Raw genomic sequence first — 144,179 nt, 5'->3', positions numbered from 1 at the left:
TCAAGGATTAGCATAAATCAAATATACAATTATCACAATACATCATTGAAATAAGTGCATATAGAAGAACCTCAATAGCTTTTATTAATGGAAGAAGTAAAGTTCTGAGAGTGTTACAACCATTGAAGGCCCCAATCCAGCAACACCTCCCAACAGAAAGAATTTCTCCTCTTCACCTCCTTCAAGCAATCACCCAATAGTTCTATAGTGAAACCAACAGCATATCATTACTTTGCACAAAATTCCAGCCTCCTGAGCTCATAGGAGAGAGCTCAATATATAGATGAATTGAGAAAGGATGAGTCAGCTTGCAATTGGTGTGTAGCTGCCTTGTGTCCTCTCTCTCTTCAGTTGATCTTCAGTTCTTGAGTCCACTTGGAGAACCTTGCTTCCACTTGGAGAAACAGAGCCTCTGACTCATCACAAGGCGAAATCCCTGATCCAAGTGTCATTTTTGGAAGATTCCAGAGCAATGACTCAGTGTGCCACTTGTCCCATCTCGCTCAGCGCAGGTGGCCTTTGTTCTACCTGCTTTGCAACGCAGGTACACCATGGAGGAGTTGAGTTTCAGCGCAGAAGCCTAGTGGAGCACCTGCTTTGATTTCAGGATTGCTTGTTTTTGAGTGTTTTCAGGTGGAGAACTGATCTGAGAGCTGTTGGTTTGCTAACCTTGTTCCTCTAGGGGTAGGAACATCATGTTTAGGGACTTTGGATCCCTTGGATTATTGACAACTCATGCCTGATGCTGCAAGGCACAAAATTGTCTATAACAAGGGGACCCACGCTAACCGTGCTATATTGAGCATTATAAGGAGTGTTGTATGTAGCGATTATCAAAGGTATAGAGTTTGACACTAAAGGGGTGGAACCCAGCATAGGTTGGGTTCCACTCATGGAGGGTGTCATGTGAGGGTTTGTACCTGGAACAAATGGGATAGCAGGGTTTTCCAACAATGGTGTGGTGGTGACTATTGACTGGGGAAGTGGTGGGGGACCAAAAGTGTCCACAAAGTTCCATGACCCGTCAGTGGTCGATGGGATGGATGGAAATGTTCCAACTAAAGAAACCGAGAGTACAGGTGCCACGAGAACCAAGAGTGGGTTCAACAGATTTGTGAGTGGAGGGTTAAAGGGAGGAAGAAATCCTACAGTAAAGAAATCCTACGGTAAACTTGAATCGTCGGTTGTCCAAACAGTTTTCGTGTGATATCTTGGAGACTGATTTCTCGAAGATGGGGAATCTGGTTCACTGGAGCTCGGCGGATGTTCCACAATGAGTGGAGGAAGTCCTAACAATCGTCTAGATTGATGACAAGGGCTGGATGTAGCCACGGTGACCGTTAATTTTTATCACGATATTTGTTAAAGTATCAATGATAACACTTGGGTGCCTAAAAAAATATAAAAAATACACTAGGTTGATCAATCAGCAAACAGAGGGAAATGACCTTGTCTAATAAGCACCAATCACTAGAGATGAAACCCCGTATCACAATGAATAACAGAGAGGGCTGGCCAAATGTATAGTTACGGTTGCTTTAGAGCTTCACACAAACCTCAGATTGAGGGGCCAAGTACTCTCGTGAAGACGAGCACCCTCCCAAAAACTGAAGGCAGAGTAGGTCTGTTTGTGTTAGGTACTAGGGCATCCCACCCCAGTCACCCTATGTAAGTCCCTAAAAGTTTTTCCACTAAGGATACCTCAGATCATAGACACCACTGGAGGGGACATAGTCGTAGATAGTACGCTGTGTGGGTAGGATACCTGAGTCCTCGACTCATCTCTGAAATCCCTGAAGGGATCCCTAATACACAGAATACCCAAAGGAGTTGTAAGAGAAGGCGAGCTACCTTCACTTACACTCCAATGTTGTTTTGTATTTAGCTCCGCTTTTACTGGAGTGGTCCTGGTAGTATGAGTGCAGAAGGAACTTTCTCTCTTTTAATGACACTAGTTTTGGTTTCTGATCTTGGGCAATTTACTCACACTGCCTATCCCAAGATCCTAGCTTGAACTAATGCTTGTTTGCTCAATAAAGAGTTACTAATTGATTTTAGGTAAATTTTATGTGTACTTTTTTAGTGTCTTTGGTAGGGGAGTTGACCTATGAAATGTGGTGGGACTCTGACTCAAAATCATGCAAAAGACAATTCTTAAAAAATATTCAATTCGATGAAACAAGCTGTATTCTATAGGTGAGAGTCTTTCACATATTCATATTTGTTCCATGCATCCTAGTCATTATAACACATGCATAATCAACATAAATCTTTCCAATGATTTCTAACAACTATTTGAAACCAAAATAAATCAGATTTTAACCAGCTAAGCAGAAGAATGAATAAATTTTTTTTTGATAAAAACTTTTTAAGAAAGAAAAAAAACTTATTTCCTAAAAAACATTCTTTTAGGACACCAATCTTGCTAACAAAATGCACCTGCAGATCCTTTTTCAGTCCATGAGCAAGTTGCCCATCCCTTTGAGTTTACAGACACAACTATATGTCAAGATTTTTGGGACTAACGCTCTGTAGTAGTGGCAACAGAGAGTTACTAGGTCCACTAATGCACTGTTTGTGTAGAAACAGAGCTTTATAAAGCTTTGTTTACTCTGCTAACCTATGTTAGTGTGGGAAAAGAGTTCAAAATAGGGATTTTAGGATCAGATTCAAGGATGAATATATGAAGGTAGAATGCAACAAGGTTTTATTGGGTCAGAAAGGGAATGCAGAAGTATAGGGAGGTCTTACAAGGAGGAGGAAACTGAGAACTATTTGGGTGAACCTGGAACTAAATGTATGGTCCCTAGTGGAGTCACCAATTCTGCTATAGGATAAAATGCACAGTGTATGGAGAATGGAGAAACCCTCAGAGGTCTTCTCGGGACCTTCAACAGACTGTAAGATTATTTGCAGCTGGCACAGAGTGACATGCATGTCCATAAACAATAACTAACTATCAAAGAAAAATATATTGATTACCTCAAGCCTCCGTGTAGATTTGTTGGAGAGCGCAATGCAGCTAGGTGGAACTCCCCTGAGTTGACTCCAGATTAAGTCCTACACATAGAAGAGACAAGCACAATCATAGCATACAACCTTGATAACTAATACATGAATACATAAAAGACATCTAGTTGCACATAACTAAGCTACTCATGCTAAAAGGTATTGGACAAACAAGTAAATGAATGATAGTACCAACATCACGGAGTAGATAGTACAACTGCAGTTCTATATTAATGTCAGAAGAGTGATTACAACATCTATTGCATCAGCCTTCCCTTACCCCTCCAGCTTCTCTCTCTCTCTCTCTCTCCCTTCTTACCAACTTCTTATGCTTAGATTTGAGACTTTGCTTGACAGTCAAGTAAGCTATCCTTTCAAATGATCCGACCTCTAACACCATAGCCCTAGCTTTTCTTATGTAGCAATTGAGATAGAGTTGCCGAGTTCCTCCATAAGTCTCTTAAGGTAAAAGCAATGATGTTGCCATTCTTTTCAGCTCTTTCCCATTTGCCTCCTTCATTAGGATTTAGAAATCCCACAAAAAGGTCGAACTTGAGATGTTTCCTTGCTTTTTTGAGTAGATTTAGGAGGGAATATAAAGATATTTATGAGTCAATTCGCTCCCTTGACCTCTAAATGCTCATTAGGATCCACTAACGTTGTTCCCAAACTAACAACTAGAGTTATTAGGGTCACCAACGCTTCCTTAGGATTACAGAGAAGCTTTATAAAGCATGTTGTTAGTGTTTAGCCAACGTTAGTGTGGAAACAAGGCTTGTGATCTTGGTCTTTGCTTCAACTATCATGTCTTTCCCCTATGAGCTGATGAGGGGGTCATTTTGTTGTATAACAATCTTTCAAAGACAAGTACTCATTGCCCAAAATGGATTATATATCACAAAGATGGTGGGATCAGTTAGAATTTCCATGATGAATGGGTTCTCTATTTACAAACAAGTGGCAGTCCACCTTGATGATGAGAAGAAGACTGCTTTCACCACCCCTTGGGAAACTTTCATGTATGCTTGCATTCCTTTCAATCTTGTGAATTTAGGGGCCACTTTTTAGAGAGATATGGATATAGCTTTTGTAGGTGAGAAAGACAAGTTTGTAGTGGTATATTTGGACGATATCATAGTCTTCTCTAAGACCGATGAAGAGAACATCATCCACTTGAAGCTCACCTTTCAGAAATGCAGGAGGTATGGACTATCTTTGAATCCAAAGAAATCTCAGTTTTCCCTAAGTGAGGGGAAGATACTAGGACACATAGTAGTGCAAGAGGGAGTGAAATTGATACTAAGTGAGTTGAAGCTATCAGCCACATTCCTCTACCCAAAAATAAGAAAGAGGTCCAAGTCTTTTTGGGGAGAATCAATTTCTTGAGAAGGTTCATAGAAAACTATGCTGAAATAGTGAAGGGTATTATAGATATTCTTAAAAAGGAGGATGAAGTTAAATGGTGCCCTACCTCTCGAGATTCTTTCACTAGAATTAAAGAATCTTTTTTCTGAAGCACTGGTACACGTCCACCCTGACTACTCAATGCCTTTCTATATCTTTTCTTTTGCTTCTCCGCATACTATTGCTACAGTTTTTATTTAGGAAAATAAAGATGGTTATGAGCAGCCCATCGCCTTCTTTAGCCAAGTCTTGAGGGATGCTGAGGTTTGTGGGCCTTGACCCAGCTTCAGTGTTAGTTAGCCAAACAAATCCCTACACTACTAGCCCTTTTGTCATCAGCCTGTGGAGTGTGGACCGAAGTCTCACCTGAAGTAGTATGGGGGGATGCTAGAACCAAGTCTCCGCACCCTGAGATGGTCGTGATGTCAGTTTATACCCTGTGCCCCTACTTTAGCATAGGTCGCTAAGCCTTAGGGCTCTATTAGTCTACCCTTTATTTTGTCCTTCAGTACCTCTGTGAAGGTGTACCATTGACCTTCGCGCAACCCTAAGCCGTGGTCCAGGTACTTTCATGCAACTATGACAATGTATTATATAGGTTCCCAAGTTATCTCAAGTGTTTTACTTATCTTACTAATCAATCACAGTTAGTGCTGCATAAACTGATATCCTTGTGTTCAATTAATTGATACAATCACATATACTTGCGCATCAAATAAACATTGTAAATTAAACCCAAAACATAATATAATTAGATGTATTAACAGGAAATAAATACACAGTAATTGTAGAATACTTCTCTTTATTGATATCTTCCAGTTTAATACAGACTCTATTCACCCTGTGCACATAGCTACAAGGTTCCATGCACTCAGCTGCGGACTTCCACCCTAGGCCTCTATGCACTCAGCTATAGAGCCTCTACCTATGCTAAGACCCGAGAACACTTAGACTTCTCCACTCTACTTCGCTACTTTCTTCCTTTCTTAACTACTTAGAGCTTATTTACTTCGCTCCTTTTTATAAAATCCCATGGTCTGTGGACCATGGGTGGATCTTTACAGCTGACTTGACACTTTACAAAATAAGCGCGGACAACCCTTTATGACTCTTGACACCTTCGCACTCCGTGACCACAAAATGCGGAGACTTTACAACTTTATTACAAAATTATCCCAAAGCATGGGCTTTTAGCCCCAACACAAACATGGTGACTCGCCCTCAAGTCACTTTGCGGGCAGGAAGATCTTGGCGCGAAGACCTCCCAGCTCGACCTGTATGACTACCACTTCGGTGGTGCACTGTGTGGCCACCTGCTTAACTTCCTCAACCAACTGCTCTATCGTTGGTCTTGAATTGTCAGCGTGAAGCTTCTGCTGAATCGCTTGCAGATTAGCAAGCTTGCTTTCAAAGGAGGCCATGACTGAATAAGCGTCGTCCAACCAATGCTTCAAGTGTGCCTTCAACACTGCTTGTTTCTGCTACATTGCATCTACATGTTCCTTCAATGTTTTGGTCTCCTGTAGCTTCGCCAGTCTCTGTGTGAGAGTGATGGTGTGTGTTGTACCTTTTACTTCGTCATAGCGCTATTGCAGTTCTTGCACCTCTATCTCCATTTGCTGTACATTAGGATCCTCTTGCAGACTCGTTAGGACCTTGAATGACTGTTCAAAAAGCCATGTGCAGTTTGCTACTTCACTGTCTACCACCACTGTCACCTCTATGACAGCAGTTGCACGCTGCTCCTTTACTTCGGTGGAGTTGAAGGCTGGGCCTTCAATTGTAAATCTGTAATCTGTAGGTTCATCTCCAGCTAAATCTTAGCTAACTCTGTGCGAGTGTCGTGCACCCCTATAGCAAGCTTGTAGACCTATTCATCTGCCTCCACATCCTCAGGAATGGTCAATTCGGGGACCATTTTGTAGGCTTCCCTCATGGCCTTAATCATGCACATATTTGTGTTAGTAAGTTCCACTATGGAAATGAGGGCGGTGTCTCGCTGTAGAGCCATCTATACATTATTAATATTCTTCTCACTGATTACCTGCAAAGCACATTGTTCGCAGGCCCTTAGCTCCGTGATCACCTCATCTTGCAATAGGTGGAGTGCCTTGCCAGGAAGCACTACTAAGTTCAATCCCACTCCCTTGAGGGCACTAACAACGAGCTTGTCAGCTTCATTTTTTGTGGTCAGTGCTCCATCCGGTAGCACTATCGCTCAGGAATCCTTCGCACGTAGCATCTTGGTAGCTTCTGAAGTACCGATAGCGAGGCTGGTGGACACTATCCCAGCCTATGATGCATGGATCTATAGTTAATGCAGACCCATCTAGATGGCTCCCAATAGTTGCTGTTGCTGCTACTCGAACTGTTGTAGTACCTCCATGGCCCCACTTTTTCTTGTTCTCTTATACATTTGATGTGGTACAACGCTATCTGTGAGTCCGCTCCATGCTGCTTTGTTTGCTCGTCCGTTTCTTCCTCTATTTCGGGCAAGGGCGACCTCGCACCTTTGTCATAGCCACGCTCTGTTTTGCTTGTCTGCTTTTCCACCTGTTGGGCGGCATCATGCTCTACCTGGGCCTTGTTAGTGGCCTCCTTCTTCCTCTTCTTGGCCAACTATGCCATCTTAAGCTTGTCCTCCTCCTTTTTGCGGTGCGCAGTGGACTTTCTCGACCTCGCCACCAAGTCTGAGGCAGTGCGCCACTCTACTAGCCAGCATTCAAGAACTGCATCAATTGCGTCATCTTTTTCCAAGTAAGGAAAGTCATGCCACTTCTGCTCAGGGTCCTTCTTTGCCCTAATCGCGACGTGCTAAAAGTCTACCTTGAACTCCATGTACTCCTGCAATTTGGCAAACATAGTAGGCAACAATCACAGTTTGCGATTGATAGCCATGCGTATGTTAATTTCCATCAAGATACATAATATCTTGCTATCCTTGATGCGCTGAGCATCCTTGGTCACCTACAGTGAAGTGTACTTCACTGCTTCTGGCAGGTCTGACACGACCGCAGGGAATTGATTATCTTTTGGTAGCTCCTAGGCTACTAGCATAATGGACAGCAAGAGCCACACATAGTGGAAGGTCTTGCTGAGATCTTTGTTGAAAATAGCAACAAGAAATGCTAAAAATAGTACTGCTATAAATATCAGTTCGGCCAGTGTTGAACATAGCAACAAGGAATGAAAAATGGAAGTGCTAAAAATAACATTCTATAAATAGAATTTCCGGATATCTTCCTATTTAAGTTAGTCCCAAAACTAAAATAGTGAAGTAAAATTCGAATTTGATCTTAGCAGTTATTTGTAAAATAATTAATTAATTCATCTTGAGTTAATTAGTTAAGGAAAATCAAACATGAAGTCTATGTGGGGGCATGCAACAGTTTCTCCATTAATTGAGGAATTAATCCATCAGTTAAAGAGATAAGGATGAGTTGTAATTAGTTGGCTCAGTCAACTAAGTCAAGTCCAGTTAGATTAATTCAATCAGTTTGTTGAATTAATGTAAGTTCAGTTAGTTAATGCTTGCATGCATGTAACTACTGCACTTCATATAACTAAATATTCTCTCATAAATAACTCATGCATGTCAGTTCAGACAGAGTTGAGATCAGATGTAGGGGTAGTGTACTATCAGTTGCTAGAATATTCCATTGTGAATATTCCTTGCATGTAGAAGAAATTCTTTCCTTGAGGATTGTGCAGTTACTTCTTCAGGTTTTGTGAGTGTGATGAGGCCAATTCACACATGTGGCTTCATTGGACCCCAAGAAAAATTGCGCAAGGAAATAGGAGGCTTGGAGGGCTTGAGGAGGACATATACTATGTCTATTATGAGGCCAATTCACACATGTGGCTTCATTGGACCCCAAGAAAAACTGCGCAAGGAAATAGGAGGCTTGGAGGGCTTGAGGAGGACATATACTATGTCTATTAAGTCTGTGAGCTGTATTGTTTGATTGCAGAGAGAGTAGGATAGCTTGAGAGCTGATTCTTTTCATAACTTGAACAAGATTTCCACTTGTATGATAATACAGAGATTGGGGTTTTAGGCTGAGGCTTTCCCTGAACTATTTCTTCTGTGTTATGTGTGATTGATTTCTCATTCTTAGTTATATGTGTTCTCTTGATATTGCTCAATTCGATTAAGCTTCCGCAAAGTGTTGTAGAAGTAGATCTTGTATTGTGTTTTAGTATATTGCATAATTTGTTGATCTACAGTGGGAATTTCTACACACTTGTGCCTTGTGGAAGTTCACAAGGAACTCACCACAGAGATAGCACGCCCAGTTAAACTGGACTCCTTCAACGCATTGGGCTGCTAGAGCAATTATGGGTGTCGACACTTTATCTGTGCGACACTTTCACATAACTTTTCCTGCGAGGATCTGCATGGCCACCTTGAACATAGGGTCGCAAAAACTCGAGATGGCATAGTTGTGCTGCTTCTTCACGAGCTTGAATTTCTCCTTCATGGCCTCTGCGAGGGCCTGCTCACCATCTTTTGTGCCAAACATCATGGCCGAATTCTCCCCTGTATAGGGTAGTTGCGTGATCCTATGGATCAGCCTGCCAGTGATGGGTATCGGCTCCTCCAGCCACATAAACCCATCGTGCACCAAGCATAGCAACTTCCTGATGAACAATACTATAATGGGTGTGCGGTTGTAGTGCAGCAGCCATAGCAGGTTGAGTAGACCTGCTTTGTCTACACCCCTAAGCCACTTCCGCGGTTCCAATGTAGTCATCCCGGTGGTTATGTGAACAACGCAGTGCATTAGTTGTTCTGTCACAAAGTGTGGGAACTTCTCATTGTCATCCAAGTCCCGATCTTCTAGTTTCAACAGAGGAACCCCCCCAAGTGTTAACGGGAAAAGTGTCTACTCAGAACGCCCCTATCCCACTAAGGCGTGACAGTACCTTAGAAACAAATAGAGAAAACGACTTTCGTATTCTTCTTTATGAACTATAAACGAAGAGGAATAGGATGAACCAACCTGTGTCTTGCGCTAGTCCTTTGATCCAATCTCTCTCCTCTTTGACAGCTTCCAGCTACCTGCTCCCTTACTTGCCCAGCTTCACCAAGTTCCTGCAAGATCACAGAAGAAGAAAACTACACAAAGACATGGATTTATATTCATAAATAGCTTAGGATCAGATTTAAGCTAAACATGCAAATATAACAAACATCATTGATACACAAGCATGTAGGAGAAACTCAAATAGTTTTATTGATATAACAAGAAGGTCCAGGAGGAGTTACAACCGATGATTCCTGATCCAGCATCAACCCCCCAGCAAAGGAATCCCCTCTTCACCTCCAACAAAGCATAAATCACCCAATACTATGATATCTATCTCAAAACCAACAGCAATTCTCTGCAATGTACAAAATTCCAGCCTCCGGATCTCTGGGATGAGGGATCCATATATAGATGTATGCAAAGAGGATGAGTCAGCTTATGATCTGACTAGTGGCTTCTCTCTGTCAGTTCTTGCTTCCACTTGGAGACTGAGAGCCTCTTACTCATCCTTGGTCGAACTCAGTGAGGCAAGTGTCATTGGGGAAGATTCTGAAAGCTTCCATTGTCTGTCCACCTCGCGGAATGACACTGCCATTTGTCATTTCCCACTCAACACACCCTGGTAGTGCATTTAGGTGCGTTGCAACGCACCTAGCTAGTGTACTTGGGTGCTATGCAACGCAGCTAGCTAGTGGAGCAGCTGAAATGATCCTGATTTGACTGATTCTGAGCAGTTTCTGGTGGAGAATTTCTGGGAGAAGCTGTAATTTGTTGACCTTGTTCCTTTAGGGGCCGGAACAACACTTTTAGGGACTTAGGATCCCTCGGTTTATGGACATTTCATGCTTAGATCTGTAAGGCACAAAAATGTCTATAACAGTTGCCCCCTAAAGTATGAGGCCGTTTATCCGGTGAAATGCTTTATTAGGAGGATCCGAAGTTCTTTCAATGCTGGGAGGAGACCTGTAATAAGATACAATACAATACATTATCTTCATACTGTTTTCATGATCTAGCTGAGGCGGGCATTCCCATGCTCAGCTTTATAAATTCATTTTCATGTACATAGGACAGACAATCGTCTGATGGTAGACTGATGATTCTGATAGAGCCATCATCCTTTTGGTAGGATTATTATCTGTGCTGCAATGCTGTACATTTCAATGTCTTTATTCTCCTGAATATATATCACAGCCCGGATGGATGAAACTAGATCCGGGGTCTTCAATCTCGTCCGATCTTTACTCGAAGTACAAGTTGATCCATGTGAGAAATGTTTTGAAGTCGAACATGGAAAGACATCGCTTGATTACCAGTCAATGATGTAAACTGTTAACAAGCGCGAGAGGAATCACCGATAATGATGATGACCCTCAAGGTACTGCAGTACAATTCACGTGGTGTGAATAAAGGACTTGGCGTCGAACACCACGCAAAATCTTTCGGTCGAAGGTCATTGATGTATACCTGTCGCCGGAAGTGAGAAACTTGCCATTGAGGCATGCAAGCTTCAAAGTACTGAATGGGATGTTCCTAGATCAACTTCTTGGATAATGAGCTGGTGTCGACAAGAAGCGATCCGTCAAAGGAGGGCCTTAATGAATCCCACATCAATAACACGGAACGGAGCAAATGATTTTGATGGAGGTGAAAACGATCTGATGATATATGGTTCAGGATGGCGGTCATGAAAGAATGAAGTATAATGTATGGTAGTGGATGGGACACGGGTGACTTCTCTGGATGACTTCTCTTGAACATGTCGGCGACACTTATGTGATGGATTGGTAGCATTTACCCCAGATGTGGATGGTATGGCGTGACCATGGTGTTGTGACCGGTGAATGAAACAACCCAACCCGACTTAGGCGCGGAATGGAAGTGTCATGTTCAAGAGCGACTTGCTACCAATAAAGATTCTTTGAGTTTCTTCCCAATTTTTCCCCAGTCATTGCTGACCAGTACCTCTTTATTTTTGTCAAGCTTGAGGAGGATAACATATGCTTGTTCTATAATTTTCCCTTCGGGCAAACCCATCGCTATGTTTTAACGAGCCTAGCGATAGTGAAACTCGTTCTCGTCTAAAGACAAGTTTGTCGATATTAATCTTTTTAACGAGTTTAACGACAAAGATAACTCGGTCCTTTTCATTTTTAGAGAGTCTGAAAAGGTACGTAAAGGTAACTCCAAAATTCCTTTTTCGTCATCTAATCCCTTAAGTCCGAAAAAGTATAAAACAATATAGAAGGGATGAATTTTCGATAGTTTTAACGAGTCGAACAAAACAAGCGCTCGATCTTTTTGTGCAATAATCCCTCAGGTCCAAAAAGATTAAAATCTAGAGGAGGGATAGCACTTATGGTCGCTTTAACGAGCTGGAAGGCCAAAACTCGGCAATCTTTTCATATTTTACGAGTCAGTTGAAAAGAGCTTAAATAAGACTCGTCTTTTGAGGAACGAGTGATAAAATGGGTAGCAGCTGATTCCAGGTAAGGGTTGGAATTTTCCAATCATGGCAGTGTCACAAGGATGGCTAGTGAAATCACTCTTTGCAGCTGTTCCTCAAAATGGGTAAACAATCAAATGGAGGTGAATGATCGGCCAATGGAAAAGTGGAGGTGACGGTGCAAACACGACCAAGGCTTTAATGGCTGAAATGCTTCATTCACGGTGGTTATTTACCGGGGAATAGTTCATTTTTTAACGAGCTTAAACGCGGGTGGAAACATTTGCTCATGTCTTATGTTTATTTTTTAACGAGCTTGAACTATGTGCTAAAACTGCTCGATTAATCCAGTCATATGATAAGAATGTCTCATATAAAATTGGCAATTTTTAGATTTTTGCCCCACATCCTTTCTTTATGCAAGTTAGGTGACGACTAATCCTACGAGTTTAAAGGGTTAGAGGTCCTAAAAATTTAAAAAATAAATAGCCGCCCCTCGCTTGCACTCCAAAAGGTTTGCATACCCCCAGGTATAAAGTATGGTTTCAAGGTTACCCCTTCTTTAGTCCAATAAAACATTTGTTTTACCGGGAGAGGCCTACCTCTTACAGGTCACCCAAAGATTGCTCGATTCGCGGTGCAAACAAAGCACTTCTTCGGCGGTGTCTACCGAGATAAACAAGGGTGAGTGACTTAGTTCTGCCAACTCACATAACTTTGACAAGAGAATCTTATTCTAGAATAACCCCTCTTCCATCGACGGACGGGGTACAGACTATTCATATTCTCCCGCGGAAACCTACCCTATACCCGAAGTTTTCCTGCCGAAGTAGACCAGGATGCATGCCCCCTGGGTTTCAGTCATATCCCTCCGAATTACTCGCGCTCATCGGGAGGACGGAATGGGGATTGAGACATTTCTTACGTGAAGAGACCATTTAGGGATGGTATATGACTATTTGCTATGCGTGATCCGGGAAATGAAAGCTGGTCCACGAGCTTGACCACTCTTCCTTCGTGCGGAAAACACATTACTCTAAAGAGTGAGGAGACGATGGCTCCTATGCAATAAATATAGTCTCATCCAAGGAGTAGGTTATAATCCAAGGGTCCTTGAACTACCATTACATTCATTTGAACTATCTTCCCTCTCAATGTTATGGGCACATTGGGAAGGATCCCCAAAGGTCAACTGGTTCCTTTATCAAAGCTTGTCAGATTTCTCATCTCAGGCAACAGCGATGGCGAACCAAGCGCTTTCCAAGAAATAGAGGAAAGGATACTCACAGAAGCCCCCTCATCTATGATGGTACCAGCCATGACCATTCTATATATTTGAACGATAATTCGGAATTGTATGCTTGCTGGTAAACGGGGTCTGCCTAGTTGATTCCAATCGAAGGAGACAACTAGGTTGCTTGGAGGTGGGACCGAGTAGACGGCCGGGTATGGCTCTAACGAACTTCCCTCCTGTGGTAAGGGAATGGGTAGATTGCCCCCATGTTCGTCGGAGTCTGTGTTGATGAAGAGAATTTGGACGGTGTCATCCTTGTTCTCTTCAGTGACTGTATCATCCGAAGATAAAACCTCTGAAGGCAAGACCGGGTCAACTTCCGCCTCGACCTTTTGACTTTCGTCTGGTATGGATTCAAATGGTTTATCTTTGATGATAGGCGCTTCAGCCGACCACTTGAGCGGGCCAGCTGGATTCTTAACTAGCGACGGACTCGGCAAGAGTTTTTTTATATCCAGGAGGAAGTCGTAACGGTGAAACCGGACGATCATCCAAAACTCGTTTCGCTTCATCTAAGAAGGGACAACGGTGGACGGCATGATTTCCTTCACACAGTTTACAGGGAAATCTAGCTTTCCCTTTTTGTCCTGGGGCTTCACTTTCGCTAGTTGACGGTGTGCTTTCAACATGATCATCAGAGGTTGATGACACCGGATTGTGCAAACGAGGAGACCAGTCCCTTAGTATCCGAGGGATGCAAGGACAATCTCTGTGAAAGTGGTCTCCTTTGCAAATGACACATGGCAATTTAGGCCTGGTCGGTGCAGTGTGTGGATTTTCGTTAGACGACACTCGTTTTCCCCCATTTGCCTTTAGCTCCTTCCTCTTCTTCTCCTTCTTCTTCTTCTCCTTCTTCTCCTTAGGAACTTGAATTTTGGCTTTTCCAGCACCATCAAGCGAAGAGGAAGGTGGAGAGGAAGAATTAGAGGAAGTCAAAGGTTGGTGGGAAACTCTGGACTCGTCTAATTGCTGATTCGATTGTTAAGGAATAGTGTTGTTCTGAACGACATTGGTTGAGAAGAGCCATACTGGAAAGCCAATTGTCAGTCCTGGAAGCAACAATGTGGCCATATGGGGTGTACCAACATCTCCCCAAGAGGAGAAAGGACTAGGATTTCCACCAAGGGGAATTCCTTGGTTGGTAGACTCCATTTTCTCAACCTAAGATCAACGTAGGAAAAGGGTACAAATATTCCATTTAAAATAAATTTTTAGACGCTTTGACACAACTTTTTTTTTCAATTTTAAAGAGTCGAGAAAAAACAAAAGATGATTCTAGTCTCCTTCGATTTTTAATGAGCCTGAAGTGACAAGTGCTCAGATGGACCTTTTCCGTTAAGGAGTCTAAAAAGGAACGAAAGGGACTGCTCTGGAGATCTAGGTAGAGGGAGTACCAAACCAATCACAAAACTGCAGAATAATTTTTACGGTACGACAGTCAATCTTCCCGAATGCTGTGTTCGGTGCATTGCGATCAGTAGGGCGGCCGACACGGCTTCCTATGGATAAAAGGTTTTAAGCCTATAGGGGTCTCCCAATATATACTCGACGGTACATGGGAGCACAAGTCCGTACTGGCACTTATCGTCTCAAAGTGGAGGAATCACCCAACCATCAGTGAGGACAACAGTTACCAGGCTTTACGACACCAGAATACGTCTCTAGCCTAGACCTCTAAATGTTGTGCGTTAAGTTCCAAAGCATTGTTAGATTCATTCAATTTATTTTAAGTTGATCTTTCTTAGAAGTTTGCCTTTTGGGATCACCACGAGATGTAGATGTAATTCCTAAAATGCAATCTAAAGATGATAAGCAAAATTTTATCTCTTTTCAACAATGAAAATCCTAGCTACAAGGGGAAAAGAAAGACACAATCTTTTCTCAAAGAGCAAAGAGCATACTGTAAATGCACTTTTCCTAAATCAAGCCAAGCAGACTGTCAATATGCAAATGCACATATGCATGTATTTGTTTTCACTTTCTTAATATTGATGCCTAAAAAGAAAGTTGATGTACAAATCTGAATTTGCTTTCAAGTGACAAACACAAACAAGCTTCTTTTAGAAATCAAAAGGTAGAGAAGATTACGACACTTTATGATTTTGAAATAAATACTCGTTTCGACACTAGAAAGTCACAAATTCAAACCAAAGGCAAAAGTAAAAGCATAATCGATTGTCAACAGCAAATAAACTTTCTCCTAAGATCAAAATCGGCACTTACGACAGATCTAAATCAAAGGACGACAGTATGACTATTCTACTTTTTCAATGGAAAACTGTAAATGATGTAACAAACACACAAAGAACATCTACAGTCTTTTTGTACAAAGGAGGCAGAATTAAGGCAAAGAAAAGGGGTTTTTAAACAGACACACACTGATCACAGGCTGCAAAAATCAGAGACAAAACTGAAAAAATGAAGCAAAGAACCTCAGCTGCACAGGGCCAGGCTGATCAGCGCACCTGTTACACAGAGAAACTGGATTGCAGCGTAGGTAGCCCTTTTGGGAACTGCGTTGAAATGCAGAATCTCTTCACAGAGCCTGCGTTGGGGCAGAAACGAGAATTCTATCCAGGTTCTAGGTCACGGTTTGCAGTTTAATCTATGGTTTTTGGCCGAGTAAAAGCAATCAATAATGCACAATCAGAGGGTGGATTTAAAGGAGGTCTAAGAGCTATCACAAAGGGTAATCAGATCATTTGTGAATCAGCTGTTCAAATCATAAACAAATCCAGTGAATGGATTGAAGTAGCAAATGTCTACTTTGCATTTGATAATGGCAAATGCAGTTCGATTGCTACTTCTGTGTTTATGAAACAAACAACAAGAGAAACACAAACAAACTAACTAGACACGATCCCCAGCAGAGTCGCCATTTTGTTAATGGGAAAAGTGTCTACTCAGAATGCCCCTATCCCACTAAGGCGTGACAGTACCTTAGAAACAAACAGAGAAAACTACTTTCGTATTCTTCTTTATGAACTATAAACGAAGAGGAATAGGATGCACCAACCTATGCCTTGCGCTAGTCCTTTGATCCAATCTCTCTCCTCTTTGACAGCTTCCAGCTACCTTCTCCCTTACTTTCCCAGCTTCACCAAGTTCCTGCAAGATCACAGAAGAAGAAAACTACACAAAGACATGGATTTATATTCATAAATAGCTTAGGATCATATTTAAGCTAAACATGCAAATATAACAAACATCATTGATACACAAGCATGTAGGAGAAACTCAAATAGTTCTATTGATATAACAAGAAGGTCCAGGAGGAGTTACAACCGATGATTCCTGATCCAGCATCAACCCCCCAGCAAAGGAATCCCCTCTTCACCTCCAATAAAGCATAAATCACCCAATACTCTGATATCTATCTCAAAACCAACAACAATTCTCTGCAATGTACAAAATTCCAGCCTCCGGATCTCTGGGATGAGGGATCCATATATAGATGTATGCAAAGAGGATGAGTCAGCTTATGATCTGACTAGTGGCTTCTCTCTGTCAGTTCTTGCTTCCACTTGGAGACTGAGAGCCTCTTACTCATCCTTGGTCGAACTCAGTGAGGCAAGTGTCATTGGGGAAGATTCTGGAAGCTTCCATTGTCTGTCCACCTCTCGGAATGACACTGCCATTTGTCATTTCCCGCTCAACGCACCCTGGTAGTGCATTTAGGTGCGTGGCAACGCACCTAGCTAGTGTACTTGGGTGCTATGCAACGCAGCTAGCTAGTGGAGCAGCTGAAATGATCCTGATTTGACTGATTCTGAGCAGTTTCTGGTGGAGAACTTCTGGGAGAAGTTGTAATTTGTTGACCTTGTTCCTTTAGGGGCCGGAAAAACACTTTTAGGGACTTAGGATCCCTTGGTTTATGGACATTTCATGCTTAGAGCTGTAAGGCACAAAAATGTCTATAACACCAAGTGCGGCCTTTCAAAGACAATCTCATTTGGTAGCATAGGTATGTGCAGGGCGACCTTGCTTTCGTCGATGTCCTTCAGCACTTTGGTCTTGTCTTCGCATGGAGGGATGTATTAAGGAAACTTAGTGATAGGATCAGAACCCTCAACTTCAATGTCCTCCATTTCCACCCCCAAATCCTCATCATCCATTAGGATTTCCTTAATTTCTTCCTCCTCCAGCTCCAAGTTAATGGTTTTTCCCTCTTCCTATGTGGTGGGATTGTCCTTTTATGGGATTCTTCTAAGTGATGTGCACACATGTATCCCATCCTGCTTGCCCTTCTTATCCTTCGCACTCTCTTTGGTCGGGGTAGGCTTCAGTCTAAGTGTTCGTGGTGACTTGTGGACTTCATCTAGTACCTCTCCAACCTCTGGAGTAGCTCCTTCTGCCTCCATAACAACCTTTGGAAAAACCCCCTCAACTGTCACTGCTTCGACGTTCGTAGCTTCTGATCCAAGGATAAAATCCTAGATGAAATTGTGGTTGGACTCTAGAAATTGATCAAACATTGGGTAGTCAAGCAATTCCTCGAAGAATGCGTGGATCATGCACGTCTGAGAGCTCACCAATTCAATGTTCGAAACGCCAAGTGTTTTTCATTGGGCCTCCACCTATAATTTATAAGCCATTTTGAATTCAAATCCAACTGTTCCCTCCACATTTGGTTCATTAGTTCTGGATTGGCGGCAGATTTCCAAGGATCTTACCCATAAATTTTGACTTAAATGCTGGCTGACCACTCCATTTGGCCGCATTCTCATCATCAAATCATGAACAATGACTTTAATGGTCACTTTACGGCTGACCTGTGCGGTTTTTCCCTAGGTATCACAACTCTCTTTGCGTTGTTGCGAACCATGTGACATTGCCTCGTTTCATATAATCCTCCAATCGTGCAGTTCCCCAACCCGGGTAGTGTAGTTGTTAGTCTCATGCCTCCTTTAAGCTGCTTGGAGTGCTAGGACTATGCTACCTTCATATAATCATTTGGCCAAATCACTTGTGAATGGCTTCAATTGTCTGCCATTCACCTTTCCTACGAAGGGATCTCCATTCAATTTAACCAACTGAACTGCTCCACCATCAGTAATCTCCTTAATGACATAGGGCCCTAGGCAGTGCATTCTAAATTTCCCTAGAAATTTATCAAACTTGTTCTCATATAACAACACCAGATCATTTACCTTAAAGGTGCACAGTTTAATGTGTCGATCATGCCATGCTTTTTTGTGCTGCTTTTGGACCTGCTAGTGAAATCCAGCCAGAAATATTTCTTCCTCAAGCTCAGCAAGTTGCACGAGCCTCTCTTCCAGGGCTTCATGATCCATTACACCTATGAGTGCCGCTATACACAAACTAGACACAATGTATTCCATGGGCATCACTGCTTCAACACCATATATGAGCTTAAATGTTGTCTGCCCAGTCAACTTTTTGCATGTCATTCAATAGGACCATAGTACTGCGGGTATGCGAAGGTCCAAATCACTTTGCTGAGCATTACAAACCTTAGTTAGTGCGTTCTCCAACACCTTATTGAATTCTTCCTGTTTCCGGGAAAACTAGTATCTTTTCAATTTGCTAGTCCCACTAGGATTGGCAGCTATCCTAGAAACAAACAATCAAAGTAATTTGCAATTTTGTTTATGTATGTTAGATAAGAGAGGAGAAAAGAGACCAACCTGGATCTTCCGCTTGACTCCTTACTTGATTTCTCTCTCCCTTGATAGAGTTTGCACCTCTTCTCCTACTTATCCTGCTCAATGAATACCTGTAGAGACAAAGTAACAAAACACCATCAAAGCATCTCGATCTATTATATCATAAACAATGCAGAATCATAAATACATTGATCATACAATGCTATTCACAAACGACAACATTCATAAATACATGATTATATGGAGGAAAACTCAAAGAACTTTATTAATAATAGAAGGGAGAATTACAACCTAGCTGTCTAATCCAACATCATCCTCCCAGCATCAAAACCCTCTTCACCTCATGAAAAGCAAGATCACTCAACAAAACAATGCTCTTTCTCAAACACAAACTATCAACACTTCCTTACAAATTACAAAATTCCAGCCTCTAGATCTCTCAAATGAGGGATCCATTTATAGATGTCTGCAAGGGTGTGAGTCATCACTCGGCTTTTGATTAGTTTCATTCCACTTGTTGTTCTTGGTTCCACTTGGATATTTCTTGGATCTCTTACTCATCCCTGGGTGAATTTAGAGAGGCAATTATCATATGAGAAGTTTCTGGAAGATTCCATGAGCATCCACTTAGCAAACTGTCTCAAAAATTTGGCCATCCTCCCTCATCACACCCCACAGAAGGCCTCTTCAGTATGCATCGCACTTGGCTAGTGTGGAAGTCAGTATGCAGTGCACCCTGACAGTGGAGCAATCAGTATGGTCCAGTTTTGGCCAATTTTGAGTGGTATTTCAGGTGGAACTTTTGGGGAATGATGTAATTAGTTGACCATGATCCTTTAAGGTATGAAACAACACTTTTAGGGGTTAAATATCCCTTCGTTTATTGACATATAAGATTGGGGTTGCAGTGCCAAAATATGTCTATAAAGTTGCCCCCTAAAGCATAAACTTGTAAATCTTTTGATGTCAGGTGAAATGCTTTATCATGAGGATCTGAGGTGTTCGAACTAGAAGGTGACCTATATAAGATACAATACAATACATCATTGTCATATTATTTTCATGATCTAACTGAGGCGGGCATTCCTAGTCTCAGCTTTATAAATTCATTTTCATGTACACAGGACAGATAATCATCTGCAATTGCAAACTGGTGATTCTTCATATGAAGAGTCATCTTCCCTGGCTTAGATGACTATCTGTGCAGCCTCTGTGTACAATTGATGTCTTTATATTCCTGAATATATCGTAGCCTAGATGGATGAAACTAGATCCAGGGTCTTCAAAACTCATTCAATCTTCGCCCGATGTACAAGTCGATCCATGTGAAAATATGTTCTGATGTTGAACATGGAAAGACATCACCTGATTACCAGCCAATAATGTAAGTTGTTAACAGGCAAGAGGAATCACCAATAATGATAATGACCCTCAAGGTACTATAGTACAATTTGCATGGTGTGAATATATGATCCGATGTCGAACACCACACAAAATATTTCGGTCGAAGGCCATTGATGTAAACCTATCGCCAGAAGTGAGAAACTTGCCATTGAGGTCGAAAAGAAGTGAACCGTTGTAGGAGGTCCTTAATGTATCCCACATCTATGACATGAAATGAATTGAATGATTTTATGGAGGTGAAAACAATCGACGACACAAGGTTCAGGAATGGCGGTCATGAAAAATGGAGGTTGAAGGTATTGTAGTGGATGAGGCATTCACTGGGTGGTGAATTATCTGAATGACTTCTCTTGAACATATCGGTGACACTGAAATGGATTGGTAGCGTTAACCCAAAATATGTATGGTATGAAGGACCAATGGTGATATGACCGGTGAACGGAATAACCCAACCCGACTCAATCATGGTGATGGAGTGAAAGTGTCATGTTCAAGAGTGACCTGCTACCATAAAATTCTTCAAGTTTTCTTCCCTTTTTGCCCAGTCATTGCTGACCAATACCTCTTTATTTTTTTCAAGCTTGAGGAGGATAACATATTCTTGTTCTATAATTCGCCTTTCAAGGAAACTTGTCACTATGTTTTAGCGAGTTTAGCGACAGTGAAACTCATTCTTGTCTGGGTGGACAAGTTTGTCACTATTGGTTTAACGAGTTTAATGACAAATAAATTCAATCCTTTTCATGTTTAGAGAGTTTGAAAAGGGACGAAAAGAGAACTCCAGTAGTTCTTTTTCGTAGCATAATCCCTTAAGTCCGAAAAAGATTAAAATAATACAAAAGGGATGACTTTTCCGATCACTTTAGCGAGCCGAAAAAGACAAGCACTCGAAATTTTTCATGAGATAATCCCTCTGGTTTGAAAAGCTTAAAATATATAGGAGGGATGGCACTTCCAATCACTTTAGCGAGTTGGAGAGGCCAATTGCTCGACAATATTTTCATATTTAGCGAGTCTGAAAAGGGTTTAAAGTGGACTCATTTTTTTGAGGACCGAGTGGTATCCAGGGTAGCAACTGGTTCTGGGTAATCTTGGAACTTCTCAAAACATGGTGATGTGAAGAGGGTGGCTAACAAGACCACTCGTCGTAGTTGTTTCTCAAAATGGTAAACAATCAAGTGGAAGCATATGATCGGCCAAAAGAATGGAGGTGATGGCAGGAACAAAACCAAGGCTCAAAAGGCTGATGTAATGGCAATCACAAAGGTTATTTACCAAAGGTGGGTTCATTTTTTAATGAGCTTGAATCTTGCGGAAACATTGCTCATCTGCCTTTATGTAGGCTAGAAACGACCAAACTACAAAGCTAAAAAAAATATTAAAGTTAAGGAACTGCTGAGGTTAGGTAGGATGGTTTCATCAACTTTTTTAGACAAAACCGTTCCTTTGCTTTTTCCGCAGCATAGACGAAGGTGAATGGTGGATCAGACCAATCACCTAACCTAAGAAGTTGAAATACTAGAAAAATAAAAAGCTAAAAAAGCTAAAAAGCTAAAAAATGAAATTGGTCGTCTTTCGCTTGCATAAAAAGGTTTGCATGCCCCCAGGCATCAAGAAAAGGAGAGTCTCTAGTAACCATATGGGAATCACTGTAGTTAAGCAAGATTGTTTTTGTGAGTAGTTAGAGAAAAACACTTCCTTGGCTTTATTTGCCAATTAGACAAAGGTGAGTGATGTGTCAGACCAATCACTTAACTTACAGGGAAATTAATATGGTAGGATGATTTTGTCCACAGAATAGACAAAACACTTCCTTCGCTTCATCCACAGAGTGGAAAAAAGTGAATGGTGTGGGATGGCACTTCCATTCACATAACCTATAGGGAAACCTATATTTTCAGCTGGGTTCGTCTACCAAATGGATGAGGGTGCATGCCCCCCAAGCTTTGTTACATTCACCAGACTACTCGCTGCAATTAGGTGGATGGAATGAAGGTTGAAGAGTCATTCTTGATGCAAAGAGACCATTTAGGGATGATGTTTGACTTGGCACTGTGTTTTAACCGGGAAATGAAAGCTGGTCAATAAGCTGGACAATTTTTCCTTCATGCGGGAAACACATGACTCGAAAGAGTGTGGAAACAATAGCTTTCATGCTATAAGCATAGTCACATCCAAGGAGTAGATTGTAATCTAACGGCCCTTGGACCACCATCATGTTAAAGTAAACAATTTTCCTTCTCAAAGTTATCGGCAACTTAGGAAGGATCCCTAACGGTCGACTGGTTCCTTTGTTAAAGCCTGATAAATTTTGTGTACCAGGCATAAGCGATGGCAAACCAAGCGATTTACAAGAAGATGAGGAAAGGATACTCACTGAAGCCCCTACATCTATGATAGTTCCAGACACGATCATTTTGTAAACTTGTACTATGATCTAGAATGGTATATTATAAGGAAGGCTAGATCTTGCTAGTTTATTCCAATCAAAGGAAGCGAATAGACTGCTTGGAGGGGGTACTGAATAAATGAGTAAAATAACCCCTTGAGCAGTGGGAACTCGGGGATTCTCTTGTTGTTGTGAAGGAACAGGTGGATTTCCCCCAAGTTCATCGGGCTCTGAAGTGACAAAAAGAATTTGAACAGTATCATTCTCACTCTCTTTGGGTATGATATCATCTAAAGGTGGATATTTTGAAGGCAAAACTAGGTCGACTACCATTTTGACCTGTTGACTTTGGTCCGATGTGGACTTAGAAGATTCACTTTCAATGATAGGTTTTTCAACCAATGGTTCAGTTAAGTCAGTCAGATTTTCAACTAGTAAAGGACTAGGGGAGAGTTTCTTGTATCCAGGTGGAAGTCGCTGCGGTGAAGCAGGATGGTTATGAAAGACTCTTTTGGCTTCACCCAAAAAGAGAGAACGAGGAAGTATATGGTTCCCTTCACATAACGCACATGGAACTTTGACTTTCCTTTCCTGTCCATGGACTTCACTATCACTAGTTGATGGTGTATTATCAACATGATCAGTAGAGGTTGATGACATTGGATGGTGCAAATGGCGAGACCATTCTCTCAAGATCCACAGAATGCAAGGACAATCTCGATGAAAATGGTTTCCTTTGAAAATTGCACAAGGATATTTAGGAGATTTGGTGTGTGTATTTTCACCAGCTAATGCATCCAAATCTATGGTTGGTTGGTTTCCCCCTTGCTTAACTAACTTCTTCTTCTTCTCCTTCCCTTTCTTCTTCTTCTCAATCACCCGGTTACTAGCATTTCTACTTTCACCAAGCGAAGAGGAAGAAGGGGAGGGAGAAACAAACAAATAATAAGGTGAGGGGTCAATTTTAACATCAACTGGTTGCTATTTCGATTGCTGAGGAATCACATTATTTTGAACCATGGAGGTTGAGAATAGCCATACTAGCAGGCCAATAGTAAGTCTTGGAAGGGACAAAGTGGCCATATGAGGTGCACCAATATTTCCCCAAAATGTAAAAGGACTAGGAATCCCCTCCAAAGGGATTCCTTGATTGGTGGACTCCATTATCTCAGCCTAAGACCAACGAAGGAACAGGGATGTTATTCTAAATTTAAATAAATTTTATTGACACTTTGACACAACTTTTTCTTTTTCAATTTTTAAGAGTTGAGAAAAAGCTAAAGATGACTCTAGTCCCCTTCAATTTTTAATGAGCCTGAAGTGACAAGTGCTCAGGTGGACCTTTTATTTTAAGGAGTCGAAAAGGAATGAAAGTGACTACTCTGGAGATCTAGACAGAGGGATTACCAAACCAATCGCAAAACTACAAAATACACCTTGGTGATAAATTAAAAAGAAATTACCAAGGACTTATGTACGACAATCAATCTTCCTGGATGCTGTGTTCAGTGCATTGTGATCGATAGGGCGGCAAACATGACTTCCTATGGATAAAGGATATAATCCTATTGTGGTCTCCCAATATATACTCGATGGTACGGGGAGCACAAGTCCATGCTAGCGCTTGTCATATCAAAGAGAAGGAATCACCCAACCTTCGATGAAAACGATAGTTACTAGATTTTATGATGCCAGGACACGTCTCTAGCCTAGACCTCTAGAGGTGTTGCATTAGGTTCCAAAGCGTTGTTAAGTTCATTGAAATTTATTTTAGAGTTGATCTTGCTTAGAAGTTTTCCTTTCAAGGTTCACTGTGTGATGTAGATGTAAAATTCCTAAATATGCAATCTAAAATGATAAACAATCATTGTTTTATTTTTTAGCAATGAAAATCCTAGCTACTAAGGAAGGAAGATTACGATTCTTTCAAATAGAGAGCAAACAACATACACTAAATGCACTTTTCCTAAATCATTTTTTGAACACAGTCTAAATGAAAATGCAAATGCATGTATTTTTTTTTCGTTCCCTTAATGTGAGAAATTCCAAAAAGGAAAACTGAGTATAGATCTGAAATATTTTCTTCAAAGCGACATTTCAACAATTCCTTTTTCAAAATGAAAGGAAGACTTAACGACATTTTTCGATTTCGAATAGAGAATTCTTTTGACACTTCAAGATATCAAAAAATCAAATCAAATACACGACAAAAAGTCCAATCAACTATCCAAGGAAGGAAGATTCAATGATACTTCTCTTTTTGATACAAAACGATAGTTACAACACTTTTTTCACCAAAATGACAGATTGATTTACACAACTTTTTGACAAAGGATTGAAAATGATGGACAAATACATAAAAACATTTACTAATCCTAATCAATGGAGGCTGGGCTGTGTAAATCAAGGAGGCTTCAGTAATGAGATATTGTTCATAAGCAGCAAAACAATCAAACAAAGCTGAAAATAAGGAGAAAAAACACAAATTTCAAGGGAAGAACTAGGATTACTCAGTCATTGCACCTGTGCTTCACATAAACAGGGATGCATCTCACCTGCTACACTTGGGAAGTGCGATGCATACTGGTTTCTAGTGGAAGACAGTGCGATGGGCCAGGGAGTGCAACTGAGATGGGTTCTGGCTCAAATTTTCAGTTGATTTCAGTGAATTAAGCTGAGCTATTATGGACAGTAAAGAACAAAGTATAGGGATATGATCTTGGGTGGTTATTGAGCTACCAACAGGGCATCTAGAATGCTTGTAAGTTAGATGTTCAAATCATAAACTAAACCCGAGATTGATTGAAGTAGCATTCATCTACTTTGCAATTGCAGAATAAGAGCAGTTCGAAGGCTATCTGGCTAACTTCAGGCTCCATCTATAGTTTATAAAACAAACAATCAACAATGAACAAACAAACTATTCAATCCCCAGTGAAGTCACCATTTGTTTTCAGGAAAACTAGTGTCTTTTCAATCTGCTAGTCCCACTAGGATTGACAACTGTCCTAGAAACAAACAATCAAAGTAATTTGTGATTTTCCTTATGTATGATAGATAAGAGAGGAGCAAAGAGACCAACTTGAATCTTCTGCTTGACTCCTTGCTTGATTTCTCTCTCCCTTGATAGAGTTTGCACCTCTTCTCCTACTTATCCTGCTCAATGAATACCTGTAGAGACAAAGTAACAAAACACCATCAAAGCATCTCGATCTGTTATATCATAAACAATGCAGAATCAGAAATACATTGATCATACAATGCCATTCACAAACAACAACATTCACAAATACACGATTGTATGGAGGAAAACTCAAAGAAATTTATTAATAATAGAAGAGAGAATTACAACCCAGCTGTCTGATCCAACATCATCCTCCCAGCATCAAAACCCTCTTCACCTCATGAAAATCAAGATCACCCAACAAAACAATGCTCTTTCTCAAAGAAAAACTATTAGCACTTCCTTACAAATTACAAAATTCCAGCCTCTAGATCTCTCAGATGAGGGATCCATTTATAGATTTCTGCAAGGGTGTGAGTCATCTCTAAGTTTTTTATTAGTGTCATTCCACTTGTTGTTCTTGGTTCCACTTGGAGATTTCTTGGATCTCTTACTCATCCCTGGGAAAATTTAGAGAGGCAAGTGTCATATGAGAAGTTTTTGTAAGATTCCATGAGCATCCACTTAGCAAACTATCTCGGACATTTGTCCATCCTCGCTCATCACACCCCACAGAAGGCCTCTTCACTATGCATCACACCTGGCTAGTGTGGAAGTCAGTATGCATCGCACCTTGACAGTGGAGCAGTCAATATGGTCCAGTTTTGGCTAGTTCTGAGTGGTTTTTTAGGTGGAACTTTTGGGGAATGATGTAATCAGTTGACCATGATCCTTTAGGGTACAAAAAAACACTTTTAGGGGTTAAAGAGCCCTTGGTTTATCAACATATAAGATTGGGGTTGCAGTGCCCAAATATGTCTATAACACTTCCATCGTCCCATTAGCCTGTGGTTGATAAGGCATGATTTTCTGGTGATACACCTAGAATTCCTTCATCAGTGCACTAATCATTTCATTCAGAAAGTGCATACCGCAATCACCCATCAAAACCTTTGGACACCTAAATTGTGTCAATACATAATCCAAGAGAAACTTCATAGCGGCTGTGCCTGTGCAGTCCTTCACAGGCTGTGCCTCCACCCATCGAGTCAAATACTCAGTCATGATAATGTACCGCACTCCCATCTTATTTCCTTGGGGTTGAATGGGTCCCATAAAATCTATGGCCCATTTCTCGAAAGGTTGTAACGTCATCTGTGGGTTGAGGGGTAGCTCATCTCTCCACAATGGCCTACCAGTTCTTTGGCACATGTCGCACGCCTTGCAATAGGCTTTGGAATCCTGATGGAGGGTTGGCCACCACAACCCTACACGTAGAATCTTCTGCACAGTCACTCTTCCTACATAATGGTCTCCTACGACACCCCCATGAGCGTTCACGAGGATACTGATTCTTTCAAACTTTGGTACATATCGTCGCAATACTTCACCAGACCCCATTTTGTACAGACGTCCGGCAATGACAAAAATTTTCGCCATGCACACCACTAACTCTTTTTTCTTTTGGATGGTGTAACTTCTAGGGTATTTCATGTTGTTAGTAAGTGTATGGTGTCTTCAAAGTGACCATCCGTGACATGCACTGCAAAGAGTTGTGCGTCAGGAAATCCCTCCTCCAAATTAGTGGGCTCTTCCCCCATTTCGATGCGTGAAAGATGGTCTGGTCCCGCGTTCAGTCATCCAGGCTTCACAATAACTTCAAAATCATACATCTGGAACAATAATAACCACCTACATATTCTCCCCCCCAACACAGGCTTATTGACTAGGTATTTCAATGTAGAATGATCCATATACATTTTAAAATGTCCACCCAGCAAATAGTGTCTAAACTTCTCGAGCACGTATACCATCGCTAATCCTTCGTGCTTAGTAGTGGAATATTCTTCTCAGCCTTGGATAACCTCCTACTTGCGAACAATATAGGATGGTCCAAGTCTCCTCCACCGACCTATGTTAGTACTGCTCCTAGTGCTATACATGACATGTTACATGTACTTGAAACTCCTTCTTCCAATCCAGGAAGACTAAAATCGATGTAGTGACCATCTTTCCTTTTAGCACATCCAAGATTTTCTGAGAGTCCTCATTCCAACAGAACATGACATCCTTTTTCAACAACTTCTCCATAGGGGCAGTGATCTGGGCATATCCCTTGATAAACTTCCTATAGTACCCAATATGTCCCAAGGTTGCACGTAGTTGTTTCACTCCTCGACGCCTCCAAGTTAAGTATCATTGCGATCTTCATGGGATCTACCATCAGTCCATGTCTACAAACCACATGACCCAGTAGAGCCCTAAAAGGAACAAAAAACAAACATTTTTTCAAATTGAGCGCAATCTGGAACCTTCGACAAGTATCTAGCATTAAATGCAAACTGGCCACATGGCATTTTACCAACCCAAACATAGTCCAGTCATCAAAGTACACCTCCAAAAACTTATGAATGAAGTCTTTGAATGCAACAATGACTACACGAAAAAATTGTAGGTGCATTCTTCAATCTGAAAGGCATTACAGTGTATTGAAAACATCCCCATTTAGTCGTGAAGTTTGTCTTGCTTCCATCTTTAGGAGTGATTTTGATCTAATGGTACCCAGAAAGCTCATCAGTGAAGGAGTACACTTCCTGGCCACCTACATTATCCATTACCTCAAGCGTCATTCACCTTCTTGAGATATACACATATCCTTATTTCATCCTTCTGCTTCTTTTCCTGTACCACCATTGGGCTCACCCAATCAGATTCTTCTATGGGTTCAATGATGCCTACTGCAAGCATCTTATCTAACTCTAAGCGGACCTTCTTCTTATACTTTGGATTGAGACTGTAAGGTCTTTTCTTAACCGAATTTGCGTCGGGTTTTAAATGATCTTCATAATGCCCAAGTCTCCTATTATCCCCTTTAACTCTGTAAAATTGGTAGGGAATAGATCCTGGTATTCATGAAGCAATTCAACGACCTTACCTACCATCGTGTCATCCCATTAATCTCTAATCTTTGCAAATTTGGGCTCCTCCTCCATACTAATATTTACCTGTTTCGTTTTCAGTGGTGTGGTTATATCAGGATTCTCAATCTGTGATCTCTCAACCTTGTGGTGTCCCTCGGTTTTAGGGATATCAATCTTTCAGGGGTCCTCGTCTTCTTCTTTGATTGTCATGTTATAGCTTCCATTGCATGGCTCAGCTGAGTAGTCCAATCGGGTTGAATCAGATCTAAAGGATTCCGCGGTATCCTAAAGATTGTTGCTTTAACTTCTTGTAGCACTTCCTCAATATAGTCAAACCCATATTCGAAGTTGAGCATCATTATGAATCCTTCACACAGAATATCCCATTCGCCTGTGCCATGGTGGAGCTCTGTCTCCAAGTACCAGTTCATCAAGATGACATCCAAGGTGTGACAAAACAAGTGCACCCATTCAAGTTGGGGCTTCACGTCATAGGCCTTAGCCCATTTGGCCATGTGTGTGCATGAATCGTCCTTCCCATCATACTTGTTTGTCACTTGTACCTTCAACTTCCCAAAGCGTGTTCTCATCATCCTCCTACACTCATGCTAGTCGTCAAAACTACCCTTGTGCGTACCCCACCATCTCGCGGTCGTATAGCGCAGTGCCCAGTCCAAAGCCTGGAAGCGCTGCTTATTTGGTACTTCCCTCTCAAATGCATCCAAAAACACATCCACATCATTCAAGCCATCGTAAGTGGGCAGATTTTGTACCTCTAATGACACACAACATAGTGACGGGTCATCATGTTACAGCTCAACGTAGTTACTTCATGTAGCTGATTTTGCTAGCACTCTAATTCTTCATCTGAGTCTGAGGTGTAGGAACTCTCGCGATCCCATGTAATTCATCCATCTGCTATCAGATTCACCCAATTTTGGTCTTGCGCTATTATTTTATATATGCAGTCCAAAATTTCATCACTTTCGTAATCGTGAACTAGTTCAGTATAACGCGATCCTTCAATAGGATCATGTGAAACGATTTCTTTTCAAATATCATCTTTCACTTCTTTAGGTTGATTACCCCATTCATGTTAGTAGCCCAATCAATGCCAAGGAGAACAGGGTAGGGGTTGATGTCATCCACAATTTCTATCACTCCAAAGTCATCCAATGCACTCTTGCCTTCAATATATTCAGTTACTCCTTGCAACCGTACCATGGGGATGGTTTTCTACTGATTTTCCATCCTGAACTGAATCAAAGACCACTGTAGCATGGGTCTCCCCATCCACTCCCAAGTCTGCTTCAGCAAAACGTTCACGTTTAACCCCAGATCCAGAATAATCGGATCCATTTCATATTCTCCTATCTATGCGGTGAGTCTCATCTCATGCCCTATCCTTTCCTTATGCTTACCAATATTCCGTACCACGCATGGTTCACCTGGAGCATTCCTAGCGCATCTATTTATTAGTTCCTATAACCCCTTTACAGCCTTGCTATCATGCAGTAGCTTCATGCAGGTCTCTAGAAAGGTCGCAAGAATAGAAGGGTCCATTTCCTGAACAGGCTTATCTTGACTCCCTGACGTAAATGCCTCAATGAAGCTCTTTTTTGCTTCCATGAAAGTTTCATGTGCACGCTCCAAATCAAATTTAGCCTCCTTCGCCAAAGCTTTGAGAACCCATGTGCTGTCTTCGGGTTGTTTCCCCTTATCGTCATTGTTATAGACATTTTTGTGCCTTACAGCTCTAAGCATGAAATATCCATAAACCAAGGGATCCTAAGTCCCTAAAAGTGTTGTTCCGACCCTTAAAGGAACAAGGTCAACAAATTACAGCTTCTCCCAGAAATTCTCCACTAGAAAATGCTCAGAATCAGTCAAATCAGGATCATTTCAGCTGCCCCACTGGCTAGCTACGTTGCATAGCACCCAAATACACTAGCTAGGTGCGTTGCAACGCACCTAAATGCACTATCAGGGTGCGTTGAGCGGGAAATGACAAATGGCAGTGCCATTCCGCGAGGTGGAAAGACAATGGAAGCTTCCAGAATCTTCTCCAATGACACTTGCCTCACTGAGTTCGACCAAGGATGAGTAAGAGGTTCTCAGTCTCCAAGTGGAAGCAAGAAATGACAGAGAGAAGACACTAGTCAAATCATAAGCTGACTCATACTCCTTGCATACATCTATATATGGATCCCTCATCCCAGAGATCCAGAGGCTGGAATTTTGTACATTGCAAAGAATTGTTGTTGGTTTTGAGATAGATATCAGAGTATTGGGTGATTTATGCTTTGTTGGAGGTGAAGAGGGGCTTCTTTGCTGGGAGGTTGATGATGGATCAGGAATCATCGGTTGTAACTCCTCCTGGATATTCTTGTTATATCAATAAAACTATTTGAGTTTCTCCTACATGCTTGTGTATCATTGGCGTTTGTTACATTTGTATGTTTAGCTTAAATCTGATCCTAAGCTTTTTATGAATATAAACCCATGTCTTTGTATAGTTTCCTTCTTCTATGATCTTGTAGGTACTTGGTGAAGCTGGGCAAGTAAGGGAGCAGGTAGCTGGAAGCTGTCAAAGAGGAGAGAGATTGGATCAAAGGACTAGCGCAAGACACAGGTTGGTTCATCCTATTCCTCTTCGTTTATAGTTCATAAAGAAGAATACAAAAGTAGTTTTCTCTATTTGTTTCTAAGGTCACTGTCACACCTTAGTGGGATAGGGTCGTTCTGAATAGACACTTTTCCCGGTAACAAAATGGCGACCATACTGGGGACGATTGTCTAATTAGTTTGTTTGTGTTTCTCTTGTTGTTTGTTTCATAAAATTAGAAGTAGCAATCGAACTGCATTTGCCATTAATAAATGCAAAGTAGACATCTTCTACTTCAATCCATTCACTGGATCTGTTTATGATTTGAACAGTTGATTCACAAATGATCTGATTTCCCTTTGTGATAGCTCTTAGACCTTCTTTAAATCTACCCTCTGATTGTGCATTACTAATTGCTTTTACTCGGCCAAAAACCAAAGACTAAACTGTAAACCGTGACCCAGAACCCGGATAGAATTCTCGTTTCTGCCCCAGCGCAGGCACTGTGAAGAGTTCCTGCATTTCAGCGCAGTTCCCGAGAGGGCTACCTATGCTGCAATCCAGTTTCTCTGTGTTACAGGTGCGCTGATCAGACTAGCCCTATGCATCTGAGGTTCTTGTGTTTCATTCTTTCCAAATTTGTCTCTGATTTTTGCAGCCTGTGATCAGTGTATGTGTCTGTTAAAAAACCCCTTTTCCTTGCCATAATTCTGCCTCCTTTGTACAAAATAACTGTAGATGTTTTTGTGTGTTTTTTGTGTCATTTATAGTTTTCCATTGCAAAAGTAGAATAGTCGTACTGTCATCCTTTGATTTAGATCTGTCGTAAGTGTCGATTTTGATCATAGGAGAAAGTTTATTTGTTGTTGACAGCCGATTATGCTTTTACTTTTGCCTTTGGTTTGAATTTGTGACTTTCTAGTGTCGAAACGAGTATTTATTTCAAAATCATAAAGTGTCGTAATCATCTCTACCTTTTGATTTCAAAAAGAAGCTTGTTTGTGTTTGTCACTTGAAAGCAAATTCAGATTTGTACATCAACTTTATTATTAGGCATCAATATTAAGAAAGTGAAAAACAAATACATGCACATGTGCATTTGCATATTGACAGTCTGTTTGGCTTGATTTAGGAAAGTGAATTTACAGTGTGCTCTTTGCTCTTTGTGAAAAGATTGTGTCTTTCTTTTTCCCTTGTAGCTAGGATTTTCATTGCTGAAAAGAGATAAAAAGTTTGCTTATCATCTTTAGATTGCATTTTAGGAATTACATCTACATCTCGAGGTGAACCCAAAAGGCAAACTTCATAAGAAAGATCAACTTAAAATAAATTCAATGAACTTAACAACGCTTTGGAACTTAACGCACAACATTTAGAGGTCTAGGCTAGAGACGTATTCCGGCGTCGTAAAGCCTGGTAACTGTTGTCCTCACTGATGGTTGGGTGATTCCTCCACTTTGAGATGATAAGTGCTAGTACAGACTTGTGCTCCCACGTACCATCGAGTATATATTGGGAGACCCCTATAGGCTTAAATCCTTTTATCCATAGGAAACTGTGTCGGCCGCCCTACTAATCGCAATGCACTGAACACAGCATTCGGGAAGATTGACTGCCGTACCGTAAAAATTATTCTGTAGTTTTGCAATTGGTTTGGTACTCCCTCTACCTAGATCTCCAGAGCAGTCCCTTTCGTTCCTTTTCAGACTCCTTAATGGAAAAGGTCCATCTGAGCACTTGTCACTTCAGGCTCATTAAAAATTGAAGGAGACTAGAGTCATCTTTTGTTTTTTCTCGACTCTTAAAAACTGAAAAAACAAGTTGTGTCAAAAGCGTCTAAAATTCATTTAATTCGGAAACATACTTCCCCTTTTTATTTTAGTTGATCGAGTAATCTGAAATCGTGGAAGAAAGTCAATTGAAACCCCGTCGTTCGCGGAGGCTTACGAGTCAACCGTCTTTGTCTCCGGAATCGAAACTAGTACGGACAAAGCGAACTCGTTTAACCGGTTCCAAATCTCCCATTAAAGTTAGAACAAGTGTTCCAATGACATCAGATACTCCGGTTACTCCAAACATATCTGGAATCCCTACCTCTACAGAAGAAGTTCAACAGCCACAGAAGGATAGTGGTACTGATCCTAGTTTGAGAATAAACACTTGTGTTACTGAACCAGTTCCATCTATAACCGGTTCAGAGAGTCTTACTCTTCAAACATCTGTCGCTACTTCTTCAGCACCAGAAATATTTTACGGACCTGACGGTCTTCCCCTTCCACCTGGTCTGATTGCAATTGAAGAAATTGTAGAAGATCCTCAAACAAGTACTCCAACGCACTTTGGAGTCGGGATCACTCTATATCCTTCTTCATCAGAAGTTAGTCTACCACCAGCGGAAGCTCCTGTAGAATCGCTAGGTAATCTTTTGGATAGACTACAAATGTCTGAACAACCGTCAACATCTAGGACTGTGTCATCCGACAAAGCGACGGCAGAACTCCCTGCTGTCACTCTGACAATGTTCGCCGGCATACCATCTGTCCCGACTAGCTCACAACCGCTAGAAGGAGCCCACCCAGGGGCTATTTCGACAGTCTGGTCCATTCCTGTTTGTTCATCCGAAATAATATCCGGAAACTCTTATGTTGAGTCTCAACAAATTGATCCATTTGGAGGTCAATTTGGGCTGTCCGGTCCCCAAGGGCAAACAATTCCCTTGAGTTCTAGATTACCACCGTATGGGGGGCATTATGCCCTTTCATTATCCCCTCCGGGAGGATATCCATATGGGAGTTCACAACATCATTCAAGTTATACTGGAATTACCTCAGGTGGTTGGGTACCTATACTACCTCAACAACCAAGAGTTGTGTATTCGATGCAACAATGTGTACCTATGTCGAACATGCCGACTACACCAGCTATTGTGACGGTGTCGCAAGTTCAAGCGCTTCCTGTTGCATGCCAACCTCAGGTTGTAATGCAACATCCCCTTGACCCTGCAACTCAACCACAATCGCCGACTAGTGGGGCGACACAGGCCCAGACGGGTACAATCACCCCTCACCTTGGTCCAACAGTTAGTATAGTGCAACAACACATGGCTTCACAACCATGGCTGGTGCAATACCAACAACCGCAATTCCAACAAGTATACCAAGGTTCTGAGCAGAAAATCTTTGCGAACAGTGGACAGCCGTACATTCAAAACGGTCAAAATCAACCGTTTTACAATGGTCAAGTCCACAAACCTTACCAAACATATCAGCATCAAATGCATTATGTTGGTATGCAAAGACAAACTGCTCAGGCGATCCCATCATATCCTGGGTATGCTTCACCTAACCTGAATCAACAGTTACCATTCGTGGCAACTTTAGAGTTACCTGATTTAAACCGGTTAACAAACGATCCAATTGCTTATGCCCCTTGGTGGCCAGTGATTCCGCATAAACTTCCATCAGATATTCCTAAATTTAATGGAAATCCAGGTGAAGATCCATCGAATCACGTGATGACATTTCATCTATGGTGTTCATCAAACACCCTAAATGATGATTCGATAAGGCTTCGCCTCTTTCAGAGGATGTTAACGGGTCCAGCGGCAAAATGGTACATTGAATTGCCTAGAGCTTCGTTTGACAACTTCAGTACCTTAGCCACAACATTTTTAACCCATTTTCAATTACCGATAAGGTACGAAACGGGAACAGAACTCCTTACCAACTTCAAACAGACAACGACCACTCATATCTGATCATATACATGAGTGGCGACGTCATCATAGGATGGTAAAAATGTACATCCCCGATCAGCTATTAGCTGAACGGTTTATCAAGTCATTACTACCTTCCATCACGGAAGATGTGGCAAAGGGGGGAGTCATAACGGAATAGCAAGTTATCGCTCGTGCACAATATCTGGACTTGATCTATACTCAGTCTGGCACGCTCTATGACAAAATACCTGACGCCCCTAGACAGGAAATCTCAATTCCTCCTCCTCCTAAATCAAACAATGACTCTCACGCCGGAGATGGCGTGATTGGTACGACGGACACGAAATTGACAAAGGCTACCTCCAAGAAGGCCCGTAAGATTTCATGTCAAAATGCAAAAGACGAACTTCTTGCTTCGGAAGTAAATGTTGTATCGACCGATAAAGGCAAAGAAACCAAGAAACCATGAAGCAAGAAGAAATGCAAAGGGAAGAAGAAGAAACAGGATGAATCATCACCTGAAAAATCTTCTTCAAACCCTCCTGGAAATAGGAAACTAAAATTTCCATGCATGATATGCGATGAGGATCATCGGACTGCAGATTGTCCACACAGAGCTGAGCTTAAAAAATTCTTTAAGAATTCGAAAACCTCAGTAGTGTTAACTGATCCGTTTCCAAATCCAGGAACAAATCTAGTTGAGAGTGGAAATGCTTCCCCGTCTCAAGTGCTAATGTTGTCGATCTCAAAACAGCAGAATGATGCTTTGATTTCGACAAGGAACAAAGATTATGGGAATCCACAGCTGTCGAACAACAAGGACAAAGATCAACCAAGTAGTTCGACAACAACTTCGACAGAAGTTGTACCGCCCACCATCCCTGAATTGACGATAAAACTGCCGAAGGGAGTAGTACACAAGTCGACATTTAATCCCCGCGCTAGAGCGGCGCAGCATTATAACATAGTGGAAGATTTGGCCCAATCGCCATCCACTATGTCGACTCTTGAAGTACTACAAAATTGCCCATCCCAAAGGCAGGCTTTATTATCGGCCATTGGTGGGATTGATCCAAAGCAGGATAGTTTTGGCCAACAATGTTCAAAGATTGCATAACTGCAGTGAGAAGTTGCCATGCTTGTCAAATTTTTGATTGCAAAACCAGAAGACCACCCGCACCTCTACAACCAATAGTTGTTGTTGGGCCATTCGCCAAATGGGGCATCGATTTCATGACATGTAACCCCACCTCGACCGGGGGGCATGGGTATATCATAGTCGCAGTTGACTATTTTACCAAATGGGCCGAGGCGATGCCTACATTAGATAATACTGGTGAAACAACTGCCCTTTTCTTTTTCAATCATGTAGTCACCAGATTTGGCATACCACAGGCTATAGTCACAGATCATGGATCGCATTTTCGCAATCACATGATGGTTGAATTAGCTGCCAAACTAGGGTTGTCTCACGACAACTCTCCTCTGTATTATCCGCAAGCCAACAGACAAGTTGAAGCGATCAACAAGGTCCTGAAGCGCATGTTGCAAAGGATGATCGAAGTTCACAAAAGAAGGTGGCACCTAATCCTGTACTTAGCCTTGTGGGCTTACCGAACATCGGTAAGGAATGCAATCGGGTTCACCCCCTTCCAACTGGTATATGGCCTGGAAGCAGTCTTACCAGTCCAATGTGAAATCTCGTCTCTCAAACTCACAATTGATCTCCTCCCCGGAACTTCAGAAGAAGAGGCTCGTTTCTTGGAATTAATCCAATTGGATGAAACCCATCGTGACGCCACTTTGGCTAACGAAGCCCATAAGAAACGAGTCAAGGCGCAGTTTGACAAAAATGTCAAACCCCGTGTCTTCTCGGAAGGTGACTTGGTCTTGCTTTACGACCAAGAATCCGACAAATTGGGAGCAGGTAAATTTAAGTCTTTATGGATGGGCCCCTATATTGTTAAACGAGTGTTAGCGAAAGGAGCCTACGAGTTAATGGATTATGACGGAATTCCACTGGTGCAACCTCGTAATGGGTTGTACCTCAAGCATTACTATGCATAAATAGTAACCAATATGCTTTTGTTATATTTTTGTTTTTGCTAAAGTGTTTGTTTTGGTTGAGTAATCCACCTTTTTACATTTATTACAGATGTCAAACCTATTGGAGCCATGTGTTGGATATGCCGACGGAGCGAGTCGTAGTTCGCGGAACCTATCCTCCGTGGCCTGGGCCATTTTTGATCCAAGCGGTGAATTAGTAAGTTTTAGAGGTGTATGTATTGGTCGATCAATGAATAACATCACTGAGTATAGCGCATTGATAGAACTTCTCTCTGATGCCATCACTCATGGTATACGCCGACTAATCGTCAGGCTAGACTCACAACTCGTGATACTACAACTCAATGGTATATATTCCGTCCGAAACCCAGCTATTCATCGCATGTTCCTATGGGTTAAGATTTTGGAAAGACAATTTGATCTTATTCAATACAAACATATTTCCAGAAACTTAAACACATTAACCGACTCGTTAGCAAACTATGTGTTAGATAGACATTTGCAACATTTATAAAAAGAAACACATCATCAATGTTTTACATGTGGATCATATAGCTCAACCAAAATAAAACCCCGAAAATCAAAAATGTATATAGCTGTTTATGGTTTACACATAATGTTCTGTAACAAAGACAAAATCGGTCACACGACCCAAAAACTCAAAATGCTAGGGGGAACCCTAGTCTAATGATGCTCGTGATAGCAAGTCACAGCCTGTGCGACCATGCGTAAGAGACGAGTCCATCGTCTGGGCACACCAGTAGTATGCCGATGTAACCGCAAAGGTAGCTCGTCAGTCCTCACATCTGGTATATCGAGAGTGAGGCCCTCAACCTGCTCCTGTAAAGCTGTGAGAGTCTCGGCCACATCAAGGTCGCGGAGAATAGCCCTTCCGGTGGCCTCTCCTGCTGGGGCAACAGTTGGTACTCTCAGGCGAACTACTGGACGAACAGGACCAACATCTGCATGTTCACATGAGTTTGATTAAAGTCTTGATAGAATAAAGCACAAGGACATTATAAACAAAAACAGTAAACAACAATATGGTCAGAGGTTTTACCAATAGCACCCCACTGCTCGCCATCCGGCAATACTAAATCTAGATCACCCCGGAAGTCCATGCCAACATATGGATACTCGGAATAAACCATCTCCTGACGATCAAACCACCTAAAGAAGGTATCAAAAAATGAAATCTGAGACTGGCCAGCATGCCTAGACATATGGTCAACCCATCTCTGCATACGTGGTTCAGTAGGAGAAGGTAAATCGAGTGCAATGTACTGCGGCTGCATCAGTGGTATCTTCTCCAAGGCAAAGGCGGTCAAAATAGAACCATACCCAAAGTTCTTCAACTTCCCGTTCTTTATCTTGGTCAACTGTTCTTTCATCACAAGTAGTACTGCGTCACACCAGTTGAACACCTTCGGTTGGAGGCATTCCAAGGCATGCTGCATATAGGATCTGTTGGCTACATGAAGAGACGCACTACTGGCCATCCTACCAAAAGTAAACAGGATAGTACTAAGGGACCTGTCAGTGACATCACGGATGATGATCCTGCTGTCTTTACTCGGCTGAGATCCTTCTCTGCAATATCAGCGGACATAATCTCTCACAGAATCGCCTCCTCGGGCCGAACCTGACAAAGAGATGGGGGCACCCCGCCTCGACAAGCCAGTCAAGAAATAGATGTCTACTGCAGTCAAGGGGATAGATTTGCCCCTAATCTGGAAAACTTGATTGATAGGATCCCAAGCATCGAGAAAATACTGCAGTAAGTTGATCTGCTGTCTCATGCTAGAAATGCGGAAGAACTTCAGCAAGCCACAATTCTGCAGTGTGTTCACTGTAACTGGATCATGTAGGGCAATCATGTCCTCCTCTTCATGCTCACGTTCTTGCCATGTAAGGGTCATCTTGCTCCCAAATCCCTGAAAAAACAAACAAGAGAGGAGTTAGATCTTGATTTTGGTGAGAAACAGGCAAAAATTCCATCAAAAATTGTGCAACAAATTCCCTTTCTGCACCCAACGTACCTGCAACAGTGTTCTAGGTGCGTTGAATGTCAAACTGCCTTCATACAAGCCAGCATTCAACGCAGGTTTCGATACACTGGGGGTGCGTTGATGGCAGAACGAATCCCTCAAACCCCAGGGGCTCGGAAAAGCAGGGAATCAGGGTCAAAAAGCAAAATGGAAATCATGAAATGAAAGAGCTCAGGTCCAGCTCCTACCTGGTGCAGACGGCACCGAGAATCGTCCACAGGATCTCCCGAAATCAACTGATGAAAATCGAGGGGGAAAAGCACCTCAAAAGCTCCAACAAACCAAGTTCAAATGAAATGGTAAAATGAGAGTTGAAAATACAGTACGATCTTTGAAAGGACAAAGCTATTTATGGTAAAAAATCAAAACAAGACCATCTAATCGAGCAGTTTTAGCACATAGTTCAAGCTCGTTAAAAAATAAACATAAGACATGAGAAAATGTTTCCACCCGCGTTTAAGCTCGTTAAAAAATGAACTATTCCCCGGTAAATAACCACCGTGAATGTAGTACTTCAGCCATTAAAGCCTTGGTCGTGTTTGCACCGTCACCTCCACTTTTCCATTGGCTGATCATTCACCTCCATTTGATTGTTTACCCATTTTGAGGAACAGTTGCGAAGAGTGATTTCACTAGCCATCCTTGTGACACTGTCGTGATTGGAAAATTCCAAACCTTACCTGGAATCAGCTGCTACCCATTTTATCACTCGTTCCTCAAAAGACGAGTCTTCTTTAAGCTCTTTTCAACTGACTCGTAAAATATGAAAATATTGCCGAGTTTTGGCCTTCCAGCTCGTTAAAGCGATGGGAAGTGCTATCCCTCCTCTAGATTTTAATCTTTTTGGACCTGAGGGATTATTGCACAAAAAGATCGAGCACTTGTTTTGTTCGGCTCGTTAAAACTATTGAAAATTCATCCCTTCTGTATTGTTTTATACTTTTTCGGACTTAAGGGATTAGATGACGAAAAAGTTATTTTGGAGTTATCTTTACGTACCTTTTCAGACTCTCTAAAAATGAAAAGGATAGAGTTATCTTTGTCGTTAGACTCGTTAAAAAGATTAATAGCGACAAACTTGTCTTTAGACGAGAACGAGTTTCACTATCGCTAGGCTCGTTAAAACATGGCGATGGGTTTGCCCGAAGGGAAAATTATAGAAAAAGCATATGTTATCCTCCTCAAGCTTGAAAAAAATAAAGAGGTACTGGTCAGCAATGACTGGGGAAAAATTGGGAAGAAAACTCAAAGAATCTTTATTGGTAGCAAGTTGCTCTTGAAAATGACACTTCCACTCCGTGTCCGAGTCGGGTTGGGTTGTTTCATTCACCGGTCACATCACCATGGTCACACCATACCATCCACATTTGGGGTAAATGCTACCGATCCATCACATAAGTGTCGGCGACATGTTCAAGGGAAGTCATCCAGAGAAGTCACCTGTATCCCATCCACTACCATACATTATACTTCATTCTTTCATGACCGCCATCCTGAACCATATATCATCAGATCGTTTTCACCTCCATCAAAATCATTTGCTTCGTTCTGTGTCATTGATGTGGGATCCATTAAGGCCCTCCTTTGACGGATCGCTTCTTGTCGACATCAGCTCATTATCCAAGAAGTTGATCTAGGAACACCCCATTCAGTACTTTGAAGCTTGCATGCCTCAATGGCAAGTTTCTCACTTCCGGCGACAGGTATACATCAATGACCTTCGACTGAAAGATTTTGCGTGGTGTTCAACGCTAAGTCCTTTATTCACACCACGTGAATTGTACTGCAGTACCTTGAGGGTCATCATCATTATCGGTGATTCCTCTCGCGCTTGTTAACAGTTTACATCATTGACTGGTAATCAAGCGATGTCTTTCCATGTTCGACTTCAAAACATTTCTCACATGGATCGACTTGTACTTCGAGTGAAGATCGGACGAGATTGAAGACCCCGGATCTAGTTTCATCCATCCGGGCTGCGATATATATTCAGGAAAATAAAGACATTGAAATGTACAACATTGCAGCACAGATAATCATCCTACCAAAAGGATGATGGCTCTATCAAAATCATCAGTCTACCATCAGACGATTGTCTGTCCTATGTACATGAAAATGAATTTATAAAGCTGAGCATGGGAATGCCCGCCTCAGCTAGATCATGAAAACAGTATGAAGATGATGTATTGTATTGTATCTTATTACAGGTCTCCTCCCAGCATTGAAAGAACTTCGGATCCTCCTAATAAAGCATTTCACTCGATAAACGGCCTCATACTTTAGGGGGCAACTGTTATAGACATTTTTGTGCCTTATAGCTCTAAGCATGAAATGTCCATAAACCAAGGGATCCTAAGTCCCTAAAAGTGTTGTTCCAACCCCTAAAGGAACAAGGTCAACAAATTACAGCTTCTCCCAGAAATTCTCCACCAGAAAATGATCAGAATCAGTCAAATCAGGATCATTTCAGCTGCCCCACTGGCTAGCTGCGTTGCATAGCACCCAAATACACTAGCTAGGTGCGTTGCAATGCACCTAAATGCACTATCAGGGTGCGTTGAGCGGGAAATGACAAATGGCAGTGCCATTCTGCGAGGTGGAAAGACAATGGAAGCTTCCAGAATCTTCTCCAATGACACTTGCCTCACTGAGTTCGACCAAGGATGAGTAAGAGGCTCTCAGTCTCCAAGTGGAAGCAAGAACTGACAGAGAGAAGACACTAGTCAAATCATAAGCTGACTCATACTCCTTGCATACATCTATATATGGATCCCTCATCCCAGAGATCCAGAGGCTGGAATTTTGTACATTGCAAAGAATTGCTATTGGTTTTGAGATAGATATCAGAGTATTGGGTGATTTATGCTTTGTTGGAGGTGGAGAGGGGCTTCTTTGCTGGGAGGTTGATGCTGGATCAAGAATCATCGGTTATAACTCCTCCTTGATCTTCTTGTTATATCAATAAAACTATTTGAGTTTCTCCTACATGCTTGTGTATCATTGGTGTTTGTTACATTTGTATGTTTAGCTTAAATCTGATCCTAAGCTTTTTATGAATATAAACCCATGTCTTTGTATAGTTTCCTTCTTCTGTGATCTTGCAGGTACTTAGTGAAGCTGGGCAAGTAAGGGAGCAGGTAGCTGGAAGCTGTCAAAGAGGAGAGAGATTGGATCAAAGGACTAGCGCAAGACACAGGTTGGTTCATCCTATTCCTCTTCGTTTATAGTTCATAAAGAAGAATACAAAAGTAGTTTTCTCTGTTTGTTTCTAAGGTCACTGTCACACCTTAGTGGGATAGGGTCGTTCTGAATCTACACTTTTCCCGGTAACAGTCACCTATTGCAATTCCACTTCAGAGCACTATATTCACATTCAGATCCTATTTGTGAGGCTCAACCCTAATCATCTGTAGGTTCTGAGTCGGTTGCAGTGGTAGCACCCCTTTGTTGCATATCCTCACTATCAGTGTAGGACAGTCATCCGTCTCATGATCAACCCGAGTACAATATTTTCATGACAGACACATTGTGTTAGTGCATTAATAGGCATAGTGTCCTGGTCCTCTATAATTGTAATAGATCAGCTGTCCCCGACCCCTGCCAGGTCATCCTTGGCCTCGCCTCGTTCACTCCCCTGAAATCTTGTTCACGCCATCCCAGTGCTTTGGTCGGGGGGTTGAATTTCTGCCTGAACTCTATAGGTGGGTGTTCTATCCATCATCAATTCATAACTTCAGTAGTTGCACTCATCATGCCCTACCAACTTGCATAAGTTGCAGAATAGTTGTTGTGGTGTTTGTACAAACTTCTGCAACAAATGACAGTTATCAGTTTTATGTTTCCCTACTACCTAACATATAGCGCACTACAACACAGGTCTTGCACTCGGTCATACTTGGGCTTCCAGCCTCAAAGGCATCAGTCCTACTCCTACAATATAGCTCACAAAGAATGGGAAGTGGTCTTTTTCATGCCCCTGACCCTTACATTTCAGGCACCATATCTCTTCACATGCCTTTGGTTGAATTGTTCTGTCCTTCTTCAAGCTTTGCATTTCGAGGCAAATATTTTGCAATTGTGTATGGATCTGTTGAACCCCCAGATTTAGATCTTGCATCGGTGTTTCATGTAGTCTTATTGCAATATCCAAGGCCTCTGCTTGAGTCATAATCTTTTGTTGTGACAGTGCAACCCTTAGGTGAGGCAGGAGTGAGGCCACGAACCACTCGTGGTGCTATCCATCTGTTAAGTTCATATTAGATTCACGGATTTTACACTTTAATCTCTGATCTAATTCCCAAGGTGTCTCAGCTAGTTTCATCACGATTTCCTTGAACCCCACAATCAACTGTGCCTCAGATTTAGGCCTACTCAACTCTTTATTCAACACGATCTATATCTCTACCAACCTAGTGTTTGGGTTATCATTAGAGTACTTGATGTACCAAGTTAGTGCGTGATCATATAAAGCATTAATCAATGTTGCCTTCTTCATGTGATCATCTTTGATTCCCTGAGTTTCCCATACATCTTTTACGATGAACCAGAACTGGTCTGCGTCCTCATTTCCCAAGCCCTTAAACAAAGGCAGCTTCACTGAATTATCCATGTTGAATTTTGATGGACATGGTGGTGGTGTGGGCGAAGTTTCAAGTGATGGTGGTGAAGTTGGAGGTGGTGTAGTTGGAGGTGGCAGTTGTAGGAATCCTTGTATTATCAACTGAACTGCACTTCATGGAGAAGCATGCACTACTCCCTCTTCGTTACTCAAAGGAGGTGAAATCAGTGGGCTATATTTAGGGCCCTTTCTTCCTTCATTCCTATTAGTCTTTCCACTTCACATAGCTCTGAACATCAAGGTAGATGCTTAACCCGCTTTTCACATAATAACATCTTAATCCAAGTATTTAAAGACTTCAAGTACTTACCTTGCGGACCTTTGAAAAAGCACCGCTTCGCCTCATTGTAACTGACTGAGGTATCGACTACGAATTCAATCACAGATCATCCTATGATACGATCGAGCCAATGATCAATAGCACGGGTGATCTTATCCTTAGACGCTTCCAGTCCTTGTATTAGCTCCGGGGTCCAGACAATAGGACCATCAAGCCTCCACCTTCCTTGGCTATTTGCTAGCTTTGCGATCCACTTGTATAACTCAACTGGAAAGGAACATAAAAAGATTTCATGGATTTTTGTATACACGTACCTATCTAGCCATTGTTCCTTTGTCAGCTGTGGGTTTCTGTTCTCCTACATCACGAATTCATGGATCTTTCTATCCAACCAGTCCTCGATCTTTTTCTTAGTTGAATTCTAGTGATATGACATCATACATCTCTCATGTAGATTCTGGTCTCGGTAACTGAACCATTTGTTGGTTTTGTGGGCCCTGACCTAGGTTCAACTTTAGTTAGCCAAACAAATCCATACACTAATGGCCCTTTCGACATCAGCCTGTGGAGCGCGGACTGAAGTCTCACCCGAAGCAATATGGGGGGATGCTGGAACCAAGTTTCTGCACCCTAAGATGGTCGTGATGTTAGTTTATACCCTCTGCCCCTACTTTAGGGCAGGTTGTTAAGCCTTAGGGCTCTGTCAGTCTACTCTTTATTCTCCCCTTTAGTACCTCCATGAATGTGTATGATTGACCTTCATGCAGCCCTAACCTGTGGTCTAAGTACTTTCGTGCAGCTATGAAAATTTATTGTATAGGTTCCTAAGTAATCTCAAGTGTTTTACTTATCTTACTAATCAATCATAGTTAGTGTCGCGTAAATTGATATCCTTACTTGCGTTCAATTAACTAATACAATCACATATATTCGCGCATCAAATAAACATTGTAAATTAAACCCAAAACACAATATAATTAGATGCATTAATAGGAACTAAATGCATAGTAATTGCAGAATACTTCTCTTTATTGATATCTTCCAGTTTAATACAGACTCTATCTGCCCTAGCACATAGCTGCAGGGGTCCGCACACTTAGCTGTGGACTTCCACCCTAGGCCTCTTTGCACTCAGCTGTAGAGCCTCTACCTATGCTAAGACCAAAGAGCACTTAGACTTCTCCACTCTACTTCGCTAATTTCTTCCTTTCTTAACTACTTAGAGCTTACTTACTTAGCTCCTTTTTATAAAATCCCATGGTCCGCAGACCATGGGTGGATCTTTATAGCCGACTTGACACTTTACAAAATAAGGGTGAACAATTCTTAATTACTCTTGACACCTACACGCTCCCCGACCATAAAATGTAGAGACTTTACAACTCTATTACAAAATAATCCCAAAACAAGGGTTGTTAGCCCCAAAACTACTCTTAGGGGAACCCGTTCCAAACACCGGTACTAGTCAACCCTGACTATTCAATTCTTTTATATATCTTTTCTTTTGCTTATCCGCATACTATTGCTACAGTTTTTCTTTAGAAAAATAAATATTGTTATGAGCAGCCCATCGCCTTCTTCAGCCAAGTCTTGAGGGATGCTGAGCTGAAATATAACATCTTGGAGAAACAAGAATATGCACTAGTCAAAGCTTTGAAGGCATTTCGAGTGTATGTGTTACAGTCAGAAATTACAACATTTGTCCCAACGACAGTGGTCAAGGACATCCTTATGCAAGGAGACAGTGAAGGAAAAAGTGGTAGGTGGTTAGAAAATATACAAGAATATGAGTTAGACATAAAGCCCACTAATCTCATAAAAGGCTAGGGCTTGTATAAGATTTTATCAGAATCTAACTTCCAATCTTTGGGAATAAACCTGATAATAGAGGAAGACAAAACATAAGATCAACATAGTGGGATTAAAACAATAGAGCAAAAGATCTATGTTAAATATGAGGGATCACCTTGGTATAAGAATATCATCCCTTATCTCTTATTCCTGAGGTGCCCACTAGGGCTGGACAAATCCAAATACAGAATGTTGAGATTGCAAGCTCAAAAGTATATCATATCCAATGGTCAACTCTACTGAAAATACCCAATGGGAGTTTTGTTGTTATGCTTGGTAGAAGGAGAACCTCATAAAGTAATTGAATAATTTCATGGGGTAGTTTGTGGATTTCATTATAGCTGGAGGACCACATCTCACAAAATCCTCAAGGCGGGATTCTATCAGCCTACATTGTTTAGAAGTGTGCATTTATGAGTTAGGTCATGTCAAAAGTGTCAAGTCTTTGCTGAGAGACAAAAACTCTCTCCTCTTCCCTTGATCCCAGTGCATGTGGATGAACCTTTCAGGTAGTGGGTGTTATAGACATTTTTGTGCCTTACATCATGAAGCATGAAATGTCAATAATCTAAGGGATCCAAAGTCCCTAAACATGTTGTTCCTACCCCTAGAGGAACAAGGTCAGCAAACCACAGCACTGAATATCAGTTCTCCACCTGAAAACACTCAAAAACAAGCTAATTCTGGATCATGTCAACTGCTCCACTGAGCATCTGCGCTGAATGTCAACTGCTCCACTCTGTACCTGCGATGAATGTCAAAAGCAATGAAGGCTACCTGCGCTGGGCAAGATTGGCCAAGTGGCACAGTCATTCCTCAAGGTGTCAAATGCCCAGGAAGCTTCCAAAATGACACTTGGATCAAGGAATTCGCCTTGTGATGAGTAAGAGGATCTAGATCTCCAAGTGGAAGCAAGAAAATCCAAGTGGACTCAAGAACTGAAGAATAACTGAAGTGGGAGAGGACACTAGTCAGCTTCATTCCAGCCTCAAGCTGACTCATCCTTTCTCCAAAAACTCCTATATATAGAGCTCTCTCATGAGGTCTAGGGAGGCTGGAATCTTGTGAATGTAAGGAAGTGTTGTTGGTTTGTGCATAGAACTATTGGGTGATTGCTTTGAAGGAGGTGAAGAGGAGATTTCTTTCTGCTGGGGGGTGTTGCTGGATTGGGCCTCTTATGGTTGTAACACTCTCAGAACTTTACTTCTTCCATTAATAAATCATTTGAGGTTCTTCTATATGCATGTGTCTTTGTGGCGTATTGATGCTTGTATATTTGATTTATTCTAATCCTTGAATCAATTATGGATGTATGCTTCTTGTAGCTTCCCTTTCTTGTGCTTTTGCAGGATCTTTGAGTAGCTGGGCCAGTGAAAGAGCAAGGAGCTGGGAGCAAGCAGCAAAGAGGGAAGATTGGATCAACCATTAGCGGAAGACAACGGTTAGTGGATCCCTTTCTCCTCTCTCTTACATCTCATAAAGAAGTAATCTTGAATAGCTTTGTATTCAGTTGTTGCTGAGGTACTATCACCCTTAGAGTGGGATAGGGTCATTCCGTATTGGATACTTTTCCCAACAACAAATTGGCGACTCCACTGGGGATCATATCTTGTTGGTTGTTTGTGTTTTTTGCTATTCATTTCATAAACAAAGGGAGTACCGAATCGAACTGCATTTGGATCTTTCAAATGCAAAGTAGAGGGCAGCTACTCTAGCTCAGTTTCTGGGCAAGTTTATGATTTGAAGAGCTGATCCACAAGGACTCTAATAAGCTCTTAGTGATAGCTTTTCATCCTCCTTGTCATCCCTTAGTGTGTACTTGACTGATAGCTTCTGATTTGGCCAAAAACTGTGAATTTTTGAGCAATCTGTGACCCGGAAACCAAGAGAAACGAAAGTTTCGTTCTTCAGTGCAACTGCTGTGAAGGCTGTCTGCATTTTAGCGCAGATCTCGAAGGGGCTACCTGTGCTGAAGGTCAAACAGACAGTGTCCCACCTGTGCTGGACCAGTCTTTCCTTGTGCTACTGGGGTTTCCTGCTGTTTCTTGCCCTGTTTTCACTCTTGTTTTTGCTGCCTGTTACCAGTCAATGTGCCTATCTGAAACCAACTTTCCTTGCCACTATTCCGCCTCGGTTGTATAAAGAAACTGTGTTTGTTCTTTGTGTATTTCTTGTATCATTTACAGTTTCCCATAACGAAAGTGAACTAGTCTTGCTGTGACCTCTTAGATCTAGACCTGTGATAAAGTGTCGTTTTGATCTTAAGAGTTAGTTTGTTTGCTGTTCATAGCTGATTGAACTTTTGCTTTCGTCATATGGTTTGAATTTATATATTTCTAGTGTCGAAACAAGTAAATCTTAAGGTGTCTTTTGATTTTGGACAAGCTTGTTTGCTTTCACTTGAAATTGAATTCAAAGTTATACAACAGTTTTCTTTTTGTGTCGCACGAACATTAAGAAAGAGAAAAGAAATACTTGCATTGTGCATGTGCATTATGACAGTTTGCATGTTGATTTAGGAAAAAGTGCATTAGTGTGTGCTCTATGATCTGTGTGAAAAGATGTTGTCTTTCTTTTCCCTCAGTAGTTAAGATTTTCAAAGTTGAAAGATTGAAAAGCTTGCTTATCATCTTAGACTGCATTTAGGAGTGTTACTATACATCTCGTGGTGATCCATAAAGGCAAACTGCTAAACAAGATCAACCTTAAAATAAATTGAATTTACATAACAACGCATTGAAACATAACGCAAACACATAGAGGTCTAAGCTAGAGACGTGTTCCGGCGTCGTTAAACGTGATATCTTAGCGTTGAGTGGTTGGGTGATTCCTCCACGGTGAAGCGATAAGTATCAATACGGACTTGTGCTCCCACGTACCGTCGCGTATATATTGGGAGACCCCTATAGGAACAAAGCCTTTATCCATAGGAAACTGTGTCGGCCGCCCTACTGATCGCAATGCAGTGAACACAACATTCACGAAGATCGACCACTCGTACCGTAAAACGTATTCTGTGGTTTTGCGAAAAGTTTGGCACACCCTCTGCTTAGAACTCCAGAGCAGTTTCTTTTGGCCTTTTTCAAACTCTATAACTGAAAAAGTCCATCCGAGCATTTGTCACTTCGGGCTCGTTAAAACATCGAAGGAGACTAGAGTCATCTTTAGCTTTTTCTCGACTCTTAAAAAGTGAAAAAGCAAGTTATGTCTAAAGCGTCGTTATAAAATTTATTTTAAACAGAACATAATCACCTCCTATTCCCGCGTTGATCTGTAGGTTGAGAACATGGAACGCCCCAACCAAGGAATTCCACAGGATGGAAATCCTAGTCCTTTCTCCTCTTGGGGAGAAGTTGGTGCGCCCCACATGGCCACATTGTCGCTTCCAGGACTGACGATTGGCCTGCCAACCTGGCTATTCTCAACCAATGTAGTTCAGAACACCATGGTTCCTGAACAGTCGAGTCAATAGTTAGATCAGTCTAGAGCTGCCCACCAACCTTCTACTTCTTATAACTCTTACTCCAATCCTTCATCTTCGCAGGGTAGAGCCGGCAAAAGCCAAGCTCCCATGGAGAAGAAGGAGAAGAAGAAGAAAGAGAAGAAGAAGAAGGAGCCTAAGGCGACTGGGGGCAAGCAAAACACATCTGACAAAAATCCACACACAGCACAGACCGGGCCTAAATCGCCATGTGTCATATGTAGAGGAGACCACTTCCATAGAGATTGTCCCTGTATTCCCTGGATATTAAGGGACTGGTCCCCTCGTTTGTACAATTCGGGGGCATCAACCTCTGATAGCCATGTTGATTGCTTACCGTCAACCAGCGAAGGTGAAGGTTCAAAACAAAGAGGGGGAGCAAGATCCCCCTGCAGACTGTGTGAAGGCGATCACGCCATCCACCGTTGTCCCTTCTTAGACGAAGCGAAGAGAGTTTTGGAAGATCGTCCGGTTTCACCGGTAATGCTTCCTCCTAGATACAAAAAACTCGTGCCAAGTCCTTCGTTGGTTGAAAATACAGCTGCCCCACTCAAGTGGTCAGCTGAAGTGTCAGTCATTGAAAATGAACCTACTGAATCCAGACCAGACGAAAGTCTAAAGGTCGATACAGCAGTTGACCCGGTTCCACCTTCAGAGGTTTCATCTTCAAATGACACCGTCAATGAAGATTCATCTTCAAATGACACCCTCACTGAAGAGAATAAGGATGACACCATCCAGATTCTTTTCATCAACACAGATTCTGATGAGCATCAGGGCAATGCGCCCATTCCTTTATCGCAGGAAGGAACATCGTCAGGGTCATATCCGACCGTGTATTCGGTCCCACCACCAAGCAACCTGGTTGTGTCCTTTGATTGGAACCAACTAGGCAGACCCCGGTTACCAGCCAGTATACCATTCAGAATCATCGTCCAAATTTACAGGATGGTAATGGCTGGAACTATCATTGATGAAGGGGCATCTGTGAGTATCCTTTCCTCTATTGCTTGGAAAGCACTGGATTCCCCGGAGCTTTTGCCTGAGATAAGAAATCTCTCGGGTTTTGATAAAGGAACCAGTCGACCATTAGGGATCCTCCCCAATGTGCCTGTTACATTGAAAGGGAAGACCGTTCAAATGAACGTGATGGTCGTTCAAGGACCCTTGGATTATAACCTACTCCTTGGACGAGACTATATATATTGCATGGGAGCTATAGTCTCCTCACTCTTTAGAGTAATGTGTTTTCCACACGAAGGAAGAATGGTCAAGCTCGTAGACCAACTTTCATTTCCGGGATCACGCATCGCAAATAGTCACATACCAACCCTCAATGGTCTATTCACCCAAGAAATGTCTCCACCCCCAGTCCTCCTTCCCGATGAGTGCGAGTGATTCGGAAAGATGGGACTAGAACCCAGGGGGCATGCATCCTGGTCTGCTTCGGGCAGAGGAAACTTTGGGTATAAGGTAGAATTTCTGCGGGAGAATATGACTAGTCTATACCCCGTCTGTGGATGGAAGAGGGGTTGTTCTAGAACAGGATTCTTTTGTCAAGGTTATGTGTTTGACGGAACAGGGTCATTCACCATTGTCTACTTCGGTAGACAGTGCCGAGGAGATGTTTTCGTTTGATGGTGTTAACAAAACAATCTTTGGGTAACCAGAAAGAGGCAAGCCTCACCCTTTAAAACAAATGTTTTATCGGATAAGTAGGGGCAGCCTTGAAATTATACCTTACACCTGGGGGCATGCAACCTTTTGGAGTGCAAGCAAGGGACGACTATTTATTTTTTTAAATTTTTAGGTCCTCCCTTTAAACCTGTAGGTCTAACCCTTTAAACTCGTAGGATTAGCCATTTCCAAACTTGCATAAAGAAAGGATATGAGGAGCATAGCTTCGTGAGATAAAGCTCCATAAAAAATAGCTATCTCACAGGAGACATTTCTTATCTTATGACTGGTATTATCGAGCATTTTTACCGCGGAATTTATGCTCGTTAAAAAATAGAAAAGCGAAGATCCGAGCAGTTTTAACGCGGAATTCATGCTCATTAAAAAATAAACATAAGCATTGAGCAGTGTTTTGGCGCATTCAAGCTCATTAAAAAATGAACCCAGTACCGGTAAATAACCATTGTGATCGTAAATTTATTAGCCATAAAAAGCCTTGGTCGTGTTTGCACCCGCCACCTCCATTCCATTTGGCCAATCGTTCACCTCCATATGATTGTTTACCTATTTTGAGGAACAGCTGCGAAGAGTGATTTCACCTAGCCATCCTTGTGACACTGCCGTGATTGGAAAATTCCAACCTGTACCTGGAATCTGCTGCTATCCCTGTTTATCACTCGTTCCTCAAAAGACGAGTCTTCTTTGAGCTCTTTTCATCTGACTCGTAAAATATGAAAAGTTTGCCGAGTTTTGGCCTTCCAGCTCGTTAAAGTGACCGGAAGAGCTATCCCTCCTCTAGATTTTAATCTTTTTGGACCTGAGGGATTATTACACAAAAAGGTCGAGCGCTTGTTTTATTCGGCTCGTTAAAGTTATCGAAAACTCATCCCTTCTGTATTGTTTTATACTTTTTCAGACTTAAGGGATTAGATGACGAAAAAGGAATTATGGAGTTAACTTTCTGTACCTTTTCAGACTCTCTAAAATTGAAAAGGACCGAGTTTTCCTTGTCGTTAGACTCGTTAAAATGATTAAATAGCGACAAACTTGTCTTTAGACGAGAACGAGTTTCCCTATCGCTAGGCTCGTTAAAACATAGCGATGGGCTTGCCCGAAGGGCAGGTTATAGAACAAGCATATGTTATCCTCCTCAAGCTTGACAAAAATAAAGAGGTACTGGTCAGAAATGACTGGGGAAAAATTGGGAGAACCTCAAAGCTTTAATGGTAGCAAGTCGCTCTTGAACATGACACTTTGTCCTCCGTATCACATCGGGTTGGGTTGTTTTCATTCACCGGTCTCATCACCATGGTCCTCGCCAAACCATCCACATTTGGGGTAATGCTACCGATCCATCACATCAGTGTCATTATATGTTCAAGAGATGTTGTTCAGAAAGAGTCAACCGTGTCCCATCCACTGCCATACATTATCCTTCATCCACCCATGATCGCCACCCTGAATCATATTTCACAGATTGTTTTCACCTCCACTAAAGTCATTAGCTCCGTTCCGTGTCACTGATGTGGGATTCATTAAGGCCCTCCTTTGACGGATCGCTTCTTGTCGACTTCAGCTCATTATCCAAGAAGTTGATCTAGGAACACCCCCCTCAGTACTTTGAAGTTTGCATGCCTCAATGGCAAGTTTCTCACTTCCGGCGACAGGTATACATCAATGACCTTCGACCAGAAGATTTTGCGTGGTGTTTGACGCCAAGTTCTATATTCACACCACGTGAATTGTACTGCAGTACCTTGAGGGTCATTATCATTATCGGTGATTCCTCTCGCGCTTGTTAACGGTTTACATTATTGACCGGTAATCAAGCGATGTCTTTCCATGTTCGACTTCAGCGCAATTCTCACATGGATCGACTTGTACTTAGAGTGAAGATCGAACGAGTTTGAAGACCCCGGATCTAGTTTCATCCATCCGGGCTGCGATATATATTCAGGATATAAAGACATTTGACATGTACATCATTGCAGCAGATGATCATCCTACTCAAAGGATGATAATTTCAGCAGAGAATTATCAGTCTACCATCAGACGATCGTCTGTTATATGTACCAAAATGAATTTATAAAGCTGAGCATGGGAATGCCCGCCTCAGCCAGATCATGAAAGCAGAATGAAAAATAATGTATTGTATTGTATTTTATTACAGGTCACCTCTCAGCGATTGAATGAACTTCGGATCCTCCTGATAAAGCATTTCACCCGATAAACGACCTCATACTTTAGGGAGCAACTGTTATAGACATTTTTGTGCCTTACAGCATGAAGCATGAAATTTCAATAATCTAAGGGATCCAAAGTCCCTAAACATGTTGTTCCTACCCCTAGAGGAACAAGGTCAGCAAACCACAGCACTGAATATCAGTTCTCCACCCGAAAACACTCAAAAACAAGCTAATTCTGGATCATGTCAACTGCTCCACTGAGCATCTACGCTGAATGTCAACTGCTCCACTCTGTACTTGCGCTGAATGTCAAAAGCAATGAAGGCTACCTGTGCTGGGTGAGATTGGCCAAGTGGCACAGTCATTCCTCAAGGTGTCAAATGCCCAGGAAGCTTCCAAAATGACACTTGGATCAAGGAATTCGCCTTGTGATGAGTAAGAGGATCTAGATCTCCAAGTGGAAGCAAGAAACTCCAAGTGGACTCAAGAACTGAAGAATAACTGAAGTGGGAGAGGACACTAGTCAGATTCATGCCAGCCTCAAGCTGACTCATCCTTTCTCCAAAAACTCCTATATATAGAGCTCTCTCATGAGGTCTAGGGAGGCTGGAATCTTGGGAATGTAAGGAAGTGCTGTTGGTTTGTGCATAGAACTATTGGGTGATTGCTTTGAAGGAGGTGAAGAGGAGATTTATTTCTACTGGGAGGTGTTGCTGGATTGGGCCTCTTATGGTTGTAACACTCTCAAAACTTTACTTCTTCCATTAATAAAGCATTTGAGGTTCTTCTATATGCATGTGTCTTTGTGGCGTATTGATGCTTGTATATTTGATTTATTCTAATCCTTGAATCAATTATGGATGTATGCTTCTTGTAGTTTCCCTTTCTTGTGCTTTTGCAGGATCTTTGAGTAGCTGGGCCAGTGAAAGAGCAAGGAGCTGGGAGCAAGCAGCAAAGAGGGAAGATTGGATCAACCATTAGCGGAAGACAACAGTTAGTGGATCCCTTTCTCCTCTCTCTTACATCTCATAAAGAAGTAATCTTGAATAGCTTTGTATTCAGTTGTTGCTGAGGTACTATCACCCTTAGAGTGGGATAGGGTCATTCCATATTGGATACTTTTCCCAACAACAGTGGGGACTAGACTTCATAGGAGAGATAAACCCACCTTCTAGTGGCTAGCATAAGTGGATATTAACGACCACATATTATTTCACCAAGTGGGTAGAAGCCATCCCAGCTAGAATGCTATAGACTTAGTGGTAATTAAGTTCATGGAGGAGAACATATAATCTTGTTTTGGTTGACCCATCAAAATCATCACTGACAATGCCCAGGTCTTCAAAATGGAAAAATTCACCAGCTTCTATTAGAAATTCAATATCATCATCAGGCACTCCACTGCTTACTATCCTCAAGGTAACGATTTAGCTAATTCCTCAAATAAAGTTGTGGTGAGAGTGTTGAAGAAGACCATCACCGAGAATAAGAGAAAATGGGACACCCAACTGAAGTTTTACCTTTGGGCCAACCAAGTGACTCCTAAACAATCCACTGGAAAATTGCCTTTCGGGCTAGTATATAGTAAGGTTGCAGTTTTCCTAATCCAATTAGTAATTCCAGTGGCAAAGTTACTACAAGAATATGAGGAGGAGCCAAGGCTTTGACATGAAGGATAAAACAACTGGTTTAGATCCATGAAAACAGGGAACAGGTGGGAACTAAATTTGAAAATTACTAGCAAAAGACGAAATCCCTATTTTACAAAAAGGCCAAGGATCAACCTCTTCAACCGAGAGATTTAGTTCTCCGATGGGATGTCCGATGGGAAGAAAATAGTAAGCATGAAAAATTTGATGCATTGTGGTTTAGCCCTTTCAATATTTCAGAAGAGAAAGGAAATAATACGTACCTTCTTGAAAATCTAGAAGGTGAATTGTTGGAGCTACTAATAAATGGTTAGTTCCCCAAACTCTATTTACATAATTAAAAGGTACTGCCTTGCACTCATTGTAAGTACCGCTATGTGTATTGTAATTATCATATAAAATTTCCCATTTTATGTTTAAATTTTTACTTTCACAAAATTTTGGCTTGTTTAAAAAGATTCCATGCCCAAAAGAGAAGTTTATAGACTACAAGTTTTGAGCACCTTGCTAGCAAGGCACTATCCGTAGGTGGAGCCAATGTTGTCAACTTCTGAAAACAGAGTTCAAATTGTACAATGAGGACCGAAGAAAAAATAATTTTGAATCTGTTTCTTGAGCCACATAATCTCTCAAGGCTAAATTAGACCCCTCCATTAGATAGTGCTCGGAATAATCTTCCAATGGTATGTGGAAGTCTAAAAATGGACTTCTGTATTAGAAGTTAGAGAAGAATGAAGATACCGCTTGAAAACTAGAAAACAAAAGAAAAAGGACCAAGGGGAGGCTCATCACAATATCATTTCAAATTTTTTATCAAGTAGCACTTGGGGAGAAAACTAAAATTCGCTATTAGCAATCGTCGATATCGCAAATCGATAGTCAATGGTCAACGTACTGTACATTAGCAATCAGTGGGTCCAAGGGGAAGTATATATCAATGATTGGGGGTTTTCATAGTAAAGTGCAAAGGACAGAGCAGCTTGCAATAAAAAATCATTGATATCAACGATCACAAATGTCAGAGGTCCCAGGATTATCATAAATCACAAATCACAAGTTCCCAAGGGTAGTGGCGGGAACGATATAGTGAAATTGTGATCAATGATCACCGATATTGCATATCACAAATCAATGATCGGAGGTCCTAGTGGTCTGGAAAAGTTTTGATGTAGTGGTAAAGTGTCGGGACTAGCCGATTTCATTTAACAAAGAAATTTAAAGAAAAACCAAGGGCGGTGGGTCATTTTCTCTCTTCTCTAGGGGCCCACATGGCAGAGTACCATTGGATCTGATAATGATTTGGGGTAGCTGACGTCAGCATGACGTGGTAGTACAAAGATGACATGGTGGTAGGGAGGACACGTGACACACAAATTTGGCATTTTTTAGGGGTCATAAGGGGCCAAAACAAGGTGAGACATGTCACCACTCACAAAGGTGACATGTGGCAGTATGGAGATGGCATCACATCACAATAAAAAATCGACTTTGGAAGGATGAGGCATTTCGATTACACAAAGAAAACATCCAATTACAATTTAGGATAAAAGGGCTCCGATAAGCGTGCTAGACCGTGGTCATAAGGATTTAATGAGAACCGAGGGCTAAGAAACAAGGGGGAAATCGCATATCGCAATTGCAAAGTTAGGAGACCACGACCAGAGGTAAAGATTAGAGAAGTCCTGATCATCGACCTCCGATATGAAGCTAAGTACCACGTCACTAACCTTGGACATATGAAGAGAATTATAGAAAGGGGTTGAAGAAAAGGGGCCTAAAGAGGATCTAAAATCTCTTGTTTTGTAATGTTTTAAGTGATAAGTTCCAATATTATTAAATCATCCATATTACACTATGGTTGCATCACCAAGCATATCATTGCTCTGATAACAAAATACAGGAAGTTAGAAGGGATGGATGAGTCGACAACAGTGTTTGGAATCTATTCAGGCTACTATGTGTGATCACTTCCGCTTCTTGATTGAGAAGGAGCGAGATTGTTAAAGACTGAAAGTGACAAGGAATCGACTGAGAGAGCATGGGGCATGATGTAGTAGAAATTCATTACACCAAAGGCTAGAAAACATAGTAGCGCGAAGATATTTCTGCAGGACCATCATTTCAGTTTGCTTGTTAATACTATTTTGTTGTTTTTTATCGCTGTTGTTGTGATTCTGTTTTATTTTCAAGAAAGGCATCGTATTGTTGTAATAATTAGAGGCTTCAAAATGAGACAATGAGTCATATAGACAATTGTAAACTTGAGCCATAAGATATTTTTGAAACTGATTTCCTTGCCCTCCCTTTCCTTATAAAAAGGAGAAAGAGACACTTAAATGAGGTTCCGAATTCTTAAGAAAAACTACATGTGATTTCTGAAATTGTATGAATTCCAGACTTTCATCTTTCAAAATATAAATGAAATAGTGACAATTCCAACCTTTGAGTACTACAGTATGTTACCTCTTTGTTAAATTCCATTATGTTCACATTTCCTCTCTGATTTCATGCAATTGTAGCTGCCAGAAATGTCTCATATGTTCTTACGGATTCATTTGTGTTGACTAGTTAATGCACATGCCTGTATGTATCTTTTAGATTAAATATTTAAATTTGTGCTCCATGAATCATGGAATCCAATCCTCTTTCATCCATTATGTCTATCTTTAACTCAGATAAGGGTAGAATTCTTGATGACTCAAGCCCTATATGATGAGTTAGTCTATTTCCTTCTCTTCTTTCATTACTTTGTAGAAGCTGATTAAACTGTAGGTCCTCGAATTACTCAGCCTCCACTAGTTTATACCTATATTCTTGTGATTTGTATTTGTGAAAGGATGCCAGAAATACATGGCTTATGTCCTTGGATGAAGGAACGGACCCATGTTGTTTATTGTATATTTTTATTTACTATGTGTATAAAATGTATATGATGTCTCTGGTTTCCTAAAGATCATATAAGACACACAAAAGATAGATGTTACAAGGCATTGGTCTTGTAAGCAATCCAAGATTGTCTCTAGAAGGGACACCACACCTCATGAAATAATTTAGTGAACCATTTTCCTAAATTATTTCTCATTAAAATCCAAAAACCCCATGAGAATAATTAAATCAATAATTTTTTATTTAATATTCTCTGGAAATAATTATTTGATAATTATTTGATAACTTGGAACACAATGACACTCCACAAACTCATTTAGCTAGGGGCACCATTCCCACCTTTGCACACTCGATAAGTCCTCTCCATCATCATATGCTGGCGGGTAGTATATCATGCTTGGGGGCATGATGGACCCTAGCCACCTTCTCATTAGATCAACATTAGTATTTTCCTAGACCCCATTGATCTAGGTATGGTTGATTATCCTTTCATTCCTTGGATAGTTTTTCTTACTATTCTCTCCAATGAGCCATATACACATCACATATCATAGATGCTTGATACCATATACTAAAATATTATATTTTATGTGATACCACACTTACCATCCAGTCGCCATGTTTGACTTGGTGGGTGGAGATGACCTGAGACACTCTCACAGTTCATTCCCTTATTCTTCCGTCCTTGATTCTTCATTAGGAACCATACTTCCGAGAAGAATTAAGGCCATTTTTAGACAGGTAAGGCCACCTACTTGAATGTCGTAGATCTAAATTCTAATGGTCGGTTCGTCCACTATGATCTCACCAAGATTCAGGGCTTCCTCTTCCTCTCCAAATTCTCCAATAGCTCAATGTGAAATTGATTTGGATTTGGGGGAGAGAAGTCATTTTATAGGAAAAACCCTAGTTTTTCATTTTACCATTGCAAACATACTGCAACTTGGTTTGATGAACCATAAAAACCATTAAAAATCTCTCATCAAGCATTGTAGTGGGTCTTTCTTTGTTTTTGGTAATTTGAAACTTCGCCTGGAAGCCATTTTCTCCATGAGGTCTCATTTTTCCGCTTATCAAAAATAAAATCTCTTCATATGAGTCACCTGCACTTTGGCACCACTTTGCCTTTGCATTGGTCAACTTAGGTGTCAAGTTTTGTCATGAGTAAGCATTATTTACTCATGCTTTTATGGTCCACTTTGGGCCTCTCCCATGTGGTAGCATCATAAATTCACCCTTCTTCATAGCATTAGAAATGAGTCACCCCTGCATCCATGGACTCTGTTTCGAGTCCCACTAAGTCCTCTTATAGTGAATCATCCATCTTTGTGTTGCATCAATCCCACTTGACTCACATTTGTTCTCTACCTATTCTGATATGTCTTTGACAAGCCTCCGTTTGAGTAATTGAGCATCCCCTCTCGAATTGAGTCAGTTGCTACCAGGTCAACCATGCATATTACGCTTTGACAAGGGAATTCATGAATCCACCACTCATATTATTCCTCCACCATCATCCCTAGTGTCAGTCTATTAATCACATTACTATGATCCTTGTGCTTTTATTGAGGAATCATCATTGCCTCAACTCTAGTAGGCCCTCTTCTGTTGACTTCAACAAATTTAGTCCAGTAGACTGGTTTAGAGGGTGGTGTACTTTGGTTATAGCCTTCATCATTATTTGGTGCCTCAAATAAATCAAATGGAATCATCATTTCCATTTGAGTTGGTTGTTTCTTACGTGCTCGATTTCAACTCATTATCACACGATCGAGAATCACACACTTGATGGTCCAGTGATCCATCATATTGTACCAACATTTCCCAGGTGTGTGAGAGATGTTCCAAACCTCATTAGGAAGTGGCCCTTTAGGTAGCCTCCCACATGCCCATATGAAAATAGATTATGATCCAGCCTCAGATGTTGCTCTGTTGATTTGACTGGCTCAGTTTCAGCCAATCACAGAGCCCACAACATGCATGTATCCTTCATATAGTCCATTTATATATTCACAGGCCTTTCCTATTCAATAGAGCTTCTTTGGTTGTGATCCCCCCTCCTCTCATCTTGGGGGGGGGTTCATTATGTCTCATGTACTCAAATAAGAAGATGCTATTATATCCACTGAAGACCTTTATTTTCTAGGCACATTATGTATATGGGGCTCATTGTATCACTTTCTAGCCCATTGATGCCAAAATATCATGTATCATGTTCTTTGTTTCTCTAACACGCATTGTTGGGAACATCACTATTATTTCTACTCAGTTATCTCGACGGGTATGGGTATTTCTCCCCTGCATCATGTGAGATTATGTACTTACCAATAAAAGGACACTTCTATAAGATAAGTAGGTCTCACCCCCTCCATTCTCAGTCCTTCCTTGCATTACTTCAATGTGCTCTCTCTCTCTCTCTCTCTCTCTCTCTCTCTCTCTCTCTCTCTCTCTCTCTCTCTCCACCTCTCTCTCCGCCCTTTGGTGTGTTGTGAAAGTGCAAACTTCAACGTATTTTGGTCATACGATTTGCTACTGACACTCTTATGCTAGGGGACAATATGTTATCACCCAAAAAATGTTCACCTAGCCATTTCTTACTAGGTTGATCGAAATACACCATGTAGGATGAATTTTACCATGGTAAAACCCACTTTCACTATATGAAATAATTTAGTGAACCATTTTCCTAAATTATTTCTCATTAAAATCCAAAAACTCCATGAAAATAATTAAATAAATAATTATTTGTTTAATATTCTCTATAAATAATTTTTAAATCATTATTTGATAATTATTTCTTATCACTTTTGACTTAATCATCTTGGAATAATTAAATAGATCATTATTTATTTATTATTCCTTGTTTTCCTTATGAGATAATTGCTAAATCATTATTTGATAATTATTTCAAATTTATATTTGTCTTAATCCTCACAAAGTGATTGATAAATCATTTTTATTTATTAATTACTTCAACCACTTTCTAAATAAAGATATTTTACCATTTTAAATATCTTTTCCCTCTCAAAAAATATTATAAAGTATTCACAACAACTAGATTTTGATTTGGTCAATAATATTTTATTATTTTATAATCCTCAATCTATTTCAATATTTTGTTATAAATAGAGGGTTTTCTCTCCATTCTTCACCATGACCATTTTCATCGTCCTCATTATCATCTTATAGCATTTGAGCTTCCACTTGATTTCAAGTATCTTTTATTTTCTTTTCCACCCTTTATGTACCACATATCGAGAGAGAGAAAAGCACCTATAAGGTATATCCCTATAGGTGTATAAGTCACCTATAAATTAAGGGATTTTCGCCCACTTGCATAAATAATTCACACTAACAATTAAGACTCTCACATAAGATTGCATGGCATATGTATAACAATATTGATAGACATTAATTATAGTCTCCAAAAGAAAGAAAGGGAGTTAACAATGAAAACTCCAAGGAAGATATTATATCTTTCTTGTCATGTTCAATCCATGGTCACCCAAATTAATATGAAAACGTGGAGAAGGGTTCTTGTACAATATGGAGATGGACAATGCAAAAGGATGTTGATATCAAAGACTCTAGTAAGCTAAGAGTTTGATGAAAGAGCCATCATCACAGGGTAAGTTTGATATAATATTTTGATATTGGTTTTCTGGTTGACATATTGTTTTTCCACCTTGAAGGATATTGCAGAAATACATAATGATAGCTAAGGCAAGTTCAACTATTAGTGTTGAATTCGATTCAACGAACATATAGATTGAGTGAATGGTTTTGACAATCCTTAAAGGATTATGTAGTCAAGATGTTTACATAATCATCTTGGGATTGAAATGTAACAACATAAGAAGATAACATGATGTTCATTAAGATCAGTTTCATGTTTAGAGGAAGCTACTGTTAACTCTATTTTGAAAGGCTCAATACAATGCCTTCATTGATGATGACTAGAGGAAAGTGATGAAAGGTTGATGGCCTGAATCTTGTCATAAAATTAAAGGAAGAATATGGATCCACAACATTCAGGAAGAAAGAAGCTCAATATGATGAGATGTAAAGGAAAGAAGGAGCCATGCAGCTATCTCCATGAAGAACTAGTAGCTGATTCACTTATGAAGAAAATCTAGAAAGTTTGTGGTCATTAGTTCCCAAATGAAAGGCAGTAAGAGAATATTATCTATTTTTAAGGAGGAGTAAATGAGTCTCCTTAAATACTTGTAAATGAGCAAGGATATATTCCATAATCAAGTGGGAATGAAGGTATCCTCCCTAGTTGAGAGGGAGAGATGATGGACATTGTATTCTCTTCTTTCATGTGTCATGCAGTAGGCTAGGACTAACAATCTCATGTCTAAGTGAAGCCTTGTTAGGTCCCTATAATATTAGTGTACTCCCTCATTTTTATTGTCAGTGTAGCCCCTTATTGTTATTGTTGTGCCCATGTAGTACCCATATTGTTGTTATTATGCCCCATAAAAGTCCACTATTGTTATTGTTGTGCTCTTACATTATTATTGTTATGTCGGCTCTGATTATATTATGACCCCTTAGACTCTTATATATAGAAAGGAGGTTTTTTCATTTGAATCATTCAAGAATTGTTCATTTATGTAATGTAAAGGAGGTTTCCCCCTTGAAGAGGCTAATTTTGAAGTCGTTGACCTACTTCTTCTTCTATTTTGTGAGCTGGTTGCATAACCAGGCCATGATAGGGAGAATGGAGGATTGGATAAACATCTAAGATTTCCTTAAATATAGAAAATTCAAGATAGGAAGTGGAATAAAAATGTTTGAGGATTGGACAGGTATCCAAGATAAGAGTGGTTGAATAAGACTAATATTATTTAAGGATTTGGAATCCAAGATAGGAATGGTCCTAAAAGGACATGCCTAGTAAACATCCAGATGGGGTATGTACCTTGAAGAGGTAGTGTGGTGTCTCGCGTAAATCCTCCCAACATTGTGCTATGATATGAGAAGTGTTGCCATGTTAAGGCCTTACTATTATGACAATGCCAGTGATGATGATTGATGCTTAGAGATGAATTACCAATCCAACTATTCTTAAGAGAACTCTTCAATTTGAGAATATCCTTATATCAATTATACAATTATAAATTCCTCCTTAGTTAAGAGAGAGTTTTGGAAAATGTAACTAGTTTTTGTCTTCATAATTATTGTAATCACGTCGATATGTAAATCTTATGTCACAATAATAAAGAATAAAGAAAAATGTTATTTTTAAGAATGGGTTTCATGCTTCATTTTATTGGCCATATAGGTCAAGCATGCATTCCATGCTCCTAGGGTTTGTTATATCAAAAGGATATTTTCTTAAGTCAAGAGAGTCCTTGTCATTTGTATGACCATATTGGTCGAGTTGTAACGTGTATATTAATTATGAATCTGGAAATTCCTATGAGCCTCCAAGCACAATTCAGCCTTGCTAGTGACAAGTAGGCCTAGGAGAGGCTATTCGATCTCATGGAAATGCTATAAATAGAAGAAACTTCAACCTCATTTGTTAGGAAAAATACAGAGAGGGGGTTGAATAAATATTTTTATTACATGATATCTACAACTTCAATTAAAAATTTTGTATGCTACTGTTATTCAGACAACCTACGTGTGTGTAAACTTTTAATTAATGAGATTCACATATATCCAAATAACCAAATTTTCATAATTTCCATTAATAGATCATTATTTCATTAGCCATTCATTATATATTAAACATGAGCAAGAGAAAAATAAACCATCACACATAATCAACACATCAACACATAAGGAAACTGATAGTTTAGGTGGAAACCCATTGTGGGAGAAAACCACTGGTGTTGTTGTCTTTGTACTCTTCTTTCATTATAAATAAAGCTTCATTATATTTTGGTATTGTAATGGCATAAACTCTTTCTAGCACATAGGATCCTACCTAAACGAGGCTACAACCCCCAGTCATTCTCCAACAACCACTAGAAGGGAGATACAACCCCCTAGTCTCATTTACCAACTCCTACCAGAAGGGAGAACCTACCACCTCACTAAAGGCTACAACCCTCGGAACCTTGTGGACCTTGTTACATAATATTTCATAATAGATCCACCTATCACAAATATACATCAAAACATGTAGGCCACCTTTCATCACATTTTCAAACTGGGCCCAGACCCAACATCATGCTCAAAACAAATTAACCATATTGAATATTGTTCGAATCAAATAATCATAGATCAATACAAGGCATTGATCAAACTTGAAACAATCAACCAATTAATATACTAATCAACCATTCATTAATTAGTCACATTGTTAGATACTAGACAACCATCATAGAACCAATCTGTAGTCATTGCAAACCTTGATTAGATTTCCTTCAGAATATATACATGACCGTTCTGAAAGATATCCAGGTATATACACATTTCCTATGTATCAAACCTATGTACAGATATCAAATCAATAAATACTGAACCATTGAATCATTGAATACAAGTACCAAACCAATCACAGATCACTGAATAATAAAATATCACTAGATACAAATACTAAACCATACTCAATCATACTTGTGCAATATTATCACTAATGAATATACCAAGCCACAACCAAACCAATCCAATCATCATTGTTAGATAAAAACTAGCGTGATCATTAACAGACAACAACAAATAATACAGAATTCATCGAATATCATAACCAAACAACAAAACCCTAGAATATATATGTGACTTTTATTAACCACATCTGCATATATATATATATATATATATGTGTGTGTGTGTGTGTGTGTGTGTGTGTGTGTGTGTGTGTGTGTGTGTTTATAATGTATAAGACTCGTACACATTTCAAATCACCAAGAAATTCTTAACTAAGCCATTATTTTCAATCTGATCACATCAAAAAACAATATAAAGGAATATTATCTCAGAATATATACATGACCATACTAAATCAAACCTCCACTGCAAACACAACATACCTTTTGCATAATTCACCAATAAACTATTGGAAGTAATGCTTCCATGTCATGTGTAGTTATCATTATAAGTAACTAGAAGTCAGTTTAGATGTTGTTGTTTCCTATGTATGAATTATAGTCGTGATCTGTATTTGTCGAATTTAGTAATTTATATCCTATATATATGCAACTATTGTGATAATAAATTATGTGTGATTTGTGTTGTGTGTGCAATTTTTCTCTCTCTCTCTTTAGATTTCTAACTTGATATCAAAGCTTGTTTTGGTTTTATTCCCTTATGGGAAGGCTAGGAAGATGTGAGAGAGCCCTAAGTTTATTGCTTTGTAAATAGATTTGGATAGAGTGTGTGAAATCATATCAATTTAGTGTGAAATTTATGTATTCTTTATACTAGAGTGTTGTGTGTGTATTATTGATTTGCAGATATATTCATTTCCTTTTGGTGAATCCGTATACAACTTTTTTTCATACCCTCAACCCAGAAAAATATGTGTGCAACAAAGAATCTGGTGCATACGAAGGCTGAGATCTAAGAGGCTTGATCTAGACCTGAATTATTCGAGAGGGTCCAATATGGGTTTAATTATGGAGGAATAGATGACTGAGAGGTTCTAGTGTTCAAATGAAGAATGGTAGATCATCTTGGAATTAAGAAGACAATTATAAGGTTCCTGCCAGACACAAAATTTGACCACACCACTCTCAATTTCACTCCACTATTGGCCCATGAGGACGAGACACACCCACAAGTATACATGTTTTCGACAGCAGGAATGAATAAAGAGGAAGAGAAGGAGGTGGACAAGGAAGGCTTGTAAGTGATAAATAAAAAGGCGTTGAATCCCAAGAAATCACCTGGGTGGATTGGTGTGGGTGATAATCTGGACAATTTGATCATGTATGAAGAGTGGGAGACCAACGACATGGTGGCGTCTATGTTGGAAATAATAAAGACAAACAAATATCACATGTTTTTGGTAGGAAGGGGTCGTTTCTTGTCCCCTTTGGTGGAAGACTTGGCAGATCAGACTACAGAGTGTCCGAAGTTGGGTCCAATTGGAGATCTACTCATGTCTTCCACCATTCCAATCATTGCATCAATATTGGTCATTCAACCACATGATGTCATTCATAAGGATGAGGTGGCCTTCTAAAAAATCGTGGAATCGACCCCCTTGAGCATCTCATGTACCCAATCTATGGATCTAAGTCATATCCCCATCTCTTTGCTCCTTTCAGTGCTGCCAGAGCTTACTTTCTGCATCAAATTACCTGGTGATTCCTTTGAAGTATTGGTAGATGGAAAATCCTTCTTTTCTAGAAGGATCCATGGAAGATATGACTATGGCATTTAGATGTTGATTTGTTTGGATTTTTATATTTTATATATTTGTGTGGGTTGTGAAATTATTTGGTAAGTATATTAAAAAAAAATAGAGATTTGTTGGTAATAGTGTAGTTTTAGTATATTATTATATTGTGCAAGAATCAAATAATGTTGAACCACAAAGAACAAGCCAACTATTGAATAGATTGATGTGACCCGTCGTGCTCTAAGAGCATTAGTCATAGGTAGTTCTTAATAAAGTCAATCTAGTGTGACCTATCATTCTCTCAGAGTGTCAGTACATGTAATTTATATCATATATATATATATATATATATATATATATATATATATATATATATATATATATATACATATACATGTAACTACTGTGATCAATAAAATATAAGTGTGATTTGTGTTGTGTGTGCAATTTCTCTTTCTCTCTTCAGATTTCTAACACAAACATATTCAAATCAACCCATCACTATAACCACAGATCTTGCATTGTTACCTACTCAAACATAAACATATCAATTATGTATATCCATTAGTCCTCAATGAAATTTCATATCTATTAAATCTGAGCCTTCTCCTTGCTCCCTATTGCACACTTGTTTCAGATAAGATCACACATGAATTATCCATTTCATTGCGCACATAGCTCCTTGACCTCCTTCTACTTATATAACCATTTTCCTTGCCAATACGATTAGAAAATACCTTGGTAATGTTGTTGGTATTTTTTGATAAGATCAAATAGACGTTATTGACACAATATTATGGATGATTACCATGGTAATAGCTCCTGGTTTTCTGTTTTCCATGGTTCATATTATTTACGTGACTTTTTTTTACATAACCTACATATGTACGTGACTCTTATTCACATGGGTCATGTATATTTTTTCAAACTTCACATTTTCATCTTCTCTCAAGTGAAACCTGTAACAAGGCTACCAACGTACTTCCTCATTTCCGCAATACCTATACCGAAATTATTGTCATCTGCATTCACGGGGGCTTCACTCAATGAACCTCTGACATATCATGTGCGTTCATGGCATATTAAACAATACCCTTAATTTGACTACATATTGGAAAATACTTCTAAAAATCACATTATTTAACCCCCTACCAATATGAACCCAATATACCTCCCAATTTAAAAACCCCTACTTTCACTAGATATTGTAGGTATCCATTTTTTCATTAAAAAAATGTATACCCCTTTATATTTTTTCATTAACATTAGGCTCCATTTTTTATACCTGCCAATATAAAAATCCTCTACCCCCTATATATCCCCCATTATATTATGCCATTTTTTCCTCAATAAATACCCCCAAATATGAACCCACGTGGTATGGTATTACTCCCCAGTGAAGCCCCCGTGTCTGCATTAATCATCATATTATAACCAAGCTGACATCAAGGACATAATTTTCATGTAGGTTGTCATCAAGGACTACAAATTAGCCATAATGCCAAAAATCTCCCCATTTGGACATGATGGAAACCTCTTTGGTGTTTGGAAACCACCTACAAACACCAAGTCTTCTCTCCCCCTTTGACATCAAGGGAAAAGGTATAAACTAGGCTAAAGCAAGTACTTCTCTTCTAGAGCTCAATAGTGTAAGTCTGATATGCTGTTATGAACTATGAATTCTGCACACTGACCATGCCCCCCAAGAATATGCAAGAAATTTTAGAGATGTGTAGTACAAGGCTTAATGACTCAAGTACATGGTTATCCATAAGAACATATGACCTCTCCTATAATCAATGACTCTATGATCAATCACCTAACATAATGCAGTTACATATTGGACCCAAATTTTACATAAATCACCCAAAATAATGGGGTTAGATACATGCCATGGCTTGATTTGAATATCCCATATGTTGGGTGTGGTTTTTTACCTATTTTCTGCACATTGTTTCTCCGGTTTTGACCTTTGTGTCCTCCAAGCCTATGACTTTACCTGATCAAATTCCCTATTTTCTTACCTTTTTAACCTATTCTACTATCATGTTACTTTGTTGTATTTTACCGAATAATACGAGGCTTTATTCCTTTTTGTGGCTAACTTCGAGAGTATTGAAGAAGTATTTTGGGAAGATCTTCTTTTTAGGAGATGGCTCGCGAGAACAAAGCTATGAAGTAGACAAGAAGTGTGGATTAATTGCATAAAAGGGTAGAACGGTTCGCTGTTACACATTGGACGTTGTTACAAGTTGCTTTTACACATTGGACGCTGATACAAGATGCTGTTACACCACGCGTTGATACAAGAATCCGATGTCACACCAAAAGTGTTACCACCAGTGATGCTGCGACATTATGAACCACCATTCACTCAATGTTGTTACGCCGAAGCTGGAAAATGTGGGTACTATTCCAAATAACAACTATTGACAGTAGGGATTGTTTATTTTTAAAGCAACAAGACCCAAGCAGTTGTAATTGTAACTGATGTATATTTGTATTTAGCAATAGGTTGTAACTACTTTTATTTTTGATCAACATGAGAATCGTGAGATTCTCATGAGTGATTTGTTTCTAATTTCGGGATGTAATAACTAGAAAGGAACTCAATTTTCCATGTACAAGAACATGACATATAGAAAAGCACTGTTACTCTACTTCTGTAATTCTGAGTTGATTTTTAATATCAATCATCACAGTGATGTTGTTACTGTTCTTCAACTGATTCGTTAATCACTTTTGTGTTATTCATGCGCCTTGTTGAGGAGGAAGGACCCTCTTCTTTGGCAGGGATTGTAGTGATAGAGGTAGTGTACATTCTAGTTTAGTCAATTGATTATGGTTTCTCGATGTTGCTGTACAAATCGTGGGTTACATTCACTGATGTTTCCATTTATATTATTCTGTTACACTGAGTTAATCAACAGAATGGTAGTAACTAGTTGGAGTAGTTATTAGTTTTTGTGTGGCGCACCCTTGCTTTGATAGCTATGAAGTGTGATTTAATTATGTAGAGTGTTTTTATGTCTACATGCATTGTTTGATTCAACAATTTAGATAAGAGACATACTTTACTTTTTTATGAATTTTCTTATTCTTGGTTGGAGTGTATCGGCATAGATAGTGTGAACTTGATTGAAACATCAAGACCTTGATATTAAATGTATCAGTCTCAGTCAAATAAGATTGATTAAAATAAAACTACATTTTGGAGTTGTTTCTAGGGATGGCAGTTGACGATACAATCATCCAAGTAGTTTTTTTGATATAGAGTGTTCCTAGTCCACAGTTGATGGGTGGTAAGATGAGAGGTAAGAACCTGCACATCGCTATAACATACCTAGGCAGGCTCACCATTGTGATTACTAGGACACTTCAGACATTTTGATGTTTTTATTAGCATGTATTCAGCTCTTCAATTGTTGGGTGGTAAGACGAGAGGTAAGACCTGCACATCTCTCTAATATACCTAGGCGGGCTCATCACTGTCAAAGACTGAGACACTTAGGGTGTGATTTAATACACATAGGGTCCATGTGTGCACTTGTAGGAATTGTAGAGACACTGAAGTCACCCCCACTCTAATAAGTCATAGGAAAGACGAGTTGTAAAAAGGAAAGGAAGGGTGAATATTTGGGAAGGAAGACATTTACCAAGGAACTAATCTCGAAGGTAGAAAAAGGACAATCCAGCTCTTAAAGGAATGCAAGAAAAATAGGACCGTAGAAAGCTATTACTCCCATAACGAAAGTAGAAACCTCTAATTCCTCTATCTCGGGACCGTATCATTCTAAATCTAGCACCCATATCCCCAAGACCAAGGATTCAATTCATGAGCAAGAAGGGGAAGATAGTAGCCAGAATTTGAGGACTGAGGGGCAAGGGGAAACTGAGGGGGAACATCAGACACCTGAGATGGAAAAGCATGTGTTGGTTTATCAATATCCAGATACAGGTAGTGCGGTGAAACAACTAGCCCCAGGGGTATTTGAGGCACTAATAACATCTACAAGGCCATAAAAAAACAGTTTGAAGGATGTCTGCTACAACAAGGGTTGGAAGAATTAGTCATGGGGGACAACAATGCTAAAATAGATGCTATTATCACCACCTTTTAGTTCCCAATCGGGAATATCAGAGGTGAATCTCCTACGAAAAATATTCCTCTATCATCCTTACCATCCTTTCAGGGGATGACTGTGGAAGATCCAGACACCTTTCTATTTGAGTTTGATTTTTGTGTAGAAGTTATGATTATACAACAGATGCTCATAAATTGAAATTATTTCCTACTATTTTAAAAGGGGCAGCCTTGAGATGGTTCATGGGATTGGGCTCCTCGTCTATTCTAACGTAGAATGATATGAAGAAAGTGTTCTTATCGAAGTACCAGGACTATTGTAGGACCTGGGACTTAAGGGAGGAGACATTTAGAATGACACAGAAGGAGGATGAAAGCCTGGGAGATTATGTGGAATGATTCCACTATAATCTATAGAGGTCTAAACATAACAATTTAGACCAGGAAATCTTGAAGACTATATTTATCAGAGGAATGAGGGATGACTGCCTTGACACCCTGAACCTATTAGGAAAAGGGGATATATTGCAAGAGCCATTCCTTGAAATTGTAAAGCTCTGCCTAAGGTGCTCTCGAGGATCATCCAAAGGGAGTAGTACAATTCGGGATGCCTCTATCCACATACAAAAATCTACAGGTGGAGGAGTAACTAGAGCAGAGATCAGGAATTTGTTTGAAAATTTCAAGACCGATATCCTCAGTACGCTCTTTGCTAGATAAAGACACTGTCGATCACGAAGACACAAGTAGAAGTTGATACACCTCTGGTTGTGTTCTGTCTGACTTGTCAGAAGAAACATCCTTTTAGGGAATGCGAATTGAACAACACCAACACGTGTAAGATTTGTGAGCTGGAGCATTCAACAGGGAAATGTCTGGAGCGTCCTAGACTAAAGGCAGTACTCAAAGAATCAAGTGAGGAGGTGAAATCCTCTTATTTCATCGCACCAAGGAGGCCATGGAAATCACGAACTCTAGGTATGTCTCAAGACTTTTCCTCTTTCAATTTGTGGAAAAATGCATATAATACCCAACAACCTCCGTGGAAATATTCTACCCCTCCTTCAGCATAGTTTCCTTCACCATAGAACCAATGGTCTCCATCCCCAATCCCAACCATATCCTTGGAATCAAAATTGGAGAGGAAATGCCGAGAATTCAGCTCTGCCTAGACTACCCATGCAACAACAGCCACAGTTACCTCATTTCCAAGCTCCTGCTCCTCCACCACTTGTGTGACCCCAACTACTTGTGCAACCAACCCAAATCCAAACAATAAAGCAACTTAGGGCATAGAGGCTCCGACTACCTTCCAGACCTACCTTATTGCCCCCATGGGACTTAATGAAATACAATTGCAACTGGGCAAGGTAGTTAACCCAAGTCACTCCCCTATCATTATAGAGGAGGATTGTGAAGTATCCAGAGGATATGTCGGAGGCTCTGAGGTGGCTACTATGCCTACAACAACTGATATAGATGAAGTTGTTACATCTGTAACAACCGACCCACGAAGAACTGTTACTACTATAACAACCAACTTGGGGAAGGTTGATAGACCTGTAACAAAAGATTCGACAATTGTAACGCAGGACCCCCTGTATCCTCAGAGATTGGCCGAACCTAAGATGACTTCACAACCCAAATATGATTTTCTTAGGGAGCTAAAAAATTTTCATGTATGAATTCCATTGCTACAAGCCCTTAAATAAGTACCTATTTATTCTAAGAGAGTGAGGGATTTATGCATCAAGAAACCTGGGAGGAAGCCTAAAGACCTTTCCACCATACATGTGATGGGGAAATTATCCAAATTAATGTCTGCTCAACCTCTCCTAACTAAGTACAATGATCCAGGAAGTCGTACGATCATTGTCTACATTAATGATCAGCCCATAGCCAACACATTGATTGATATTGAGGCTACTATTAATGTAATGAAAAAAGACCTCTTTATCACTCTCAGGCTACAAGGACTTAGACATACTCCTACTATGTTTGAATTAGAAAATAGGTCCCGTGTTAAACCCAAGGGGATGTTATAAGATATAGTGATTACAATAGCTTCCTCGAGGTATCCATTTGATTTTCTTATCTTACAGCCCAAATCCAAGTTGGGGGGGCATCCTTTGATCTTAGGGAGACCTTGGTTGGCCACTGCGGATGCATTTATAGGTTGCAGATCGGGATCTATGGTGATATCAGATGGCCATGCAACACAAAACCTTAATAGTTATCCCCCATAACCAAATGTGGATGTGTACAATCCTTGCTGGGATGAGTTTGAGCCTGAGTTAGATATTTTTTTGCCACTCCTCACTCTGGGGAAAGCCCAATATTTCAAAAATGAGACAGAAGATGATGTTATTAATGGTTTTATTAATAACTCACTTTCTATTGCTTCTGTTAAGAATGAAAATGAGGAAGAAGAGGTGGAAGATATAGATTTTGAACAAATGAGAACCTCTTCAAATATTGATAGCAATCTAATTGAGATCGAATCTGGAAATTTTTTGAATGTTAATCCCAACCTGACTTCTAAGCAAAACCAACGATTGTTACAACTATTACAGAGATATAAAAAGGCATTTGCATGGGACTATATAGATATATCCACCCTAACCTATGCACTCACCATATTTATTTGAAGATTGGATGCAAACCAGTCGGAAAGCCACAGTGCCGCATGAACCCTGCACTAAAGGAGGTAGTGAAAGAAGAACTACAAAAACTCCTGAGTAATAATTTTATTTATCCAATATCTCATAGTTAGTGGGTGTCACTGCTTGTCATCATTCCTAAAAAGAATGGGAAGTGGAGAGTCTGTGTTGATTATAGAGAACTCAATAAGGCCACTCAGAATGACCATTTTCCCTTACCATTTATAGATCGGGTCCTTGATACTCTCTTCGAAAACAAATTCTTTTCATTTCTGGACGGATTTAGTGGTTACAATCAGATACATATTTCCCTTTGGAATTTGTAATGCACCAGCAACCTTTCGAAGGTAAATATTGGGAATTTTTTTCTAATTTGTTGAATGACTACCTGGAAATATTCATGGATGATTTTACACCTTATGGAGATGCTTTTGAAACAGCATTAGTCAATCTCAAAAAAGTGCTGGAATGATGTGTACAGACTAATGTTGCTTTGAACACTGAGAAATGCCACATGATGATTACTGAAGGGATCGTGCTTGGACACTACATTTATGCTGAGGGAATTAAGGTAGACCCTACAAAAATAGAGGTAATTCTAAAAATTCTAACCCCAAAAACACAAAAATAGGTATGTAGTTTTTTGGGGCATGCAAGGTATTACAAGAGATTTATAGAAAAAATTTCAAAAATTGCATCATCATTATTTTCCTTGCTCATGAAGGATGTTGATTTCTTGTGGATAGGGAAGTGTGAGAAGGCCTTGTTAAAGCTGAAATGTTGTGTATCAGCAGCTCCAGTCTTGTGAGGACCTAATTGGGAACTATCGTTTCAAATACTACGGATGCATGAAATATTATTGTAGGTGCTATTTTGGGCCAACTGGAGGACAAGAAACCTTGTTCTATTTACTACATAAGCAAAAATCTAACCCCCACCGAGTTCAAATACACAGTGATCGAGAAGGAGTTCTTAGTAGTCGTGCATGCCATCAATGAATTCCGACATTACATCACTGGGTATCAACTATTTGTACACACTGACCATTTTTCCATTCATTTTTTAATGAATAAGCCAATTACCAAAGGTAGGATTACACACTAGTTATTGCTGTTACAAGAATTTGATATCACTATTGTAGATAAGCCTGGAAAAGATAATGTAGTAGCTGACTTTATTTCTAGGCTAACTATTGATGACAGTTGCACTCCCACTAAATATTCTTTCCCTGATGAATATATTTTTGTTATTTCTACTTATTCACCTTAGTATGTAGATATAGTCGATTATCTTGATGTAGGGAAGTTTCCACAGTATTTGTCCTCCAAGGAGAGAAGAAAAATCATACAGCAAAGTGCTACATATACCTAGATAGATGGGAACCTCTATCACATTGGACTAGATTTCCAGATCAAACGTCGTGTTAGAGAAGATGAGGTCTTTGATATCCTTAAACCCTGTCATGAGGAACCTTATGGAGGACACTTCATAGAAAAACAGTCAGGATACAAAGTCCTTTCAATAGGGTATTATTGGCCGACAATATTTCAAGATGCCAAGAAGTTTGTGAAGGGATGTGATAGTTTTTAGAGGATGGGCCAACCACTGCAATTAGACAAGATGTCGTTATAGCCCCAAATAGTCTTAGAACCGTTTGAGAAGTGGGCTCTATATTTTGTGGGACCAATTAATCCTTCATCTAGACAGAAATCCTACATCTTGGTCTGCACTGACTATGTCACAAAATGGGTTGCAGTGAAGGTACTAACCAAAGCCATGAATCAGGCTGTCTCAGACTTTTTGTTTGAAGACATCTTTGTCCAGTTTGGCATACCCAGGGAGATAGTCACAGACAGAGGGCCCCAGTTCACATCTCATAAGATCGAGGAGTTGGTCGAGAAATATAAAATCCATCATAGAATCACAAAAACTTATCTTCCACAAGAAAATGGCCAAGTGTAAATCACTAACAAAGTCATTGAGGGGATCCTTACTAAGAATATGGCTAGTCACCAAAGAAATTGGGCTAACAAACTTCTAGAAGTGTTATGGGCATACAAGACTACATGGAGGAATACCACTGGATTCTCACCATATGAACTTGTGTATGGAAAGAACCCTTTATTCCCCATTGAATTTGAAATCAAGACACTAAGGACAGCATTGCAGGTCAATTTGGATTTGGATACAACACAAAGGTAGAGATTGAACTAGCTCAATGAATTGGAGGAGAAACAGTTAGTTGCTGTCCAAAAAACAGAGATTATCCAACAGTAGAGAGCTAAGTGGCATGACAGATTCATAAAGAAGAAGAAGTTACATAAAGGAGATTGGTCTCTCTTATATGACTCAAGATTTAAAGACTTCAAGGGTAATCTCTACACTAGATGGCTAGGTCCCTATGAGGTAGATGCATTCTTTGACAATGTGACTGTAAATTTGGTGACCATTGATAGTGCGAGGACACCATTGCTTGCAAATGGGCACCATCTTCGGTTATATCACAAACCTACTTCAAGGGATTCATTTGTCAACATTGTCACAAATTCGGATCTACAGATTACAGGAACAGTGGAAAGCCCCCTAATGCTGCAAAAAATTTAATTTTTCCAATAAGTGTAATAGCTGAAAATCAACTTCAGTTAGTGGCTGTTACACCTTTAAAAAATAAATAATAATAATGATAATGATAATAATAACAATCTGGATGTGAAAATCTTTCTAGGCATAGACAGACACTTTTTGTAGTAGTTGAAAACCACCTGGTGGCGGCTGTTACACACTCTATAACAAAATTTGTTATTTCAAAGCATATCTTATGATAAGTGTTGTTACATGACCTTTTCTCCTTTATATTTTTGTAGAAATTAAAATAATATATATCAATTGTCTTCGTTGTTACACCTGTAACAACCGATGACTTTTTAGGAATAAATGAGATATTTTTGTAATAAGTAGCGGAACATCACAATGATCCTTGTCATCAGAATTAATTTTTCACGTCTCACTGCCAGATCTTGGTTTGCGCGTCACGCCGCCCATTACTTCGCCCCACGTCACCCAGGTATGTCATTAAAAGGTAATATTGAATTCATTTTATTTTGTAATTATGGCAACTTAACATGATTTTTGACGGCTGAGGACGACTATCATATTTAAGCCGGGGGGGAGAGACGATTAATATTGCAACATGATTGTCACATGATTTGTGATTATTCGAAAAATCCTGCAATTAAGGCATCATGACCTGGTAGTTATTGTTACTTAATGTTGATCATACCAAAAAAGGGTAAGTGTACAATCGATGAGACCTCCCCATGACTCACCATTAAGGAAAAATTCACTATGCAGTATGAACCATGAGTTCCAAATCCCAATCCGAAATCCTCACTTGTGCCACCCTGGAACCCTACCATTTACCCTTGCTAGAAGCACTAAATCCCCATTCATAGTGCTTGGAGAAGAGGAAGATAGAAATGCAGTTTGAAAAAACTAGGTTGTGTGTTGACTACCTTGAAGAACCTAAAGGGAAGGAGAAGAAGATGGAACAGCACTGAATTTGCATAAACAACGGGAGGAACAGCAATAAAACATGAGCCAGGGTCCCTAGAAGCCTTGGAGGATTGCCTAGAAGCATGCTAGATTTTCAAGGATGCAGGCTGGTTCGAATTCTTCTGGAGGTTGGAAGGATCAAAGGGTGGTGTTGCCATGGAATTTGCAAAGAATATAGAGAGAAACTAGATAGAGGTCAAAGGGTTGAAGATGGGGGTCAGGGAAGAGGTGATTGCTAGAGTAATATGATTTCTAATGGAAGGGGAGAGGTGGTTCAACAGGAAGCTCAATGACCCCTCACTGAAAGGGGATTTCATCCAAGAAGAAGAGTCGTTGGTAAAGAAAGGAAGGGGAATTGATAGACTGTCACTCCCCCAACCATGGGAAAATGTTGCCAGAGATCTCATCAAGTAAATTTCTTACGAGGGAAGGGCAACAATTTTGTTTAATTATCACTTTCCACTGCTGAACCACCTCTGGTATCAACAGCTGATCAACCTTCCTTATTTCTTGCTAGGCAACATTAGGCATATGGATGTAGTTGTGAAAATAGTTGCACATCCAGAAACGTGTGTCACCAACCATGGCCTTATCAAACTCATTGTGATGGACGTTTTGAGCTGACATGGCAAGAATTGGGAAGAATTCATGAGGAAAAGGCCCGGGACCACCTGCAAAAGGCAAATCGAGGCATCTAAGGAAGCTCCAGAGGTGACAAAGGAGCAACCCCAACCCTCAACAATAAGGGTTAGCAAGAGATTGATTGATAAGCCAACTGGTGATAGGAGGCTGAAGCAAAAGATAAAGGTTAGCGGGCATCCAGAGTCCCTGTCCATGTCAAGAAAGGACAAATAAGAAACATAGTAGAAGGATGAGGAGCATGCTCAGCTAGAGGAACCTTCTTCACCTGGTAAGACAGAAACCCAATCCTTGCTGTCAAAAATTAAAATTATAGAGAAAGAAAATAGTGAACTGATGGAAAAACTAGTAGAAGGAAAGGCAGAGCCAAGAGCCCCAGGTCTAGATACTTTGGCAGAGGGCATGGATAGGGCCAGAAGGGAGATGTCCCAGGCATTGTGTGTGTAGCCTGTGCTAAGAAGTTGGTGGTAGAAGGATTTAAAGTATGTGCAACAAACACCACCTCAAGGGAGACTCAAACCAAAATATCGGAAGCTATTACACAAGAACTCACTGAGGACGTTGCTGTTACATAAGAACCAACAACCAAGATGACACAATCCACAAGAAGTGATCGGGTAATGGATACACAGGAGCCCTTGGCTGAGACTGCTATTTCATCAGAACTAGTAGTGGAGGAGGAAGTCAGCAAAGGGAAGGAAGAGGAAGCTAACATCCATGAGCCTACATCCAACATTGTTGTTACATAATAACCAACAGTGAAGACAGAAGCTGATCCGAAGAAAAATTATGTACATAAGTCGATGGATCACACTGTTGCTACGCAAGAACCAGCAGTGAAAATGGAAGCTAACCAGGAAGATAAAGAAACTATGACAAAATCCACTGACGAAGCTGTTTTTACACAAGAACCAGGAGTTGAGGTGTAACAATTTCACCCTCAGGAGGTTGTTACACCCTCAATTGATAGTGCATGCAGAAGAACACCGAGTCTTGGTGAAGGATGGTGTTCTAAGAGGATGTTGTTGTTGCCAAAGCTGCAAAAATGGAAGCAGCTGGCACTCTCTCTACAAGAGGGAGTGATCTCACTCAAAGTACATAAAGAATGATGGACTCCCTAAGAGAAAAATGGCTAAAAGAATAATGGGAAAGAGAAGAGGAAGCATAGAGGCACAAAGAAGTTATAAAGAAGAAGGATGAACAATTGCATCAGCTGATTTGACAGGTCTTGGACCTGATAGACGATAATACCAAACTCTGTGACCTTGCTCTAAACCTACTAGCATGTAGGCAGCCGTCCATGTCATACCCAGTGTTCCTTTGGGAATGTTATTACTTATTTCAATTAAAGGCAGTCTTTGAAAGTAGGTCCTATATGGGTTCTTCAACCTGTACTTTTTTGGAATTTTTTTGCTCATGTGACTTTGATGACCAGAGCTTGTTGTGCAAGCTATTCTTGCACAATATCATGTGTGAATATGTTAGCACGAAGATGGTGGCAAGTGTCCTCTCCTACATGGGGGATTTACAATTGCAGGCCTTCCTTTCATTCATGAGGAATCAGATTGAGTGGCACTTGGCCAAGAAATCAGTAGAAGCCAATGAGGATAGAACAACATTGTGGGTCAGAGCTGAACCATGGATGGCTTACGAACTCTAGCATGAGTTTAAACTATGCCTGAGCACTCTAGAAATTAGAGAACAATTGACCAACTATAGGAAAAGGATTGCAAGGATCTGCCTCAACCTGTATATAGAGATGAAAAGTCAAGCATTAGCAAGATGTCTTAAGTGCACTGAGGCTTGTAGCATTGAAGTACAAGAAGGGGATCCTTTTGAGCATAGGAACTTTTTGGCTACTGTTACATGGGTGCCAGAATATGCTCAGATTGTACAAACACTGGGGGCACTTTGGATTGGCCTCAGATTCAAATTTCCTTTGACATGGTTGCCAGTTATGGAGTATCAGATGGATTACCGCCTATGTGACTACGAAGAGGAACCTTGGCCACATCAATTGATATCCATTCAAGGGTTTAGAGTTCTGGGAAAAGACATTACTGGTGTCTACAATTTCACAGACTTGCATTGGGGGTACAATAGACGGAGCTGAGATTCTGCATGGGGACATATAGTTGCTTCAGTTGAGGGGAGATGTTGGGCGTGGTTTTTTACCTATTTTCTGCACATTCTTTCCCCAGTTTTGACCTATCTGTACTCCAAGCCTATGACTTTACATGATCAAATTCCCTATTTTCTTACCTTTTTAACCTATTCTATTGTCATGTTACTTTACTGTATTTTACCGAATAATACGAGGCTTTATTTCTTTTTGTGGCTTATTGGGAGAGTATTGAAGAATTATTTTGGGAATCTCTTCTTTTCAGGTGATGGCTCGCGAGAACAAAGCTATGAAGCAGACAGGAAGTGAAGATTAATGTAGAAAAGGGTAGAATAGTTTGTTTTTAAACCCTGGATGCTGTTACACATTGGACTCGGTTATAGGTTGTTGTTACACATTGGATGTTGTTACACCATGCGCTGATACAAGAATCTGTTGTCACACCAAAAGTGTTGTCACCAGTGATGTCGCGACATCCCAAACCACCATTCACTCGATGATGTTACGCCAAAATTGGAAATTTTGGGTACTAATCCACATAACAATTGCCGGTAGTAGGGATTTTTTTATTTTTAAAGCAATAAGACCCAAGCAGTTGCAATCATAACTGATGTATATTTGTATTTAGCAATAGGTTGTAACTACTTTTATTTTTGATCAGCATGAGAATTGTGAGATTCTCATGAGTGATATGTTTCTAATTTTGGGATGTAATAACTATAAAGGAACTTGATTTTCCATGTACAAGAACACGACATATAGAAAAGAATTGTTACCCTGCTTCTATAATTCTGAGTTTATTTTTAATATCAATCAACACAATGATGTTGTTACTATTATTTAACTAATTCATTAATCACTTTTATGTTATTCTTGCACCCTGATGAGGAGGAAGGAACCTCCTCTTTGGCAGGGATTATAGTGATATAGGTACTGTACATTCTAGTTTGGTTAATTTATTTATGGTTTCTCACCATTGTTGTACAAATCGTGGGTTACATTCACTACTGTTTCCATTTATATTATGATGTTACACTGAGTTAATCAATAGAATGGTAGTAACCAGCTAGAGTAGATATTAGTTCCTGTATGATGCGCCCTTTCTTTGATAGCTGCGAAGTGTGATTTAATTTTGTAGAGTGTTTTTATGTCTACATGCATGGTTTGATTCATCATATTAGATCAGTGACATCCTTTACTGTTTTCTACATTTTCTTATTCTTGGGTGGAGTGTATCAGCACAGACAGTGCGAACTCCATTGAAATAGCAAGTCCTAGCCTGGGTTGACGATTAAATATTGTAGTCCTAGTAAATTAAGATTGATTAAAACAACACTACACCACACATGATTGAATTTTACAATGATTACAACATGGGTCTTTTCATGATATTTACAACAAGAGACATACATGGCATCTATAACCATAAACAAGGATCTCAATGTTGGCATGAAAATTAGAACAGGGAAGAGACCATATGTTCAGGCACAAGGGGTCAACAAGGCTCCGTTGTAGTCTAGAAAAACGTCGACATTTTCACCTTAGACAGAGGGGTAAGGAGTCTCACTAGAGGCGTGTTGTGAATGAGGTTAGATGGGGTAGAATGGAGTATCAAGGAGTTTTCATCCAACATAGACCAAAACTTTACAATAATCAACCATCTACATTATCCAATAATGCTATTGTACTCATATCATTATGAGAAACCATCCAACTTATACTCATTCATTAAAAAGTTTTAAATAACCCACATAAAGAACATCAATAAAATATAGATCCCAGACTGCTTCTTTTATTAACTTGAACATAATAGAGTACATAATAGGTTAGAGAAGGCTTGAAGCCTGATAATCAAATACATAAAGAGAATAACCAACAAGACCAATCATGACTAGAATAGAGGACGAGGCATGCCTTTCCACAACTGAGGAAGGCTCTCCTGATCCTGTCCTCTCTCATCTGCTTCATGACCAACCTCTTCCTCATGCTATCTTTAGATTTTTATCCTTTGCTTTGCACTCCCACTTCCAATTCCCATCGTCTTCTGCTTGACTGACTTTGCCCTCAGCTGCCTTCTATCTTCCCTTTCTCAGCTACTCTTTCTCTCGTCCACCACATCGCCGCAACTACCTGTTCACTCTTAGTTCCTGTTCCCTCTCTCAGCTGTTAGCTTCGCAACTCCAATAGTTTTCCCCACCACCTATCCTTGATTTTTTTGTACAAAACTCAAAATTCAAAATGAAGGCCCCAATAGGCCCCAACCATAGTTCTTCTACTTGTTCTAGAGTCAATACATCCTGAGTGATGCATGCATTACTGTTGTTGACTCTGATGCTATTCCTATTGGTGCCTCTACTGTTATTTCTTACTTCTGTGCTTGTTTTGCTTCTTGAGGGGCTGCTGCTTCTACTTTTGGCTGTGTCAGTCCTGCTTCATACGGTGCTACTTCTACTTCGCATTGGACTTCATTTCCAAATGAAGGTGCCAACTCAGGTACCACAATAATTGTCTCTTAGCAGAAGCAGTTGTAATCATCGAGTGCAGTATGCCAGATGCTTGTGATGGAGTCAGCCTTCTGAAGGAATTCTGCCCATGTGGTGGAGTTTGGGTCATTGGGGCAGATGTTTTTCAGGGTGCTCCACTACTCCTCCATGTTTTCACACACTTCACGTAGAGAATTGACTTGCGTGTGGACCAAAGGCCTAAGATTGTGAATATTCTTCTTAGTCTTAACTGATTCCTCCTCAATATTTTACACCCGGGCTTCGAGAGAGGCAATATTTGCATCAATTTGCTTCCGTTGGTATTTATCCTTGTAGTTCTTACTATCAGCAAAGCATTGTTGGATTTGTTTCCGAATTGGGTAGACAGGTTGATTGTTTAGGGCCAAGCTGCCCGACCAATCATGGACTTGCTCCATCAAAATGTATCTGTCCGCCAGGGCATCAGCGAGCGAAGCTTTGAGTGTGGAAAAAGTGGTGAGTCTTTGCTCGATCTCTGTGATGTAACTAGTAGAAGGATTGGGCAACTTGAATTTCACAACATCTAAACTCTTCAATTCCCTAGTGGTAGACACAATGCCTATGAATGCTACTTGAATGTGATCGCAACAGTCGAACAATGTGCACATGGAAAAATATTTGGGGGCTTCAATAACTAAATCAGAAATAGTGGGCTAAAGGGCTTGCAACTTGGATGTTACCTGCTCGACCTGTGATTGCAGCACTTCATTAGTCTATAAGAACTGATATCGCTTTGCCATGGGAGTGACGAGTTGCTACTTTTGTTGCTCGTGTTCAGTGACAAGGTCATTGTGGATCATTTTGGCCCACTGTGCTTCCTATTGGATGAACTCGAACAACTGTGTAGAGGACTAGTGCCGAATATTCTCATGCTACATTTTGGATGGGTCCAAGAAACTTCTTTGCAGGGGTTGGACGATAGCAATAGATTTTTTAGAGTGGTCATGGAGTGAGGTTTTAGGTAGTGAGGTTTCAACAAATGGAGGGTGGGAGGGATAATGATTGAATCAGGAACAATTGGAAAATTTAACAAAAACAAGGCACCAAATGGTTCAATATTGGTAGTTTATAGTTGTGTGGCAACCGACTCATCACCTGACAGTGGGCCCGACCCAAAAGTACAGATATCATAGACGTTGTGTGTCCTCCACCTCTGGGGAGTCTCATAATGGAATGGAAAGCTGAGTCAACCTCAATTTCTTGAGTGGCTATGTAGGTTCCTGTGGGGGATTAGGTCAGACAAGGTCATGAAGGTCAAAGTTGTATAAGGGGATGGATCCCATGACCCAAGTGAAAGAGTAGAGGTAGAAAATGGGGTTTCTTTGACATTTGGGGAGGCTAATACTATATGGGGTATTTCATTAGTGAGGCCAAAAATAGGCACTTGACCATGGTCTTTTTCTTATTGGCAGGGGGTGGCTTGGTACTTTTTAGATTCCTACGCTTGGGGATTGTTGGCTTTGATTACGAAAGAGGGCCACGAGGAGGGATAGCCACAACTAGGGGTGTAGTGATGATTGGATTAAATAATGTAAAACCATGCAACTCAAAAAACTGGAAGGTCGTACTGGATGAACATGTGAAGCTGGAAATGGTCTGCTTGAGGGAAATCATTTGCTTCTACATTTGGAAGACCATCGACTCTAAGTCCTGCTCTGCTACCTTCTTCCTTTTGCCATCAGCCACATCTCCTGTCCGATGTTGTGGTAGCATACCCCCAAAGAAATATTTGTACTGACCTTCTTTGATTTCACGGGTAACCCTTGACCATGACCCGACCTCCATGTGGAATGCCTCTGTTGCGAATGTAAACTTATGTGCCTGCCTTTGAAAAGTATCTGGGTGGACACACTGTGTTCTGAGGTAAGTTTGTCCATGTGTCACCTCAAACCAAATGTCCTGTGAGTATGCATCAAGAAACCCCTTAGGAACCTTTCTACTACCCTTACGATCCCTAACATTTTCTGGTACCATTCGCTGAAGGCTGCCTCATTGATTTCCTTGCTGCTTGGGTCCCTGAATGTTCTCCACGGCGTGTATTTGAGAGCAAGTGGTTGGTCATCTATGATTTGTGCTAGGTCCCTACATATGGAGGGCACCATTTCCACATCTCTAAGGTCATGATCAAGTATTTGAAAATAAAATTAGTTTTCCTTCTGTAGACATCCTTGCATGCCTCAAATAATTCATTTAGCAGGAACGTAGACCAATTGAGCAAAGCCCCTTTGGCACAGTATTCCGCAACTGAGATAGTGTCCAAAGTACACTCATTTTTAGAGAAATGCCACATCGCCTTCCCGATGATGATATAGAAGGCGAATTTGATATGTTCCTTATTGATTAGATCTATCTTTGTACCCTTTCCACCTCATTTTGTGTTGTACTTGATATAGTAGTCATTTTCTCCCTCTTTCTTTGCTCTCTTCACACCTGTTTAAAACACCTTCAAGATTGCATTTCGTATTGCTAATAATCTGGTGAGGCATTGAACGTCATCTACATGGATTGGATATTCTTTGTCTAACCAAAGCAAATTGCCATGCATCATGCTTACTAGAAGTTTGGTGCATTGCATCACAACCATAGACGTTCTGAAGATTGGTATCTCTAGATTTATCAACGTCGATCGCTGAAGTCCCCAGAATGTTACCATGGCCTTTGTCACCTTGGTGCCATATTCCTTTGTAATTTATTTTGTGTACACCTCCCACTTTAGCGTTGGGAATTGGAAGAAATATGAGAGGGCATCGACTTGTCATATTTCCCATATAGCATTTTTAGAACAATGATTAACTCATCCAATTTGTCTTCAGGAACTAATATGAGTGGCTTTGTCATTCTATAGCATCATTGATAAACAACAATCACAGGAGGCTGGTAGCGAATGCTTGGACAACGTTCCTAAGATTTTAACTGGGACTCGAACAATTCTACCACTTGAGTTGGAAATTCTGAAACTTTCGACGTATCCATGCAAATTAAGTAGATAAACTTTGACACCACACATATGACTAGACTTTATAACTAATTAATATGACAACTTTCCCTATGCAGACTCATTCGTGTTAATTAGCTGCTAGCTAATCTATACCTAACTATGATGACGTATTATGGAAAAAGGACAAAGTGGGGCAGATGGGTAATACTGTTTACCGTAATGACAGATGTTTATTAGTTAATTCCATCCATAACGGGAAAATATCCTACAGAAATTTTCCTGGCAGGTGTATTATTACCTAAATATTATGAAAAAGAGTCCAAGTATGGTGGAAAAGACTTGTGAAACATGTGACTGACCTCCCTGAACACAATTGGTTGTGGTGTGGTGGCATGTATGCCACAACTGATCTATCGCGTAGGGTTTATTGTGTTGAAAATAGAGAAATTAAATTAAGTGACTACTTGACTGACGTACTCCTACTGACTCACTCTATGCCTACCTATGACCCCTTTTCAGAGACCCAATCAATGATAAAGTTGAGTGTTGGGCTGATGGAAAGGCTTCAAGCGTGTGCCATTCACCCATCCTGGTAGTAATATTCCATCTATTTGTGCAAGCTTCACCACTCCAGACTCCCTAATTTCTGTGACTATGAACAGACCTAACCAATGCATCTGCAACTTGCCTGAAAAATTCTAGAACTTGCTATCATATAATAAAAATTTCCCTCTGGATGTGAAATATTTTTTCATAATGTGCTTGTCATGTCATGCCTTTTGTCTTCTTTAATAAATAGACTGGTAGAATTTGGCTAGAAACCTGGCTTCATCAGTTCCATCAATTATTCCAATTTCTTCTACAGTGATGCATCATCTATCCTCATAGTAACTAGAGCAATGAAGATACTCAGTACTGCAAATTATTTCGGCACAATGACTTCTCTTCCATATACCAACTAGAAGGGCATTTTCTTGTGTGACCTCATTACTGTTGTTCGCTACACCCATAGCGTGGCTGGAACATGCTCATCCCAATCATCCTGATTCGCCAAGAATACCTTCATTAGGCCCTTTTCAAGTAACTTGTTAAAGGCTTTGACCATCCCATTAGCTTGTGGATGATATGGGCTACTCTTATGGTGCTAGACTAGGAAATTCTACAATAGGGACGTGACTATTTCATTTATAAAGTAAGTTCCTTGGTCACTCGTCAGGCTTCTTAGGCACCCAAACCTTGATATGATGTTTTCAAAAATGAACCTTGTGCTATGTCTTTTGTATAGTCTTTCACTAGTGCTACCTCCACCCATATTGTGAGATACTCCATTGCTGTAATAATGTACCATGCCTAAGAGTGACGTGCTGGTGGATTGATCAGATCGATGGAATCAACTACCCACTTCTCAAATATCTATACTGCGCATACTAGATGTAGTGGTAACTCATCACGATGCGATGGTTTTCCGACTCTCTGACATACATCACACCATTTGGCATACTCTTTAGCATCCTTGTAGAGTGTAGGCCACCATAACCTATCCTACAAAACCTTTCTTGCCGTCACTTTCCCTCCGACATAACGTACCGCAACTCTAGAGTGGCATTCCCATAGAGCATATTGTCATTTGTGCTAGAGGAGACATCGACGTAACACTTGGTAGAGCCCAAACTTGTATAGATGCCTTGTGATCAACTGATAATCAGCCGCTCACACCACCATATATCTCCTCTGCCTCATCGTATATCCCTTCGGACATTTCCCTGTGGCCAGGAAAGCTGCAATTTCCTCTAAGTAATTTAGTATTACTTCTATGTGGAATAAATCAACATCTGATAGTTGGTCATCGAGGGAGCCTCCAATTTCCCCTAATACTAGTCTTGAGAGGTGATCAGGTCCCACGTTTAACCAACCTGGTCTAATGGTGACTTCTAATGTAAACTCGTGGAACAACAGTAGCCACTTGCAAATTCTTCCTTCTAAGACCGACTTGTTGATCAGGTACCTCAATGTTGAGTGATCTGTGAATAACTTGAATGGGCCCCCAAGTAGATAGTTCCGAAACTTTTGTAAGTAAAACACCATGGCTAATTCTTCTCTATCAGCCATGGTTTAGTTATTTTCCATAGTCAACAACTTCCTACTGGCAAATTAGATCAGATGGTTCAAGTTTCCTTCTCCTGGTTGTGCCAACAATGCCCCTAGAGCAATGCCCAATGCATCGATATGTACATGAAATTGCTTATTCCAATCTGGGTATGCTAATATGGGAGCACTTACCAACTTTTCCTTCAGGATGCTTAATGTCGCTTAAAAATCCTGCAACCATTTGATGGAAGCAACTTCTCCATGGGGGTGGTGATGGAAGCATAGTTGCGGATGAACCTGCAATAATACCTTGTGTGGCCCAACGTTGATCACAACTGCTTCACATTGGTCGGTGGATCCATATTTACGATTGTCGTAACTTTTGCAGGGTCTACACAAACATCATCCTTGCAAACAATGTGGCCCAACAACATGCCAAACGAAACTGCAAAGATACATTTATTCAAGTTTAGGATGATCTATAACTGTCTGCAATGATCAAACATCACTCTAAGTAGGTTGACATGCTTCCTCAACAGGTTTTAGATTTTCCAATCATCCATGTATACCTCTAGAAATCGGTGAATGTAATCCCTGAATGTGGTGATGACAATCTGGGAGAAAATGATAGGTGCATCCTTTAGGCCAAATGGCATGACATGGTATGCATACGACCCCCACTTCATGGTGAAAGTGGTCTTCTTCTTGTCCTCCTCTGCTATCTAGACTTGGTGGTACCCCAAGAACCCGTCTGTGAAGGAGTATACTTCATTCCCCACAACGTTTTCTAGGACCTCATCACTGAAGGGTGTGGGGAATGGATCATGTATGTAGGAATTATTGAGGTCTACGTAGACCCTTATCTCCATGTCTTCCTTCTTTTTCTGGATGAATATTGGACTGATCCATTCTACTTCATCTACTGGAAAAATGAGCCTTGCTTCCAACATCTTGTATATCGCCTTCTTGAAATTTTCTTTTGTTCTTGGGTTCAGTCAGTAGGGTCTGTGCTTCACTAGCCTAGCATTAGGTTTTAGTACAATCTTCATTTCCCCAATATCCCCCTTGATTCACTTTAACTCTGCAATTGAAGTTGGGAACAAGTCCTCATATTCCTGCAAAAGATCAAAAATCTCCTTAGTAATGTGCTCATCCTAGTAGTCCCCTATTGATGCCAGCTTTTTTGTCCTCCATGCCAATGTTTGTGCTTACACAATTTTACTAGTGCAAGTGCAGGAAATCTGTTGCAGGTCCTTCTTGGATATCCCTCTTTCCTTCAGTGTCATGAAATGTCGGGTTCCTCAACGCTTATAGGTCATCCTCCTTTGGATCTGCGCTCACTTTTTCGCAAGCCATGGCCTCTGGGTATCTTGACTCATGAAATTATTGCAGGAACCTTTCGTCAATGCATCCTTCCCACGTTTGACATGATGTGAAGAGGATCATTTTGATGGCATACAGAGCCTCAGTCAGCCATTTGTCACTATCTTTAAATGAAAAAATACTACTCAATTGTTCAACCACTCTATCTCATTCCCTCGTTTATCTTCGAATTTATTCTTGTATATACCATGCTTGAGGGACTATACCCAAGGTGTGTATGAACATGTGTACCTATATTTCCTTCAGAACTTGTTTGTTATTCCATTTTTCTGTGCAGTTCTCTAGGTGTTGTCAAGGATCAGAGTTCCCCATGTATTTTACAATTTCTTGTGGTAGGTCCCCTGCTTGCTTAAGCCTTTCCCTCATGGCCCTCTTAATCATTTCCTAGTCATGGAGGGCTCCCCACCAGTGCACTGGGGTTTCTTGCAGTGCGATGTCCAACAACAGTACCTTGTGGCTCTCTCTTATGGTTTGATCAATTTTATTTAGAAATACATCTATTGAATTTATGCCATGGAAAGTGGGATAATCACTTACTTCCATTCCAATCTAGTTGATGCGACATATATTAGCACAATGTCTGGTATCAACTTCATATCAGCCTTGCTTCCAAGCATCCTAGTGGTTTGGTTGCAGGTGTAAGGGATAATTGTTCAAATCCAGAAATGATTTCCTCAAGAATAGGTGGAATTTCTTATTCAATTTCTTTTCCAGTTTCAGTCATCCACCTCCAAACTTAGATATTCTACTAAAACAACAAAATTGCTAAAATTACCCTAAAATTTGCAGAACTTCACTTACCCTGGAATCGAAAGGAAAACAACACTGCTATTCATAAAATTCTCGCATTTTCCTTTCTACCAACCTTTATTGCATTAATCCTCCACTGCCAATCCTCTTTCTTCAATCCGATGGTTGGCACTTTCCCTGCTCGCAAACTAGCCAGGTGATCCTCCACCATTGATCAAGCCACTTGATCCAACAGTTGACACTTAATATTGCGTGGAATTCTTGCCAATGTTTATCAAGCTGAGAGCACACGAGAAAAGTAGTTTCTTTGTGCTACGTGTCGACTGCTAAATGGAATCGCGTGACTATCCCAAAATATTGCTTGCCTCCTTGAGCCCATGTGAAAACAACTTTTGCTTATGAAGACTGCTTTACTCCTTTGTTTAACTCCAGTGCTTGTTTGTACGTGACTACCATAGATCTAATGGTTCTGTCAATAGGACGGTTCTAGGCTTCTTCGGGTTCCCTAGCGAATTTATCATACTTTTCTCCTTCCGTTATTATTTTAGTGCTTATGCCAAGTTTATCTCTTCTCTATGGAATTCAGAGCTTAGCTAACTAAAGCTCTATGGTTTGAAACACATTCGATTTAACTTAATACACAATGAATGAGGAATTAAACGTGATAACACCAGATCATACAAAACTCTAATTTTATAGGCCAAACTAGAATTCAACAATACACAGAGATATTTCAAAGGAATTCAACCTCCGAGATTTAATCTTTCATGCATAGAATACACAGAGATACAAAGATATTTCAATTCTTTTCTAGTCTAATTCTCCATAGCCAAATCTAGCCAAAATCCTCTTACAATAGTTCAAAACTTACATAAACACTTTACATCCAACAATCTGGTCCTCAATCAATGGATCGAATCTATCTAATCCTAGATAAATACCTAATCTTCTCGATATTATCCTCGAGAATCTCAACCAAGTCTGAACTACTTCGATTAATTACAAAATCATTCAAATACCTATATTCTAGCTCAAATCCTATCTAGAAAACTTTGTAAATTGATAGCTAAAGGATCCCACTCCTTTGATTGTAAACTTTTTTTGGATTTTTGGAATAAAATGAAGCCTTTTGTCTTCAAACCTCATGCTCCTGCATCACATTCCATGTAGCCTTAGAGCCAACCTCTGAGCTCTGTATACTCCTCCAGCAGACCGATCCTTCCCCTATGGGGTTGATGTAATCTTCTCTCTTTAGTGTTGTGAACCAGTAGAGCTGGTATACCATTCTTGGTTCATCTTGGTCATATACTGGTTCTGTGAATCTTGGCCCCTGGTATGGATCTAGTGGCTGGATCTCCCGTACTCCTTCGACCTCAAGGATCATCAGCTCCTTCTTTATATCAATGATAACATAGTTTTCGTAGGCCCAGTCAATGCCGAGCAGTGATAGGTAAGGATATTTATCACCTATTATATCTATCACCTCAAAGTCTATGTGTGTCTTCAATCCTTCTACATCTACCTCCACATGTTCCAGCCTTCCAATGGGAAAAATGAATTACTGGTTGGCCGTCCACCATTGGATTGGTGAGTACTTAAACTGTGGTTTCCCTAGTGCCTGCCACGTTTTCCTAGGTAGAATATTAACATCGGAACCTAGGTATAACATAGTATATTTGATCTGGAATCTAGAAACCTGTGCATCAATTCTAAACTCCCTGCTCATTCTACTCTTATTTCTTTGGACTCTTCTTATGTGCTTCTAAGGCAAATTCATCGAGACACTTTCTTCTCCAGTTTCTTCCTCCAACAGAACTGATGTCAGACTTCTGTACAACTCCCCTAACATCTGGTCATTGTTGACGATCTGTAAGAACATGAACCATTCCTCAATAGGGTAGCCAAAATTGGGTCTGGGTCAGCCGATCGTCGTTTCCTCCTGGGAATTTGCCAAATTTCCAAACAATTTTATTGCTTCCTGATAATATTGCTTGTGTTGTCCAGGGTTGTATGACTGATTTGGTGAGGCCACCTTAATAATGGTTTGTCGATCCTGGACACCTTGGTTAGCCCCCGTCTTCTTTCTGCCACGGGTGACTTTGTTAATATTAGAGAACAAATATATGTTTCCCAAGGCTATGCATTTATCAGGTTCGTCCCCCACTACCTGGTCTGTTCTTCCCACCTTGCAATCCGTTATGGAAATCCTCTGTGGCATGTGTGTTAACCCGACATTGAGAGCACCAAGGTATTCTTGGGAGAGGTCAGTCCCTAGCAACATGTCCTTCCTAATCATAGTTGTAGCAGAGCATAGGTCCCCTCCCCCATATTCTTCCTCCTCTCGTTTCTCCTCCTCCTCCTCACCCTCCGTGAGCAGTCTCATTGATCTTGAATGTCGAATGGTCTAGCCTATTTGTTAGCTTATCCAATGCTTGAAATTGATATGTGTGGTGGGTCATGGATGCATAGAACTCATAGTAGATGTTGCTTGGGATGTTTAAGAACTTCTGCAGTATCGGACACAACTGTGGTGAATTTCCATAGCCCCTACATACCTCACAGTACTTGGGTTGGTTGTGGCCCGAGAATTCCCCTTGCGATCCTACTACCGCAACTCCTACTATAGGTGGAGCCCCTGATGGTCTGATGAGCCTTGATGTTTTACCCATACCCCTTGGTCTTGGGCACTCAGTCACAACGTGACCCTCCACCAGAAAGTGGGTGCACCACACATTGGGTCTCATTGGACAGACTAGTGGTAAGTCTTTCAATTTATCCATTAAGTTGGCTATCTGGGGTTCGAGACCCAAGAGCGATGGATCTTGAAACATGCCCCCCCCCAATACTCATGTAGATACCTTGCCATAACCTCTGTGGGTTTATTTATCAAGAGCATCCTGCAGGGTCTCAATATTCTATTGTGTTAGGGGTGTCCAAGTAAGGGGTAGGAGTACCTTGATAAACCAATCCCTCTAGTGGTTGGGATATATGGTGTAACTTAGTTTTCCTATTGCATCTTCGAACCTCTCCATCAGCTCCAAAGTAGTTTTCCCTTCCCACTGCTTGATCTCCCACAACTCCGACAACCCTTGCTGATTCGTTTGGAGGAGCTTGAATTCTTGCACGAAGCTCTTCTTGATAACATCTATGATTAGATTCTGGTTTAACTCTTCCCATTTGATAAACCACCTTACGGCCTTCTCCCTAAGAGTAGTCAGGAATTTTATCAAATTTACATTGTTAGGTGTTTGGAGAGATCTCCATATGGCTTCGCATAAGTACCAATGTTGTTCTACATCCTCATTCCCTCAGCGAGAGAATTCTAGGTATCTGGTAAAGGATCCTACCATGCTGGTCCTAGTGCGCGTTAGAAGCACAAAGTCTTGGGTTCCAGGTTGTTGATATATTTGTAATCCTAAATTGCAAGTGCTACTATTCCCACTATTGCTATAGGTACGAGAACCAGTCTTATATCTAAAATGCACACTATGTAATTGTATCACTTTAAGCAACTTAGCAACAAATTTACCAGGAATGTTGTAAAGTACCAGGGGAAGGTCGAGGTGAATGCTACCTGAGGTTTGGGGGGTTGTATTTTTTATTCTATTTGATGCATTGTATTTTGTAAACAACCATCTCATCACATCACACATCACACATCTCATCTTCCATATCTTCCTTAGGATTACTATGATCGCTTCCATTAGACATCTCCCCCGCAACTAGTAAGGGAGGGCTCCTATCACCTTCCATAATTTCATCTGTCCTAGTTGTCTCTATCCCCTTCTCCAAGTTCTTTTCCATCTCATCTCTTCCTTCTGGACCCTTCGACACCACTCTTGCTTGGTGTGGTCCCTTGGATTTCCCTCCCATTGCTTGCATGGCACTTTCCTGCCACTTTTCTTCTATCCACGCTCTCCTTTGCATTCTTACTTCCCTATCTCTTCATGAATACTCTACATCCATCATTTCAGTGGAGTCATAGTCCCTCACTCAGTAGAATTTCTCCTACTTAGGTCCTTCCCCCAACATTGAGGGTTTACACTGCCATTCTCAACCCTTGGAAAGGAATCAAGCCTTCTTCCACCATCATAATCTTAATACAGAGAGGTACTTCTTTCAACAAATTTCCTCTTAGCCCAGATCGACACATGACTTCAGTCTTCGAGAAGGATTGGTAATTTTCTACTGCGAACTTGACCACATATCCCTCCAGAGTAGTCTCTACCCAAAAATCTACTGCTCTTGTTAGATCTGTGACAAGGAGGTAAAGCGCCGTGAGATTTGGGGGAACCCAATCATGACGGGATGACATTTGTCCTTCTGGACAACCCTTCACTTGCAGTCTCCAGAATCACTTGTACAACTCTTAAGGAAACTTGTTGTAACATGCATTATTTTTGATAAGTTAGTTTTTATTTATAAAAGAGGGTATGAAAAAATAAAGAATAAAAATGAAAATATGAAAAAATATAAAGTAAAAAAAAGAGATGAAATAAAACCCCATTAAAAGAAAATCAAAATTTGTATAAGTGTGCATGTTTAAATGCCACTTCATAGAAATTAATTGCATTGTAATAAATCAAGGTTTTTTTTGCATCTTGTTTATATGCAACAACCTTTTCTTTTGATTTTAGTCATACAGTTTAATCTTGATCAAATCATTTAAATTTATGTTTTAGATTAGAGAATAAGTTCACCAAACTATTTGATATTGGTAGAACATTCTTATATAGGTTAAAAGGGAATAAATATGGTCTAATATGCTCAAAATTTGGCCAAATATGTATTAGATTAGGATTACAAGTAAATTAGGTAAAATAATGGTTGCTAGTCTAAATGTGCGAAAGTTAGATAAATTTTTAATTAAGACTTAATTACCTTTAAAAACGATGATTAATTTTTGTAAATAAAATATAAAATTTTTAGTCAAATTCATAAACGATAAAAGGGATTTTGTTGTGAAGCAAAAATGGGCAAACGCAAATGGATGATGATCTACTTCCCCACCTAGATCAATAGTAGGGAAGTCGTTTCACACCCCCTTGTTATGTTATGCAATAATGACAAGGGGTGGGGTGAGAAAATCAGTTTTATCCACACGAGCCCCCTGCTACATGTCACCTCCTCCATGCTTTTCACTCCCCTCACTCATTACCACTTACCGCCACCCACCCTCCAAAATCCTCCTATTTGTTTTCCCATGCTTCCTGATACTATTCCAATGGTAATATCCTTCCCATGCCTTCCACTTCCAACCATTACATGTCACATGTCCCTATCCATTGCCACTAGTCTGTTATCCGATATCTTCTTCCTCCCATTATTGTTCTTCCCTCTGCATTAATGCCCATTTTTGCAATTAGTAACGGCTTTCCCGTAATGGTAAAATTATCTTTATTATAAATAATCCCCTCACCCCGTTATGCCATTTTTCCTAATTTCTCTTTAATTTTGATTCACTGTTTGATTGAGTTCACTGTTCTTTTTTTAATTTCTATGCCACTACCAAGCTTAGTACCATAACACATCACATTGAGGTATTTGTATCCCTTTTCTGTTAACTTTTCATTGCAATTCTATAATCATGGCTCCTAAGAGAAAAGATCAGCTATCTTCTAATTCATCTTCATTATAGGAAAACCCAAAAGCCTATGATGCCTTAGACTTGGATCACATTCCATTGGCTGACCAGTTTTTCAAAATCACAAACACAAAGTGTGAATTCAACATGTTTGAATTACACAATTGGCTTAAACATACCTATATTCACTCTGAAGACAAAATAAATCTATGGGAATCCCTTTTAGCCCTGTACATGTTTCCTCAAACCAATTCTTTTCCTGATCTAGTCATGTGGTGCCAAGCTAAGTATAACCCTTTGCAGAGAATTGTGGTAGCTGAGAATGGAGACATTCTGATATCTATCACCCCAGAAATTATCAACCAGATGCTTATGATCCTTGAAAATAATTCCCTTAGCTTTTTCTCCACTGCTATTTTATTGGACATGTATCGTAAGCTTACTTTCCCTCAAAGAGCTCAGATCTTTGATATCTTTCTCGTAGAAGATGTTGAACTTCCTAAAAAGAATCCTCCCTATCCAACATCCATGTTCCTTGAGAGAGCTAACATTTCCCTAGTGTCTTGCTTATTCGGATACCAATCAGATCAATGGATAGATGAATATATCTTAGGTTATCTATCCATTTTCTCTAAAGAAAACAAACTCGCCTTAATGTATAATTACAGTCAATTCTTGGTTGAAACTATGCATGAGAAATTGATGAATATTATTGCTGAAGGAGAGCTTAAATACTCCTCTATGCTAGTAAATATGATTATTTTTCAGTAGGGACACATGTTATCTATTTTTCTACATAAGAAGGATGATCAAAAAGTGAATCAAGCAGTCACACAGTGGACCTCATTGATTAGAAGGAACTCAACTGAGTTCAAATTTTCAGACTTCATTGATTGTTTATTTCACCCAGTTGCATAGCTTCTCAATAGCCAAAGTGAGCCCAGGATCAGTCCAAAAATCAAAAGGATCCTGCACCTCAATGATCAAATTAGAACAGTAGACTGGTATCTTTACCAGAATTATACATAGATTAGAGTATATGGCTGCGAATTGACTCCATATAAATTGCCCAAATATGATCCAATGGGAATTTTCTCTCTCAAATATATTAGGCAAATGATTAATATGGATGAAATTCATTTCATTTTCAGGGAAGATGAAATCTTGGTTTAAGATCAAGTCACAGGTAGGATCATTCATTTGTAATACAAGTTCAACAGGTATTGAAGCATATGAAATCCTCAAACAGATCGGTTTTCAACCTAGTTTCACCTGGTATTATGACCCATTAAGTATTGTTTCCAACTTAAGGGTGGAACTCAAAACCACTCCTTACAATCATACACTAATACTAGAGACTGAGAAGTACGTGAATCAAGAAAAATGGGAGGAGAACACACTTCAAGAAGCATGAGAACATATTTTACCTCCTTCTACTCCCCAGACTCCTACTTCTCAAACCAAGCAAGATAAGAGGCCCAAAGAAGTATCCTCATCATCATCCATAAGTGAAAATGAATTCATTCATTATCAGAATAAATCAAGGACTGACTCCAAAGACACTACTACTACTCATGGTCAGAAGGAGCCTATAATCATCAATTTTGATGATACACATGTTTCTATAGGGACAGAAGAAGTTGTAATCACTACTCCATATTCTTCTTTAGCTTCACAGAATTTGTTAGAAATCACCAAATTTGCATGAACAAGTGAAACAAAGGAGCCAAAAATCTTCACAAATTTCCTTGAAATTAAGAAGAAGAATGAATCTTTGAAAGCCAATGTATATGCTCAGTTTTGGAAACAGACATCCACTTCACAGCACAGGTTATTAAACACTTTTGACAATGAAAAGGGAAGAATGAAAATGTCATTTCTACAAGGCCAAGTTCCTTTTCCAAAGTATTAGATTATAAAAATATTGTATTTTCTTTTGATGCCAATCAGATACACCCAATTGATCAGATAAACATGCATAGGCAGTCTGGTGAGATGCTTTTCCCTACCTTGGCCAACATTGTTATGGCATTGCCAAAACTCAGAACAACTCTTTCAAATTTGCAGCCACAATTGAAAATAGAAAATATATCCTCTTTGACAAAGGATAACAGGATCAAAACATTAGAAGACTTAGTGATTAAAATTGGGTATGATCCCACTGATGTTAAAGCTACAAAAGACATTATTAGAAAGAAGAATGTAGACATTTCTGCATTAAGGAAGCAACTCAAACTACCTTCTACAGAGGATCCTCAAACCAAGGAGATAGCAAAAAGTGAACAACACAAAGAAGAGATGCTCAAGCTGATCATTGAGAAAAATGTACAGATAAAGACAATGGAAGAGAAAATTGAGAAATTTCTTAAAGAAAAAGAGCAATCTACTCAACTAGTCATAGCTCCAATTACAATTATACCTATTACAGTGTCAAGGACAACAGGGGAATCGACATCAACAACAACAAAATCTACATCAACAACAGGAGATTTGAATAGTCTTACAAGTGCTGACTCACCAGAAATAAGAAAATGAAAGGCTTCACAGGAAATTTAAGAATTTGGAGACTTAGAAGATTAAAAATGACAATCTTTATGTTGAAGAGATGCAAAAGACCCACATATTGACCATAAGGATAGAGCGGTTGGAAAGTGAGTCATTAATGGCTCAGACCTTGGCCCAAGCTAAGGAAAACATTTGCGTAGATACCAGTCATGCCATAACTGAAGTATGACCCTCCATACAAATCATTTTTGAGTAGGAAGAACTTATAAATAGATGTTAGATTGCTATTGAATAAGTTAAATAACTTCTTAAAGACAAACCAAGTGAATCCACTGACATGATCAAAGTTCTTAATTCAAAAACCAAGGCTGAGATGGAGCAGATTCAGATTCTGGATGGAACATAAACCATTCTCGATATTAAGAAGGATTTGTAGAAAAAGAACATCATGACTTAGTTGGAGACCAAGTGCCAAGCCTTGAAGACTATTGTTCAAAGGTTTCATTTTAAATTTAACTTACTTAATCAGAGAGGACTTCTAGGATTAGTGGCACCAAATGAGAGGTTGATTAGTTTGGAATAATATTGTAAGAGGCTTTATACAATAGCAACTTGTAAATATAATTTTGCAGGTGTAAAGTGTAATCTTACTGGGAAACAAATGTTAGAGGCTTTAGATTCTGATTTGACAATTAAGCATGAGATTAAACAGAGTTTTGTAAATAAGCCCACTTTTGAAAAGTACATTGAGGTTGATGAAGTTTACATGAAATTGGTAAATATTTATATACCAAGTCAAGACAGATGGGATCACTTATATGAAACTATTGAGTAACTTTCATCATCAACTAATAGACAGTTGGGAAACACTTTTTGGGGACCAAATCATCAACGAATTCCTGAAAGATAGTGCCAACACTTAGCAGTTTTAAAATTCCTATAGTTTTGTACTATTTTTGTATTTTTGTTTTAAAAATTTCTAGAAGAAATTTTTGTATAAATAACTCCTCCTTCGAGTTATTAAGGGTTGAACCCTTAGATGAACTTTTAGAGCAGAATTGTAATCGATCTGGGGATTTGCTTCAAGTTAATGAAAGGATTCTAAATTTCCTTCCATAGTTTGTCTCCTAGTAAGTTTTCTTATGTGTTTATTTCATTATGTCTTTCTTCATGTATTTAAGCCTTTATGCATAAATATGGGTAAGATCATATTGATTATCAGTCAGTCTTAAATCCCCTATGAAGTTATAAACAATAATTAGGGACTATTTTATAAGACTATCTGTTATTATAAACTCCTCTATATCAATTAATTGTCACACCCATCTGCATTAGATTAAATATATTTTGTTCTACAGGAAACATTGTTTGCATGTATTCTTTTCTTATAACCAATCAAATATTCTATCTAAATATTTAGCAAGTTATATTTCATCAAGACTTTGCTATTCACCCATTTTAAATCAATTAACTATTTTAGACAAATAGAAAACACTTTCATCCAACTTAGCAACTGTTAAGGCTTAAGAACCTATTTTCAAATTGTTCATAACATTGGTCATCCAAAAAAGTTAAAAACAAACACAAAATTTTAGATGCTCTATCATGATTAATTGACCTAGATTCATCTTAGAGGACAATAGAACTTACCCCAGAAGATCTCGTGCTAATCACTTTCATTTTATTGGTATAAAATCTCGTCATTCACCTTAGTGACAACTCGAGTTCAAAGTATGGTCTTCTATGATACAAACCGATCCACTTGGTCATCCCACTAGTTTCATATCTCCTTCTTAAAAATCCTTGATACCATATTCTAAACCCCTCTTTTTGATTTTAGGTCCCGACAATGGAACCATTTGTTGGGACGAAAATGACAATAGGGAAGAGACCCTAGGTTCAGGCACAAGGGGCAAACAAGGCTTTGCTGCAGTCTAGAACAATGCCAACATTTTCACCTTACCTGGAGGGGCAAGGAGTCTCACCTAAGGCATGATGTGACTGAATTTAGATGGGGTATAATGGAGTATCAAGGAGTCTGCATCTAACAAACATCAATACCTTACAATAATCAACCATCTACACTATCCAATCTAGCTATTATACTCATGTCATTATAAGAAACCATCCATATTATAGTCATTCATTAAAAAATTTTAAATAACCCACATAAAGCACATCAATACATTATGTATCCTAGACTTCTTCTTTTATTCACTTGAACATAATAGAGTACATAACAGGTTACAGAAGGCTCGAATCCTGATCATCAAATACATAAAGAACATAACCAACAAGACCAGTCATAACCAGAATAGAGGACGAGGCACGCCTTTCTGCAACTGAGGAAGGCTCTCCTGATCCTATCCTTGCTCATCTACTTCATGACCAACCTCTTCCTCATGCTATGTTCAACCTTTTATCCTTTGCTCAGAACTCCCACTTCCTTTTCCCTTCAGCTTTTGCTCGGATGAATTTTCCCTCGATTGCCTTCTATCTTCCCTTGCTTGGCTACTCTTTCTCTCATCTACCACCTTTCCACAACCACCTATTCACTCTTAGTTCCTACTCCCTCCCTCGGTTTTCATCCCTGCAACTCCAACAATTGTCCCTTCCACCTGTCCTTGCTTTTCTTTTTGCAAAACCCAAAATTCAAAACAAAGCCCCCAACACTCAGTAATGAAGCATCTTTGTAGCATAACCATGATAATCATAAACAACCATGCACCATATAGGCACCTGTAGCATAATCATCTAACTGTAGAAACATAAATAATAGTAGCATGAACATCCTCATAAGTAGATAAGATTTTGTAGCATCATCATGAGGCCAAATATGCAATATATCCAAGCAATACGAAACAGTATTAGTAGTAGCATAAGATTGTGCAATAAAGATTTGTCAATCAACTCATCCCCTTGACCTCATATCATTAAGGTCAACACTCTCTCTCCACATATAGGAAGAGCCACAATCCTAAAACAACAATATCAATCTCTTGAACCACAACACCATAGGCATCATATACATGCATGAACAACATATGTGAAAACAAAGACTATCTCCAGCATCACAGGCCATTAAGTAGAATAGGAATGATCAACAACATATTGATTATCAACCAATATCTTCAGTAAGCATATGATCCTCATCAAGTGCATCACAATTTATACAAAAACAACAACAATAATAATAAGGAACCATCCATAACTTCACCACATGCAATCCAAGCATCCATGACATAGTGACAACATCACATATATTTTTCATTAGTGAGTAAGATTGATGACAACAAAAATAATCGTGAACTCATCATAGACATCATCATGCAATAAGGAGTTCTCAAGAGACCATAATGCTACCAATGAATTATTAGATGCATAGAAGATTCTCCCCATGAACCTGTACCGACCCTTCATTATCAATTTTGATCACATTATATACTTATTACCAATAAAAAAGAGATGGATCATCAAAAATAATAAGACTTTGCAACAATTCATCACTGATCATGAACCAATACTTTTTCATACATTCTAAACTTGCATAAGGGTACTATCAATAGACTACAACAAACCAATGTTAGAAATAGAATGGCAATAATGAACTGATGGAAACATATGAGGAGCTCCCCCTGAATTTGTGCCACTCCTTTATTATCATATAAAACCATACGTGATTTTCTAAGTCAAAAACCACATGCATACATGAATGTCTGTCATAAGTAACATGTACATAATGTAAATTGTTGATTTTTCATGGTCACAACTCCCCCTGAACTTGTCATATCTGTTCTTGATTACAATCACTTCATTAGATGCAACATTAGTAATATAAACATCACTAAGAGAATAACATAACATCATATGTAATCATCAGCATGATACACATGCATAGCTCCCCATGTGGACCTGATAGTCATCATATTTTTTCGATGAGTCTATGCACCTCACATTTACTTCTGCAATCACAATTAGAAGTATGCTTTAAGAATAATGGTCTGTAGTAGGGACAATATTCCATACGTCTCTGGCTGCTGCTCCTTCTTCCTCCAAATCTGTTTGCAATTTTTGATCATGTGTTTAAAATTGTGATGTTTAAACATCTCATGTAGCCAAAGACTTGTTTGCTTCCATTCCATACACTTAACACATGCAATTATTTCTTTATGCCCAAATGAGTTACAAGTGAAACAATATCCATAAAATCATATTTTATACCTAGGAACTAATCCTAAAGGATTCGATACAATTTTATTTGATTTTCAAGTTTTCATATTTGATGAGTGACTTGATTGAATATTTTGTGGGTCCTTATCATCTTGTGGATCAGAAACCTTGTGGTTGTCTCCAATGCCTACCTTGATTAGAAGAGAGAGTTGTTCATTAATAATCTTGTTTAGTGATTCAAATGCAATTTCCCGTTTGTTTGTTTTCTCATAATATTACCTTAAGTCACGATTTCTATTTCTAAATTTTAACAATTCCTTTCCTTTTCTTGAAGTTTTTTTGCTAAGTCTTCTATTCTTCTATTGGATGCTTCTAATTCTTTGATAATACTACTTTATTTTGTTTCTATTTCTTTGTTTTCATTCCTGAGTCTATCAATTTCTTTCAATGCTTTCATTAAATCACATTCTTCACAACTATCTAATTCACTAGTTGATTGATCTTCAAGAGCCATAAGTATTTTGTAGCTAGTGTTAGAATCTGAATCTGAATCTTCCTGATCATGAAATGTGCTTTGAATATCTCATCAGGATGAAAATTTTTCTTGGAAAAAAACTTCTTTTTGGAATTTTTCTTGTCAACAGCCTTTCCCTTTTCTTTCTTATTATGATTTTCTTTATATGCACATTTGTATGCATAGTGAGCTACTCTTCCACAAGAAAAACACTTAAAGGGAGGTTTACCTTTGAATTTACTAGTTCCCACTTGCAACTTATCCATAAAATTTGTTTCTTCCTCATCTGAAATGTAGCTTGTATCTTTAGGTTCTTCCTTTTCTTTTCCTTTGTATGTGGCTTTGAATGCATCTTCTCTGATCTCTTATGTATTGCATTTTTTTCCCATCTCATAAGCAGTCAAGATCCCATGAAGCTGTTCTAGAGTAAGACTTTTCAAATCTTGCATTTCTTCAATGGAATATACTTTGGCTACAAACATTGGGTTAGTGATCTCAAAATATTTTCAATAATAGAAGAATCTTGTATCTTGTCCCTAAGCCCTTTCATAGTGTTAGTAATATCACCTACTCTAAGGAAAATCTTGCAATGCTTTCATCATCATGCATTATAAGGGACTCACAATGAATTCTATATGATTGGAGTTTGTCACCCTTTACCTTAGTAATACCTTCATATCTCTAAATAAGCTTATCTCATATTTTCTTTGCGGTGTCCAGCTGTATGCCTTTCATGAATTCAGATTCTGTTAATCCTCCCAAGATAACATTCAATGCCTTTGTATTTTTCTCATATTGCTTCTTTCCTTCACTTTTTGTGGGAAATGAGAATTGGTATTGATATCCACCATCAAAAAATCCCCATATATAATCTCCTAATGACTGTAAATACACTCTCATTTGACCTTCCAAAACATAAAGTTAGTACCATTAAATAAAGGTGGCTTGGTAGAGATATCTCCATCTTGGATATTCATCTTGCTACATCTCCCTTCAAGCGATCAAGATCCTTTTGAGGGACCTACTCTGTTACCAATTGTTAGGAAAAATAATGAGGGGGGTGTGGGGGGGTGAATCAATATTTTTATTACACTCTATCTTCAACTTAAAATTCAAAATTCTGTATGCTACCATTATTCAGACAACCCGCATGTGTATGCACTTTTAATTAATGAGATTCCCATATTTATAGATTACAATTTTTTCATAATTTCCATTATTACATCATTATTTCATTAACCATTCAATATATATTAACCATGAGCAACAAGAGAAAAATAAACCATCATACATAATCAAGACATAGTCACATAAGGACACCAGGATTTTAGGTGGAAACCCAATGTGGGAGAAAACCACCACAACTTTCATCTTTATCTTCTTCTTTTATTATAAGAAAGCTTCATTACATCTTGGTCTTGTATTGGCACAAAATATTTCCAGTATATAGGCTCCTACATAGAGGAGGCTACAACTTTCACTTGTTCTCCAACACCCACTAGAAGGGAGATACAACCCCTAGTCTCATTTATTGGCTCCTGCAGGAAGGGAGCACCTACCCCCCACTCAAGGCTACAACCTTCAACACCTCATGGACCTCTTTTCATAATATTTCATATTGTATCAACTTGTGTCAAATACACATCAAAAAATGCATGCCACCTTTCATCATATTTTCAAACTGGATCCACACCCAACATTATTCTCAATACAAATTAACCATACAAAATACTGTTTGAATCAACTAATCGCAGATCAAACCAAGATATTGATCAAACTCAAACCAATTAACCAATCAATATTCTAATCAACCATTCACTAATTAACTACACTATTAGATACCATACAGTCATCATAGAACTAATTTGCAGTCATTGTAAACCCTGATTAGATTTACTTCAGAATATATATGCAACTGTTTTTAAATATATCCACGTATATACACATTTTCTGTGTATCAAACCTATATACATATATCAAATCACTGAATACTAAATCATTGATTAATTGAATCACTGTACCACTGCACCAACCACTAAATCATTGAATACAAGTACTGATGATCCAGATCTTTTAACTTCATGGATGCATACAAAATTTCATATAAAAGAGTGTACAACCAAGTAATTTAAACACATGAAAAGAAGCAGAAATCATAAGCAAAAATGAGATTAAAGACACAAGACAATTTGATTGCGGAGTTCACCTAGTGTGGGATACGTCTTCGAGCCCTACTCAATGTGGGGAGGCCTCTTTCAATAAATGGAAATGAAAATGAATTACAATAAACTTTACATAAATGACCCTTATACCTCAAATTTTTGTCATGGATGAAAGATACAAAGCTCATATGCAGAAATGGACATCACCATTGGATTCGTAGCGCGAAATTGTCTTAAATAAATATAAACTCGACCATGTTATGAGAAAGTGACCTCTGGACCTCCAAGGAATCTTTAAATTGCCTCAAGATTCACTGTAAGAATATTCTCCCAGGATTCCTTCAAAATATTTCTCAGATTCCATGCTCGCTTGGGTGCGGTTTTGGCCTAGGCACTCCTAGTTCCACGTACAAAAAATTGTTTTCAACTCATGGGCCCGCCACCTCCTCCCTCGTCGAATGGGATTTATATATTAAAATGAGGGCGGAGCCACCAACATATGAGTCATTGGATCGATGGTGGAAGAGGTGACTATGGTGGGGGCAGGTCAGGTTTGAAACCTATTAAGCCCATATATGGTTTGGTTTCATTTCAATACATGACATTTATTTTTAAATAGTGTCAGTGATTTGTATTGTTATACAGTAGTTTTAATATTGGGCCCGCTCATTAGCGGGCCAACCCACATGGGTCAGGCGGGTTCGAACCCTGCTAACCTCCTAATACGTGGCACCTTTGTGTTGTCTAGTGGGTCAGGCGGGTCTGCAGGGGGTGGCCAGACCACCACATTATTTTAAACATATATTATTAGCCGTTGGCGGGTGATGGGCTGCTGCCTTGATATATATATATATATATATAGATATGGAGAAAAATTCAGTGGCTATTTTTAAGGGTTATTAGGACAATTAAATAGGTGACAAATTTTCCCTTTTCGGCCACTATTTTCTGTGTGCCATCCCTTCGCCAAATTGTTGCCTCATTAGTGGCTGCCACTTGGCCTAGTTTGACCAAAACTTTGAACGGATATATCTTTATTAGGATATTTTGACACAAAGGAAATAGTTAAGTATAACTTGGTCTAGTGTAGAGATAGGTAAAGTGTGTATCTTTACTATGTACTTTTTTAACTTACAATCCGACGGTAATGATATGTTCTAGACATGAAGTGATCTGACTGTTCATTCTCTCCTCAGTATTACCGACGCTTGATCCATGGCTTAACACCCGATTGGTCCATGATCTCTATTTAAAGAGCATGGAGGGTCATTTGTAGGGTAACCGTTCATGAGAGAAGCTTATGTAAATTTTCATTCTTTTATTAATAAATTGCATGAAGTGGCCGTGTTGGCTCAGGCCGTGGACTATTTCTCTCTTTAAGGGTTTTAACCACATCAAGGATACTAGTGTATTGATCTGTGATCTGTTTATGAGCAGTGTCCTTTGGTGTTCTATTTGAGGAACTTACCCTATAAATTCCTACATGGTATCATAGCTATTTGAGGGTCACATCTGTTGGTGATCCAAATTTGATGCTAGTACAACTACATCCGACTGTCGTTTCCTAGATCTACTATTTCTGACTGCTTTCAGGCTGATAGGACTGCTCTATTGTGTTAGTAGAATTTGTTCCAATGAGGAACCCCTTTCATTTCATGCGAAAAGGTTTTTGGTAGCCCTAGATACGTCATTTTTAAGGTCTGGAGGTGTACAATCTTGATTTGCAGTTCTAGCTATTCATCTCTCTATTTATTTCGGTTTATTTAGCTCTCTGTTTTTTATTACCAGATCTATATCTTTCATTTCTCCATATTCTCTTTTCCCCATGACTCTGTGCGATCTGGACAAATCAGAAATAGAAAGGAAGGATTTTTCTCATGCATATCCTCTTTTCCATTGCGCTTTAGTGTGATCTCAAAAAAGCAAAAACATTGAGGAAAATATTTAGTTTCCGGCTAAAGCTAACTTCAAACTGTAAGGTTTGTTTTTTTTGGTATGTCTGTGTTGGGTTTTGTGGTTTTTTTTTGTAGGAAAAAAATAGATTTTTCAAGTAAGCACGCACCCCAAAGATTCAGTGACTAAGGAAAAAAAAAAACCCCTTCCTCTTTTCCAAAAATTACTAACCTTTTAAACTAGCTCACTTGGTCCAAAGTTACTTTATGAGAATAGAGGTCTTGAGTTGAAGTCTTTCTTTTTGTTGAGTTAATTTTTCAAAAAGCATGTGTATCTTATGTTTTAAAGTTACTTTTTTTAAAAGTTTTCTCACCCATTATAAAGTCTCTTCATTTTTTATTTAAGTTACAATTTAGCGGGTAGCTCATAAACTACCATTGTAAAAGTGACTTTCACATATTTATAAAAGTGAGTCACATATTTTTTTTTAAGTGAGCTAATTAGATTAAGTTTGGAAGGGGAGCGGGGGGGTTTAAATATAACATTATCATTTATTTCCACACATTCACGCACTTCGTTGGCATCTTCAACAACGTTTCTTCAAAAAGCCATAACTTCTTCATCCGGAAGCCGTTTTCATAGCCGTTTTTTTCTAATCAACCTATCTTTTTGAGATATTTCCATTGGAACACTTAGTTTCAACATCTACAAATTTAGTTATGTTAAAATGAAAAGTCCATGCCAAGTTATTCTTGACAGCACCAACTACTTCCAATAGTGGTCTTACATTGTGGATTTACTTAGAAGTAAAGGTTTTTATAGAATAGCCTCAGGCCAAGAAACCAAACCTCAATATGAAGATAAGACAACCAAATGGGAAAATAGGCAAGATCAAGCATGTGGGTTGATAGGGATGTCTATTTCTCTAGACCTTAGATTCCATATCGTAGAACTTGATACTCCTAATGAAGCAATGAAACAACTCACTAAAGTTTTTGGAATTAAAAATGAAATTAGAGCTCATCAACTCGAAAATGAGTTGCTTACATTGGACCCCAATAATTTTTCTTCCATTGAAGATTTTTTGTCCAAGTTCAAGACCCTTAGACTTCTCTTGGAAGGTGTTAAGGTTAAGAAATAATATGGTAGCCTTATCAATTCCATTCTTACTAAGTTGGGACCATCCTACTCTATGTTTGATTCCACCTTCCATTCTACAAGAGAAGCCTTTATTTCTCAAGGACATGACTACAAGTCCCCCTCTTTGAATTCATTTTGTGACTCTTTAATAAGAGAACAAGAAAAGCTCTTATATCTTGGTCTTCTTAATCTTGGAAACTATTCTAATAAAGCCTTAGCCACCTAGTAGCAACCAAATTCAAAGAATCCTAAGAAGAAGTATCCTAAAAAGAATGGTCCTAAACCAAACAAGGGTCCTAAGCAAATTTAGTGTCAAAATGAACAATCATTTCAATAAAATGATAAGGCAAATAAAAACAAAGGGAAGAAGGTTGATAGACATTGCCACTTTTGTAATTGAGATGACCACTTAGAATCTAAATGCTTTAAGAAGATGGAAGCCTTGGAAGCAGCAATGAAGAAGCATAACATCCATTTGGAGCACTCTTCAACTTCAACTTCATCTTCAAGAATAACACTTTCTGCATGTGGTTGTCAAGCATCTCGGTCTAGTTATGCACGAAATGTATCTTCTTCTTCTCATTCTCATGAGTGGCTCATTGATTCTAGAGCTTCTTATCACATGGCCAAAAACAAAGCCATGATTTCTTCTTTAAATGATTATAACACCAAAAATATATAAGTTGGTGATGATAGATCTCTTAGTGTTGTAGGGATTGGAACTGTTCATCTAGACAATGGTCAATTTAATGATGTGTTATGTGTTCCAACCTTATCCTGCAACCTTCTATCTGTATATTAGATAGCTCATTCAGGTGAAGGTAATATCGTTGAATTTTCACCTCACTATGTTGTAATTAAGGACCTAAGAGATCCTAGATAGATTTTAGCTACTGGCATTGTTGATGATTCTACAAGGTTGTATAAGTTTAACAACTTTGGGTCATCAAATCTTCCCTCGGTATTTGTTGCTCATAATGATGAAGTGAGCAAACTTTGGCATGTGTGATTTGGTCTCTTAAACTATCACTCCATTTATATTCTATGTAAATAAAATATGGTGATAGGTCTTCTAATGATATCTTGCAGAGATGGTTTTTGTTCCAAATGTGTATTTGGAAAACATCATTGGGATAGTTTTGAAAAACATGCCTCTTGGCATGCCTTAGCCCCTTTACAGCTTGTGCATAGTGATTTATGTGGTCCACTTCTAGTTATTTCATTCTCTGGTTACAAGTATTTATTAATTTTCATTGATGATTTCTCCAGATGCACTTGGGTATACTTCTTAAAACTCAAGAGTGAAGTATTTAACATGTTCTTGGACTTTAAGGCCTTCATTGAAAAACAATATGGACATCAAATTCTTAAGCTAAAATCTGATAATGGCGGAGAATATGTTAACAACAAACTCGTTATCTTTTGCATTGAGAATGGAATTCAAATGCAACATACTGTTCCATATACTCCACAATGAAATGGTGTAGCTGAAAGGAAGAATCACACCTTAAAGGAAATGGCTAATTGTATGCTTCAATCTAAAGGACTTAGTCTTAATTTTTGGGCAGAAGCAATTAACTATGCAAATTACATAGTAAATCACACTCCTACTAAGGTTTTAAAGAATATCACTCCAGAAGAAGCATGGAGTTCAATTAAACTAGATGTAAGTCACTTTTGTGTTTTTGGAAGTGAAGCATGGGCCCATATTCCAGATGAGAAACATAAATATTTAGAACCTAAGAGTGAAAAATGTGTTTTCGTTGGATATTCTGAAGATGTCAAAGGATATAGAATTATTCCACTTAAGTCCAAAAATTTTATCATTAGAAGAGATGTAAATTTTGCTGAAAATATATCGGCCTACGAGCCTATTTCGGTGGATGTGCCACCTCTCTCTATCCCTTCTACTTCTGAAAATATTTCTTCTTCAGATGATGACAGCGAGGATGAAAATCCTCCCCCACCTTCTTAGGATCCTCCTTTAGCTCCTCATTTTCCAAAATGGGTCTGTGCTACTCGGGATGCAACAAGTGCTCTTTCCAGTGATCCTACAGATCGGTGATGTACATGTTTTTAGTTCGATAGAGCCTCTTCTTTACTGGCTCAAGCTTCAGTGAATTATGATCCTCACACCTTTGCAGAAACTTCAGGCCATCCAGATTGGGATGTAGCTATGAATGAAGAATATCATTCATTATTGGCAAATGATACATGGGATCTTGTTCCTCTTCCAAAGGGACGAAAACTTGTTAGATGCAAATTGGTTTACAGAACCAAGTATGGACCAGATGAAAAAGTTGATAAACATAAAGCTCGTCTTGTTGCTAAAGGTTTTTCACAATTTGAAGGCATTAACTATACTGAAACCTTCTCCCCTATTGCCAAAATTAACTCTATCCACCTTGTTCTTTCCCTTGCTACCTCTTTCAAAAGGGAAGTCCATCAGATGAATGTTAAATATGCCTTCTTTCATGGGGACTTGCATGAAGAAATCTATATGGAACAACCTACTGGCTTTATAAAAACTAACTCCAGCCTTGTATGTCGACTTAAGAAATCCCTTTATGGTCTAAAGTAAGCCCCTCGGGCTTGGTATGCCAAAATGGATAGCTTTCTTTTAGAAACTGGCTTTTCTAGGTGTCATTATGACAATACTGTCTACACCAAGAAAGTGGGAAAGTCTCTTATCATTCTTTTTCTTTATGTTGATGATCTTATCCTTACTGGTAGTGATCCCAACCTTATAAACCATGTGAAGTCCAGCCTTAAAAATAAGTTTGAAATGACAGACTTAGGACACTTGCATTATTTTCTTGGTCTTCAAGTCTTGCAATCCAAGGAAGGTATTTCCCTTTCCCAGTTCATGTATGTCTGTGATATTCTATGCCATTTTCATATGAAAGACTGTAAGCCAGCCCCTTCTCCATTTCAGTCTGGAGCCAAACTTTCAGTCACTTGTACTTCCCCTAAAATTGATGCTACCTTATACCATCAACTTGTAGGAAAACTTTTGTATCTAACCCATACTCGTCCTGACCTTTCCTTTGTTGTTGGTCTTATTACTCGGTTTATGCAAAACCCACATGAAAGTAATTGGAAAACAACTAAAATAATACTTCATTATGTTCAAGGTACAATTCGGTTTGGGATTCATTATAGTGTAGAAGCATCTCCTTTATTGGTTGGTTTCACTGATTCCGATTGCGCTGGTGTCCCTGATGATTGGAAGTCTACTGCAAGATATGTGTTCACTTTTGGTTCAGGACCTATTACATGGGCTTACAAGAAAAAAAGTGCCATTTCTCTTTCTTCAGCAGAAGAAGAGTATTGTGGTGCCATAGAAGCTAGTAAGGAAGCTCTGTGGCTTCGTCAAATCCTGTCAGAGTTTGGCTTTCAGCAGCAGCATCCGACTAAACTTTGGTGTGATAATCAAAGTGCCATTCAACTATGCAAAGATCCAGTCCAACATCAGCGCAACAAACAAATTGAACTGCACATGCACTTCATTAGAAAGCTCATTCATGACCATGTTCTTGAAGTGCAATATTGTTCAACAGATGATCAAGTTGCAGACATCTTTACAAAGGCTCTCACAGAGGAGAAGTTTACTAAACTTAGATTTATGGTTGGAGTTCAGGAAGTTGTCACTAAGGGGGGATAGGCTCTAATGCCTCCTTCCTTCTCCTATTGTGTCATATTTGTACATCCTTCAATCCTATCCCAAGTTGTTCTTAAGGGGGGATGTTAGGATATTCTGACACATAGGAAATAGTTAAGTATAACTTGTGCTAGTGTAGAGTTAGGTAAAGTGTGTTTCTTTACTATGTACTTTTATAACTTACAATCCGACGGTCATGATATGTTCTAGACATGAAGTGATCTAACGATTCATTCTCTCCTCGTTATTACCAACACTTGATCCGTGGCTTAACACCTGATTGGTCCATGATCTCTATTTAAAGAGCATGGAGGGTCATTTGTAGGGTAACTGCTCATGAGAGAAGCTTATTTAAATTTTCATTCTTTTATTAATAAATTGTCTGAAGTGGCCATGTTGGCTCAGGCCGTGGACTATTTCCCTCTTTAAGGGTTTTAACGATGTCAAGAATATCAATGTATTGATCTGTGATCTATTTGTGAGTGGTGTCCTTTAGTGTTCTGTCTGAGGAAATTACCCTGTAAATTCCTACAATATTGAGCATACAAACTTGAATTTGAGTGTCTTTCACACAATTGGAATCATTGTGACGAGTACTATGATTTGGTCCTAGTTTCTCTTCCATTTGATGACTTTGATTTTTGAGTTTTTTCAAGGCAACTTCTATTTTTGGAGCCACCTGGATCATTCCCCCCCACTAATGAGATTTTGAGCCACCAAAAGCTTTATCAATCAATTGGCAAGTGAGGTAATTTCTCCCTCACTTTCTCCTTTTAAATCCATTGGGCCTTACTTGGATGCATTCCCTTGAAACCAATACGAAGGTAATCCACATCTCCCCATCGTGAAGTCCTGGTATTTCTGTCAAGAATGATGTCCTTCGGTAGCTTGTCCAAATATTTAGGTGAAAAATAATCAACTGTAGGAACATGTCCAACCTCTTCGCTGTCCATGATTAGAGGAGGCTCATAAATGACCAATTTTTCAACTTTCACCACTGAGTACATCTGCATGTATTCTGGAAAATCGAGACGAAAAACATTGTCTCCAATCTTCTCTAATATGGTGAATGGGCCATATTAGATTTGTCTCAATTTCTTTCATTCCCCTTTCATTCTATCATTTTTTATATGGAGCCACACTTTGTGTCCAACCTAGAATTGGTGGTTGACTCGGTGCTTGTCATGTCAATCTTTGTATTGAGCTTGACTTTTCTCCAACTTCTCCTGCACTGCCTGGTGAATCATCTGAATTCGTTGAATCAACTTCTGTGCTTTGTCCCTATCATCTTCCCACTAGAACCTTCATCTTTCCCAAAGAGCATGTCTAAGGGATCCTTTGGAAAATATTCAAAGCATGTCTCAAATGGTGAGCCTTGAGTGGATGAATGCACTACCTGATTGGATGCATGTTGTACATAAGGAAGTTTCTTGTCCCACAACTTGGGATGCATGCCACAATAGCCTCATAGTAAATGTATCACTATGCGATTGACAACCTCTATTTTTCCATCAATTTGCAGATGAAATATCGTGCTCCTCTTTAACTCAGTTTCCATCATTCTCCACAAACTCGTCCAAAACTATCCAAGGAAACGAGAGTCTCGATTAGACACAATGGATGTGGGTAGCCCAAAGTGGACTAATTAGAGGAAGAGGTGAGCAGTATGCTTTGCAGTGATATGATTTTTTACAAGGCATTAAGACACACATTTTTCTAAATTGATCCACACTGACATACAAATAGTCATTACCTCTCCTAGACAAAGGAAAACCACCTACAAAATCCATTGACACACTTTCCCATGGACGAATCAGAACATGGAGTGGTGTGTAGATCCCAAATTTTATATCAGTGGGCTTGATAACTAAACACAACACACATCACTTTACATATCGAGTCACAATATTTTTCATGTGAGGCCAAAATGCAACCTCTGTAAATGACACAAAGTTTTCCCTACACCAAAATGACCTGACACAAGAGAGGTATGTGCCTCTCTGATTACATGTATTCTTTCATTGGTGGGGATACAATTTTTTCCAAGGTGGTACAACAACTTTCCCTACAAATGGTAATTGTCCACGTGCAATCCATGAGTCAGCTTTGCATAAATATCCTTAAAATCATCATCATCAACATATTGTTCAGCATAACTTTCAAAAGATAAAGAAGCATTTTGAAAAATTATCGATGCAGAGATAGGAGGTAAAGAAAGCATATCTACCACTTTGTTGCTGGTGCCCTTATTGTATTTTATTACCAAGTTAAACTATTGGAGGAATTCCATCCATCTAAAATGATGTTCTTGTTGAATCTTGGTTTGCGACTGGAGGTAGTATAAGGGCTGGTGATCTATGTGAATGATGGTCCCCTTGCTGATCAAATAGTGATTCTACTTCTTCATGCTTTGAACCAAGGCATATAAATCCTTGTCATATGTGGGATGGCTCACAACATCTTGGGAGAATGTCTCCGAATGGTAAAATACAGGTTTCCTCTGCTACATCAATATTTCTCCCATGGTGTATCCACTGGCATCTATCTCAATCTCAAAAGGTAGTTGGAGGTTAGGTAAGGCCAAAACTGGTGCAGTATTGATCTTCTCTTTCATTGTATCAAAGGATTTCTACTGCTTTACTCCCCACTGAAATTTTTGCTTCACACTCATCATTACATATAAGGGGGATGCAATGATGGAGAAGTTGGCAATGAACCTTCTCCAGTATTGTACTGCACCCAAAAAGCTACAAACCTCTGTAACATTGGTGGGTTTAGGCCACTTTACAATCACGCCAATTTTAGAAGGATATATTTTTAATTTTCCACCTCTAACAATGTGACCCAAGTAAACCAAAGAGGTCTTACCAAATTCACACTTAAAAATTTTTACATACAATTTTTCTTTTTGCAAAACATCAAGCACCTTTGTAACATGACTCACATGCTCTTCCCATGTCCTACTGTAAACAAGATTTCCATCAAGATACACAAGTACAAAATCATCAAGAAAAGACCTAAAAATATCACTCATCACCCTCATGAATGTGGTTGAAGCATTGCATAGTCAGAATGACATCACCATCCATTAAAAAAAATCCTTGTTTCATCTTGAATGCAGTATTCCATACATCCTATTCGCAATCCTGACCTAATGATAGCCACTGCGCAAGTATAGTTTTGTGAAATAGAAAACAATTTTCAATTGATCTAACAAATCATCAATGTGAGGGAGAGGGTACCGATTCTTCACCATTATTTTGTTGAGTGCTTTGTAGTCCAGACACATCATCCACGTGCCATCCTTTTTTGGCACCAACACAATAGGTGAACCACATGGAGAAGAACTTGACCTTATGACGCCTTGGTTCAGAAATTCCTGTACCTGTTTTTTTTTCTCCTCCATCTCAATGGATAAAAAGATGTACATACCCATGTTGGGTAAAGGATCATCCCACTACAAGTAATTCTCAAGTTGGATCTCACGCTTTGGAGTCAACCCACTTGGTTCCTGAAAAATCCCATTATAGTTAGAAACAATTTCATACAGTTCATTTTTATGAGTGGGATCACAACCTTGGAAAGCTTCAGATGTCTCAACATATTTTTCTCTCACCACCATGAACATGCACCCTTTGCTGGAATTAATCAATCTCTTCATCTGACCCGCACTTACAAGACTGGCACTGATTTTGGTGTGATGAGCTCTAATAATGTATTCCACCTCATCTTGTGTGAGATGATACTTGTTTTCATGGCGAAAGAAAGTTGCTTTTTTGTCATACAAATATGGACTAGCTCTACACAAATATAGCTCTACACTACTTGGTTACATGTAATTTGTCTTTATCACGCAACCAACCAAAAGGGTAGGGTTTTGATGAGGCTAGGTCTATAACCATAAATTTTTAACCAAGGATTCTGAAATCAAATTTGCTTGTGAGCCCAGATCAAATAAGGTTTCCAATTTACTATTTTTCATTATGAATCAATGTGGAACAATTCAATCCTCTTTCATTCACTAACAAGAGACTCATTTGAAGAACTTGTACTTGCACACAATTCAGAATTTTCATTAGCATGAAGAGAAAGAGTACCTTGTGTGCCAACTGTTGTGATCAGTTTCTCGTCACAGGATTCAGATCCAAGGTCCTGATGTACAATTTACACCATATTTTTCTTGTTCTTCCCACCAAATATATTTGGTTTCAACTCTGGATCCAACTTCCAACAATGTTCATCATCATGGCCTTCCTTCTTAAAATGTGTGCAAGATGGATTTTATCCTTCCTCCTTCTTGGTTATACACTCTTTTATATGCATTTCTATATGCATCCACGAACTTGTAAAATATTTGGATCAACTGATCCAATCATAGATCACTGAATACAAATACTAAACCATACCCATTCATACTTGTACAATATTACCAGTGTGGATATACCAAGCCACAACCAAACCAATCCAATCATCATTGTTAGATACAAACTATCCTGATGATTGACAAATAACAAAAAATAATATAGACTTCCCCTCTTATTTATAAATATAGACTTCATCGACTGTCGTTATAAACAAAAAAAACCTAGAATATATACGTGAATTTTATTAACTAGATTTGTGTATAGACATATTTATCATGTATAAGACTCATGTATATATTTCAAATCACCAAGAGTTTCTTAACTAAGCCATTACGTTCAAGCCGATCACATTTATAAGGATCATACTCATCAGTGACCATCAAATCAACTAACAACAACCCAGATCAAGAAACAATATAAAGGCATATTATCTTAGAATATATACACGACCATACTGAAATCAAAATATATACATGACCATACAGAATTAGATCCACGTATTTATGTGACATTACTAAAGAAAACTTGTGTACAGATCTTAAATTATTGAATCAAACCTTCGCTACAAACACAACATGCTTTCTGTGTACTACACTACAAACATATTCAGATCATACCATCACTATAACCATAGATATTGCATTGTTACCTACTCAAACATAACCAGATATATCAAGCATATCCATTAGTCTTCAATGCACTTTCAGTTCTATCATATCTGAGCCTTCTCCTTATTCCCCGATGCACACCTATTTCTAATCATATCACACATGAATAATCCATTTCAATGCACACATAACTCCTTGATCTCATTCTCCTTATATAGCTATTTTCCTTGCCAATACCACATGAAAATCGCTTGGTAACATTGTTGGTATTTTTGTGACAAGATCAAATAGACATTGTCAGCACAATTGGGTGATTACCATGGTAATAGCTCTTGTTTTTTTTTCCATGGTTTAAATTATGTACACAACTTTTGTTCACATAACCTACGTATGTACGTGACTCTTATTGACATGGGCTGTGTATAATTTTTCAAACTTCACATTGTCATATTCTCTCGAGTGAAACTTGTAAAAAGGTTGCCAACATACTTCCTAATTCTTGCAATACACGTACCAATATTCTTGTCATCTACATTAGTTCCATAATCATCATAGTATAACTAGGTTGACATAAAGGACATATTTTACATGTAGGTTGCCATCAAGGACAACACATTAGCCATAATGCCAACATCATTTATCACCAACTTGATATGCATCAAGAATAGTTCGATATCAAGAGAAGAAGAACAAAGAAGGCTAGAAGACAAGGAAAAAGATCAAGAAAAAGAGAAAGAACTAATTTATTTATATTTCTATCCATATGTGTGAAGGGTTAAGGTTACTACAAGAAAAAAAATTACAGGTCTGAGTTGTAGGAGGCAGATAATTTTAGATCCAAGTCACTGGAGGGCCAAAACATTGTTTTAACCTAGCCTTGACTCTCATTGAATTTGAAGACATTGTCTTGCTTGAGGAAGAAGTTCTTGGGGGATTTTCAGGTGTTAGAAATAATAATTTCTACTATTCCAAGGGATAGAAGTTGTAGAGTTGAATCTAGGGGCCAAAGTTGAAGCTGGAAGTTGGTTGAAGAAAGATTGACCCTTATTGACTTGGTTAATCTTTGACCTAATTGGAAGGGACCCTCAGAGGGATGACTTGGTGCTCAGTGGAGGAATTAGTCTAGGGTTTTGAGTCTTGCTTTTCTCATTTGAAGTAGATACTATAATAAGAGAAGAAATTCTTTCTGGGTTTTCCTCTTGGAGGGGTTTTTGCTGGCTTGGAGCCTAATTCCTGTGTCCATTGTCTTTATTATTTTTTCTATTGATAATTATTTGATGAAAAGGTCTAATAAATAAACATAAGGAGATAAATAAAGTTCACAAGCAATTATTAAGGTTAAGGATAATTGAATTAATAACTTCCCTACTGTATTATCGAACATAAAAAACCAACAAACATTAGTTCCAATGACCATGTCAACCATGATGATGATGACAATGAACTAGTTCAAGATGAAGTCATTGAATAACTAAACATTCCACAATAAAAATATCCTTCAAGGTATGTGGAAAAACACCATCCTACTAATCATATTGTAGGTGACTTGCATACAAGTATTCAAAAAAGAAGAAGACTAATGAATCCTCCTACTCAAGTGCATGTAGCCTTATTTTCCATGATAGAACCAAAGGATTTTTCTCAGGCCTACCAAGATGACCATTGGGTAAATGTCATGAACGAAGAGCTTGATAAGATTGAGAAAAGTCAGATTCATGAGCTAGTTCCAAGACCAACAAATAAGAACATCATTGACACAAAGTGGGTCTTTGGGAAAAGATTTAATGAAAATGGAGAAGTGGTAAGAAACAAGGCTAAATTGGCAGCAAGGGTTATGCTCAAGTAGAAGGACTAGATTTCAATGAGACCTTTTCTCCAATTACAAGACTAGAGGCCATAAGAATGTTCTTGGATTTTCTAGTTACAAATTTTCAAAATATATTAGATGGATGTCATATCGACCTTCTTCAATAATGAAATATATGAATAAGTTTATATTGAGAAACTTGATGATTTTCAATTTATAGATAAATGTGATTATGTTTGTAGGATGAAAAAGGCTTTGGATGACCTTAAACAAGCACCCAAGGTTTGGTATTCAAGGCTGGATAAGTATATGCTTTACTATGGATTTAAAACAGGCCCAACGAATAAAAACATATACATCAAAATTTAAATGATAAATTGTTAGTAGTTGTTGTTTATGTTAATGATATAATTTTTTCAAGTGATACAAATAAACATAGTCAACATTTTGCAGCTGATATGATGTAAGATTTTGAGATGTCTATGCTTGGAGAACTTTCTCATTTCCTTGTTTTTTAGATTGCAGAATCCTATAAAGGAATATTCATCTCACAAAGAATGTATCTCATCAAGTATTGAATAAGTTTGGCATGGAAGAATGTTCACTAGTCATCACTCCAATGGTCACATGTTACAAAACCAATAGAGAAGAAGAGTCACCTTAAGTGAATCAGATTATGTACATATCACTCATTGGAATTATTTTGTATTTAATAAATTATAGACTAGATATTAAGTAGGTTTTTGGTGTTGTTGGAAGATTTCAAGTAGTCCCCAGACAAAGTCATCTCCTTGTAGCAAAAAGAGTTCTCATCTACTTGAGAGCCAATATGGACTATGGTTTGTGGTATCCAAGAGTTAAATATTTTTCACTAATATATTTACTGATGTAGATTGGGAAGGAGATGTAGATGATAGAAAAAGCACAAGTCATGGTGCTTTATTTCTTGGTGAATGTTTTCTGTCATGGTTGAGCAAGAAGCAGACCTTGATTTCTTTTTCTACTACCAAAGCAAGATATATACCATCAGGTTTATGTTGCACTAAAATATTATGGTTGAAGCATATTTTTCAAGACACACATGTGATATATGTATAAAAAATTCCAATCATCTATGATAACACAAGTGCAATGAACATCTCCAAAACCCCTATTTTACATTCCAAGGCAAAACACATTCCAATCAAATACCAGTTTTTAAGAGAGCAAGTTGCAAATCAGGTAGTCAAATTGGAATATGTTCCTACAAATGAACAAGTTGCTAATATTTTCACTAGGCCTATAGTGAGAGAACCCTTTGAATACTTAAGGTAGAGACTTGGAGTAGTCACTTTTTCCTCCCTCAACTAAATCTTCTCCAAGTGGAAGAAAGGTAATTGTCCAGATCAATCCAACATTCAACACATCAAAAGGGAGCCGCCAAGTCCAAAAGAAAACACATATATAAGGGGAGATTAGTTGTAGAGGAGTATTTAGTTATTTTCCATTTATTTCAAAGGGGGAGTAATATGCACAAACATTGCTTATTCATAAAATGGGAGCATTCAACAACTAGGAGGAGATTGAGGCAATAGGTTCTAGTGCTAGTCTGAGTGCTTGTTAGAATCAAAGGAGGAGAGATGGAAGTTGAAAAGGTGGAATGATGAGACCAAACATGAAATATAATGTTGTTTTCTAATATGTTTGGCTGTAGCTTTTGAAAAATAAGGGAGGTTGAGCACAATGATCTAGTTAGCAAGCTAAATCAACAAGGAATGTTTCCCGTCAATGAAACTCTCTTATTTTGTAGCAATTTTTTCTTGGTGTTGCTATCAATGCAAAAGGGGAGATGTTAGAAATATGTTTCCATTGATGTCAATTTTTTTTTATCTGGGTGATAAATATTATTGATGCCAATAGTGTAGATAGTTAGAAAGGTGAATCTTTCGAGTCATTTCAAGTATAAAAGATGTGCTCAATTGCTCCTACAAAGTGCTTAGATGGATGGTGCTCGAAAATAACTTGCCAACAGTATATGATACTCTAAAAAATACAATATGTCAAAATTATTAAGGTTTGAAGTTTGGCAAGGTTCTATGCCTCATGTTTCCATAGGACTTTGAAACCCATGCCAAGGGTCGTGTTGGTAAAAAAATATTTTGTTAATTTTAATTAAAAAAAAAATATTAAAATACAAAGGACTATATTAAAGCTCAAGAGGTACCACAAGATTCCACGTCAAAGGCCACATCACTATGCCATAGGGTTCGGCCTTACCATGTGTCACGTATATCACCTTGACCCTTTTCATACCAGTGGAGTTTATACACATGGCAAGGTCTTGAGACGAAGACAAGAATAATACTGTTAATTTCCATGAAATATTCACATCTCACTTCATTTTTCTATGGCGCATTATTTTTTAAGTTTTGAGGGCCCAAGGTTCCCATAGACATGAACCTTCCCCATCAATTGTAGTGCACACGTTTGTGTCTCACTCCATAAAAATTCTCTCCCCGGCCATTTTCAAATGGTGCATATACAACGATGAATCACGTGCCATGCGTATCATGTCACCATCTAATAGTGCGAGGGGGCCCAAGCCACATTGCAGTTTAAGGGGAGGGGTGTCCCTCATTTGGATTCATGGCCAAGTCACTCTCACAGATCAAATGCTTAGGCATGTTAGGGGACCCCACTCTCATTTTTTAAAACCATAATAATGGGGGCCTCTCAAAACCACTCAGTTGTTTTTGCTAGACCTTAGCCTTAAAATTTTTATGAAGGAATTCATGGAAAAACACAATCCTGATACCCCTCTTCTGTACAGTGACATGGATAATAGGAAAATGTGGATTAGTGTTAGGAGGACAAATGATAAGACATGATTCAATGACAGTGATGAGGTGGAGCCATCGTGGCATGATGACATGAGTAATCTAGGATCTTGACATGATGTCAACATGACATAAACTTGAGATGATGTGGTAGTCCAAGTGAGTGACACATGGCATGTAGATTCAATGTTTTTGTATTTCCAAGTGGTGTAAAAATGTATGACAAATGGCACCCCATTGAAGGAAACATGGAAGATGGCGACATAAGCTTGACATTTCTCACCTCGGTGGTTTTGGAAATGACATGCAAAGGAAATTTCCGATGGACGAGGCCAATAGGGAAACATTTCCACCGTCTAATGATCCATTAATACATGGGGAAAGTCACTAGTGATGCATTTTTGGTGTTAATGAGAAGTGGCTTGACGCAACTGTTTAAGCGCTTTGGGTCTTTAGGCCATGTGTTTAGAACCTTAGACCTTTGGGTATAAAGTAGTATGAGCGTATGTTAAAAGGGGCACAATAGAAAATCGTACAGTTGAAAAATAGGCTTAAGGCATATGTGTTGGCCTTCTGACTATATACAAAACAATCTATAGTCTTGAATTAGCTGCGATAGGCACAACTTATGTGATTTGGTAGCACTTTGGCATTGTGTGGCATATTTGGCAGTTTTTTGTAAATTTGAAAGATAACTAAAGTTAGAGCTATAGTAAAACCTCTGCTAAACCCTGTAATGTGCCAAAATTCATTGTAATAAGTAGTTAAACTCATAAAAGACTCTGGAACAACATGTAGGGCTTGAATCTGAGTTGTTCACATGCAAGAATAAGATAAACACAGTTTGAATGACAAGAAAACAACAAGATAAAGAAGAAATTAAATAATTTGTGGAGTTGAAGTTAACTAAATATAAACATTAAAAATAAAAGCTCAATTTTCTTTATAAATAACACAGATTAAGCAAGATGTATGAAGTAGCAGGTATCAAGGGTGAAGAGTATTGGTGTTTGAGGTGGTTGGTGGTTGTGGTGAATAGTGAGAGAAGTACTTTTTGAAGGGTATCCTTTACGATTTGGGTTTGAAAATTATATGAAATATAGATCAAGAGGGTTTTGTAAGTTGGTGCTTGCACAATAGGGAGTTGGAGCTTCCTTTCAATAGTAATTGATAAATTGGAGAGTAGGAGCTTCCCTCATGTTGGATCCTGAGAAACCAACAAGTTGGATCTTGTAACAGATTGAAGGTTGAAGCCTTAAAGTAGGTTTGAGCCTACCAGATTGATGTAATACAAGTTGTAGCTTAAATATTACATCATAAGACAAAAACTTTGGTGGTTTTCGCAGTTGAGTTTCCATGTTATATCTTATGTCCTGATTTATGAGTATGATGTGCTATTGATTATGATTTTTAGTGTTATGTATTATTTATTTTGTGAAAGAACATTTTAAATTGTTACAATATTGATTCACCCCCCTCTCAGTGTTGTCCTGGTTTCTAACAAAAGATAGAGGATGGAAGAATCCACTGGTGGGTATTCTTGAAAAAGAGTAAAAAATGAACTAGAAACAATTACTCGTGACATGGAAAGATGTATATAAGAAATAAGTTATATTTGTCTTCATTGAGCCAAAAAATAAAACTAACCCAAAAAGATGGGACCACCACATGGCCAACATGCATGACACAACTACCCCACTTTTGCTAAGTTGCTTGAAATTGTTCCTGATAGTTACATGTCAGATTTAGGAACCAAATTTAGTTAATAGTTAAACCACCCCTATATTTGCCACAAAGGGAAAATTTTGTAATATTGTAAATATGTTTTGCATCCGAAGGATAAAAGATTAGAAAATTTTGTATTCAAAGGGAGATTATTGTTGTTGTAAGAGCCATTTTTGCTCAATTCTTAATATTGAGATGTCAATTTCTTGGCTAGGATTTTGTTGAAAAATTCTTTATCTTGGGTTATTATGGAAATAGAAGGATTTTCTTGTGCAATTTAGATTAGTTTTATCTTTTATAATTCTTAGCTTAACTAATTTAGCTACTTTGATTAAGATATTTTATTTTTCCTTAGAATATTATATAGGGCATGCAATAATACCTACTACTTTTTCTAATTTGATCAAGTGATTGTACTAATTGATTTTTCAGGGTATATAATATATTTATTGCCATTAGGGGAATTTTGAGGTCTAAAATGAGCTTCCTAAGGAAATTATATAATAATAGTGGAAATAATAAAATAAGATTAGATTACATCATCAAATTTTAGAGGGAAAAAAGAAAAAACTATTTTTCCAACTAGTATTTTCAACTTATCTCCCTATGGGTTTACTCAAATTTCGAGCCACAACACTCGTTGGATGCAGAATAAAAAAAAAAGATTCCTCATCCAAGGAGTACCCATGTTGCATACTTTCGATGGACCCTACTACACGAAAAATGAGAAATTCATGAAAAACATAATTGCAATCACGTTTTTTTTCCCCTGGGAAAAAGTCGTAATTTCTATTAAGTTGAGAAATTACATTTTGCACATGCCGAAGCATTCAAGAAGAGGCAGCAGTGCCTATCGAGTTCTGTCTGTAAACTGTTTAATCAAAAATAAACATCATTCTCCACGCAGGGAGCTGTCCAAAAAAGATACTGTAAAGTATAACAAAATTTGTGTCTGATGCTCTTCGCAGAGAGCCATATAGATCTATAAATATTTACAGCAAAATTACAAAATTATGAAGCTGTAAATGGGCCTTAGCGCCCGATTTCCATCTGGTCATCAAAGGGCCTATGGTAATACTGGTAGAAAGACCCTTCTCTCACCTCCTGAATCAGCCAATTGTCTCCTTGCCTGTGCGCTGCCTCTTTGGAAAGATGGTCAGCATCAGTGTTTTGTTCCCTGTAGATATGAAGACAAGTAAATGAGTCAAAAGAAGTTATCAGCCTCTTTGCCTCATCAAGAATGTGCCTTAATGTAAATGCATGACAATGTGATGCACCAGACAGCCAATTGCATACAATTTTGGAATCACCAAATAACTGGAGATGTCTACAGTTTTTAAGAATGGCAAAATGAATGAGGTGTTTTGCAGTGCATAGTTCAGAGAAGTTATTGGTTCCTCTGCCAAGATTGATTTGTATCTTATAGCTGTGTGATTCATTAAGGTGAAGAATAGCTCCTCCCCCACACCCCACCTCCTGAGCTGAACCATCAAAAAAACCCCAAGGTTTTGATTTGTCAATGTCCAGTTGTCTCATTATGCGGATAGGACCAGTATGTTCTTCATTCGGGATTAAGTTATACTCTGCAATGGTATGAAGAAGGATAGTTTGCCAGTGAGGGACCTTCAGGTTGAATATGGCCTGGTTTCGGGCAATCCAGATAGCCCAGCAAGCAAGAGGCGGTAAATTAATAGCTTTCCCCGAATGTTCGGTATTCCAGTTTTCCCATGCTTCCATGATACTGCTTCCATGCCAATGTTTCAGATGCGAGAAATGAGAGATGAGGTCATTCCAGAAGCGAACAGTAATCCTGCAGGTCAGAAATAGATGTAATGTGCTTTCTTCGTCCTGGTGGCAGAGGTGGCACCGGAATGGGCCGTGGAAGGAGCGCTTCATCAAATTGGTGCCTGTGGGTACTTTGTCGAAGATGATATTCCACAAGAGCAGTCTAGAACGCGGGGCAGACTTGAGCTTCCATAATGACCTCCAAGTTGGCTGAATGACGGGAGGTAAGTGAGTCTCCATGAGCTTTAAATAGCCGAGTTTCGGGGTATAATATCCATGTTTAGAAAAAGCCCAAATGATTTCGTCGGGGCCATCTGTAAGTCTGATATGGGCTTGTGATAGTGCATCCGTAAATACAGTCCATTCATCGTGCCATTGCGCCGGAATGTCAAGTGCTTGTGCACTGGTCCAAGCTTGATGAAGAAATGATGAGTTGGCCTGATCCCCAATGTGCATGATGTGAGTGATGCCCCTGTCATTAAGGTGTTGGATGATGCCTGCAGAGAGTCTGTGAGTATTTCCACATCCAACCCAGGGATCCAGGCCAATACGAACAGCATTTCCAGCCTTGATGCGCCAAGTTAAACTATCTCGGAGTAAAGGTAGGGTACCAATGACAGCTTTCCAGATGGAAGATATGTTATGATGCACTCTTCGTTCACTACATATCCAGTCCATCACATTCATAGGCCATATGTATTTTGCGCTTGCAACTTTGGTCCATAGACTTTCTGAGGTGAGTAGCTGCCAACCAAGTTTGGCAGCCAGAGCTCTAGAGAAGAGGTCAAGTCGCTTGATTCCCCATCCCCCCCAGTGCTTAGGTCTTGCAATAGTGTCCCATTTCACCCATGCAAATATCCTACCCGGCTGGTGACCCTTCCAAAGAAACCTGCTACAAATATGCTGTAATCTGTTGAGAATACCCTTCGGTATCCAAGTCAGGGCCATCCAGTAAACTGGAGTGGCCTCAATCACTGCCTTGATAAGAATGAGCCTGCCTGCACGGGAAAGATAACGGTGATACCAAACTTGTAATCTCTTTTCCACTTTGGCAATCAGCCACAACCAGTCAGCGATCCTGTAACCATTAGGCTTCAATCGGAAGCCAAGATATTTAATACCATCTGCCAGAGTCAGGTTATTATAAGGAAATCGCTGATTTGCAAAAGCAATTTCATTGACAGAGCATCCATATGAGGTGATGGAGGATTTCTGTACATTGATCATCATTCCAGTAGCAAGTTGAAAAAGATGAAATGAGTTATGGAGGGTGGTAGAGTCTCCAATGCCTCCATTAAGAAAGATAAGGATATCGTCAACAAAAAGAAGGTGTGTGAGGATGAGATGATCTGTAATCTTGATTCCAGTAAGTATTTGTCTATCACGAGCAGAAGAAAGTATTCTACTCAGCCCTTCCATGATGAGTAAAAACAACAGGGGGGAGAGAGGGCAACCCTGTCTAAGTCCTCTCTCAGAAGTAAAGAAGGAGGAGGCTTCCCCATTCAGAAGTACACTGTAAGAGACATCTGTGATGCAGCTCATGGTCCATTTGATGAACTCATAGGGGAAGCCCAGATGAGTAAGAAGCAGCCTCAGATAAAGCCAATTGGTACGATCAAATGCTTTGGAAAGATCAACCTTAAGGATCATACCTTTCTGTTTTTTGATATGCATGGTATGCAGCAGTTCTTGAGCGGAAGCTATGGCCTCATGGATCTGGCGATGGTGAAGGAATGCAAACTGTTCTGCAGAGATGTGCTGAGAAAGTATAGGCTTGAGCCGGTTGGCAATGGTTTTAGCAATGATCTTGTAAAGGCAATTGCAGAGTGATATAGGCCGGAAGTCATCGAAAGTGCAAGGGGCGTTTGACTTGGGAATAAGAGCTATGAAGGTAGATTTAATGGCAGAGGAAATGCGACCTCTTTTTCTGCTATCTTCAACTACATTCAGGAGGTCTTGGCCCATGAGATCAAAGAATGCAAGATAGAATTCTATGGTCCATCCGTCAGGTCCAGGACTCTTGTCTTTCTTGAACCATTTCAATGTAGCTTCTAATTCTGCCATCGTCACTTCCTTCTGCAGTTCATCTGCATCTTCCTGCTCGATGTATCTGGGAAAAAGTTCGGCCACTCTCATAATTTCCATGATATTTGCCTGTGCAGGTGCTCTATAGATGCCTCTGAAATGTTCGGTGGCTAATCTGGTCAGGTTCCGTTGTGAAGTGATAGAGTCCCCTTGAGCATTCCTTAGTTCCCAGATAGTATTGATTACTTTACGCCCATTTGCAAACTTATGATAAAATTTAGTGTTTGCATCTCCTTCAGTGAGCCATATAGCTCTGCTTCTGAGTCTCCATCCTTCTTCTCTTTCTTTCAGAATTTGAGAGCGCTTAGCAATCAGGGCAATGTAATTCTCCTTACAAGCCGCTGAGGGGTAAGTCCCATCAGAGGATTCCTCAAATTCAGCAATGACCTTTTCAGCTTCCCTGAGAATTAAATTATCCTGAATTCGCTTGTGGTGAGCCCAATTCTTGGTGAGTTGCTTAAGTTCCTTGAGTTTCCTCACGAATCCCTCTGAGATATCCTCATCATCTCTGATAGCATTGGTTCGCCAAAAGTTATGCACCAGTTGTATAAATGAGGGATCTTGTAGCCAAGCTGCATTGAACTTATAGGGGCTCTTAATCTTGTGGGCAATATCTTCAGCTTCTAAGAAGATAGGACGGTGATCAGATATGCCCCCTGTGCCAACCCATTGCCGGACTCTAGGAAGTACATTGACTAGGGCTTCCTTAATGAGGAATCTATCTAGCCGCCTAGCAAGGCTCTGATCACCACTCCTGTTATTGGTCCATGTGAATTGGAGCTTGGCAGACGGTATGTCAACCCAGTGATGGTCCTCCAGTAAGCTGGAAATAGTATCGGAAAGAGAGTCGATTTGAGCAGAGTGTCCCCATGATTCACTATAACCAATAGAGAAGTTAAGATCCCCTCCAAGTATAATGTTGTCTGCCTGAAACAGCTCCGAAGTAAGAAGGTTACTCCAATAATTAGCTCGGTCAGAACAGGGACCGTATACATTGATTATCCTGATGTCATTAACAGCTGTATGAGTGCAGATGTCCATTCCAATAAACCCTCTCCCTCCAAAAGTGTTCTTGATCTCCATAACTTTATTATTGACCCCAATTGCCAAACCCCCTGATCTCCCAGACGCATCCAAAGCATGGAAGGTCCAGGAAGGAAGCCAGCCAGAGAGAGTTCGAATGAGGGGGTCAGCATGACATAGAGTCTCTTGAAGGAAAACGAAGTCCATCTGTGCTGTAAGGAGAAGTCTCCTGAGGGCTAGTTTTTTGGTTGAACTAGCAAACCCCCGGCAGTTGAAAGACAAAATTTTCATTAGGGAATGGGAACAGGGCCGTTCCTTGCTCTAAGGGCCCGAATGATGGTTTGCTGTCGCCCCAGGGCGACCTCAGAGTCAGCAGTGTGTCTAGCCTTGGATATACGGGAGGGTCTGCCCCTGGAGGCCTTATGAAATGGAGTTTGACTGAGATCAAATCCAACAGCATCAGGTCCTCGGTCTTTAGAGCGGGGCCGGAGGGAGTAGCGGGGCGGAGATGGAGATGTGATACGAGAGGGGGAGGCCAGCGACGAAGAGATTCTGGATGGAGGAGCCACCGGTGAGGGCTGTGGAATGGTGCAAGAGAGAGAGGAATGCGAGTGATTATGTATGGGATGGGGCGCATGTGGAGAAGAAGGATATAATGAAATGCCGGATGCAGGTGCAGATAAATGAGAAGATATGCCCAAAGTCATACATGAAGTAGGATTGGACAGAGAAAAGTAAGGTGACTTACCCGAAAACGTCAGATCCTCATGTCCAATGGTCGTCTGCGGATCAGACGGGACCGGCTGCGGATCAGAGGGTACCCCAGCATCTCCATCAGTTCCAGCTTTCTCAGGTTCTTCCACGATCGGAGGGGGTACCGGTGCCTCAGTGTTCTGATCAGGCTGGTTCTCAGGTTGGGTGTCCCGCGGCTGAGGAGCTGCATCTTCAAAGCCGAATGTACCAGATTTCTGGAGAAGTGGGCAGTCTCTGTATAGGTGGCCCACCTTGTGGCATCGGCGACATCTATATGGGACTCCTTCATAGTCGATGATCTGCCTGCGTTCAGTATCCCTCCATTGGATCGTAATGTGTTCCAGAAGGCCCCCTCTCGTGTCCAGATTAATGAGAATCCTGGCGTATGCCATCATTCCAGTCTGCAGATAGGATTTATCATATCCCATATAAACACCGATAGCATTCCCAATCCTCTTAAAGATGTCCTCTGACCAGTACTGGAGTGGTAGACCAGGTAGCCGAATCCATACTGGTCCAATGCCAATTTGCTCCGTCTCAGGGTCGAAGAGAGGAGTCCATCTTTTCAGGAGCACCGGTGCATGGTCAAAATGCCAGTATGATGAGAGTACCCAGTTAGTATGGTCTGCACGCGCGAATCGGAGTGCGAACCATCCCCGCACGAAGGTCTGCACAAATGGGATATCAACCAGATGGTGACCCCAAACATCCGCTGCCCACTGCTTCAATCGTGCAGCCGAGTAACTACGGCCACGGATGCGACCGACCAAGACACGGTCCGCAAAATCCATGGTCTCACCCCAACGAATGTCTTCTTCTAACCGGAGAAATACGTCCTCCTCCCTGGACTTAAAACACTTATATTTCCGCTTAGGGCCCCTGGGGGGGGGATGACGAAGGGGATGAGTAGGCAGAGTTGGGTTCTCCGACTGTAAATTCGGGTGCCCAGTCGGAAGGGGGTGACCAAGAGGGTCAGAAGACGAAGGTGCTCCAGTGAGAGGAGGAACAACGGTAAAACTGCCAGGCGAGATCTCGAAAGAGACAGGGATGCCAATGGAAGGTCCTGGGAGGGAAGGGTTGTGGTAATGAAGGGGGATAGAGTTCGAAACCAGGGGAAAAGAACCAGGGTTAGGGATGATACCGCTCGAAACAAACCCTAGATTAGCCGGAGAGTGCGGGGGAGTGGTAAGAGCGGGCCAGGAAGGCGGTTCGTCCGGGAGAATAACAGGAGGAACTGAATGCGGTTCAGAGAACGGAAACGGCGGAAATGGAGCAGAATAATCCGAGCTGTACATACCTCCAGATGCGTCAAGGGGGGTGCGCCAAATGGAGACCCCTTCCAATGGGTCCGCAGAGTAATCGACGGCTTCAATGTCTTCCATTGCCAGCTGCACCTAGGATCTGCAGACACCTCGAAACGGAAAGTAGCTGGGGGAAAACGACAGTTGTGAGGCCGTCCCGAGCAGTAGAGGATGTTCCGTCGCAGTTACGCCGTTAGTCGTGATGCGGGCTCAGATCACCATGAAGTTACCAGCAGGTGAAACGGCGGAGCGGTTAGGGTAAACAGTCACAGCGGAGAGCGGAACGGAGACGGGAAGGTGGTTCATGCACGGTCTGCAGGGTCCAGGAAGACCTAACCATAGCCCTTGCAAACCCTAGTTCGTCCGTACTCCATCCTTCTCCAGCCGTTCAAATTGCAATCACGTTGTTTCATGTATTTCTCATTTTTCGTGTAGCAAGGCTCATCGAAAGTATGCGACATGGGTACTCCTTAGATGAGGAATTAAAGTTTTCATACATCAAGTAATCCTACTTGAAATTTGAGTAAAACCTTAGGGAAATAAGTTGAAAATGCAAGTTGAAGAATCAGTTTTATTATTTTATTATTTTTTTTATCTTTTTACTTTTTTAATCCAAAAATGATGAATCATCCCCCATGGTTGAAATCATCGTCTTGAATCCTATTGGTTCTTATAAAGTTTATTTTGCTTGTACTTTTTTCTTAGAAGGTCCATTTCAGACCTCAAAATTCCTCGAATGTCATGTCTCATCTCTATAGTAGAAGTGGAATTCCTCTTGATTGGTAAAAAAAGAGTTTTATCACACTCATGGTAGTGAGATGATTGTCGTATCTTCATGATCATGTATATTCATAAAGCAACATCTTGCTGGAAAATAATATGAATGCCAAGGTATGAATTCGTATTTTCTAATGCAATTAATATGGTCTCAACTTAAGTCAAAAGAACTATGGTCTACTTAGGTCAAGAGTAATACGTGTCATAATAATTTTCCACCACCATGAATAAGTTTTGGATGTTTTATGCCACGATGAATGAAGAAATCAACCCGATGTGAATGCTATTTTGTGGACATTTCCTTACAAAAAGAGAGAAAATTGTCGCAGACTTGTCAAATTTTTGAGAGAATATAATTTTCTAGGATGTGTTGGTATACGTGGTTTGGATCTTGGGATAACTCAACATAAAAAAAGTTTGAAGTTCATGTGAAAATGAGTTTTGGGCCAACCTTAGATTGGGACAATTTTTTTTTTTTTAATACCTAAGGAAATGATCTTGGAATGCAACAATAGGCATGGCAATGTCAACATTGTTGTAATTAAAGAGAATCACACATGATGATGTAGTATCCACCTATATCAATCCTAGTTTATGAGCTCATGCATAAAATATTTGGACAAATGACTATCCTTTTATCTGGATCACAATGACAATGAAAAGGGAAAATGATTTTTAAAGTGATAATTGGTGAAGGTCTAGCCTATTTACATGATCAATGTAGATAACCCATTATGCACTTAGAAATAATATACATGTAAGTCATCATTAGTAGTTGTGAAATCATATCTATGAAGTCTGGCAATATATCCTTCAAGGTATCATAAATTTGTCAATAGATCCAACCACAAGAATTTGGTGGACCAAAATTTCTTTTTGTGGGGATGTATGATCTAGGAGGATCCTCAAGGGTGATAAATTTAAGCTGACTCCACTTTTGTTGAAGTTTTCTACACAACAAAGATCTCGTAGGAAACTTTCAAACACATTTTAAACGAGGTTAGGAGGGCATTATATGTGAAATATATGGTTAGTTGATATTTTTGGAAAAATTAAGAAAAGATAAAATGAAATGATTAAAATTTTGAGTTTAGGATCTCTTGTATGTGTCATTTTTGTTGTAATATGAAACTAATGCTAAAGAGAGAGTAATGTAGCAATGCGGTTTCCTAGTTTCATGGAAAAGTTGAAACCTTCATGGAAAGATGATATCTTCAAGCAAAATTTGATATTCTAATGGACTTGGTTGATGTTTTCATGGACATAATTGATATTTCCTCTCGATCTATTGACATGTAATTTATTATTTTTCCATAAATTCCATAATCTAATTATCTAACTGAACTTGTAACCTTATGAAGCATAAACATTGTATGTGTAAGAATTAGTTATAAACATTAACCTTCTATTTTGGATAAAAATTGCTATAAAAACTCATTTTAATCTATAACGTCCAAATTACTTTTATACCCTCCATTACATATTTTAACTATGCATTAAAATTCTAACGTCTGTAATTATATTGAAAACAATTTTCAATATCATCAAACCAAGTTTAGTTTTCATGTACCTTTAACCGTAAACAAATTAATACTATATATCTAAGAATAAAACACTATAGTTATAATATTTCAAATAATCATCAATTACAAATTGAAATAACAAAATGGTAACTATATCGAAACAATAATTGTAAACTAAAATCTAAAATAAATCTATTAGGCAATGAATAACCTTGTGTAGTGGGCCCTCCTGCCTCAATCTTCACTTCTTAAAACACTATACATCTAAACTAACTTAGTATTAATCATGTTCAAATCAAAACCATATGAAAGCAATGAATTGGTTCTTTATATTAAATTAGAGGAATAAAGTATAAATTATCATTTTTTTGTTCAATCATCAGTATGATACACATACATACATATGATGGTCTTAATATATTTCAGTCTTCCTTATATATATAATATTTAAACAATTGATCAAATTGCTACATTTATGGATTGCAAGTCTAAGCAAATTTGAAGAACATAATATCCATGGAGAAAGACAATTTCCATTAATTGTTTCTTCACCAATTCTTCAACAACTAGTCCAGGAATCCGCAAATTAATTCTTCATTTTAATCCCCTAAAATTTCAATGAACAAATTGTTGACCTTATCTTTCCATGTGTCTACCTGCGTTTATTTGTGACCTTATCCAACTCATGGTGTGTTCTCCAAATCAACGTAACAACTTGAATGGATGGATTTTCCACGATTTCGACTACAAGTACATGGTTGCTAAAAAATCAAAGATTCTTGTAGATTAATAAGGAAATAGCTTATAACCAAAATTACTTATTTAAAACAATGAAAAGTGCATACAATTAACAATTTACCTCTAAATTCCTTCTTGATGTATAATCCTCTAAGTAATCAGGCTTTTAGTAGATACGAAACAAAAGTGAGGTAAAGCCAATGATAAAATAGGATTTTATAAGGAAAAATTTGGGAAATAGAGGTGACAACACATTGAAAATCAAGGCCCAACATCTCCCCCACATAGAAGGTATTGCATGTATTTGTGTAAAAAAGGTTTCATGCTTCCTCCAAAACCCTATTCTTTTACAAAAACTCTAAATTGTATTATTATCACTTTCCATATGCTTTATGGCATCAAGTAGAATTTCCAAGCCATAAATCTTGTTCTTTTTTTTCTTTCTTTCTTTTTATGTGTTGAGCTTAATTCTAAGTTTCCTATTTCTCATTTTGGTTTCTTGATTGTTTTTGTACTCATTCCTAGTTTGTTTCTCTAGTACTTTCTTTATTTCTTCAATTGTTATTTTTCTTTCTACAACTTCTCAATAATAATCTTAATATTTTCATTTTCACCTTTTATATATTTATCTAACAATTCTAGCTTTTGAGTTTTTTATTTCAAATTTTTATCTTTTCTTACCTTCTATTGTTTGGATGTGGAAGGTGAAAACTCCATTAGTTCTCCAATTTGCACATTCCCATGGACTCTTCAACTAGAGAATTATCTTCAAAGTATAGAACTGCAAAAGCTACAATTTATGTAGTTTGATTTTCTTCAGTGCTCATTGTATTTCATAATTCGGACTTGAATGGATTTTTTGAAAGAGATTTTGATTGGAAATGTTTAATTAGGATTTTCAAAAATATATCTTCATCTTTTGTACTATTTTCTTCTAATGATTATTCAAATTATATTACCTATTTCCCATGGATCATTTCATTATTTTTCTAACTTTCTTGATTTTTTTCATGCTTCTACTAGTCTTTCTTGGAGCACTCATCCTGTAAGACTCTCCTTTCATTTTTATATTTTGTGTTTTTACATCCTATGGTTTCATCCTAGAAGAATGCAGTTTTATTTGAATCATTTATTTCTCTACATCTTGGGGTTTTGAACCTTTTGTTATTTCCTTTGCCTTTCATTTCTTTAGTGAATATTTAGTTCTCGGGGATCTTCACAACTTCTTCTCCTTTAAAGGAATTGATTCATTTTTAGATGTTTCCATGCTTTTCAATTTTTCCCCTTTAATTTATTTATTTTTTGTTCCAAAACCCTCATCTTTGTTAGAGCTAGGATTTTCAATTTATTCCTCTATCTCCTTTGGGGTTTCCAGGAACCTATTTCTGATAAAAATGTCATGTCATATCTTGTTTTTTTCTGCAACTCATCCATAACTAAAATTTTGACTAACCTAAAATGGTATAGACTACGTTTAGGGTTTCAAGGGTTCTTTTTGAATCCACTTCACCATCTTATTAAGACTATTAAGTAAGTAAAAAGGAAGAATGATCCCTTTATTAGCTTGAAAGTGCACTAACAGTCTTAGATGGTAGAATAAAACTAATGCATACCTTCCCTCACAAGTGATAGTGTTACAGGTCGATTTTGGGCACATCAACCCCAGCTTCCAGATCCGTATTATTAGGGTCCATCAACCCCTAATTCAGTTGTTTTCATTCCCTAATGAAGTTAACCTACATCATGCTTTCCTCCCAAGAGTTTCATGTCACCATTCATCCAAAAAGTTCCCCTAAGGAGATCAACGCAGTAAACCTTCTATTAGGCTGCAATGCAATGTAGGAGCTACACTGACTGGGTGCTATGCATTGCACCTAGCCTTTGTTTCACTTGCAATGAGCAAGATTCATTGAATTTTTGAAATGAATCCATTGGATTCCTCATCCAATGGATGCTTCTAGAAGTTTCCAGATGGATGGAGCTCACTTTTGGATGAGGAAGAGGATGAATGAACCTTAATCCATTATCCCTTCCTCCATGGAACCACTTCCCAATTTTGGAAAAGCATTCATGCGGGCCATTAATGGCTTAACCTCCTCCATTCAGCTATAAATTGACCAAGCATTCAAAGGCTGGTCTAGGTTGGAACTTCTTGAGCTAAGGAAATGTTGTTTGAGTGAGATTTGTAAGAGTATTGTGATGATGTCAAATTGTTACTTCATGAGGAGAGAAGGGTTTGAAGCTGGAAGGATGACACTAAATCGAGCATGCATCTACATGGATTGTAATCTTTCCTTTTATTAATAAATAATTTTAAGCTTTTTCCATTCATGTGTTTATATGATGTATATTGTATTCTTGATTCAATGATATGTTTAGCTAATAGATCATCATTATTGTATGGTTTTATGGGTTTCTGTCTCAACTTGTGTGCAGGTACTTTCCAAGAGAGTTAAGTAAGGAAAGGAGTGGCGAAATCGGTTAAAGGAGAGAGGGATCAAGCGAAAGTTACAGGTTGGTACCTTTGTTCTTCTTTCTCTTATCTATTAACTATAGGAAAAGCAATGAATTACTTTGTCGGTTGTTTCTAGACTAGCTACTAGGTCTAGAGGGTTATGCGTTTGGAGAACACTAATTTTGCCCAAAACAAAATGGTGACACCATTGGGGAGTGATCCTATCCTTTATAGTAGCTTATCAATATCTTAAAACACTTTGACATACTATACCTTCTGTTATTCATCGAATTCAAATCCAAATCACTAAAAGTTGAGTCAATTTTGAGCATAAAATTTGCTTCAGTAATCATTGCATTTCTATGACTGACACAGTGCGATGTAGTGCACTTCCCGCATAGATCTAGTGCGATGCATCGCACTGCCTCTAACTGCTGCCTGCGATGATCGCTTTAGGGTCAGTTTTCCCATCTAGGAACTGAAAATTTTTGTCAATTTTCATCAGTTTGAATTGCTTGTTGAATGTAAATGATGTCTTATCTCTGAAAAAATTTCATCTCCTTAGCCAGCCAACCCTACTTTGATTGGATTGATTAATGTTTCTTTAATTTTTTCTTTGTCATTATCAGTCCATATTCAAAGTTAGAATATAATCGATTGTTTTTGTCGATAGAAAAGTGTTGTAAAATCGTCATTTTCATCGAAAAATGAAGTGTCGTAAAGTCTTCCTTCATAAAATAATCGATTGATCTATTTGAGCATTTGATTCATGTTTTAGTTTAAAGTGTTGAAAATATTCATTTCTTTAAAAGATGAAAGTGTCGTTTAGTCTTCCTTTCCCTTTGAGAGAAATTGTCATAAATCGACATTTTTTGTGGAAAGAGTTTTGAATCGTTTGTGCATTAGTTTTGAAAATAAAAACATGCATTGTGCATATTGAATTTTGTGAATGCTTGAAAGGAATGGTTTATGGAATTGCATCTAGTTTGTGCTCTTTGTTGATTGATCAAAAGTACATGTATGCTCTATCCCTCATAGCTAGGATTTTCATTGCTGAAATTAAGTGGAAAGAGTGCTTCTCATTCTAGTTGCATTTTTATGAATTTCAAAAAACATCTCATGATGAACCTTTAAAGGCAAATTATAAAGAAGATCAACTTAAACTTTATCTGAATTAACCTAATAATGCATTGGAACTTAATGAAAACATCTAGAGGTCTAGGCTAGAGACGTGTTCCGACGTCTTTAAACCTAGTGGTTGTCGTTTTCATTGAGGTTGGGTGATTCCTCCTCTCTGATTCGATAAGTACTAGTACAGAATTGTGCTCCCTGTACCGTCGAGTATATAGTGGGAGACTCTAATAGGTTGAAATCCTTTATCCCTAGGAAGTCGAATCTTCCACCTTACCGATCACAATGCACTGAACACAACATTCGAGAAGACTGACTATCGTATAGTAAATCATTGGTAATTTCTCGTTCATTTACCACCAAGGTGTATATGGCAGTTTTGTGATTAGTTTAGTAAACCTTCTTGTCTAGAATCTACAGAGTAGTCACTTTCGTTCCTTTTCAACTCCTTAAAAGAAAAGGTTCATCTGAGCACTTGTCCCTTCAGGCTCATTAAACATCGAAGGTGACTAGAGTCATCTTTTGTTTTTTCTCGACTATTTAAAAATGAAAAATCGAAGTTGTGTTCCAGTGTCATAAAAATTAATTGGCTGCGGATAACATCCTCCATGCTTGCTCCTTAGTTGATCTTAGGTTGAAACATATGGCGACGAATACAGAGTCCACCAACAAAGGAATTCCTTTTGATGGGAATCCTAGTCCTTTTCTTCCATTTGGAAATATTGGTGCTCCTTATATGGCTACATTGTCCCTTCCAGGATTTACCATTGGCTTGCCAGTATGGTTGTTCTCAACCTCCTTGGTTCAAAATGTCATGATTTTTCCTCAATCGAGTACACCTCCAACTTGAAAAAATCAACCTCCAGTTGATCCTAAAGTTGACCCTTTTCCTTCTTCCTCGTTTGTTTCTTCCTCCCCTTCTTCCTCTTCACCTGGTGAAAGTATTGGTACTAGTAACCAAGCGGATAAGAAGAAGAAGAAAGGTAAGAAGTGTTAGTGCCTAGATTTACCTCAGGCTGAAAAGGTAGGATCCAGGGCCAACATCAAAACAGGCTTAGCCTGGTAGCTAGCCCTACCAAGTTAGGAGAGGGCTCTCTCTGGGTCAATATCAACAAATAACGATCTATGAGGCTTGATATGACTGAAATATCTTTTGATTTTAGGCTAGGTATATGTACAAAAGAGTTGATTTGATAAAATGGAGTTTTGTTGGCTCAGAGGGAAAGGCACATTTTGGGGTGCGGGGATTGAGGCTCAGTTCTGCAAAGATCTCGATGGGGCAAGGTAGGCAATCATTTTGGCACTTAAATTTTAATGAGATGGAAGGAAAAGATAGGTGAGGTGTTGAAGAGGGCAAGGGCAATCATGAATCCTCCCCAAACAACTAAAAACATCAAATAAATAAAGAAAACTTCAAGTAGAGCATTGTACTTTCAATGAATTCTACTTACACTCTTGTTTGTTTAGTTCAGAAGAAATAAGAGAAGCACTGTACCAAGACAAATTGCCACATGAATCCCAAAGAGTGCTGCAAATCCTGGTCTCAATTCCTTAGCCAAAATACTGAAAATGAATGTACAATAAATCTCAAGGCTTTCTCAAGAGTCCAACCATTCTAATGACTGAAAAATAGCATAATATAGACAAACATAGCTCATCCTTGCCTCTAGGGGTCGAGCTCGAAATTTTAGGGGCTCATCCAACTGATTCTAAACTGAGAACTAGAAACTAGGCAACATAACAACATGCCTCTAAAAACAAGGGAACTGATTCATTCAGTTTCAAACAACCTTTAAACTAATGAATCTACCTCTAGAAGTGAAAATCCAACATATTTACATGATAATCCATCAATTCTCATCAAATTACATCATAAATTTTCCATTAGGAAAGTGAAAAAGTCAAACTAGGTGAAGTTGGGCGAAAAACAAAGCAAAACTTGGTCAAACTGGCAATTTTTCCTCTATGCGCCGCGCCTGATTCTCTATGCATAGCACCTGTTTGGACCCACTTTTGAAGGCCTTCCCAATGTCCAAATGAGCTCTAGGTGTGCTTTCTAGAAAGGTCTGCCTGTCTACTTTCCAACCCAAGTGGAATTTTTCAATTTGGCCTCCATTTTCCCCCACAAAAGTCCATTCTCCCAACACTATTTCCTATGTGTCAAAATAGGGGCAGTGAGGTCATTTTTTGAGTGTTTTTTGACCTTTTGAGGGCTCAAAAGCTGCCCAAATTTCTTGACCATAGATAGAAAAGTGTAATTTTGCATGAAAAATCCAAAAATGCTAAGTTTTTGAGATTTGGAGGCCTCTAGCAAAAGCGAGTGCCACGTGGCACGACACATAGGGCAGAAAAACCTATTTTTTGTGCCAAAATTTTGCAAAAATGCAAAAATTGCTCCAAATTTCTTGAAATTTGGGCTGAGTCTTCTCTATCAAGTGCTATGATGGGCCAAGGAAGCCTCAGCCAATATCTGAAGTCCTTCATCCTCCTTTTGCCTCCTTGAAGCTCTCTTCAACTTTGCTTTCAAATTCCTGATTCTTGCTTGGCACACCAAGTTCCAGGACAAATAATGATATGACAAATTTCTAAGCATATTCTTCTCATTTGCCGCCTTCTCCAGCTTCTTCTCCAAGTGGATATTGACTCTTTCGAGCCATGAATCCCTATTGGCATTGATCTCTTGCTCCAAGGAAGTGAACTCCACCCTCCTCCTTCAGGCACCTTGGTGGTTTTGCCGAATGTTTTGTAACTCCATAACCACCTGTTGATCCTAAAGCTACTTGTTCCTCTACTCCAAATACTATATATTCCATTGGGCTCTATCCAAGTTGGTAGACAAGGCATCAATGTCCATCTACTGCTCCTTGATGATCTCTCTAAGGTTTGCACTTTGTGGGCCCATGTCAATATTATCACCCTCAAAGAGGATGAAATCAGTCTCTCACTCACCTGATGGTCCTTCCTCCTATAGAGGCCTCTTGCCTCGGTCCTGAACTAGTTGTGTTGATGAAGGAAGCGAGGCCCCTTCCACCCCGGGTGGAGATAACACTCGCTTTGTTGCTGCAAACAGCTGTCTAGTGCCTCTCTGATATGAGATGAACACCGGCACACTAGCGGTCTCATGGCCCTCATGTTGATAAGAAGGTCCACCTATCTCATGCCCAGCCTCTGAGGGTCCCTGTGAAGCTCTGAAAAACTCACGAGAGATGAAATCATCCCAAGTGATGCCTTGTAAACCAAGCTGATGAAAGACCACAATTTTGATGAGAGCAAAATGATAAATACTGTTGAACTGCTACTGAGGGGTCTTGTGCTGCACAAGAGTGGTCATCTTCTCTATGTTTCGGCACATAAAATAAGGAATTTTCATCATCCGTACCTGAGTAAAATGCATCAGCAGCTTGATGTGATAAGCATACAAGTAGGAGAACCGGCCCTCACAGGTGAAATACTTCATGATGAGTTTCATCAAAGGAGCATATTCATCCTTGAGGTACCGAAAAGGAAACACTCTCTTGAGCTGTCTCAAAAAACTAGGTTTGACGTATGGTTCATAGTGTTGCCAGTCAATTTTTTGCCTCTTGTTCCATGGTTCTCCAATGTTTGGTATGCCAGTTGCCAATGAAATGGTTTCTGGTGTTAATGTAAAAGTGACACCGGCAAGAGTAGCTTGATCACCATGTAAATGCAACACAAATAAGCAGGCCAACTCATGATGAAACTAAAAATTAGCAACCTTCTTGCAAAATTCATAACATGACTGATGCTGGAAACAAAATATGGCAAGAGGGAAGACCTGTAACTCGGCAAGAGTGGTTGGTTCTTCTCTGATATGTCTGCCACCTCTATGAGGCCTCCTGGGTGCATGTCCCTCCGTGGGTGAGTTACTTTGGGTCTCCTCTTCATAATCATATGAAGGATCAGATTCCATAACTGCTGGTAGACAAATTGCCTTGGAGAAATAGGTGCTAATGTGTCAAATTGTGTTGGACTACCTTTGATGATTGTTTGACCTCTGCTACCAAGGGAAAACAGTGAAACAAGGGACTATTAGGAGAGGGAAAAATAATGGGAATTTAGGAACTATTGGGATAGAGTTAGTTATGGAAATATGAGATATTTTGGGAGTTTTTGTATAGGATTAGGGTTTGGGGTTTGTATTTGGGTTTTAAGAGATAGGAATAGGGGTATATGATTAGTGAATTAAGGGGTATGTAAACTTGGGAAATAAGGGAAGCAAGGGGGAATATGGAACTAGGGAGTGATGAGGTGGGGGGATACTTGGTAGTAAAATGACCAACACAAAACCCTAGCAGCAATCTCCTTTGACAAATTTGAAGGGATAGGGTTTGCTTTCCTTAACACACTTCACCATTCATCAAACACCATCAACAACCATCAATCTTGGATAAAAAACCATGAGAGAAGTTCAACCTACTTGTATCGATGGCAATGCATGTGTTTTGGGTGATTTTGGAGCGAATTTGGAAATATTCAGGCTTCTTGGTTTTGTGCGCCGCGCAGCATACCCAATGCGCCACGCCCAGTATATGCGTCATGCATGTGCAAATTTGAACTGCAGTTTGAGGCCCAGTGCGCCACACCGGATGTATGCGCCGCACCTCCTACCCAGTGCACCATGCCGGTCACTAGGAGCGATTTTCATCCAATTTTCTCTCTTGCTCAACAAAATCACTTTTCCTTTCTTCTCCTTTGCAAATGAACTCTTCAAATGATAAAATGGATTATAAACAAAGAGCTTTTAAATTTTTGGCTCATCAAACCCACTTTTACAATGTTTTTAAAATGACTTTAAGAACTCTGTTTTTTGGACTTTTTCACTGCATTTGGGCTTTGTGATGAACAAAATAACCTCTACTTTGCTTGTCTTGCAGGTGTTGAAGCTTCTGGGGCTAAGGAAAGAAACCAGGGTGAAAATGAAGAAATTTACAATGCGGGAAACAAAATTTTCATGATTTTTTACAATAAAGGCTAAATACTCTGTTTTTTCCTCAAAATAGAGTTTTGAGGAAAAACACATTTTCAAACATTTATTGATGTTGCAACCTCGTCATGGCCTACTGGTAATTATTGGACACTTTAACATATTTTTTGACGAAACCCTAATGAAACCCTAGACCTAATTGACCATGAAACCCTAAAGACAACTTTTGCAATTTTCAAGATAAAATGGAGACTATATATGTTTTTAAATGAACAAACATGAGCCATCAGGTAGATAACATGAGGGAAACTATAGGAATGCCACTACCATCAGATGATTTATGCACCTAATGGAATGTGAATGACTGGGCGGGACACCTAATATGAAATGAAACAAGAGGATTTGATCTCTGACGGAGGGATGAATATACCAACACTAACAAGAAGAAGTAGATTTAGCAAAGGGGCAACTAAGAAACCATTGCTTTGAATGCAACATCAGATGAGAAACCATCCATCAAGCCTCACAAAGTTTGATATCCATGCAAAATTTGTGCGGGAGACCATATTCTTCGAAATTGTCCTGATATTCCTCAGATCTTAGAAGAATGGTCTTCCTGTTCACATCATCCTATCTCATCAACTTCTAGAGATCATGTTGGTGACACACCATCAACTAGTGCTAGTAAAGTTCATGGAAAGAAGGGTGAAGTTAAGTTTCCATGTAGGTTGTGTGAAGGGAATCACCCCATTCACCTTTGTCCCTATCTGGATGAAGCCAAAAAGGTGTTGGATAATTGTCCCGCTTCACTGCAGCGACTTCCATCTGGTTACAGGAAACTATCCCTAAATCCTTCATTAGTTGATGAATTGACTGACCAAAATCAACTTTCGGTCAAACCCACTCTCTCTGAAAGTGAATCCTATGAGTCTATACCTGACCCAAAATCAACAGGTCGAGGTAACAGTTGACCCGATTTCACCTTCAACTAATCGTACTTTTCCCAAAGAGAGTGAAAATGATACCACTCAAGTTATTTTTGTTTCTTTAGATTCTAATGAGCTTGGGGGTAGTCCTCTTGTTCCATCAAGACAAGAGGAAAATCCTCCCACTCTTGTAACTCAATGGGTTAATCCTCCCATTTCTACAGTACCCCCTCCAAGTAGTCTAGTCACTTCTTTTGATTGGAATCGACTGGCAGGATTCCGCCTTCCTTCCTGTGTGCCTTCCCAGATCATAGTACAAGTTTATAATATGACTGTATCTGGTACTATTATAGATGAAGGTGCATAAGTGAGTATCCTTTCCTCAACTGCTTGGCAAGCGCTTGGTTCGCCACCACTTATGCCTGTTACCCAGAATCTGTTGGGCTTTAACAGAGGAACTAGTCAACCATTAGGGATCCTCCCTCAGTTACCTATTACTTTGGGAGGAAAAATCGTTTATCTGAATGTGATGGTACTAGTCCCAAGCCCTTTAGATTACAATTTACTTCTTGTATGGGACTATGTTTATGGCATGGGAGCTATTGTTTCAATACTCTTTCGAGTGATTTGTTTCCTGCATGAAGCCAGAATTGTCACTGTTGACCAGCTTTCATTTCCCGGTCAAAATATAGCTCCTAGACAACCATCTTCCCTAAATGGGCCTTTTGTACCAATGGTATGATCCCCACCACATGTTAATTATGTGGCAACCCGTTCCATACCTACATCAACTGACGATCAATTCAGTGATGTTGTACATCATGTACTGGGGCTATTGGAACCAGATCTCTCCTTCATGACCTATTATGAGTTGTGATCAAAGGTCTCCGAGGAAAGTTTGTTGTCTTGTGTCAACCTTGTTTAAAAATGAAACAAGGAGTATGAGGATGGTTCTTTTACTGTGTCAACCTCATTAAAAAATGGAACAAGGAATCTGAGTAGAGTTCCTTGTCTTGTGTCAAACTCATTAAAAAATGAAACAAGGCCCCCTGGAGAAAAGTTCCAAGTCGAGTCTTTGAGTAGATCTCGTAAAATCCCAGTCGAGACTTTCACTTGATCTCGTAAAGGAACCTTCATTCCATCCATCTGATAGCCATGAGTAGTCTACTTAGGTGAATGTAATGAATCTTGGGGGGCATGAACCTAATGGTAAAGTTAAGTTTCCCTGTAGGTTATGTGAAGGGAATCACCCCATTCACCTTTGTCTATTTGGACGAAGCCAAAAAGGTGTTGGATAACCATCCTAATTCATCGCAATGACTTCCATCTAGTTACAGGATACTCTCCCTTTCATCATGTCGGGGGCATGTAAACCAATCTCAAGCATAGTTTTTCGTTTTAAGTTTGTGTAAAAATGAAACTGAATCCAAGCATAGTTTTTCATTTCAAGCTTGTGTAAACATGAAACAAAATCCAAGAATAGTTCCCTATGGTTTAAGCTTGTCTAAAAATGAACCCATTTCCATTTTTAACCCTTGTGATTGCCATTCTATCAGACTTTTCATTATATGAGCCTTGGTTGTTTTCATCCCATCGCCACCATCCCTTTGGCCGATCATATGCTTTCACTTGGTTGTTTTACATTTTTTGAGCAACAACTGCAATGAGTGGTCTTATTATCCAGCCTATTCTCATAAATCAATATGTTTTGTGAAAGCTCCAACATCATTGGAACCAGTTGCTACCCTAGACACCACTCATTCCTCAAAATGGAGTCCTCTTTAAGCTCTTTTCAGACTCTCTAAATATGAAAAGATTGTCGAGCACTTGTCATTTCTAGCTCGTTAATGGATTAGAATCGATATCTACGCAGTATAGTTTTACCCCTTCTTTGGGCTGAGATAGATTAATTACGAAAAAGGTACTCGTTGGTCAAACATGATCAATAGGTTCTCTCCTGTATTTTTTTATGCTTTTCTAGACTTGAGAGACAAATTTACGAAAAAGAACTTGTGAAGTTTCCTTTTAGTCCCTTTTTAGACTCTCTAAATGTGAAAAGGACCAAGTTACCTTTGTCGTTAAACTCGTTAAAAACATTAAATAGTGACAAACTTATCCATCTAGACAAGACCGAGTTTCACCTTCGCCAGACTTGTTAAAACATCAAATAGCGATGGATTCACCCGAAGGGTGGAATTATACAACAAGCATATGTTATCCTCCTCAAGCTTGATAAAAAATGAAGAGGTACTGGTCAGAAATGACTGGGGAAAACGGGAAAAATATGGGAGCACTTTATGGTAGCAGGTCGCTCTTGAACATGACACTTTCACCTCATCACTGTGACTATGTGGTTTGGGTCATTCAGCTTGATGGTTATCACATTGTTGGTCTATCATAACATATGTCACTTTGTTTTGGGTCAATTCTACCAATTCACTTCAGTGTCGCCGATATGTTCAAGAGAAGTCATTCAGTTTAAAACTTCATCCTTTACAATACAATAAACCTTCATTTTCATGCCCGCCATTCCTGAACCTTGTGTCGTCAGTTGATGTTTCATCTCCAAAAATCATTTACCTTGTTTCATGTCGTTGATGTGGGATACATCAAGCCCTCCTGCGACGAGTCACTTCTTGTCAACATCAGCACATCATCCAATAAGTTGACTTAGAAATACCGCTTCAGTACCTTGAGGCTTGCATACATCAATGGCAGGTTTCTCGCTTCTGGTTATAGGTTGACATCAATGGCCTTTGACCAAAAGAGTTCTTTTGGTGTTCGACATCAAATCATTTATTCACACCATGCAAAATGTACTGCAATAACTTGAGGTTCATTATCATTATCGGTGATTCCTCTAGCATCTGTTAACGACTTAAATCATTGGCTGGTAATCAGACGATGTCTCTCCATGTTCAAGCTTAGATCATCTATTCACATGGTTAGACTTGTACATTGAGTGAAAGATTGGACGAGATTGAAGACCCAGGAT

Source organism: Pinus tabuliformis, chromosome 4_2 (assembly GCF_031772625.1).
Source record: "Pinus tabuliformis cultivar Carrire ecotype Pingquan chromosome 4_2, CPIR1, whole genome shotgun sequence".
Taxonomy (NCBI): Eukaryota; Viridiplantae; Streptophyta; class Pinopsida; order Pinales; family Pinaceae; genus Pinus; species Pinus tabuliformis.
The sequence above is the reverse complement of the archived record's forward strand: the minus strand, read 5'-3'. Positions refer to the sequence as shown.